The sequence below is a fragment of the Nicotiana tabacum genome, chromosome 13 (genome assembly GCF_000715075.1).
Source record: "Nicotiana tabacum cultivar K326 chromosome 13, ASM71507v2, whole genome shotgun sequence".
NCBI classification, from domain to species: domain Eukaryota; kingdom Viridiplantae; phylum Streptophyta; class Magnoliopsida; order Solanales; family Solanaceae; genus Nicotiana; species Nicotiana tabacum.
Window position 1 is genome coordinate 132,400,122 of NC_134092.1, and position 128,238 is coordinate 132,528,359.

The 128,238-nt window shown below is 38.6% G+C and overlaps 2 protein-coding genes, 1 long non-coding RNA gene and 2 pseudogenes across 9 annotated transcripts; 2 read left to right on the plus strand and 3 right to left on the minus strand.

The window, feature by feature from the left end:
* Nucleotides 1-42,410: 42,410 nt before the first annotated feature.
* On the plus strand, nucleotides 42,411-48,901 carry LOC142168367 (uncharacterized). The gene is made up of 3 exons (XM_075229047.1): nucleotides 42,411-42,632; nucleotides 47,920-48,316; nucleotides 48,414-48,901. The coding sequence occupies exons 1-3, from the start codon at nucleotides 42,411-42,413 to the stop codon at nucleotides 48,899-48,901; spliced, it is 1,107 nt and encodes a 368-aa protein (XP_075085148.1).
* Nucleotides 48,902-54,994: 6,093 nt separating this feature from the next.
* LOC107786088 (TMV resistance protein N-like) lies at nucleotides 54,995-70,848 on the minus strand. Of its 7 annotated transcripts, none has more exons than XM_075227623.1 (9): nucleotides 70,711-70,848; nucleotides 69,923-70,431; nucleotides 68,597-69,689; nucleotides 67,720-68,016; nucleotides 60,683-62,382; nucleotides 60,368-60,513; nucleotides 60,168-60,278; nucleotides 59,620-59,697; nucleotides 54,995-55,529 (listed from the first exon to the last, which is right to left on the minus strand). In XM_075227623.1, exons 2-5 carry the CDS (start codon nucleotides 70,411-70,413, stop codon nucleotides 60,766-60,768), a joined length of 3,498 nt encoding a protein of 1,165 aa, XP_075083724.1. In that variant the 5' UTR covers nucleotides 70,414-70,431; nucleotides 70,711-70,848; the 3' UTR covers nucleotides 54,995-55,529; nucleotides 59,620-59,697; nucleotides 60,168-60,278; nucleotides 60,368-60,513; nucleotides 60,683-60,765.
* Nucleotides 70,849-81,889: 11,041 nt separating this feature from the next.
* LOC107816193 (uncharacterized) lies at nucleotides 81,890-85,964 on the minus strand (annotated as a pseudogene).
* Nucleotides 85,965-89,007: 3,043 nt separating this feature from the next.
* Nucleotides 89,008-98,393, minus strand: LOC107816194 (TMV resistance protein N-like; annotated as a pseudogene).
* An 8,779-nt stretch (nucleotides 98,394-107,172) lies between these two features.
* On the plus strand, nucleotides 107,173-109,017 carry LOC142168424 (uncharacterized). Its single transcript, XR_012698300.1, has 3 exons — nucleotides 107,173-107,233; nucleotides 107,566-107,633; nucleotides 108,627-109,017. It is a non-coding gene; the product is annotated as an uncharacterized LOC142168424 (long non-coding RNA).
* Nucleotides 109,018-128,238: the final 19,221 nt, after the last annotated feature.

Below are 128,238 nucleotides of genomic sequence, written 5' to 3' on the forward strand. Positions count from 1 at the left end.
TTAAGCCTCAAGATCAATGAAATTTCTCAGATTTCCTTTTAAACATCAATTTGCCAATTAGGGTCCAAATCACGTCAAACGACGTCTATTTTTAACCAAACTTTATAGGAGTGATTCAAAACATATATAAGACTTGTACCGGGTACCGAAACCAAAATATAGGCCCGATACCATTACTTTCACATCATATTTCATTTTAATTTTCTTTAAACAATTTCAGAAAACAATTTCACTTAAAAATTCATAACTCGGGCTTGGGACCTCGGAATTCGATTCCGGGCATACGCCCACGTCCTATATTTTCCTACGGACCCTCCGAGACCATCAAATCACGGGTCCGGGTTCGTTTACCCTAAATATTGACCGGAGTCAAACTTATTCATTTCGAGGTCAAAACTTAGCTATTTTCACAAGATTTCACATTTAAGCTTTTCGGCTACGCGCTCGGACTACGCACACAAATCGAGGCAACTCTAAATGAGGTTTTTAGGGCCTTGGAGACACAGATTTCAATTAGAAACAGGTGATGACCCTTTGGGTCGTCACATTCTCCACCTCTAAAACAACCGTTTGTCCTCGAACAGACAGAAGAAGGGAGTACCTGTGTTGGGGAAAAGATGAGGATAACGGTCCCGCATATCGGACTCGGACTCCCAGGTCGATGCCTCAGGAGGCTGACCTCTCCACTGAACACGAACCGAAGGAAAACTCTTCGACCTCAACTGGCGAACCTGTCAGTCTAGAATAGCCACCGGCTCCTCCTCATATGACAAATCCTTGTCCAACTGGACAGTGCTGAAATCTAACAGGTGGGATAGATCGCCGTGATATTTCCGAAGCATGGACACATGAAACACTGGATGCACGGACGATAAGCTAGGCGGAAATGCAAGTCTATAAGCCACATCTCCCACTCGATCAAGGATCTTAAATGGACCAATGAACCTAGGGCTAAGCTTGCCCTTCTTCCCGAATCTCATCACGCCCTTCATAGGCGATACTCGGAGCAACACCCGCTCACCAACCATAAAAGCTATATCTCGAACCTTGCGGTCTGCATAACTCTTCTGTCTGGACTGAGCTGTACGAAGTCTATCTTGAATAATCCTGACCTTGTCCAAGTCCTGCTAAACCAGATCCGTACCCAATAATCGAGCCTCTCCCGGCTCAAACCATCCAACCGGAGATCGACATCGCATACCATACAAAGCCTCGTAAGGAGCAATCTGGATATTCGACTGGTAGTTGTTGTTGTAGGCGAACTCTGCTAAAGGCAAAAACTAATCCCACGAACCTCCAAAGTCAATGACACAAGTTCGGAGCATATCCTCCAATATCTGAATAGTCCGCTCGGACTGCCCGTCTGTCTAAGGATGAAATGTTGTACTCAACTCAACCTAGGTGCCTTACTCCCGCTGAACTGCTCCCCAAAAATGCGAGGTAAACTGCGTACCTCGGTCCGAAATGATAGATACAGGCACACCATGAAGGCGAACAATCTCCCGAATATAGATCTCAGCTAACCCCTCAGACGAATAGGAGACTACCACATGAATGAAATGCGCTGACTTGGTCAGCCTATAGATAATGACCCAAACTGCGTCGAACTTCCTTCGAGTCTGCTGGAGCCCAACAAAAAAATCCATAGTGATCTGCTCCCACTTCCACTCGGGAAGCTCAATCCTCTGAAATAAACCACCAGGCCTCTAATGCTCATACTTAACCTGCTGACAATTCAAACACCGAGCCACATAGGCAATGATATCCTTCTTCATTCTACGCCACCAATAATGCTGCCGCAAATCCTGATACATCTTCGCGGCGCCCGGATGGATAGAGTACCGGGAGCTATGGGCCTCCTCTAGAATCAACTCTCAAAGCCCATCCACATTAGGCACACAAACTCGACCCTGCAATCTCAAAACTCCATTATTACCTAAGGTAACCTGCTTGGCACCTCCACGTTGCACCATGTCTCTAAGGGCACACAAATGGAGATCATCAAACTGCCGATCACATATACGCTCCAATAACGAAGAACAAGCGACCGTGCAAGCTAATACTCGACTAGGCTCAGAAATATCCAACCTCATAAACTGATTGGCCAAAGCCTGAACGTCCAAAGCAAGCGGTCTCTCACCGACCGGAATATAAGCAAGATTGCCCATACTGGCTGACTTCCTACTCAAGGCATCGGCCACCACATTGGCCTTTCCCAGGTAATATAGGATAGTGATGTCATAATCTTTCAACAACTCCAACTACCTTCTCTGCCTCAAATTCAACTCCTTTTGTTTGAACAAATATTGAAGACTCTTATGATCCGTGAACACCTCACACGCCACACCATACAGATAGTGCCTCCAAATCTTCAATGCGTGAACAATGGCTGCCAACTTCAAATCATGCACTGGATAGTTCTTCTCATGAACCTTCAACTGCCTCGAAGCATAGGCAATGACCTTGCTATCCTGTATCAACATTGCATCGAGTCCAATACGAGATGCATCACAATAGACTGTACAAGGCCCTGACCCTGTGGGCAAAACCAACACCGGTGCCATAGTCAGGGCTGTCTTGAGCCTCTAAAAGCTCACCTCACACTCGTCCAACCATCTGAGCTGGGCACCCTTTTGGGCTACCCTGGTCATCGGGGCAGCAACAGATGAGAATCCCTCCACGAACCGACGATAGTAGCCTACCAATCCCATGAAACTCCGAATCTCTGTAGTTGATACTGGTCTAGGCCAGTTCTTGACTGCCTAAATCTTTTTCGGATCAACTTGAATACCCTCAGCTGATACAACATGACCCAGGAATGCAACTAAACTCAACCAGAACTCATACTTCGAGAACTTAGCATATAGCTGACTATCCCTCAGAGTCTGAAGAACTACTCTGAGATGCTGCTCGTGCTCCTCCCGGCTACGGGAGTATATCAAAATATCATCAATGAAGACTATCACAAACAAATCCAAATAAGGCCTGAACACTCTGTTCATCAACTACATAAAAGCTGCTGGGGCATTTGTCAACCCGAATGACATCACCAAGAACTTATAGTGCCCGTACCGACTGCGAAAAGTTGTCTTAGGGACATCAGATGCCCTAATCCTCAACTGATGGTAGCTAGATCTCAAGTCAATCTTCGAAAATACCTTGGCACCATGAAGTTGATCAAACAAATCATCAATCCTCGGCAGTGGATACTTATTCTTAATTGTAACCTTGTTCAATTGCCGGTAATCAATGCACATTCTCATCGAACCATCCTTTTTCTTTACAATCAAAACCGGCACACCCCAAGGCGAAACGTTGGATCTAGTGAAACCCTTCTCAAGCAAATCCTATAACTGTTCCCTTAACTTTTTCAACTCTGGTGGGGCCATACTATATGGCGGGATAGAAATGGGTTGAGTGCCCGGAGCCAAATCAATGCAAAAGTCGATATCCCTGTCGGGTGGCATACCCAGCAGGTCTGAAGGAAAAACCTCAGGAAACTTCCAAACAATGGGTACAGAATCAATAGAAGGGACCTCCGCACTAGAATCACAAACATAAGCCACATAGGCCAAGCACCCCTTCTCGACCATACGCCGAGCCTTCACATAAGAGATAACACTACGGGTAGCATGACTAGGAGTCCCTCTCCACTCTAAATGAGGTAAGCCCGGTAAGGCTAAAGTCACAGTCTTAGCATGACAGTCGAATATAGCATGGTAAGATGATAACCAGTCCATCCCTAATATAACATCGAAATCGACCATGTCTAGAAGCAACAAATCAACACGGGTCTCAAGACCCTAAATCACCATAATACAAGAACGATGGACTTGATCTACCACAATATAATCACCCACCAGTGTAGACACATATATGGGAACACTCAATGAGTCAGTAGGCTTGACCAGATACGGTGCAAAATAAGATGACACATATGAGTACGTAGACCCTGGATCAAATAACACTGAAGCATATCTATCACAAACCAGAAATATACCTGTAATAACTGCATCTGAAGCCTCAGCCTCAGGCCTGGCAAGGAGAGCATAACATTGGGGTTGGCCCTCACCACCCTGAACTACATCTCTAGGATGGCCTGCTGCTGGCTGGCCTCCACCTCTAGAGGCCTGGGCTCCATCTCTAGGACCTCTACCTCCACCTTTAGCACCTCTACCCCTACCTCTAGCTGGCTGGGCGGGTTGTGGAACACCTGGTGCCTGAACCATAGCACGAGAACTCTGATGCGGAGAACTGCTCGAAGCTCGAGGGCAATACCTAGCAATGTGCCTCGTGTCACCACAAGTAAAACAAGCCCTCGGCTGTTGGGGCTGACAATCCTGGAAACTCTGAAGTCGCAGTACACTGATAGGTGCTGATGGTGCACTGTAAGGCTGCTGATCAGAATAGTGTGTCTAAGAACCACGACCACCTGAAGTACTATGGGAGACTTGAAGAGTTGACTAAAAGGGCCTAGGAGGATGGCCTCTACCATATAAATCTCTACCTCCAGACGAGGTACCACTGAATCTACCTGATTGACGGGGCCACTTATTCGACCCATGACCATCCCCTGTGACAGAACCATCTCAACTCTGCGAGCCACATTGGCCGCCTCCTGAAATGTAATCTCACTCCCGACCTTCTTGGCCATCTGAAGACGAATCGACTGAATGAAACCATTAATAAACCTCCCCACCCTCTCTCTCTCGGTGGAAAGTATGACATGAGCATGGCGAGCTAGATCGATGAACCTGGTCTCATACTGATTGACCATCATGAAACCCTGTTGAAGGCGCTCAAACTGCCTCCGATAGGCCTCTCTCTGCGTCACGGGGAGAAACTTCTCCATAAACAACACTGAAAACTGCTCCCATGTCAAATATGGTGACCCGGCTGGCCTGGCTAAGCAATAATTCCTTCACCAAGTCTTGGCAGATCCAGATAGGCGAAAGGAAGCAAAATCGACCCCATTGGTCTCAACAATGCCCATGTTCTTGAGAACTTCGTGGCAGCTGCATAGGAAATCCTGGGGATCCTCAGAAGAAGCTCCGCTGAAAGTAGTAGTGAAGAGCTTGGTGAATATGTCCAGTCTCTACAAAAAATCGATGGACATTACCGCTCCCTCGTTGGTCTGAGCCACTACACCCGGCTGAACTGCCACCGCTGGATGAACCGCTGGAACCTGAATCTGGGGAGCTACCTACTCCGGAGTGCGTGTAGCAGGAGTGTTAGCCCCTCCTCTAGCCTGAGAAGTGGCTGGTTCTACAGGAAGCAAACCTGCTCGGGTGACACTCTCCATAAGGCCCACCAATCAAACCAGAGCATCCTGGAGAACTGGGGTGGCAATGAACCCCTATGGGACCTGAGCTGGGCCCACCAGAACTGTTGGGGCCAAAACCTCCTCCTCAAAATCAACCTGAGGCTCTGCCACTAGTGCTGCTGCTCGTGGCTGAGCTCTACCCCTACCTCGGCCTCTAGTACGACCTCTGCCTCGCCCTCTTCCCCTAGTGGGAGCTGCTGCTGGGGGCTCGGGCTGCTGAGCGGTAAATGAGGAAGCGCGTGTTCTCGCCATCTGCGAAAGAACGGAGTAGAAATTCAATCAGTATTGGGGAAACAGAACCGCACAACAAGAAAGAACAAATGTGAAGTTTTCCTAACTCGGTAGCCTCTGGGGGATAAATACAGACATTTCCGTACCGATTCCTCAGACTCTACTGAGCTTGTCCGTGAGTTGTGAGACCTATGTAACCTAGAGCTCCGATACCAACTTGTCACAACCCGAAATTCCCACCCTCGGGAGTCATGATGGCGCCTACTCGTGGAAGCTAGGCAAGCCAAGAACCTTTGCAAACATTATCCTATCTCTTTTTATACATGATTAAACAATTTAAATTATATATGAATAAGCAATTAAAAGACGACGATTAATAAAAGATAGCGGAAGTTTGAACTAAATATAGAAACAACGTCGAGAACATCGATACAAGTCTTTACCCAGCACCTGGTGTCACAACAATGCACAGACTGTCTAGGATTACTACAAATAAGAGTTTGAAATAAAAGACATAATCTGTCTCGAATACAAATGACAACAGAACATGAAAAGCTGATAGAAGAGACGCCAGGCCTACAAACGCCAGCAAGGCTACCTCGGAGTCTCCTGGACTGAAGGTCAGCTCCCTGACTACTGCTGCGCACCGTAAGCTACTCTGACACCTGGATCTGTGCAAAGAATCACAGAGTGTAGCATCAGCACAACCGACCCCATGTGCTGGTAAGTGTCTAGCCTAACCCCGGCGAAGTAGTGACGAGGCTAGGACCAGACCCCAGATAAACCTGTGCAGTTATATAATATATGGCGGAAAAGTAAACAAGTAATAAGCAGTTAAAGCTAGGGAAGGGGAAACATGCTTCGAGGATAGCAGTTAAAAGAAAATAATAGGGAATAATAAGGAAGCTAGCAATATAACTTGTATCACAAATGAAGAAAATAAAGGCAACTTTCACTTTCAGTTTCATCTTGTTGCTGGCGTGCAACCCGATCCCATTTCTCATGTCTCGTGGTAGGCGTACCACCCGCTCCCATTTCATTATATCTCGTGGTAGGCGTACCACCCGCTCCCATTTCATTATATCTTGTGGTAGGCGTACCACCCGCTCCCATTTCATTATATCTTGTGGTAGGCGTACCATCCGCTCCCATTTCATTATATCTTGTGGTAGGCATACCACCCGCTCCCATTTCATAATATCTTGTGGTAGGCGTACCACCCGCTCCCATTTCATAATATCTTGTGGTAGGCCTACCACCCGCTCCAATTTTGTCACACAATTACAAGAAATCCCGGAAAGGGAACATAAGCGATATATAATAACCTCCCGGCGAGGGAACAAAAGCAATATAATCGTTTCCCGCCAAGGGAACAAAGATATCGAAATAGTTATCCCGACAAGGGAGAATCAGCTATAACCAATCTTAACTTAGCTTGTACTCAGCCCAAATAATGACAATGCTCAAACATAAATGAGATCTATGAGGATAGAACAGTTCTTTGCTCAATATAGAAGATCATTAATTAAAGCATCTGAAATGTCATTTAAGGACACAACAACTTTCAATTTAAGACTCACGGTCATGCTCGACACCAACGTATAGATACTCGTCACCATGCCTATACGTCGTACTCAACAAGAAGCAAGTAGCAAATATGACTCAACTCCTAATCCCTCAAGCTAGGGTTAGACCGAACACTTACCTCGATGCCTTGAACACCACTCAAGTCTCAATTATAGCTTTACCTCTTGATTCCACCACCAATCCGCTCGAATCTAGTCATAAGTTACTTAATCACATTAGTAAATACTAAATGAACCAACCCCAATGCATGAAAATAAATTTTACAAGGTTTTACCCAAAAAGGTCAAAAATTCCCCCGGGCCCACATGGTCGAAACTCGAGGTTCGGACCAAAACCCGATTACCCATTCCCCCATAAATCCAAATATATGGTTTGTTTTGAAATCGGACCTCAAATTGAGGTCTAACTCCTCAATTTGTAGAAAAATTAGGTTCTATCCAAAACACCCAATTTCCCCATGAAAATCTTTGATTTGAAGTTGAAATCATGTTAAAAGATGTTAAGGAGTGAAAAAAATGAATTAGAAATCACTTACCAATCGTTTTGGAGAAGAAATATTTTTTAGAAAATCGCCTCTTATGTTTTGGGTTTTGAAAAGTGTAAAAATAACTGAAATTCACGTGTATTTATACCCCTCTGAAGCACCCACCGCGGACTGAGCAAAAAGGACCGCGGTCGCGCAGGCTTCCTGAAGACCTACGGATCTTTTCCCCGCGCGGATCGCGCAAAGTCGACCGCGGCCGCACAGGACCCACTGCGGACCGTGCTAAGGCGACCGCGGCCGCGCTGACCCCTCCGCTACCGCACGCGATTCCTCGCGGGCCGCACAAAAGGGTTTAGAGGCCTGCAATATTTTCCTGAACCTGCAACATCTGATCTTTTAAGCCTACGGCATCCCGGGACCTACTCGAAACTCACCCGAGCTCTCGAAGCTCTAACCCAATTATGCACACTACCTCAAAAACACCCTACAAACATATTCGTGTGACCAAATCACCAATATAACATCATGAACATCGAATTAAGTCTCAAAATCAATGAAATTTCTCGGATCTCCTTTTAAACATCAATTTCCCAATTAGGGTCCGGATCACGTCAAACGACGTCCGTTTTTAACCAAACTTTATAGAAGTGATTCAAAACATATATAAGACTTGTACCGGGCACCAGAACCAAAATGGCCCCGATACCATTACTTTTACATCAGATTTCATTTCAATTTTCTTTAAACATTTTCAGAAAACAATTTTACTTAAAAATTCATAACTCAGACTTGGGACCTTAGAATTCGATTCCGGGCATACGCCCACATCCCATATTTTCCTACGGACTCTCTGGGACCGTCAAATCACGGGTTCGGGTCTGTTTATTCAAAATGTTGACCGGAGTCGAACTTATTCATTTCGAGGTCAAAACTTAGCGATTTTCACAAGATTTCACATTTAAGCTTTCTGGCTACGCGCCCGGACTGCGCACACAAATCGAGACGACTCTAAATGAGGTTTTCAGGGCCTCGGAGACACAGATTTCAATTAGAAACAGGTGATGACCCTTTGGGTCGTCACACATATGGTGTCTTTCCTTTAAGAACAATACAAGGCATCCTATTAATAAGATGTGTGGCAGTCAGGATAGCTTCACCCCAATATGACATATGTAGCTTGGATTGAAACATTAATCCTCTTGTAGTCTCTAAGAGGTGTCTATGCTTCCTTTCAACAATTCCATTATGTTGAGGAGTTGCTACACAAGACAGTTGGTGTAGAATTCCTTTTGAAGCTAGGAAAGCTGCCTCTTGTGTACCGTTTCCCAATTCTAATGCATTGTCAGATCTTATCATTTTGACTTTCACATTGAATTACTTTTCAACCATAGACAGAAAAGATTTAAGCATAGGAAAAGCATTGTTTTTTGCACTTAATAAAAATGTCCATGTTTCTCTACTATAGTCATCTATTACAGTAAGAAATTATTTGAATCCGTTGTAAGTATTTGACTTATAAGGTCCCCATGTGTCTACATTTATAAGTTCAAATATATGCTTAGATTTTATGCTACTGACAGAAAAAGAATTCCTGGTTTGCTTAGCCTTATGACAAACATCACATATAAACTCAAAATTTGATCTACAATGAAGGAAAGATAAATGTTTCATTGCTGAAAATAGGAGGTCTCCCAATCTTACATGCCAAAGTTTAACATCAGGAGCACCATTAACTTGAACTGAACTAACAAAGGAAACAGACTCTGAAATGTGATTTCTTTCTTTTGGAATTGAAAGTACATTACTATTGAAAATCCCCTTAGACTTAAGGTTACTTGGTTCCAACAAGTAGAGTCCCTCTCTAACTTTACCAAAAACTTGTGGACTCTACATTAAAAGGCCCTACAACACACACCCAATAGATGTGAATAGGACATTATACTTGAACTGAACATAAAATCTATTAACTAATAATAAGTTATAGTTGAAATCCGGAACATGTAACACGTTGTTCAGGATATGACCTAGAAGAATAGAAATACTCCCTATATGAGTAACAATCACCTTGAAAGAATTAGGTAAACTGATATTCAAAGGTACAAGAAGTAGAGTTATTAACAAGAAAGAATTAGGATCAAAACACATATGCTTTGAGGCACCTGAATCAATGATCCAGGTGTCTGATTTTAGATTAGTAAACACTGAACCAGAGTATTTTAAAAGAGTGCCAGCAACTGCATTAGCATTGATTCCTGTATTTTCTGCATGTGCTAACTTTGCTTGCTTATACATGTTACGACCCGGAATTCCCACCCTCGGGAGTCGTGATGACGCCTACTCGTGGAAGCTAGGCAAGCCATGAACTGAGAAATCATTTACTCCTTTGTTTTGAATCCTTTTACTGATTTTATTAACAAGAAATAAACAGTTAAATAACAACGGAATATGAATTTAGCGGATGTCTTAAATAAATATAAAACTAATATATCTCGAAGACCAACACGTGCCTCTAACCAGAACCTAGTGTCACAATATCCACGGACTAGTAAGAGTACTACATACAACAGTTTGAAGGAAAGATAACACTGTTTGTCTCGAATACATGAGATAACAGGATATAAAATAAGATAGAGGGGACGCCGGGCCTGCGGACGCCTACAAGTCTACCTCGGTGTCTCGGTGGATTGAAGGCTGGCTCCCGAACTACTACTGCTGACCAAAGGCTGCTCCAGTATCTGCATAGAGTGCAGAGTGTAGTATTAACACAACCGACCCCATGTGTTGGTAAGTGTCTGGTCTAACCCCGGCGAGGTAGTGACGAGGCTAGGACTAGATTCCAAATAAACCTGTGCAGTTATATATATACAGCGGAAAAATAAACTGGAACAAATAGTTAAAGCTGGGAAGGGGAGACATGCTTTGGGAAATAACAGATAAAAATAGAATCTCAAGAGAATTATAAGGAAACCAAATTTAACTTCAAACGAGTATAAAGAACACAAAGGCAGATCTCACTTTCGGTTCACATCTTGTTGCAGGCGTGCAACCCGAACCCATATCTCATATCTTGTGGTAGGCGTACCACCCGGTCCCATTTCATTAACTCTTGTGGTAGGCGTACCACCCACTCACATTTCATTAAATCTTGTGGTAGGCATATCACCCGCTCCCATTTCATCATATCTTGTGGTAGGCGCACCACCCGCTCCCATTTCATCATATCTTGTGGTAGGCGTACCACCCGCTCCTATTTCATTATATCTTGTGTTAGGCGTACCACCCACTCCCATTTCATCATATCACAAGAAATCCCGACAAGGGAACAAGAGCAATATAACAACTTCCGGGCAAGGGAACTATGATATTCCAACAACATCCCGGCAAGGGAACAATAGTATCAAACAAACGTCCCGGCAAGGGAAATAATACTATCAAAACGAACATCCCGGCAAGGGATAATTAATATCAAACGAAAATCCCGGCAAGGGAACAGTGGTGATAATATCATATGAAGCGCATTAAACCACAACGGAGTCATAACAATTACAATACAAGACTCACGGGCATGCTTGACACCAACGTATAGATACTCCTCACCATGCCTATACGGCGTACCCCACAATTAGCATATAGCAAATAAGACACAACTCCTAATCTCTCAAGCTAAGGTTAAACCAAACACTTACCTCGAACTTGCACGACCAACTAAATTCTCAAATACCGCCTTTCCTTTCAAACTCGGCTCCAAATCAATTATATCTATACATAATCTACTTCATAACATCAATAAAGGCTAAACAATCCAATTCCAATGCCTACCTATAGCTTTCCAATAATTCTTCCCAAAAATCCAAAAATCAACCCCGGGCCCACTTGGTCAAAACACGAGGTTCGGACCAAAATCCATTCACCCATTCACCCACAAGCCCGAATATATAATTTGTTTTCAAATCCGACCCCAAAATGAGGTCTAAATCAGAAATAATCAAAAAGCCCTAATTTCTACCCAAATCCCTAATTTTCTACCCTTAATCTCATGTTTTAGGCTTAGAAATCTAATGGATGTTTGATAAAAATGGAAGAAAACAAGTTAAAGATTACTTACCCAAGAAGTTTTGGTGAAGAAGTGCTTCAAGGATCGCCTAAGAGCTTTGGAGAAGAAGAAGTTTGGGAAAATTTTATAAAATCCCGTAATGCTACTGTATCTGGTTATTTAAAATAACTAGGCAAAATTGCCCTTCGCGATCGCAGACAAAAGGATGCGATCGCGTAGAATAACTGAGGCTAAGCACTGCGATCGCGGACAACGGGTTATGATCGCATAGGGTAAAGTTGCTGAGCATTGCGATCGCGTATAACAAAACAGGACCCCCTGAAGATTACTCTATGCGTTCGCGTCACACAGGTCGCATTCGCAATGAGGAACTCCCCAGAGCTCTGCGTTCGCGAATGTAGCTTTGCGTTCGCGATGAACAAATCCACCCCTGTCCCTATTTACCCTACGCGATCACGAGGGTGACTACGCGATCACAAAGAACAACAGGCCTGAGCACCTGTTGCAGATTTTCTGTAATTTTTCCTAAGTTCAAAACTTCCCGAAACACATCCGAGCCCTCGAGGATCCTAACCCATCACACGTACTAACTCAACAACATCATACAAACTTATCTGTGCGATCAAATCGCCAAAATAACCTCAATAACAATGAATCAAACCTCAAAATCAAGAACTTTTTCTCAAACTTCATCAAGTATCAAATTTAGCAATTTAGGTCCGAATCACGTCAAACGACGTCTTTTTTTCACCAAATTTTACAAAAATGACTTAAACCATATATAAGACCTGTACCGGGCGCCGGAACCAAAATACGGGTCCTATACCATCGCTTTCTAATCAGATTTCCTTTCAAATTTCCTTAAACATTTTCAGAAAACAATTTTTCTTAAAAATTCATTTCTCGGGCTTGGGACCTCGGAATTCGATTCCGGGCATACGCCCAAGTCCCATATTTTCCTACGGACCCTCCGGGACCGTCGAATTATAGGTCCGGGTCCGTTTACCCAAACCGTTGACCGAAGTCAAATGAACTCATATTATAATTAAAACTTCTCATTTTTCACAGATTTTCAGATTTAGGCTTTCCGGCTACGTGCCCGGACTGCGCATGCAAATTGAGGCAACTCTAAATGAGGTTTTCAAGGCCTTGGAGACACAGAATTCAATTAAAATCAGGTGATGACCCCTTTGGATCATCACATTCTCCACCTCTAAAACAATCGTTCGTCCTCGAATGGACAGAAGAAGGAAGTACCTGAGTCGGGAAAAAGATGGGGATAATGGCTCCGCATATCAGACTCAAATTCCCAGGTCGATGCCTCAGGAGGCTGACCTTTCCACTGAACACGAATAGAAGGAAACCTCTTCGACCTTAATTGATGAACCTGCCGGTCTAGTATGGCTACCGGCTCCTCCTCGTAAGATAAATCCTCGTCCAACTGGATAGTGCTAAAATCTAACACGTGGGATGGATCTTTGTGATACTTCTGAAGCATGGACACATGAAATACTGGATGCACGTTTGATAAGCTAGTCGGCAATGCAAGTCTATAAGCCATCTCTCCCACTCGATCAAGAATCTCAAGCGGACCAATGAACCTAGGGCTAAGCTTGCCCCTCTTCCCAAATCCCATCACCCCCTTCATAGGTGACACTCGGAGCAATACCCGCTCACCAACCATGAAAGCTACATCTCAAACCTTGCGGTCTGCATAACTCTTTTGCCTGGACTGAGCTGTACGAAGCCTATCCTGAATGATCCTGACCTTGTCCAATGCCTCCTGAACCAGATCTGTACCCAACAACCGAGCCTCTCCCAGATCAAACCATCCAATCGGAGACCGATACCACCTACCATATAAAGCCTCATAAGGAGCCATTTGGATACTCGACTGGTAGTTGTTGTTGTAGGCAAACTCTGCTAAAGGCAAAAACTGATCCCACGAGCCTCCAAAGTCAATGACACAAGCTTGAAGCATCTCCTCCAGAATCTAAATAGTCCTCTCGGACTGCCCGTCCATCTGAGGATGAAATGTTGTACTCAACTCAACCTGAGTGCCCAACTCTCGCTGAACCGCTCTCCAGAAATGCGAGGTAAATTGCGTACCTTGGTCCGAAATGATAGACACAGGCACACCATGAAGACGAACAATCTCCTAGATATAGATCTCAGCTAACCTCTCGGATGAATAGGAGACTGCCACAAGAATGAAATGCGCTGACTTGGTCAGCCTATCAACAATGACCCATATTGCGTCGAACTTCCTCCGAGTCTTCAGGAGTCCAATAATGAAATCCATAGTGATCCGCTCCCACTTCCACTTGGGAAGCTCTATCCTCTGAAACAATCCACCAGGCCTCTGATGCTCATACTTAACCTGCTGACAATTCAAACACCGAGTCACATATACAATGATATCCTTCTTCATTCTATGCCACTAATAATGCTGCTGCAAATCCTGATACATCTTCGTGGCGCCTGGATGAATAGAGTACCGAGAGATATAGGCCTCCTCTAAATCAACTCTCGGAGCCCATCCACCTTAGGCACACAAACTCGACCCTACAATCTCAAAACTCTATCATCATCTAAGGTAACTTGCTTGGCACCTCCGCGCTGCACCGTGTCTCTAAGGACTCACAAATGGGGATCATCATACTGCCGATCACGGATACGCTCCAATAAAGAAGAACGAGCGACTGTTCAAGCTAATACACGACTAGGCTCAGAAATATCCAACCTCACAAATCGATTGGCCAAAGTCTGAACATCCAAAGCAAGTGGCCGCTCACCGACCAGAATATAAGCGAGACTGCCCATACTGGCTGACTTTCTACTCAAAGAATCGGCCACCACATTGGCCTTTCCTGAGTGATATAAGATAGTGATATCATAATCCTTTAACAACTCCAACCACCTCCTCTGCCTCAAGTTCAACTCCTTTTGCTTGAAAAAATTCTGAAGACTCTTATGATCCGTGAACACCTCATATGCCACACCATACAGATAATGCCTCCAAATCTTCAATGCGTGAACAATGGCTGCCAACTCCAAATCATGAACCGGATAGTTCTTTTCATGAATCTTCAACTGCCTCGAAGCATAGGCAATGACCTTGTCATCCTGCATTAACACTGTACCAAGCCTAATACGAGAAGCATCACAATAAACTATATATGGCCCTGAACCTGTGGGCAAAACAAACACCGGTGCCATAGTCAGAGCTGTCTTGAGCTTCTGAAAGCTCGCCTCACACTTGTCCGACCATCTGAACTGGGCACCCTTCTAGGTAAACCTGGTCATCGGGGTTTCAATAGACGAGAACCCCTCCATAAATCGATGATAGTAGCCTGCCAATCCCAAGAAACTCTGAATCTCTGTAGCTCATGCTGGTCTAGGCTAGTTCTTGACTGCCTCAATCTTTTTCAGATCAACCTGAATACCCTCACCTGATACAACATGACCCAGGAATGCAACTGAACCCATCCAAAACTTAGCATATAACTGACTATCCCTCAAAGTTTGAAGAACTACTCTGAGATGCTGCTCGTGCTCCTCCCGGCTGCGGGAGTATATCAAAATATCATTAATGAAGACTATCACAAACAAATCCAAATAAGGCCTGAACTCTCTATTCATCAACTCCATAAAAGTTGCTGGGGCATTTGTCAACCCGAATGACATGAACTCATAGTGCCTGTACTGAGTGCGGAAAGTTGTCTTAGGGACATCGGATACCTTAATCCTCAACTGATGGTTAGCCAGATCTCAAGTCAATCTTTGAAAATACCTTGGCACCATGAAGCTGATCAAACAAATCATCAATCCTCGACAATGGATACTTATTCTTTATTATAACCTTGTTCAACTGCCGGTAATCAATACACATTCTCACCGATCTGTCCTTCTTCTTACCAAACAACACCGGCGCACCCCAAGGCGAAACACTCGGCCTAATGAAACCCTTCTCAAGCAAGTCTTGCAACTGATCCTTCAACTTATTCAACTCAGGCAGGGCCATACGATACGGCGGGATAGAAATGGGCTGAGTGCCCGTAGCCAAATCAATGCAAAAGTCAATATCCCTATCAGGTGGCATACCCGGCAGGTCTGAGGGGAATACCTCAGGGAACTCACGAACAACAGGCACATAATCAATAGATGGGACCCCAGCACTGGAATCACGAACATAAACAAAATAGGCCAAACACCCCTTTTCGATCATGCACCGAGCCTTCACATAAGAGATAACACTGCGGGTAAAATGACCAGGAGTCCCTATCCACTCTAAACGAGGCATGCCCGGTAAAGCTAAGGTCACAATCTGGGCATGACAGTCCAAGATAGCGTGGTAAGGTGATAACCAGTCCATCCCCAATATAACATCGATGTCAACCATGTCTAAAAGCAACAAATCTACACGACTCTCAAGACCCGCAATCACCACAATACAAGAACGATGGATTTTATCTACCACAATAGAATCACCCACCAGGGTAGACATATAAACAAGAATACTCAATGAATCACTAGGCATGACCAGATAAGGTGCAAAATAAGATGACACATACGAGTATGTAGACCCTGGATCAAATAACACTGAAGCATCTCTATCAAAAACCAAAACCGTACATGTAATAACTGCATCTGAAGCCTTAGCCTCTTGCCTGGCTGGAAGAGCATAACATCGGGGCTGGGCCCCACCACCCTGAACTATATCTCTGGGACGACCTACTTCTGGCTGGCCTCCACCTCTAGTGGCCTGAGCTCCACCTCTAATACCTCTACCTCCACCTCTAGCACCTCTACACCCACCTCTAGCTGGCTGGGCGGGCTGTGGAATGCCTGAACCATGGCACGAGAACCCTACTGCTGAGAACTGCTCACTGCTCGAGGGCAATACCTAGCAATGTGCCTCGTGTCGCCACAAGTAAAACAAGCCCTCAGTTGCTGGGGCTGATGACCCTAGAATCTCTGAAGCGGTAGTGCACTTGTAGGTGCTGGTGGTGCACTGAAGGACTACTGATCAGAATACTGCATCGGAGGACCACGACTACCTGAAGCACCATGAGAAACCTGAAGAGCTGACTGAAAGGGCATAGGAGGATGGCCTCTACCATATGGATCCCTGCCTCCAAATGAGGTACCACTGAATCTGCCTGAATGACGGGGCCTCTTATCCGACCCATGAACACCTCCCTGCGATAGAACCATCTCAACTCTACGGGCCACATTGGACGCCTCCTAGAAAGATATCTCACTCCTAGTCTCCCTAGTCATCTGAAGATGAATCAGCTGAATAAGACCATCAATAAACCTCCTCACCCTCTCTCTCTCGGTATGAAATATGACAAGGTCATGGCAAGCTAAGTCGATGAACCTGGTCTCATACTCGGTAACTGCCATGGAACCCTGCTGGAGGCACTCAAACTGCCTCCGATAGGCTTCTCTGTGAGTAATAGGGAGAAACTTCTCCAGAAATAGCTTTGTGAAATGCTCCCAAGTCAAGGCTGGCGAACTGGCTGGTCTAGCTAAGCAATAATCCCTCCACCAAGTCTTAGCGGATCCAAATAGGCGAAATGTAGCAAAATCGACCCATTGGTCTCAAAAATACCCATGTTCTTGAGAACCTCGTGGAAACTATTTATATAATCCTAGGGATCCCCAATAGATGCACCGCTGAATGAAGAAGTGAAGAGTTTGGTGAACCTATCCAGCCTCCACAAAGCATCGGCAGATATGGCTACTCCATCACCGGTCTGAGCTACTACACCCGGCTGAACTGCTCCTACTGGCTGAACCGCTGGAGTCTAAATCTAGGGAGCTACCTGCTCTGGAGTGTGAGTAGCAGGAGTCTGGGCTCCTTCTCCAGCCTGAGAGACAATTGGCGCTACAGGAAGCAAGCTTTCTCGGGTGACACTCTCCATGAGGCCCACTAATTGGAACAGAGCATCCTGAAGAACTAGGGTAGCAATAAACCCCTCTGGGACCTGAGCTGGGCCCACCGGAACTGCTGGGGCCGGAACCTCATCGTCAAAGTCAACCTGAGGCTCCGCTACTAGTGCTGAGCTTTGCCCCGGCCTTGCCCTCTGCCCCTCGTGGGAGCTGCTGTTAGGGGCTCGGGCTGCTGAGCGATAGATAAAGAAGCACGTGTTTTCGCCATATGCGAAAAAACAGAGTATAAGTTCAATTATCATTTGAGAAACAAAACCGTACGACAAGAAAGAACAAATGTGAAGTTTTTTCCTAACTCTGTAGCCTCTGGGGTATAAATACAGACGTCTTCGTACCGATCCCTCAGACTCTACTAAGCTTGTCCGTAAATTATGAGACCTAGGTAACCTAAAGCTCTGATATCAACTTGTCACAACCCGGAATTTCTACCCTCGGGAGTCGTGATGGCGCCTACTCGTGGAAGCTAGGCAAGTCATGAATTGAGAAATCTTTTACTCCTTTGTTTTGAATTCTTTTACCGATTTTATTAACAAGAAATAAACAGTTAAATAACAGTGAATTATGAATTTAGCAGAAGTCTTAAGTAAATATAAAACCAATATATCTCGAAGACCAACACGTGCCTCTAACTAGAACCTGGTGTCACAACATCCACAGACTACTAAGAGTACTACATACAACAGTTTGAAGGAAAAATAACATTGTTTGTCTCGAATACATGAGATAACTAGATATAAAATAATATAGAGGGGACGCCGGGCTTGCGGACGCCTGCAAGGCTACATCAATGTCTCGGTGGACTAAAGGCTGGCTCCCAAATTACTACTGCTGACCAAAGGCTGCTCCGGTATCTGCATAGAGTACAGAGTGTAGTATCAGCACAACCGACCCCATGTACTGGTAAGTGCCTGGCCTAACCCCGGCGAGGTAGTGACGAGGCTAGAACCAAACTCCAGATAAACCTGTATAATAATATATATACAGCGGAAAAATAAACTGGAACAAACAGTTAAAGCTGGGAAGGGGAGACATGCTTCGGGAAATAACATATAAAAATAGAATCTCAAGAGAATTATAAGGAAACCAAAATTTAACTTCAAACAAGAATAAAGAAAACAAAGGCAGATCTCACTTTCGGTTCACATCTTGTTGTAGGCGAGCAACCCGAACCCATATCTCATATCTTGTGGTAGGCGTATCACCTGCTCCCATTTCATCATATCTTGTGGTAGGCGTACCACCCGCTCCCAGTTACAAGCTAACAATAATCACAAGAAATTCCGACAAGGGAACAAGAGCAATATAACAACTTCCCGGCAAGGGAACAATGATATTCCAACAACATCCCGGCAAGGGAACAATAGTATCAAACAAACGTCCTGGCAAGGGAACAAATACTATCAAAACGAACATCCCGGTAAGGGATCATTAATATCAAACGAACATCCGGGCAAGGGAACAGTGGTGATAATATCATATGAAGCGCAGTAAACCACAACGGAGTCATAACAGTTACAATACAAGACTCATGGGCATGCTTGACACCAACGTATAGATACTCGTCACCATGCTTATACGTCGTACTCCACAATTAGCATGTAGCAAATAAGACACAACTCTTAATCCCTCAAGCTAAGGTTAAACCAAACACTTACCTCAAACTTCCACGGCCAACTAAATCCTCAAATACCGCCTTTCCTTTCGAACTCGGCTCCAAATCAATTGTATCTATACATAATCGACTTCATAACATCAATAAAGGCTAAACAATCCAATTCCAATGCCTACCTATAGCTTTTCAATCATTCTTCCCAAAAATCCAAAAATCGACCCCGGGCCCACTTGGTCAAAACACGAGGTTCGGACCAAAATCCATTCACCCACGAGCCCGAATATATAATTTTTTTTCAAATCCGACCCCAAAACGAGGTCTAAATCAGAAATAATCAAAAAACCCTAATTTCTACCCAAATCCCTAATTTTCTATCCTTAATCTCATGTTTTATGCTTAGAAATCTAATGGGTGTTTGATAAAAATGGAAGAAAACAAGTTAAAGATTACATACCCAAGAAGTTTTGGTGAAGAAGTGCTTCAAGGATCGCCTAAGAGCTTTGGAGAAGAAGAAGTTTGGGAAAATTTTATAAAATCCCATAATGCTACTGTATCTGGTTATTTAAAATAACTGGGAAAAATTGCCCTTTGCAATCGCGGACAGAAGGATGCGATCACGTAGAATAACACGTGTGATGGATTGTCGTGATACTTCCGAAGCATGGACACATGAAATACTAGATGCACGACTGATAAGTTGGGCGGCAATGCAAGTCTATAAGCCACCTCTCCCACTCGATCAAGAATCTCAAGCAGACCAATGAACCTAGGGCTAAGCTTGCCCCTCTTCCCAAATCTCATCACGCCCTTCATAGGCGACACTCGGGACAATACCCGCTCACCAACCATGAAAGCTACATCTCAAACCTTGCGGTTTGCATAACTCTTTTGCCTGGGCTGAGCTGTACGTAGCCTATCCTGAATGATCCTGACCTTGTCCAAGGCCTCCTGAACTAGATCTGTACCCAACAACCGAGCCTCTCCCGGCTCAAATCAGATTTGAAAACTTCCGTGTGTTTTTATTTCTTGCTTTGTACATGTATATTATTGTACACTTCACATACACATTTATTCCTCACACACTAACCCACTAAGTTATGTCCCCTTATATTATCATACACCTACTAACCCCATTAATTATGTCCCCCTAGTGCTAAAGACAGAATATGCTATGTGCGTTGGTCTTCTTCTTCACCCTTCTTCTTTTTCACCTTCTTCTCTACCAAGTTAAGTAAATCTCCATGAGTGTTAGAATTAGGATATGACTTCTTCTTCCCAACAATATGTTAGAAGAGATAAGAATTATTGCTATTGAAAAAGTTTGTATGAGATGGGGTCTACTCCATAAAATTATTGGTATTGGACCTAGTCAACTAAGGTGAACTATTGTTACTACTGGCCATTGAGTTTTCTAAAATAAAACGGATGAAATAATATATTTATAAAAAAGAAAATGAGTTAATACCCTAAAACCTCCCTTAAACTATAATATTTTTGTCAATTTCCTACTCAAACTATTCGGTGTTCCCAAAAACCCCCTAAAATATATTGTCCTTTATATTAAAAACCACTCGTCGCTGACCTGGCATAACGTGTGTAAACACTCATTTGGAAGTGCGTGGCAACTGAAAAAGCCATAAAAATGGCTCATATGACAGAAAATAATGGCTAATTAGCCTAACCATCTTTCACATTTATTTTTTTAATAAATATTCTCCTTATTTTAGTTATATCCATCTTTCTTCCTTACTTTTTCACCTTTCTTCTTTGTTTTTCACCTTCTTTTTCACCCTCTTCTTCATTTTCTAACCTTTTTTCTTCAGTTCTCCATATGGGTTTCCTCTGGAAAATATTTCTCCCTCTCTTGTTTCCTCTTAAATGATTTTTTATTTGTTTTAGTCTTCTTTTATGTCTTACACATATTGTTGAAAGACTACCAATTTAAATTTTGTTATTAAACTCAATACCTTGTAGAGAATAAAGTTGAATATTTTGATACAGGCACCTCTAAGAATGCAATGAGGGGCTTTTAATATGAAGGGCAACATAGTTCAGGGGAATTTTGGGAACACTACATAATTTAAGTAGAAAACTGACAAAAATATGATAGTTTAGGAAGATTTTAGGGTATCAACTAAAGCTGTTAAACGGGTGGGCCGGGCCGGGTCCATTTTTTTTACCCGTCCGGGTTTCGGGCTAGGCCGGTTCCGGGTTGGTACAGTAACGGGTTTAGCGGGCTGGGTTAATCCGGGTAAAAATTGAACCATAAGGGTTACGGGTTGAGGGGGCCGGGCCGGGCCGGGTTTAGTGTATTTTTAATTTTTTTTTGGAATTTTGTATAACTATTGTAAGTTATATTAATACTTTGTATTAATTAAAAGAATACAAGTAAGATGGGAAAAAATTGCACTTATTGCAAGTGCTACTTTATTTCTTAATTTCAAGTTTCAACTTTCAAACTTACAAAATGAAATGTTTACATTTTTTTCAACAAGTAAACTAGTAAAGTAGTAATTTCAAATGTTTTGCATCGCCCTAGCAAGTTCATCATAATCAATATGAACCGATTGACCTTCTTCTGGCGTGTTAAATTCGGATGGGTTTCCATGTGTTAATATATCTCCAAGTTCCTCGTCTTCTGGGCTATTAACATCTTCCTTTCCTTGATTTCTTCGTTCCGATCTAATCCAATCTCTGAAACACACTAAAACTTCCAAAGCATTGCTTCTCAATGAGTGGCGGGTGTTGTCTTGCTTGGCTAAATGCACTCTCCGATGCAACAGTAGAAATTGGCACATTTAGCACGTCCTGAGCCATAGCGAAAAGAACAGGAAATTGCTTTCCATTTTCATGCCACCATCCCAACAGTGAAAATTCCTTTGTGCGAGGCTCCTTTTTCTTCCTCAAGTAGAATTGAAGTTCATCAATATTCCTGCTACTGGTTTGAGTGTTAGAAAATGTAGAAAAAATATTAAAACTATCAAGGCCTTCTTCATCATCCACAGTAGCAGAAGTGCTACATTGCATAGCGGGATTAACATTGCCAGAAGCACGAGCAGCATTATCATATTCATTTGCATAATAATTATATAGTTGTTGTAAATATTCATTTAGCTTGTTCATAGAAACATATAAATTTGGGGTTTCAGTTTCTCCAATCTCTGTATAAAATTCAACAGTAGTTGTATAAAATTTATGTAAAAATTTAACAACATCATTAATGACCTCCCAAGTATCACTTGTTAACATACTCCTTGGATCAGTACAATGTGCATTAGCAACTTTAGTTATTGGAAATCTATATTTGTAGCAACATTTTAAAAATATATATGTATAATTCCATCTAGTAACAATTTCGTCTGGCATGAATCTAGGTTTAAGGTTATACTGGATACACTTAGTCTTAAATTCTTTTATTCTAGATTGTCTATTATTTCCTTGAATAACACCAACTGCTCTTCTAACATGAGTAATCTCAACTGAAAATAAATCAAGGCCACTTTTAACAATTAAATTATAAACATGACATGCACACCTAACATGAAAAATATCATCAAGAGGTGGTTGCAAATGCATTTTTAAAATTGAAATTGCGGCATTATTGTTAGAAGCATTATCAAAAGACATACACAATACTTTTTTGTTTAGATTATAAAATTCAACAACTTCAACAATAGTACTACTTATAAACGCAGCAGTATGACTCTGATCTTCATCATATTTAAAAGCGATAATACGTTTTTGCATACAAGTACTATCATCTATCCAATGGCATGTAATTGTCAAATAATCATTTCCATTAACAGCATGGCCAATATCAGAAGTTAGACATACTCTAGAAGGAAGGTGGCTAAACAAATAATGTATGTATGTTTGATATTGTCCATGAAGTCTAAAGATATCTGCTCTACAAGTACTTCTAGGGATACCTTTAAATAAAGGATTGTAAATCCTTTGAATATACATAATAAGATACGATGAAGAAGCAAAAGGAAAAGGTAGACAACCCAAAGAAATTATTTTTGCTAATTCCTCACGATCCCTCATTTTATCATATTTTACTAGACCTCCAGTAGTAGGGTTAATAGTTCTTTGATTTCCATCCCCATCAGTGCCCCATTCTATGGGATGGTCAACTCTCATATGTCTACTAAGCGTCCCAGTCCCACCTAAATTTCCTCCAGTCAAATGTTTAAAAGTATTGTTACAAATTTTGCACCTAACTCTATCAGTACCTTCTACTATTTCAAAAAAATTCCAAACCTTACTTCTTTTTCTACGAGTAGAAGTCGGAGCCACAGGTGGTCTACTAGGAGTGGTGCCACGACCACCACCCCTTGTAGCACTAGCAACTCCAACTCCAATACTACCAACTCCACCACTAGTAGGTGTAGGTGGTATCTCATCTTCTATTCCAATTTCATTATCTTCTATTCCAAAATCTTCTTGTAATTGTTCATAATTTATATCTACATTATCATTAGGCGATGATTCAGAAACATGTGTTAATGGGTCATTACTATTACTATCAGAATCTCCAGAACTACTTCTTTTTTTATTTCCACCCCTACCAGTAACTTTTCTACACGCTCTTTTAGCAGCACTAAACATATTGTAAAAATTAAAGTATAAGCTAAAATTAAATATGCAATTAAAATATTAAATAAGAGAAAGAGTTGGAGGGAGTGCACCGAATTCGACAATAAATTGAGCACTTGATTACGCAATTCCGGTGTTACCACGAACAAACGTCAAGCAAGTATATCAATTTTGAACTTCAAACTTCAAATTTCTGAATGACAACTTCCGATAAATTAAATTCAAGAAAAGAGAGCCAAATAAAAATTATAAAATTAGAAGATGAAATCTTGCAAATTGAAGGGAAGAGAGAAATTGAGAATTTGAGAATTGAGATTGAGATAAGAATTTTGAGTGAAAAAATGAAGAAGAGGGGGGGGGAGTATTTATAGATTTTTAAAAGGGTTAATTTTGTAAAGTATTAAATACAAAAAAATTTAAAAAAAAAATGGCCATTTATGCAACAAATCCGTTGGCCAACGGATATGTGATGAAAAATCTGATTTTCTAACGGATAGTGGGCCCCACGCTGCAGGAAAGTACAAAAAAATAAAAATAAAAAAATTCTGACAGTTAACCGGTCCGGGTTAACCGGTTCGGGCACTGTTCATGCCAACCGGGTTACCCGGGCCCGGTTAACCGCTTGCCCAAACAAACCCCTCCGTCCCGGCCTAACCCCCTACCCAGCCCACTCGGCCCCCTATGAACCGGGCCGGTCCGGTCCGGTTCCGGTTTAAACCGGTCTGAGCCGGTTCGGTTCCGGTCCAACCCGGCCCGTTAGCCACCTTTAGTATCAACTCAAAGAAAATTAATAGAAAGGGGGAAATCGGTTACCTTGGGTGGAACGCAGTAGATATTTGGCTTTTTATATAATATCGGGAATCCAACTTCCTCTTGTCAAACAATTAATTATTAGTACTATTTTGGTCGGTACCTTACTTCTCTTTATACTCCATTCGTTAACTTTTGTGTGACACGTATATTAAAAATAAATTTTTATTTTTATTTATTAATTTATGTATATTAAGAGAAGACAAAAAAAATTCTTGTTATACCCACAGTTTTTATTACTTATTTCAAATTATTTTCTCAAATCCAACAAAACATGCATCAATTAATATGGTATCATAGTAATTATACCCTTCATTTATTATTTCTTAAGTAACACGAAAGTCAAAACGTATCGAGTAAAAGTGAATGAATGGAGTAAAAACATATGCATCTAGGAACAAAAAGAAATTACTGTCATGTATACTTGAGAGAAGAAAATAATGATTCTGTTAAATTTTTAAAACACAGATATTTTGAAACATTTTTGGGGCAAAAACAATATTTAAAATTGGATAAAGGGAGTATCACTCTTTTTTACTAACATCCATAACAATATTCCTCAATTTCATGTTTTAATACATTTTCTACCAACAAATGGTGGAAATTCAAACTCTATATAAATGTCAGCTCAATTCTAGTTCACAATCTTTACAAAGTGAAAGGAACTCAAATTCATAAATTTTGAGGTTAGAAATTGTCCAAACCAAAGCTAAATTTGGTATACAACAAATTCAACTTTACCTGTCATGATCCGGATTTCCCACCATCGGGAGTCATGATGGCGCCTACTAACGGAGCTAGGCCAGCCAAACTTTAAACATTCTCTGATAACTTCTCAACAATAACAATATACGAAAGCAATTAAATAAAAGCGGAAGACTTTAAGTTTATAAAACTGAAATTCAAATGCGGAAGTGAAGGACAAATCTCTACCCAAAATCGGGTGTCACTAACTCACGGACTGCTAAAGAGTGCTACAAACAAGTCTGAATGGAAATACAAAATGTCTGTCTCGATACAATGAAGACAAACTAAACATGGAGAAGGACTTCGGCCTACGAACGCCAGCTAGGCTACCTTGAAGTCTCTGGACTGAAGTCAGCTCCCGATCAATACGCTACTGCTGCGGTCCTAAAGCTGCTCCGGTACCGTAATCTGTGCAAAAAGTACAGAAGTGCAGCATCAGCACAACCGACCCCATGTGCTGGTAAGTGCCTAGCCTAACCCCGGCGAGGTAGTGACGAGGCTAGACCCGACTACCAGATAAACATGTGCAGATATTTATGTATACATAAGTAACGGAAATAACAACAGAAAATATCAACTAAAAAGGGGGTAGGAACATGCTGCGGGAAGATACGGTTATAACTAAGGAACCTAAATACAGGTAAATCCACCAACAAAACTCAAGTCCGGAAATAACACATTTATCCCATACAGTGCATCACCGTTGCGTCGTGCAACCCGATCCGTGTAGATGTTATCTATCCTTGTTGCGGCGTACAACCCGATCCGTGCAGATATTATGTATCCTTGTTGCGGCGTGCAACCCGATCTGTGCGGATAATATTTATCCTTGTTGCGGCGTGCAACCCGGTCCGTTCGGATATTATGTATCCTTGTTGCGGCGTGCAACCCATCCGTGCGGATAATAATTATCCTTGTTGCGGCGTGCAACCCGGTCCGTTCGGATATTATGTATCCTTGTTGCGGCGTGCAGCCTGATCCGCTAAGATCATGTTTTCTCTTCCAAACATTTATCACAGCTACAGAGCAAGGGAAGAATAGACAGTAGAGAAATCCTGGCAAGGGAACATATCAACTCAACAAAATTCCCGGCAAGGGAGTAAATCTATAATACCAATAAAACCTCCCGGCAAAGGAGCAACACCAGTAACCTACACATCCCGGCAAAGGATTTATCACGTCTCTCTCCTTTCCTTTAACATCTTATTCAATAGCATTTATATCGTTCGAGCCAACGCTCCAAAGAACTCACAATTCATATCTAATCCTCGTACTTTTCACATCATGTAGAATTCATCAATTAATATGGATGAGTCCCCAAAATATCAAATAAGTACAAACAATGACCCACGGTCATGCTAGACACCGGTGCATAGATACTCGTCACCATGCCTATACATCGTACTCGATCATTTAGCAATTAGCAATTAAAACACTCTAATCCTATTCCCTCAAGCCAAAATTAGATCAAACACTTACCTCGAATGCTCCAAACTCAACTCACGCTTCTAGTATAGCTTTACCCCTCAAATTCACCACCCAACCGCTCGAATCTAGTCATAAATTACATGAATGCATTAATAAATACAATTGGAACTAACCCCAATGCATAAAAATAGTTTTTAGAAGGTTTTTCCCAAAAAGGTCGAAAATGCCCCTGGGCCCACATGTCGAAACTAGAGGTTCGGACCAAAACCCGGTTACTCATTCCCCCATGAATCCAAATATATGCTTAGTGTTGAAATCGGACCTCAATTTGAGGTCCAACTCCCCAAATTTAAGAAAAACCTAAGTTCTAACCAAAACCCCCAATTCCCATTTATGAAAATCCTTGATTCAAGTTGAAATCATGTTAAAAGATGTCAAGGAATAAAGAAATTAAGTTAGAAATCACTTACCAATCGTTTTGGAGAAGAAAAGTTGTTTGGAAAATCGCCTCTTAGGTTTTGGGTTTTTGAAAAGTGGAAAAATGACTGAAAATCCCGAGTTTATATACTTTGTTGGGGGCTGGCGCGGACCGCGTAGAAACGTACCGTGACCGCGCCGAGGGAGGGAAGAGTGGGCTCTCTGAACCCACCCAGCGTGGACCGCACTGATTTGGTGCATGGCCGCGCTGGTCGACCTGGCTACCGACCCTCTGAACCCCACCACGGGGATCGCACAGAAAAACACCGCGGCCGCGTGGCTGCCAGCGCGGACCGCGCGGAAATGGCCGCGGCCGCACTGGGGCCTGTAACACCTGAACCTGCTATTTTTAAGTCTAAGACCTCCCGGATCCCACTCAAAACTCACCCGAGCCCTCGGGGCTCCAAACCAAACATACATATGATCTCGAAAACATCTTACGGACTTACTTGTGCGATCAAATAGCCAAAATAATATCGTAATCAATGAATTAAGCCTCAAAATCATCGTTTCCAATTCAAACTTCTCAAACTTCTAACTTTAGATATTTAGGTCCGAAACATGCCAAACGACGTCTAATTTCGACCAAACTTCACAGAAAGCACTTAGCGCATATTTAAGACCTGTACCAGGCACCGGAACCAAAATACGGGCCCGATACCTATATTTTCTAACTCATTTTCATTTCAAGTTTTCATATCATTTTCAGAAAAATAATTTCTTTCAAAACTTCTTTACTCGGGCTCGGGACCTCGGATTTCGATTCCGGGAATACGCCCGAGTCCCATATTTTCCCACGGACCCTCCGAGACTGTCACATCACGGGTCCGGGTCCGTTTACCCAAAATGTTGAACGAAGTCAACTTTAACAATATTAATATCAAAATTCATCAAAATAATTTCACATAATTCGCATATTTCAACATAAAATATTTCCGGCTACGCGCCCGGACTGCGCACGCAAATCGAGATAACTAAAAGCAAGGCTTTCAAAGCCTAGGAAGCATGGAAAAGGAAGGAATTTGGTGATGACCCCTTTGGATCGTCACATCCTCCACCTTTAAAACAACCGTTCGTCCTCGAACGGACAAAAGAAAGAAGTACATGAGTCGGGAAATAGATGAGGATAACGGCTCCGCATATCAGACTCGAACTCCCAGATCGATGCCTCAGGAGGCTGACCTCTCCACTGAACACGCATTGAAGGAAAACTCTTCGACCTCAACTGTCGAAATTGCCGGTCTAAAATCGCCACCGGCTCTTCCTTATAAGATAGGTCCTTGTCCAATCGGACAGTGCTGAAATCTAACATGTGGGCTGGATTGTCGTGATACCTCTGAAGCATGGATACATGAAAAACTGGATGCACGGCTGACAAGCTATGCGGCAAAGCAAGTCTATAGGCCACCTCTCCCACACGCTCAAGAATCTCAAATGGGCCAATGAACCTAGGGCTAAGCTTGCCCTTCTTCCCAAATCGCATCACGCCCTTCATAGGCGACACACGGAGCAACACTCGCTCACCAACCATGAAAGCAATATCTCGGACCTTGCGGTCTACATAACTCTTCTGCCTAGACTGAGCTGTTCGAAGTCTATCCTGAACCATCTTGACCTTATCCAAGGCCTCCTGAAATAGGTCTGTACCCAATAACCGAGCCTCTCCCGGCTCAAACCATCCGACTGGGGACCGACACCGCCTACCATACAATGCCTCATACGGAGCCATCTGAATGCTGGACTGGTAGCTGTTGTTGTAGGCAAACTCTGCTAAAGGCAAGAACTGGTCCCACAAGCCTCTAAAATCAATGATGCAGGCTCAGAGCATATCCTCTAATATCTGAATAGTCTTCTTGGACTGACCGTCCGTCTGGGGATGAAATGTTGTACTCAACTGAACCTGGGTGCCCAACTCTTGCTGAACCGCTCTCCAAAAATGCGAGGTAAACTGCGGACCCCGGTCCGAAATGATAGATATAGGCACCCCGTGAAGGCGAACGATCTCTCTGATATAAATCTCAGCTAATCTCTCGGACGAATAGGTGGTGGCAACCAGAACAAAATGCGCTGACTTGGTCAGCCTATCCACAATAACCCAAACCATATCAAACTTCTTCCGAGTCATCGGAAGTCCAGTAACAAAATCCATAGTAATCCTCTCCCACTTCCACTCGGGAAGCTCAATCCTCTGAAATAAACCACCGGGCCTCTGATATTCGTAATTAACCTGCTGACAGTTCAAACAATGAGCCACATATGCAACAATGTCTTTCTTCATTCTGCGCCACCAATAGTGCTGCCTCAAATCCCGATACATGTTCGCGGTGCCCTGATGAATAGAATACCGAGAACTATGGGACTGCGCTAAGATCAACTCCCGAATACCGTCAATTATTGGGCACACAAACTCGCCCCTACAGTCTCAATACTCCATCATCTCCCAAGGTCACTTTCTTGGCACCTCCATGCTGCACCGTGTCTCTCAGGACACACAAATGGGGATCATCGAACTGCCGCTCACGAATACGCTCCCACAACGACGATCGAGAGATCGTGCACGATCGAGAGATTGTTCAAGCTAACACCCTGCTAGGCTCAGAAATGTCCAACCTCACAAATCGATTGGCTAAGGCCTGAACGTCTAAAGCAAGCGGTCTCTGGCTGACCGGAATATAAGCAAGACTACCCATGCTGGCGGACTTCCTACTCAATGCATCGGCCACCACGTTGGCCTTTCCGGAGTGGTATAAAATAGAAACATCATAGTCCTTCAACAACTCCAACCACCTCCTCTGCCTCAAATTTAACTCCTTCTGCTTGAACAAGTACTGAAGGCTCTTGTGATCCGTGTACACCTCACACATCACACCATATAAATAATGCCTCCAAATCTTCAAAGCATGAACGATGGCTGCCAACTCTAGATCATGGACTGGATAATTTTTCTCGTGGATCTTCAACTGTCTCGAAACATATGCTATGACTCTGCCATCCTGCATCAATACTGCACCAAGCCCAATACAGAAACATCACAATAAAAGGTATAAGGCCCTGATCCTGTGGGCAAAATCAATACCGGTGTCGTAGTCAGAGCTGTCTTGAGCTTCTGAAAGCTTGTCTCGCACTCATCTGACCACCTGAACTGGGCACCCTTCTGGGTCAATCTGGTCATCGGGGCTGCAATAGATTAAAACCCATCCACGAACCGACGGTAGTAACCTGCTAACCCCAAGAAACTCTGGATCTCTGTAGCTGATGCTGGTCGAGGCCAGTTCTTAACTGCCTCAATCTTCTTCGGGTCCACCTGAATACCTTTTGTTGAAACAACATGACCCAGGAATGCAACAGAACTCAACCAGAACTCGCACTTCGAAAACTTGGCGTATAACTGACTATCCTTCAGAGTCTGAAGAACCACTCTGAGGTACTGCTCATGCTCCTCCTGACTGCGGGAGTATATCAGAATATCATCAATGAAACCAATCACAAACAAATCCAAATAGGGCCTGAACACTCGGTTCATCAATTCCACAAATGTTGCTGGGGCATTGGTCAACCCAAATGACATGACCAAAAACTCATAATGCCCATACCGAGTGCGAAATGCTGTCTTAGGGACATCAGACGCCCTAATCCTCAGCTGATGATAACCAGATCTCAAATCTATTTTCGAGAACACCCTCGCACCCTGAAGCTGGTCGAATAAATCGTCAATCCTCGGCAACAGATACTTGTTCTTTATTGTCACCTTGTTCAACTGCTGGTAATCAATGCGCATCCTCATCGACCCATCCTTTTTCTTCACAAATAATACCAGCGCGCCCCAAGGCAACACACTTTGTCTAATAAAACCCTTATCAAGCAAATTCTGAAGCTGCTCCTTTAACTCTTTCAACTTTGGCGGGGCCATGCGATACGACGGAATGGAAATAGGCTGAGTGCCCGGAGCCAGATCAATACAGAAATCAATGTCCCTGTCGAGCAGCATACCCGGCAGGTCTGAAGGGAAAACCTTGGGGAACTCCCGAACAATAGGAACAGAATCAATGGAAGGAACTTCCGCGCTGGAGTCGCGAACATGCACCAGATATGCTAGACACCCCTTCTCGACCATGCGACGAGCCTTAACATATGAAATAACATTGCGGGTGGCATGACCTGGGGTCCCTCTCCACTCAAGTCAGGGCAAGTCTGGCAAAGCCAAGGTCACGGTCTTGGTGTGACAATCCAAAATAGCATGGTACGGGGACAACAAATCCATCCCCAATATAACGTCGAAGTCCACCATATCTAAGAGCAATAAGTCAACACGGGTCTCAAGACCTTCAAATAGTACTACACAGGAACGATGCACTCGGTCGACCACTATAGAATCACCCACCAGTGTAGATACATATACAGGAACACCCAAGGCATCACTGGCATAACCAAGTAGGGTGCAAAATAGGACGACACATATGAATATGTAGATCCAGGGTCAAATAGCACTGAAGCACCTCTATCACAGACTAGAATAGTACCTGTGATGACAGCATCGGAAGACTCAGCCTCTGGCCTAGTTGGCAAAGCATAACACCGGGGCTGGCCCACCTCCCTGAACTATATCTCTAGGACGATCGGCTACTGGCTGACCCCTGCCTCTGGCGGTCTGAGCTCCACCTCTATGCTCTCTACCTCCACCTCTATTGCCTCTACCCCCGCCTCTAGCTGGTTGGGCGGCCCACGGAGCCTCTGGTGCCTGGATGATAGCTTGAGGACCCTGCTGCTACGGCTGTGTACCCCTCAATCTCGAGCAAGCTCTCCTGATGTGACCATACTCACCACACTCATAGCACCCACCTGACTGCTGCAGCCGAGAGGGCTGAGGCTGACCCTGTCGACCTGAATGACCTCCTCGAAAGCTCTGAAGCGGTGGTGCACTAATAGGCTGCTGATCAGAATAGTGCTGCTGAGAACCACTACCACCTGAAGTACTATGTGAGACCTGGAGTGCTGATTGAAAGGGCCTAGGGGGATGGCCTCTACCATATGAATCCCTACCTCCAAAAGAGGTACCACTAAACCTACCAGAATGACGAGGCCTCTTATCTGACCCCTGACCACCTCCTCATGCAAGAGCCATCTCCACTCTACAGGTCGCATTGGCCGCCTCCTAAAAAGAGATCTCGCTCCCGGCTCCTATAGCCATATGGAGACGGATCGGCTGGATCAACCCATAAAAAAACCTCTGCACTTTCTCTCTCTCAGTTGGGAGTATCACAATAGCATGGCGTGCCAAATCAATAAAATGAGTCTCATACTGCGTGACTATCATGGTACCCTGATGAAGATGCTCAAACTGCCTGCGTAGAGCATCTCGCTCAGTCACCGGGAGAAACTTCTCCAAGAACAACTCTGCAAACTGATCCCAAGTCAATAATGGTGACCCTGCTGGTCTAGATAAACAATAGTCCCTCCACCAAGTCTTGGCGGATCCTGCAAGCCAAAAAGTGATGAAGTCGACCCCATTGGTCTCCACAATACCCATAGTCTTGAGAACCTTATGGCAGCTGAATAAGAAGTCCTGGGGGTCCTCTGTAGAAGCACCGCTGAAGGTGGTGGTGAAGAGCTTGGTGAACCTATCAAGCCTCCACAAAGCATCTGCGGACATTGCCGTAACATCACCGGTTTGAACTGGAATACCCGGCTGGGCTGCCACAGCTGGCTGAACTGCTGAAACCTGAGCCTGAGGAGATACCTGCTCCGGAGTATGTGTAGCGGGAGTCTAAACTCCTCCCCCAGCCTGAGATGTGGCTGGTGCTACAGGAAGAAAACCCGCTCTAGAGACGCTCTCCATAAAGCCTACCAATCGGACCAAAGCGTCCTGGAGTACTGGGGTGGCTATGAAGCCCTCTAGGACCTGAGCTGGGCCTACTGGAGCTACTGGAGTTGGAACCCCCTCATCATAGTCAACATGAGGCTCCACCTCTGGGACTGCTGCTCGGGGCTGAGCTCTGCCCCGGCCTCGGCCTCTGGAACGGCCTTGGCCTCGCCCTCTGCCTCTAATAGAAGCTGCTGCGTGGTAGAAGAGGAAACGCGTGTTCTCGCCATAGAACAGAGTAGAACGACAATCAGTGAGAAACAGAATCGCACGACAAGAAAGAACAAGGTGAAATTTTTCCTAACTCTATAGCCTCTAGGGGATAAATACAGACGTCTCTGTACCGATCCCTTAGACTCTACCGAGTTTGTCCGCGAGTTATGAGACCTATATAACCTAGAGCTCTGATACCAACTTATCACAACCCGGATTTCCTACCATCGGGAGTCGTATGGCGCCTACTAACAGAGCTAGGCCAGCCAAACTTTAAACATTCTCTGATAACTTCTCAACAATAACAATATATGAAAGCAATTAAATAAAAGCGGAAGACTTTAAGTTTATAAAACTGAAATTCAAATGCGGAAGTTAAGGACAAATATCTACCCAAAATCTAGTGTCACTAACTCATGGACTGCTAAAGAGTGCTACAAACAAGTCTGAATGGAAATACAAAATGTCTGTCTCGGTACAATGAAGACAAACTAAACATGGAGAAGGACTTCGGCCTGCAAACGCCAGCTAGGCTACCTTGAAGTCTCTGGACTGAAGTCAGCTCCCGATCAATACGCTACTGCTGCGGTTCTAAAGCTTCTCTAGTACCGTAATCTGTGCAAAAAGCACAGAAGTGCAGCATCAGCACAACCGACCCCATGTGCTGGTAAGTGCCTGGCCTAACCCCGGCGAGGTAGTGACGAGACTAGACCCGGCTACCAGATAAACCTATGCAGATATTTATGTATACAGAAGTAACAGAAATAACAACAGAAAATATCAACTAAAAAGGGGGTAGGAACATGCTGGGGGAATATACAGTTATAACTAAGGAGCCTAAATACAGGTAAATCCACCAACAAAACTCATGTCCGTAAATAACACATTTATCCCATACAGTGCATCATTGTTGCGTCGTGCAACCCAATCCGTGTAGATGTTATCTATCCTTGTTGCGGCGTGCAACCCGATCCGTGCGGATATTATGTATCCTTGTTGCGGCGTGCAACCCGATCTGTGCGGATAATATTTATCCTTGTTGCAGCGTGCAACCCGGTCTGTTCGGATATTATGTATCCTTGTTGCGGCGTGCAACCCGATCCGTGCGGATAATAATTATCCTTGTTGCGGCATGCAACCCGGTCCGTTCGGATATTATGTATCCTTGTTGCCGCGTGCAACCCGATCCGCTAAGATCATATTTTCTCTTCCAAACATTTATCACAGCTACAGAGCAAGGGAAGAATAGACAGTAGAGAAATCCCGGCAAGGGAACATATCAACTCAACAAAATTCCCAACAAGGGAGTAAATCTATAATACCAATAAAACCTCCCAGCAATGGAGCAACACCAGTAACCTACACATACCGGCAAGGGATTTATCACGTCTCTCTCCTTTCCTTTAACATCTTATTCAATAGCATTTATATCATTCGAGCCAACGTTCCAAAGAACTCACAATTCATAACTAATCCTCGTACTTTTCACATCATGTAGAATTCATCAATTAATATGGAGGAGTCCCCAAAATATAAAATAAGTGCAAACAAAGACCCACGGTCATGCTAGACACCGGTGCATAGATACTCATCACCAAGCCTATACACCGTACTCGATCATTTAGCAATTAGCAATTAAAACACTCTAATCATATTCCCTCAAGCCAAAATTAGATCAAACACTTACCTCGAATGCTCCAAACTCAACTCACGCTTCTAGTATAGCTTTACCCCTCGAATTCACCACCCAACCACTCGAATCTAGTCATAAATTACTTGAATGCATTAATAAATACTATTGGAATTAACCCCAATGCATAAAAATAGTTTTTACAAGGTTTTTCCCAAAAAGGTCGAAAATGCCCCCGGGCCCACATGGTCGAAACTCGAGGTTCGGACCAAAATCCGGTTACCCATTCCCCCATGAATCCAAATATATGCTTAGTGTTGAAATCGGACCTCAATTTGAGGTCCAACTCCCCAAATTTAAGAAAAACCTAAGTTCTAACCAAAACCCCTAATTCCCATTTATGCAAATCCTTGATTCAAGTTGAAATCATATTAAAAGATGTCAAGGAATAAAGAAATTAAGTTAGAAATCACTTACTAATCGTTTTGGAGAAAAAAGGTTGTTTGAAAAATCGCCTCTTAGGTTTTGGGTTTTTGAAAAGTGGAAAAATGACATAAAATCCCGAGTTTATATACATTGTTGGGGGCTGGCGCGGACCGCGCAGAAACGTACCGCGGCCGCGCCAAGGGAGGGAAGAAGTGGCTCTATGAACCCACCTAGCGCGGACCGCACTGATTTGGTGCGCGGCCGCGCTAGTCGACCTAGCTACCGACCTTCTGAATCCCACAACGCGGACTGCACAGAAACACATCGCGGCTACTAGCGCAGACCGCGCGAAAATGCCCGCGGCCGCACTGGGGCCTGCAACACCTGAACCTGCTATTTTTAAGTCTAAGACCTCCCGGGCCCCACTCAAAACTCACCCGAGCCCTCGGGGCTCCAAACCAAACATACATATGATCTCGAAAACACCTTACGGACTTACTTGTGCAATCAAATCGTCAAAATAATATCGTAATCAATGAATCAAGCCTCAAGACTGAAAATCCCGAGTTTATATACTTTGCTGGGGGCTGGCGCGGACCGCGCAGAAAGGTACCGCGACCGCGCTGAGGGAGGGAAGAAGTGGGCTCTCTGAACCCACCTAGCGCTGACCGCACTGATTTGGTGCGCGGCCTCGCTGGTAGACCTAGCTACCGACCCTCTGAACCCCACCACGCGGACCACACAGAAAAACATCACGGTCGCGTGGCTGCTAGCGCGGACCGCGCGGAAATGGCCGCGGCCGAAACTGGGGCCTGCAACACCTGAACCTGCTATTTTTAAGTCTAAGACCTCCCGGGCCCCACTAAAACTCACCTGAGCCCTTGGGGCTCCAAACCAAACATACATATGATCTCGAAAACACCTTACGGACTTACTTGTGCGATCAAATCGCCTAAATAATATCGTAATCAATGAATCAAGCCTCAAAATCATCATTTCCAATTCAAACTTCTCAAACTTCTAACTTTAGATATTCAGGTCTGAAACACACCAAACGACGTCTGATTTCGACCAAACTTCACAGAAAGCGCTTAGCACATATTTAAGACCTGTACCGGGCGCCGGAACGAAAATACGGGCCCGATACCTATATTTTCTAACTCATTTTCATTTCAAGTTTTCATATCATTTTCAGAAAAATAATTTCTTTCAAAAATTCTTTACTCAGGCTCGGGACCTCGGATTTCGATTCCGGGAATACGCCCGAGTCCCATATTCTCTCACGGACCCTCCGGGACCGTCACATCACGGTTCCGGGTCCATTTACCCAAAATACTGACCGAAGTCAACTTTAACAATATTAATATCAAAATTCATCAAATTGTTTTCACATAATTTACATATTTCAACATAAAAGCTTTCCGGCTACGCGCCCGGACTGCACACGCAAATCGAGGCAACTAAAAGCAAGGCTTTCAAAGCCTAGAAAGCATGGAAAAGGAAGGAATCCGGTGGCCCCTTTGGGCCGTCACATTACCCATATTACCATTTGGATCGATATACAATTTGATGGACCTAAATTTAGTAATTTGGTGAAATTAGACCTAAATGAGTCATAATTCAATAGTTTTCTCTCAAAAGACTAAAGCGAAATTTGAGATAGGTTGACTAATTTAGTATGAAAGAAGGATTAGACTAGTGGCATAGACATGACTTTACATAAGTTGTGTAGACGCGGTAAAAAATAGAGAACCAACAGAAACTTGTAAGTCAAAATTCGATGAGCAGGGTGACAGACCCCTAACAAAGGGAGTGGTCACATCAAGTATGTCCCCCTTATTCACGACATGCTATAGCAACCCGGAGTTGAATTGCAACAATCGGGTCAAGTCTTATCAAATCTACTCAACAAGGAGCAGTATGGACATAAATGATATTAGACCCCTCTTTTCGTACCACTAGGGATGCTTAACTTCACTTTGCCAATAGGCATTACATGCCTTCTATCCTAGTGAACAATGTTCCACTGATGAGGCAAGGACAGGATTCGAACATGCAATCTTCGCATCTTGAGCCTGATGAATTGACCAATATTCCTATCCCATATTCTCTTTCTTTGCTGTAAAGTGGATGTGGTTTCGAACCATACAAGAATTTTCAGTCCAGCTGAGCTAGATGAACTACTTAGAAATAATACTCCCTTCTTTTGCATGTGCACAAACTTATTCAAAAGTTTTTCATTTTTAGGAAAAGACTTAGGTAGTCCTTTAAATATGTCTATGAGAGTATTTTTGTCCCTTACCTATATTACTAAATGTAAAATATCCTTTACCTTTGTAAAAGTGGACAAATATAGTTTACCCCTTAACAAAGTTTAAAAAACTGACGAAAAAACCTTAAATAGAGTTAAAATAAACGTTGTTAAACTAAAAACAACGCAGGAGAAGGGAAAATCCCTAGTTCCTTCTCTTTGCTTTGGCGCCAACACCGTTCTTCTCTTTGCTTTGGCGCCAGAATCATTCTTTTAAAATCAAAACTTTTTCATTGTCGATCTTTATTCTCCATCTCCAGCCATGTATATCAAGAGGAACGGTGCAATAAAAGCAAGCCCATCTTATGGTAAAAATTTATTTTTACCAACTAGTTTTCAAAATCTTTGATTATAAGTTTTTACACTGATTCTTATTTATGTTTGTTAATTCGTATCTAAGTAGTATGAATTTGGGTACTTTATATTTTCTTAATCTTATTTCTACATAGGAAAACTAAATCTTGTTAGATTATAAGTTGCTTTTTAATTTTTTTTTGCTTGCCTTTACAAAAGTATAATTAGAACTTCTTTGTTTATTTTTTGAGTTGCTTTTATATTCTATTTTGCTTGCTTCAAATTATTTTGGTTTGAACTCCTATTAAAAATATGGGTTTTATTCTTGACACACTCTGTAATTGTGGCGTCATGTTTCAGCATTAAGGTATATCATAGGGGGTTGATGAAACATCAACCAACTAAACACTATGTTAGAGGTGTGATCGACTACTTTGACTATGTGAAACCAACAGATCTTAATATAATAGAATTGAGGAAGATGGCCGAGATTTATGGTTACATCAATGATTCAGTGATATTCTGGCGCAAATGTGGTAAGTTTGGTAACATATTGAGACTAGTATCAACTGAAGTTGAAGCTAGCAGAATCGCCAAATCAATTCCCAAAGATAATATAGTTGAGATATTGTCACGACCCCGGTTCGCCCTCCATGAACCATCGTGACGGCACCTAGTCTCTACGACTAGGTAGGCCTAATAATGCGGAATATAAACAACAATTGCGGAAGAAATAATTTAAAAACCGAAATAGTAAAATAAACAGTATTTAAGATTCCGCCTGGCACATAACAATACAAAATCTCAACCTAACACTCCCAAAATACGGAACCCCATGAATCACAAGCTAAGAGATACATAAGAAGCTCTAACTCCAGAAATGTCTAACAAAAGGAAAAACTACTGAAGGGCTATACTATTACAGAAAAATAGAAAGGGACTCCTCGGTCTGCGAACGCGGCAGATATACCTCAAAGTCGCTACAGAAGCGCCTCGCCTCAAGGATGATAAGACTGAGTGGAAGTACCTGGATCTGCACAACAAAAATGTGCAAAAGAGTAGCATGAGTACACCACAGCGATGCCTAGTAAGTATCAAGACTAACCTCGGTGGAGTAGTGACAAGGAACAGTCAAGACACCTACCGGTCTAATAAACTGTACAAATATAGGAACAACGAAACATGATGTATATATAAAGACTACACGAAATGGCTAACAATCCTACAATCACAATAAGGAAAGAAAACAACAAGTAACAACAGGAATACCAAAATAATGACATAGAAGAGCAAGCGAAAATACAAACCCAAATCCTAAATTCACAATACAGTAAAGGTAAGCAATAACTCGGGTCCTACGACAGTGTTCACATTAGGTCTTATCCAATAATTTCCATGAAGTACCGAATCTCAGACGAATTACAGCTCATGAGTCCCCGTACCTGAAATCTAACACTTGGCATCTTGTGCCCCCATCAACCTCACGGTCATGCTGACAACTCACTTGCTAATTAGAGTTACTCTCACATATATAACAAGTAAACAAGGGTGTACATCTATACTCAGAAAAATCAGGAGGACCTCACATCCAATAGGAGTGTTCAACTACGTGTATGCTTGTGTACGTGCTTTAATATAGTTCCTACCAGCTAATACGCGTAAGGAAAAGAACGGACCGCACGTAAGATGTTTCCTCACAATTCCCACGAGATAAAGCTCACACAGGTAAGTGTACCACAACACAATATTAAACAACAAGAATGCCCCCAGGCCATCATAAATCATCATAATCAATCCCTGACATAGCCCACCTTGTCTCGCCACGTGTGCAAATAATAACATAATAAGTGCCCGCCTTGTTTTGCCATACGTGCATCATAATGTTCCCACCTTGTCTCGCCACATGCGCAACCCACATATAATCATATATATACATACCTTGCCTTGTTACGCCGCATATGCAATATATCGATAGTAGCAATAGCACGGCATAAACCTCGTGCATCACAATATCAACAACCGCACGGCATAAACCTCGTGCACCACAACAACAAGTACAATAGCAACAATGACAATATATACAAGAACACGACAAGTAAATCAACTCAAGAACTTTCGATCACAAGGAGATGGTAAAACTAGCTCACAAAGAATAACCACAATAGAGAATACTAAGCGTGATAAGAACAACTCAACATGGGAAAAAATAATATGAAGCAAAGATCCCGCAATATGTAATTCAACAACAAAGAAGCTAACACGAATCAAATAATTCCAAATAAAGAAATATCAACTAAATATAGATTATCTAAACTTCTTTTAAGATTGGGCAATTTATGAAGAGTATACAATAATTTCAATTAAGGATGAGCAGTAGGAAGATAATCATCACCTCAATCAAGACTAAACAATTACAGGGGAGATAAAAATGATTTCCAATAAAGACGAGCAGTTATGGAAGATAGCATGACAATAGAATAGGTAAAAAAGAATCTCTGATTTAAGCAAAATAAGAGTCAAATAGGCAATAAGGATGAATCATGAGCAATTAAGTCCAATTAGAGCATGTAGAGGTGAAACTAATAAGTGAAAAACTCAAGCATATCAAGTACACATTCATACATAGTGAATATAAGGACCTAAGAACCCTAAAACGCCAATTTTTCCACAAATAAGTCCGAGCACGCACTCGTCACCTCGCGTACACGAACTACAATAAACATAACAGACTGAAATCCTAAGGGAAAGTCCCCCACACAAGGTTAGGCAAGATACTTACCTCAATCCGGCCAATTCAATACTCAATTTAGCTTTTTCTTTATCAATTCATCAATGTTCGGCTCAATGTAGCCAAAAACGAATTGAATCCATCTAGAAATGCAAGAGAAAATAATTCCAAATAACAAAACTATGATTCTTATACAATTTTCAAAACATCAACAAAAGTCAACTCCTCGGGCCTGCACCTCGAAGCTCGACAAAATTTATAGAAATCGAATACTCATTTCGATACGAGTTCACCCATACAAAAATTATCCAATTCCGATACCATTTGGTCCTTTAAATCATCATTTTACATTTTTGAAAGATTTCCTAATTTTTTCCAAATTCCATCCCAAATCATGAATCAAATGATGAATTCAATGATAGATTCATGTATTCTAGCCAAATCCGAGTTAGAATCACTTACCCCGATGAATTTCTTGAAAACTTTCGAAAAATCGCCTCAAACCGAGCTCCCTAGGTCCAAATATGAAATAAAATCCCCAAATCTCGTATTTATAATGTACCTTCCGGATTCCCTCACCGTGGACTGCAGAAAATCACCGCTGACCGCGGTAAATTCACTGCTGCCGCGGTGGATTTTGACTGCAGTGATAGATTTTAGTAATTTGGCCATAACTTTCGCTACAGATGTCCAATATCTATTATAATATGTTTCTGCAAACTAGATTCAAAGATCTACACCTTTCGTGTTTGAATCATCTCCAAATTCCTTGTAGATCAAAAGATATAGACTTCTGAAGTTGGACCAACGACCTACGGTTTCTTCATGACCGCAGACAACGGACCATTTTCCGTGACCGAAATAAAACCACCACGCCCCGCGGTAAAACTTCCACCCCAGCTGTAACTTTAAGCACCAGAACCAATACCTGAGCCCGGTAATGCCCGATCGCTCAAAACTCACCTGAAACACACCCGAGGCTCTCGGACCTCAACCCAAACATACCAACACCTCTCATAACATCATTAACACTTAGTCGAGCCTTCGAATCACTCAAAACAATATCAAAAGACCAAATTAACTTTGGATTCAAGCTTAAGAACTTAGGAGCTTTCAAATTCCACAAAAAATGCCGAAACCTATCAAATCAAGTCCGATTGACCCCAAATTTTGTACACAAGTCATAAATGATATAATGGAGCTATTCCAACTTCTTGAGTCGGATTTTGATCTCGATATCAAAAAGTCAACCCCTCGATCAAACTTCCAAACTTCGACTTCTCGTTTTCGCCATTTCAAGCCTAATTAAACTACAAACTTCCGAATAATTTTCCGGGCATGCTCCTAAGTTCAAAATCACCATACAGAGCTATTGGAATCATCAAAAATCCTTTCTGGAGCCGTTTACTCAAAAGTCCAATTCTGGTCAAATTCTCACCGTTTAAACTTCCAAAACTAGATTCCTTCTTCCAAATTGACTCTGAATCATCCATTAACTGAATTCAACCATGCATGCAAGTCGATACTCATATTCTGAAGCTGTTCAAGACCGTACGCTGCCGAACAGAGCTTAAATTCTAAAAATGACTGGCCGGGTCTTTACGGATATATTTTGAGAATCTGGACTATTACTTTGAAATGACAGAGATAGAATCTGAGAATGAAGGTCAAACAATAAACATTGAAAATATGCAACAAACTATTGGAATTACTGAGAAACTAGTTGAAACATTAAACTCGTTTAGTAGTCATGAGTTTGACGATTCTGAAAATGAACTATTAGATTTCAATCCAATGCTTGATAAGGGAGTTACTGGAAAACAACGCGTTGAAGGTGGTAGAGAGCGTATTAGTGTCGAGGTAAAAAAAATTGTCAAATGAAAAAGGGGATTTTGATTGCGTGAATTCTTCGGACACTTTAAGCTTGGATAGTGATTCAGACAATGAGAGTTTTGATTTTCCGAAGTACAATCCTAAAACTGATGAGAAGAATCCTGTACTTGCTCTTGAATATACATTTGGAAACAAAAAAGAGTTTAAATATGCTGTGGAAACTCACGAAATACGAGCTGGAAAGTGTATCAAGTGGTGCAAAAATGACAAGATAAGAATAAGAGGTAAGTGCATACTTCCGACTTGTGAGTGGGAAATAATGGCTTCAAGAATGCACAGGGACAATGGATTTCAAATAATAACTTACAACCTTGAGCATAGTTGTAAAAAATGGTATAACCGTAATAAGACGATCACATCTTCTTTTATTGCAAGGAGATATCTAGATACAATCAGTTCAAACAGGGATCTGAAAGTTTCTAAATTCAGAGATATAATTAGTCGGCAACTTAAAGCTCACATTAGTTTACCTCAATCTAGAAGGGCTAAAAGAAAGGCCATCGCTGTCACGACCCGGATTTCCCACCATCGGGAGTCGTGATGGTGCCTACTAACGGAGCTAGGCCAGCCAAACTTTAAACATTCTCTAATAACTTCTCAACAATAACAATATACGAAAGCAATTAAATAAAAGCAGAAGACTTTAAGTTTATAAAACTGAAATTCAAATGCGGAAGTTTAAGACAAATCTCTACCCAAAATTTGGTGTCACTAACTCACGGACTGCTAAAGAGTGCTACAAACAAGTCTGAATGAAAATACAAAATGTCTGTCTCGGTACAATGAAGACAAACTAAACATGGAGAAGGACTTCGGTCTACGAATGCCAGCTAGGCTACCTTGAAATCTCTGGACTGAAGTCAGCTCCCGATCAATACGCTGTTGTTGCGGTCCTAAAGCTGCTCCGGTACCGTAATCTGTGCAAAAAGCACAGAAGTACAGCATCAGCACAACCGACCTCATGTGCTGGTAAGTGTCTGGCCTAACCCCGGTGAGGTAGTGACGAGGCTAGACCCGGCTACCAGATAAACCTGTTTAGATATTTATGTATACAAAAGTAACGGAAATAACAACAGAAAATATCAACTAAAAAGGGGGTAGGAACATGCTGGGGGAAGATACAGTTATAACTAAAGAGCCTAAATACAGGTAAATCCACCAACAAAACTCAAGTTCGGAAATAACACATTTATCCCATACAGTGCATCACTGTTGCGGCGTGCAACCCGATCCGTGTAGATGTTATCTATCCTTGTTGCGACGTGCAACCCGATCCGTGCAGATAATATTTATCCTTGTTGCAGCGTGCAACCCGGTCCGTTCGGATATTATGTATCCTTGTTGCATCGTGCAACCCGATCCGTGCGGATATTATTATCCTTGTTGCGGCATGCAACTTGGTCCGTTCGGATATTATGTATCCTTGTTGCGGCGTGCAACCCGATCCGCTAAGATCATGTTTTCTCTTCCAAACATTTATCACAGCTATAGAGCAAGGGAAGAATAGATAGTAGAGAAATCCCGGCAAGGCAACATATCAACTCAACAAAATTCCCGGCAAGGGAGTAAATCTATAATACCAATAAAACCTCCCGGCAAGGGAGCAACACCAGTAACCTACACATCCCGACAAGGGATTTATCACGTCTCTCTCCTTTCCTTTAACATCTTATTCAATAGCATTTATATCGTTCGAGCCAACGCTCCAAAGAATTCACAATTCATAACTAATCCTCGTACTTTTCACATAAGACCCACGGTCATGCTAGACACCAGTGCATAGATACTCGTTACCATGTCTATACACCGTACTCGATCATTTAGCAATTAGCAATTAAAACACTCTAATCCTATTCCCTCAAGCCAAAATTAGATCAAACACTTACCTCAAATGCTCCAAACTCAATCCACGCATCTAGTATAGTTTTACCCCTCGAATTCACCACCCAACCACTCGAATCTAGTCATAAATTACTTGAATGCATTAATAAATACTATTGGAACTAACCCCAATGCATAAAAATAGTTTTTACAAGGTTTTCCCAAAAAGGTCGAAAATGCCCCCGGGCCCACATGGTCAAAACTCGAGGTTCGGACCAAAACCCGATTACTCATTCCCCAATGAATCCAAATATATGCTTAGTGTTGAAATCATACCTCAATTTGAGGTCCAACTCCCCAAATTTAAGAAAAACCTAAGTTCTAACCAAAACCCCCAATTCCCATTTATGAAAATCCTTGATTCAAGTTGAAATCATGTTAAAAGATGTCAAGGAATAAGGAAATTAAGTTAGAAATCACTTACCAATCGTTTTGGAGAAGAAAAGTTGTTTGGAAAATCACCTCTTAGGTTTTGGGTATTTGAAAAGTGGAAAAATGACTGAAAATCCCGAGTTTATATACTTTGCTGGGGGTTGGCGCGGACCGCGCAGAAACGTACCGCGGCCACGCCGAGGGAGGGAAGAAGTGGGCTCTCTGAACCCACCCAGCGCGGACCGCACTGATTTGGTGCACGGACGCGCTGGCCGACCTGGCTACCGACCCTCTGGACCCCACCACGCGGACCGCACAGAAAAGCATCTCGGCCGCGTGGCTTCCAGCGTGGACCCCGTGGAAATGGTCGCGGCCGCACTGGGGCCTGCAACACCTGAACCTGCTATTTTTAAGTCTAAAACCTCATGGGCCCCACTAAAAACTCACCCGAGCCCTCGGGGCTCCAAACCAAACATACATATGATCTCGAAAACACCTTACGGACTTACTTGTGCGATCAAATCGCCAAAATAATATCGTAATCAATGAATCAAGCCTCAAAATCATCGTTTCCAATTCAAACTCCTCAAACTTCTAACTTTAGATATTTAGGTCCGAAACACGCCAAACGACGTCTGATTTCGACCAAACTTAACAGAAAGCGCTTAGCGCATATTTAAGACCTGTACCGGGCACCGGAACGAAAATACGGGCCCGATACCTATATTTTCTAACTCATTTTCATTTAAAGTTTTCATATCATTTTCAGAAAAATAATTTCTTTCAAAAATTCTTTACTCCGGCTCGGGACCTCGAATTCGATTCCGGAAATATGCCCGAGTCCCATATTTTCTTACGGACCCTCCGGGACCGTCACATTACGGGTCCGGTTCCGTTTACCCAAAATGTTGACCGAAGTCAACTTTAACAATATTAATATCAAAATTCATCAAATATTTCACATAATTCGCATATTTCAACATAAAAGCTTTCCGGCTATGCGCCCGTACTGCGCACGCAAATCGAGGCAACTAAAAGCAAGGCTTTCAAAGCCTAGGAATCATGGAAAAGGAAGGAATCCGGTGATGACCCCTTTGGGTCGTCACATCCTACACCTCTAAAACAACTGTTCATCCTCGAACGGACAAAAGAAAGAAGTACCTGAGTCGGGAAATAGATGAGGATAACGGCTCCGCATATCAGACTCGGACTCCCAGGTCAATGCCTCAGGAGGCTGACCACTCCACTGAACACGCATTGAAGGAAAACTCTTCTACCTCAACTGTCGAACCTGCCGGTCTAAAATAGCCACCGGCTCCTCCTCATAAGATAGGTCCTTGTCCAATCGGACTGTGCTGAAATCTAACACGTGGGTTGGATCGCCGTGATACCTTCGAATCATAGATACATGAAAAACTAGATGCACAACTGACAAGCTAGGCGGCAAAGCAAGTCTATAGGTCACCTCTCCCACACGCTCAAGAATCTCAAATGGGCCAATGAACCTAGGGCTAAGCTTGTCCTTCTTCCCAAATCGCATCACGCCCTTCATAGGCGACACACGGAGCAACACTCGCTCACCAACCATGAAAGCAATATCTCGGACCTTGCGGTCTACATAACTCTTCTTCCTAGACTGAGCTGTCCGAAGTCTATCCTGAATGATCTTGACCTTATCCAAGGCCTCCTGAACTAGGTCTGTACCCAATAACCGAGCCTTTCCCGGCTCAAACCATCCGACTGGGGATCGACACCGCCTACCATACAACGCCTCATACAGAGCCATCTGAATGCTGGACTGGTAGCTATTGTTGTAGGAAAACTCTGCTAAAGGCAAGAACTGGTCCCACAAGCCTCTAAAATCAATGATGCAGGCTCAGAGCATATCCTCTAATATCTGAATAGTCTTCTTGGACTGACCGTCCGTCTGGGGATGAAATGTTGTACTCAACTGAACCTGGGTGCCCAACTCTTGCTGAACCGTTCTCCAGAAATGCGAGGTAAACTGCGGGGCCCCGGATGAATAGAATACCGAGAACTATGGGACTTCGCTAAAATCAACTCCCGAATACCGTCAACATTGGGCACACAAACTCGCCCCTGCAGTCTCAATACTCCATCATCTCCCAAGGTCACTTTCTTGGCACCTCCATGTTGCACCGTGTCTCTCAGGACACATAAATGGGGATCATCGAACTGCCGCTCACGGATACGCTCCCACAACGACGATCGAGAGATCGTGCAAGCTAACACCCTGCTAGTCTAAGACCTCCCGGCCCCACTCAAAACTCACCTGAGCCCTCGGGACTCCAAACCAAACATATATATGATCTCGAAAACACCTTACAGACTTACTTGTGCGATCAAATCGCCAAAATAATATCGTAATCAATGAATCAAGCCTCAAAATCATCATTTCCAATTCAAACTTCTCAAACTTCTAACTTTAGATATTTAGGTCCGAAACACGCAAAACGACGTCTGATTTCGACCAAACTTCATAGAAAGCGCTTAGCACATATTTAAGACCTGTACAGGGTGCCGGAACCAAAATACGGGCTGATACCTATATTTTCTAACTCATTTTGATTTCACGTTTTCATATCATTTTCAGAAAAACAATTTCTTTCAAAAATTCTTTACTCGGGCTCGGGACTTCGGATTTCGATTTCGGGAATACGCCCGAGTCCCATATTTTCCTACGGACCCTACGGGACTTTCACATCACGGATCCGGGTCCGTTTACCGAAAATATTGACCGAAGTCAACTTTAACAATATTAATATCAAAATTCATCAAATTTTTCACATAATTCGCATATTTCAACATAAAAGCTTACCGGCTACGCGCCCAGACTGCGCACGCAAATCGAGGCAACTAAAAGTAAGGCTTTCAAAGCCTAGGAAGCATGAAAAAGGAAGGAATCCGGTGATGACCCCTTTGGGGAGTCACAATCGCATTGCTTGATGGTAATATTAAAGATCAATTTTCTATGTTGTAGGACTACATCTATGAGCTTAAAAGGACAAATCCAGGTAGTTTGATTCATGTGAAATTAACAGAAAATGAAATAGCTAACAGGTCATATATATTTCACAGAATTTATATATGTTTTGCTGCTCGTAAGGAAGGCTTCAAGGCCAGTTGTAGAAAGATAGTTGGTGTAGATAGTTGTTGGTTAAAGGGACCGATGTATGGAACTCAATTGTCAATAGAAGTTGGACTTGATGCTAATAATAACATATTCCCAATCGCATATGCAGTTGTTGAAAAGGAAACACGGGATACGTGGTCATGGTTTTTGAACTACTTGTCTATTGATTTGGAGATTGATGATTATGGTGGTTGGACCTTCATGTCAGATAAACAAAAATGTCTTCTTGAAGCATTTATATTCGGTTTATTGGATTTGAGCTGCTTTTATATTCAAGTTTTGCTTTCTTCAACATTTTAGTTTGAAACTCTTACTGAAAAATATGATCTTTTTTATTGAAGGTCTTCTTCAGGCATTTAACGATGTGTTGCCATTCGTCAGTCATAGATTCTGCGTGAGACACCTCTATGACAATTTTAGGAGGACTGGCTTTAGTGGTTTCTCCTTAAGGAATGCATTTTGGGCTGCTGCAAAGTCTATGATGGTGAAGTTCTTTCATGATCGCATGTCTGACCTTTTAAATTTAGATGCAAATGTTGTTTCTTGGTTAAATGACAAACCACCAAGTGAATGGTCTAGATCTCACTTCAATCCAAATGCTAAGTGTGATATCTTGTTGAATATCATGTGTGAATCTTTTAATAGCATGATACTTGAGGCTCGAGACAAGCCCATTATAATATTGTTAGAGAAATCAAGATACATATTGATGGCTTGGATACAAGCTAACAGGGATAAAGGAGAAAAATGGAATCTGAGTGATGTTTGCCCTAGAATCAAGGATATTTTACACAAAAATGAGCTGGCAGCAGCTACGTTTATTCCTTAAAAATCAAACACCTGGAATTATTAAATCCTTGGAGAGAGCATGGATGATAATTGGGCAGTGGACCTACATAACAAAACATGTAGTTGTAGAAAGTGGACGATAATCAGATATCCTTGCAAGCATGCCATTTCGGCAATTTGGGCTAAAAATGATGAGGTAATTAACTACGTAAATGACTGCTACATGGTGGAAACATATAGGAGAATTTATGAATATGCTATTCTTCAAATTAATAGATCACAATTGTGGCCTAAATCTAGTAAAATTCCTCCTTTGCCTCCAAAGAATGTGAAACAAAAGAGAGGAAGAAAGCAAAAATTGAGGAAAAGGGAATTTGGTGAAGCTGGAGCGAGCAGAACAAGGATGAAAAGGAAGCAAACAACTATTGAATGTAGCATTTGTCATAAGCTTGGTCACAACAAGAGAACTTGCAAGTTTAGCTATGTGGAGAGAGAAACTGTCCTAAATGAACCAGTCTTTTGGCAATCAACTACATCATCACATCCTGAAAAATTACCGGTATAATATTTGAATCTGACGTAATTTTTAAGTCGCCTTTCTATTTACAAGTTAAAAGTTAAACCATGTTTTCTCTATTTTGTAGGTTAGAAGAGGAGAATTAAATGAGGTAAAAGTTGGATGCTCTTTGAATTACTTTTACTGCTATTTTTGGAGGGCGTTTCACTCATGGTTGCTGCTATTTTTCTTTTGGGAAGCTGAATAGAATATGAAACTATTAAAACTACTCAAATAAGTTCCATTTACATATTACACATTAAACCATATTTCTGTATTTTGTAGGTTAGAACAAGAGAAGTAGAACAGGGTAGTTCTCACTACTATTGAAGATATTCTACTATTGGAATTCTTAGATGCTATGTCGTGGAATGACTAAAATTACAATAACTGAGGCAACCAAAAAGCTCCTGAGACCTGCTAATCAAACAATAGTATTAATATTGTTCAGCTTAAAGCCACCCTCATCTGGTCTTTAATGCAGCAGAACGGCTAAAAGAAAGAATCAAGGCACAAGATTCATTGCTTTAAAGAATCCAAACAGAGAAATAAGTTTAATCAGAGGGAGGGCAACAAAGAGGTGAAAGTGCAAAATTGCAATAGTGTAGCAATTTGGGCTATACACACATATCTTACACTTGATACCTAGCTGAACAATCCCAAAAGTAGCAAAACAAACTTGCCTTTTTAACATAATGAGTTGAACAATCCCACTTGATACTTGAGTTGAACAATCCAAAAATTTAACATAATATGTCTAAATAAAAGAACATTGTACGCCCAAAATCAACCTATGTCATAGTTTGCATAAATCAGAATTGAAATATATGCTGCCTCAATGATGTAAGATGCTATTGTGACATCTAATTTTTCCAATTAGAGAGCCTGGACAGGTCTCAAGTCTTTGTACTTCGCTTTCTCTGTCCTAAAACACTAATATACAGAACCTGTAAATTCATCCATTAAAAGCACACTAGCCTCCATTTCCAACCAAAAGGTTGTGAGTTCGAGTCACCCCAAGAGCAAGGTGGGGAGTTCTAGGAGGGAAGGATGCCGGAGGTCTATTGGAAACAGCCTCTCTACCCTAGGTGTAACGACCCGACTTGTCATTTTGAGAATTAGCATTCTGTTCGGTGGCTTAAGGTCTTGAGAAGCTTTGAAATGTTTATTATGAACTGCAAGGGTGGTCAAGTTTGGTTTTTCAGATGATTTGGGATTTAATTGAAAGAACAATTCTTGTTTTGGAAGCTTAAGTTGAAATAATCGACCGGATAGTGAAATATGTGTAAACGACCCCAAAATGGGATTTTGATGGTTCCAATAGATCTGTATGGTGATTTCGGACTTCGGAGTATGCCCGTATATTTATTTTGAGGTCTGTAGCTAAATTAGGCTTGAAATGACGAAAATAGGAAATTTAAGTTTGGAAGTGTGACCGGGGAGTTGACTTTTCGATATCCGGATCGGAATCCAGTTTTGAAAATTTGAACAGCTTCATTATGATATTTATGACTCGTGTGCAAAATTTGAAGTCATTCCGGATTGATTTGATAGGTTTCAGCATTGAATGTAGAATTTGGAATTCGTTAGTTTTCATTAAGCTTGAATTGGGGTGCAATTCGTGTTTTAGTGTTATTTGATGTGATTTGAGGCCTTGAAAAAGTTTGTAATATGTTTTGAGACTTATTGATATGTTCGGATGAGGTTTCGAGGGGCTCGGGTGAGTTTCAAAGTGGTTTTGGACCATTTCTAGGCCATTTTTAACTGCTGGTGTTTTTGGCTAGAGCAGTGAAGTTTTAGATGCAAAAGGCTTATTTTGGGAGCTTATATCTAGCAATCTATAAGGAATTCGGAGATTATCAAAACATGAAAGTTGTAACCCATTGTATCTAGTTTTCATAAATTTAAACCGTTTGGAAGTTGGAGTTGCGTACAAAACGTTATGGTTGATACACTACAGGCTGTCTGGAAGAGGTTTTGGAAGAGTTTAGTGTTTTAAGCATGTAATGATCCAAAGGTCCATTTTTAGTTCTAGAGATCAAAATTTGATTTCGAGACTTCTGAAATTTTTATAATGAATTATAGAAGTAATCTGGAAAGTTTGGTCTAATTTCGTCAAGTCGCGATTGAGTTTTTAACGTGAAACATGAGTTAATTATTTAACGAGCGAAATGGGTATCGTGCTAAGCAAATGAGCTCCAAATTGAGTTTCAATTGAAGGACTAGGTCCATATTATTATTTGTGACTCATAGGAACAAGAATCATCGAATTCCGAGTTCGTATGATGGAGTTAGAGCATTTTTAGTGAAATTAAAGACTGCTGGTGCAGCAGGATCTGGTGTGCACCTTTAGCAAACATATGTGACACTTATAGAGACGGTAATTTGGCCTTTAGCGACCAGAATCGTGTTTTTAATGTTGTTCTATTTTTTTTTAGCCCATTTTGACATTTTTGGGCTAAAGAACACGGCCTGGGGCAATTTTTGAGCAAGAAATCATGGGACATCTTGAGGTAAGTCACTTGTGATCATTTCTACTTCATAATATTGAATTATCATGGAATAATCCGACTAGATTACATGTTTTTGAGGTATAAATTGAGGATTTGGACCTAGGGATTTGAAAATAAGATTTGAGGATTTGAAGGTCGAGTTGATGTCGGAATTTGGTAAATTTGGTATGATTGGACTCGTGGTCGAATGGGCATTCAGATTTTGTAACTTTTGTCAGGTTTCGACACGTGGGCCCCATGGGTAATTTTTGAGTTAATTTCGGATTTTTGTTGGAAAATTAGTATTTTCATATGGAATTAATTTCTATAATTTGTGTTGACTGAATCGAATTAATTATTAGATTCGAGCTGTTCAGAAGTTGATACGCGCATAATGGAATTTCTGGAGCATTGTTTAGCTTGCTCTACATTGGATTCGGCTTATTTGAGATAAGTAACTCTTTTAAACTTAGTGCTGAGGGTATGAAACCCCGAATTATGTGTTATGTGATTGATGTTGAGGTGACGCACATGCTAGGTGACAGGCGTGTAGGCATGCACCCTATAAATGGTGACTCTATTGTTTCCGGGACACTGTGTAGTGGTCCTACTTTGTTGATATCTGTGTTTTCACCATGTGATAAGTAAGCTGTATATCATGCTAGATATCATGTTCAGGCTTTATGCTGATATTGTTGGGACCCATAGTGGTCGTTTCTTGCTGTCATCTCACTGATTTCATTGATATTTCATACTCAGTCATATTCATTTATTCATATAATATCTTAGTCTCAATTGTTATTATTGATACATTATATCATCATTTTTGGGCTGATTTTCATGACATTTTGAGCCCGAGAGACTGGGGAGATTGATGACTGAGTGAGGCCGAGGGCCTAATTGTGAGGATGATTATGGGATCGGGCTGCACGCCGCAGCATGTTGTTACTAATTTATGATTGAGTGAAGCCGAGGGCTTGATTGATTTATGGCACGAGGTGGCTTGTTATAGCGCTTGGGCTGAAGGAGCCCCTCCGGAGTCTGCACACCCCCAGTGAGCGCAGATACCTACTGAGTGCGAGTGCCGAGTGAATTGGGAGGATTGAGTGATTGTGAGGCATGAGTGACTGTGAGGATTGAGTGACTGGGAGGACTGAGTGACTGAGAGGATTGAGTGACAGGGAGGGCTGAGTGAATTGATACTCTAAGAGTATACATATGGTTTTGTCACTATTTTGCATTGCATTGGCATGCACATTGAATTATAGGCATAGAGATGTACTTTCCTCATGCCAATTGAAAAATGAAATCTCTTATTTTGAAAGAAAGTTTTATGGGAAAGATCATAGTTTTCAGACTTACTCATATTTTGGTGATTTCAGTGAAAAGAATTGAGTTTTACTATTATACTTGAAAAGAAAATATTTTTTTTGGAACTGTGAACGAGCTGAGCATTTTATTATTGAGTTATTCCTTGTGATGCTTTAATTATATTGTTATGAGATGTTACTGGATATTGGTGTGGACTCTGACCTTGGTACAAGCTCGTCACTACTTTCAACCTAAGTTTAGGTTTGTTACTTATTGAGTACATAGGTTCGGTTGTACTCATACTACACTTCCTGCACATTGCGTGCAGATTTCGGATGTCGACGTTGCTGTGTTCGATGGGAGCTGACTTGGAAAATGTACCGGCATCACTGTTGTAGCTGCCTCTTGGTCATGGTAGCCTTAGAATTTTAAACTCTATTTATGTATTTGTCAAACAAATGATGTATTTTTTTTATATCAGCTTTGTAAACTCTATTCTTAGAAGCTCATACTTTGTACTACCAGTCCTGGGGAGGTGTATAAGAGATCATTTATTTTTCCTCGGTAAGTTATATTGTATTGGACTTGATGAGTTGGCTTACCTAGCGGGATGGGTTAGGTGTCATCACGACTAGTTAGGCTTTGGGTCGTGACAGTAGGGGTAAAATCTACGTACACACTACCTTCCCCATACCTCATTTGTGGGATTATACTGGGTTGTTATTATTGTAAAAGCACACTAGCTATTACCTCAACAATATCCAGAAAGGACAGAGATTTCCCTATCATAGCATGACACATAATTGATAATCCAACATTTGACATCCAAAGGAGAATTTGACTTGCTCCAAGGAAACAATATCTAAAGATAGAAACAAAGTACCTCAACTACACTCTCCTTGGGATTTATAATCGGTGTATTTAGAGCTCACAAGATCATAAACTAATATGCATAAATGAGTTGACTATACTAAATCTACTGACCAGAAATAAACTGCTAATACGCAGAAATGCATTCACGATGAGCACTCTCAGCCTCAGAGTTATAAGGGTCCTGTTTCAGTAGAAGGTGCATATATCACTACGAGAAAATGGCTAATTTCCGACTACATTCAGACCTAAAAATCATAGTCGAAAATTAGCTTGTTTGAAATAGTTTATAACTGAATCGGTCCGTAATTTGCGACTACAACAGTCGCAAAGTCAAAATATAAAAATAACTAATAAATGCCGCCAACTATCCGACTAACGCGGTCACAATCGATTTAAATTAAATTTTAATTCTATATTAACTTTCCCACTACTTCCGTCACAAATGGTATATATAGTTATAATTTTCTTTATTCTTTCTCACCGGGTTGGTCGCAAATAATATAAAGTATTTTTATTTTATTTGAGTTTTTCCACTATTGTAGTCGCAACATTAATTTAATATTATTTATTATATTTTCCACTACTGCGGTCGCAAATCTAATTTAATATTATTTTTTGATTTAATATTCTCACTACAGCAATGGTAGATGTCCTGAATCTAGAAAATTTTAAAGCATTTTGCAACTATCGAGGTCGGAAATCAATTGGAAAACTGGGAATTTTTTGACGAATTTCAGCTGTTTTAAAGCACCACCACCTACCAATTCAAATATACATCAATTAAAACAATTAATCCACCATGTCAACCAATCAATCTACCATCCCAACCAATCAATCCACCATTCCAACCAATTAATCCACTATTTCAGCTAATCAAATCAATAAAATGCAAACAATTATAGAAAACATAAATATTTGTAACTAAAACAACCAAACACAAGTTAAACATTATTCAATCTAGTCTAAAACATTACAATCAAAGTCAAGTGTAAATACTACCAAGTCCAAACATCCAACCACAACAAATAATAATGTCTCAAACATCATAACCACAGCAAACTAAAACTCATTATCCTTGTCATCCTCTCCATTCAAAGGATCAAATTGACGCGTGCTCATAAGTTTCTCCATTAGACTCTGCAATTTGTTAAAATTTGTGTGATCATCTTTCCGTTCCTCAATCAACTCTTCAACTTCTTTTCATTCTTCTACCTCTTCATGATTCTGCGAATAACTCGCATCATCAATCAACAATGTCGTAGAACGCCCTACTGAATTTTGTAATCCAAGACCATAGGTTCTACCTTTCTTTGCGCCACCAACCACCTGCGACCATATTGAAGCTATGTCATTGAGTGATACTTGGGTTGAGCTACCATCCTAGGAATCGGGTTGACATTTTGACGTCATTCCTCAAAATGTTTTTGATAGACTTCCTGAAATTAAAATGTTAAGCATTAAATTATGTTATACTAAAAGTATGAAGCACCAATAAATAAATTATGAGAGCTTCATATAATGTTCTACGCATATGCAAATGAAAAAGTAAATGCAACTGATAATCTACGTGCAGTCAAAAATCAGTTTCGTAATGTTTGAAACACCCCAAAGAAATAGATAGGATTGTCAATGAAAGACAATCGCTGTAACCTAACCTTTGATTCTTCAAGCTCCAGCTTTGTCATTGTAACACCCCGTAATTTGAATCGGTTGTGGATGCATTAAATGAGTATTAGCGTGATGGTAATTGAGTGGTTATGATAATAAGTGTATACGTTATACTAGAGGTGAATTGGGGTCTAAGGAGAGGCCTAAGTCTAAGCCAAGTTGGAAAAGTTTCATATTAGACGAAATCTGTAAATGAGTGTGCACAAGACCTCACTTTGAACGATCATATCTCCAGTTCTATAACGAGTTGTGTGATTCATAACCAATCAAATTAAAGCCCTTTGAGTCTAGTTTCCAACGCAACAAACCGTTCGTCATTTGGAGGTGGTTACAGAAAGTTATGACCATTTTACTGGGCAGGTGTCACTAGCGCGAACATTAGCGTGAAATCGTGCATTATGCTGAGTATTCTGCCTCCCGCGCGCGAACAGGCGCGCGAGCTCGCACGCTTGGAAGGTTTTAAATATCTTAAAGACCGTAAATAAGAGGAATTGAGTCATTTCTCAAGCTTAGGGCTTCCTCTACACCCCAACTCGACCAAGGCATCCAATTGCACACCTAAGGTGAGTTTTTAAGTGTGTTTTCATGGTGATTTCACTTCTCAATCACTAGTTACAACATGATTTTGATTGGGTTTCATAGGATTTCTTCAAAATCTCAAGAACACCCCAAAAGTTGTCTTTCAAGATTTGGTCTACAAGAGGTAATCCTACACCCTTAGACTTACATATATGGTGTTATTATGGAATCATTAGTATAAATCAAGTATTACAACTTATGGTATGGTGATTGGAAGTCATAAATTCCCAATTTAAATGCATGACTATGGTAGGGATTTAAAGGTGATTATTTGATAGGATTTGTTGGTTGGGTGTGAATGGATGGTCATATATATATGTTGTTGAGAGTTATAAATTTGTTAGGAACGATGGTGGAATAAATTGTTGATGAATGGTGGTAATTAGATGAACTAATTATATGGTGATGAGATGTAGAGGTTTATGCCTACAAGGTGTTTGATAATATGCCTAAATGGCTTAAGTTATGGAATTTGTTACTAATATTGGTTCCATTGGATATTGCTATTGTAGATTGAAGGTTCTTAGTGTTGTGGATCATTGTAGTATCACTAAGGGGCGACATTGAGGTATGTGAGGCTAACTCTCTATGTTTGGGAATGTTAATGATCCTCCCTACACTACGTTTCTTTTACGACGTATCAATTGCCTCAGAAATATAGTTAAGCCTAGTTCCTTGAATAGTTGTAGAGCTTCTATTCTCTAGCTTCATAACTCGTTCATGACTTTCATTCCGAACGCTGTGAGCTCAGTTCGTATTCAATATAGACTTGGGTTTGATGTCCCTAAGTCTCAGTATGGCTTACTTAGCATGTCGCAAACAGTTGAAGTTTCAGTGTTCATAATCAATTCAAGAATACATGTCTCATTCTAGTCCTATTCAGTATTCCAGTATTATGTAGCTCAGTATGATTCAATATTCCAGTATTATGTACTCAGTATGGTCTAGTATTCCAGTATCATGTAACTCAGCGTGATTCAGTATTTCAGTATCATGTATTGCAGTATGATTCTCAGTTGCTGATTTTAAATCCCTGAATGTTGAACACCTGTATTTGGGCCTGAGGCCGCAGTTTATGCTTTATGCATGTTGGACCTGAGGTCGCAGTTATGTATATGTATACTTGGGCCCGAGGCCGCAGTTTGTGCATATATATATATATTGGGCCTGAGGCCGCAGTTTATTATTCAGATAAGCAGGTTGTTCATCATTCAGAAGAGGGAGTATTCATATCCTTACTTCCTTTGTTCAGTTCAATTATCAGTTACCATTTCAGTTGCCAGTTATCAGTTCAGTTATCAGTTATCAGTTATCAGTTCAGTCATCAGTTATCATTTCTGTTTCAGTTTCAATAGTTATCATTTTAGTTATCAATTATCAAATCTCAGTATTCAACTTAATTTCAGTTTCAGCATTTATAATTCTTTCTTTCAGTTACTTTACATACCAGTACAATTCAAATGTACTGACGTCCCTTTTGTCCGGGGCCTGCATCTCACAATGCAGGTAATGATTTACAGTTTGATGATTCCGAGCGCTAGGATTCTCGTACCAGCTATTTGGTGATCCCAGTTCTTTCGGGGCATTATCATTACCTTACAGTCTTCAGTATTTTTTTTTACAGTCAGTGTTTTCAGTACTTCCTTAGAGGTTTCATAGACTAGAGTAACAATTAGACAGAGTCTCAGACTTTTCATGTTAAGCCATGTTGGCTGCATATATGTTTCAGAATGGTATTAGTATTTCCGCACTTTGATTTATAACATCTGGACTTTCAGTATGTCAGCATGTGTTAGCTTATCTTCCGTATTTAGTATGTTATGATATCACATGTTGATTCAGCCAGCCAGTTGGTTAGCTCGGTCACATGTAGTCAGGCACCGAGTGTCGTGTTACGTCCAGGCCCAAGTTCGGGGCGTGACAGTCATCTCCAACAGTGAAAGGGCATTAAGTGATTACAACTGCAGGCAAATCCATAGTAAAGCTAATTTAAAACAGGTGAATGTTTTTAAAAAAAGGGTGCTAGTGATCAGTCAATTAAGCCATACAAAGGCACAAGAGATGAACACATTCTCCAACTTCTAGGAATTCTATAGATACATGGACATTAACTTACTCAGAAGAATCAACTACTGTAATATGTATACCAAAAAGTTTGTGGAGAACCTCACTTGAGACCACCCACCCTCCCTGCACCAAATTCCAACATATACTTGCAAGTCAAAACTCGAAGAGCAGGGCAGCAAGCCCCCAACAAGGGAGTGCTCACATTGAGTATGTCCCCCCTTATTCCTGACATGCTACGGTACCCCGGAGTGGCTAGGAGTGAGTCAAGTCTTATCGAATGTAGTCATACGTAGATGATATTATCACAACCCCTCTTTTCGTAGCTTTAGAGATGCTTAACGTCACTTTATCAATTGGCATTACCTGACTTCTATCCTAGTGAACAATGTTCCACTGCTTAGGCGGGGACAGGATTCGAACCTGTAACTTTTAGGTCTTGAGCCTGATGAGTTGACCAATTTCTCTACCTCGCATTTTCTTTCTTTGTTGTGAATTCAAACCACGCAATGATTTTCAGTCTAGTTGAGCTACCTAAATCACTTTGAAAAAAGTCTCCTTTCTTTATGTATTTTGGCCGCGACCTGAGTTTCCTTTTAGACTTTCAATGTAGCTTAGCTACGTGAACCACTTGGAAATAATTCTCCCTTCTTTATGAATATTTGATTGCAACCTAAATTTTCTTTTGCATGTACACAGACTTATTCAAAAGTGTTTCATCTTCACTTTGTCAGTCAAAATTCGAAACAGCCCGAGTTTTCTTGCAGCTACTATATATGCGTCAAAGAATCGCCCTATCGAACCCCAATAAAATTAACTGATGAAATACAACCATGGAATGGTTTTCCCTGCATATTTTGCAGTTCCCATTTGAACTGCAAAAACTAATCCAAAAGCACTTATAAATAACAACAGACGTTGAGATAAAAAAAAGATCGGATATTCTTAATTTGAAACGATCATATCAGATGAATTAGTGTAAACAGTCTTGAAAGGAAAGGGCTTCTAAGTAACATTTGGCATAATAAATTTGGTATAACATTCAATATTTTCAAGGAATTTGAAAGCTCGTGAGCCTTTAACTCTACCACAAAGCCGTCATTGTAAATATTAATCAAAGAGCATTTACTTGTGTTAAATATATTATCGTTGCTTATTTTCACTTTTTCCTTAAAACCCCATAAAAGAACAGAGAGATCATAAGGGAGAACGAACCTCAACTTCATCTCGTACTCAACTTTTTCCACAGTCTACCACAAAGCCGTCAATTGTTTTAGCTTTTTCCTGACCTCCCTACCATAACAAGAGAGATATTTGTAGTTAAAAGTTAAAGCAGAGATTTTCCTCTAATATAACAATCAGAGTAAGGCAAAGATCTCCCCAAATGTAACAATTAGAGAGCCAAAGAAGTTTAGGTACATGTCCTTGTTAAAGACTCCGATTAACTGGTGTGAATAAAGGAAATAAGAATTAAACTATTCATCTTCTCAAATGAAACATGATATATCAACCAGTGTTATCAAATGCGAAAAACACAAAAAGCTCTAAGGTCTGTTGGGGCTTAAGCGCAAATAAAGTATGGGCACTAGCACAAATGGAGAAAAAAAACACAAATATGTATTTGCAGTCCAAGATTAATAATTATACACATGAATAACAAATATATGGACAAAGAAATTTAAAAAAAGAATTATGAAAAGTGAAATATCAATTATTTGGTGTAGCCTCTTCAGGGTTACGCTCATTGGCAAGGAAAAGTATACCTTAGAGCCTTGATAACGACACTGAAGCACCCTCTAAGCTAGGCGAAGCGCTCAACATGTTTTGCGCCTCACTTCAGGGCTTAAACACGCCTTTGAAAACACTGATATCAACTGAAAAGGATGAGTAACTAATTAAAGAACAAAATAATTTATTTCATTGAACAAATTTGAATTTAGCATAGAAAGCTAACATTCAAGACCTGAAAATGGGTTGCCTGCACTTTTGACATCTTTTCAACATGGAAGATTAACTTTCTGGCATCCATAATTGAAACAGTGGGCCATTTATTACTTCATCTCCGTTTCCCTCATCAATGTACATCACAAAGAAGACATTGATGAGCTCCTGAAAGAAAACGAAAAAGGAAAAATAAGAAAGAATGAGAAGAAGAAATATAGTATTGGTTTTGGAAGAAGACTTTGTAGCTAATAGAAGGAGAGAATTACATAAAAAGAGAAAACACAAAATTTCAATACCAAATAAATAAATAAAAAACAAGGCATGAGGTATACACCTGTATTTTAGCTAAAATCCGGGGTTTGTAGGAAAGAGCTGCAAAGTTGCTGCAGATTCTCAAAGACAGAGTTCCCCTGAAAATTAGAAATGTGACTTTTGTTTCTTACCCGAGGAGCAACTGGCTTCATTGATCATGAAGTCGTGTTCACTATTGTTATATCGGATCCTCCTTATCCTAGTGGAATGTTCTATTGGTTCATTGTTATTTTTCCTCATTTGTAACAAGGCCTCAACCTCAGGATCTTCTTTATACAACAAACGAAGTCCATACTTCTTCACTTCTCCAGAAAAAAATAACCTAATAAGTCCATAGTCATTTGGTGTTTTTCCATTTGCCTTAGATGTATCCCATAAGACAGCAAGAGGTACCAAGAAAAAATGAATGTTAGATTCTGTATCCCATTCTGAATGGTTTGATAAGGCAAGTTTCTGGGTCATCCACGATATCACGTCATCACATACGGAAATCAATTCAGCTGTGGAGTCAATTAATCTGCCAGAGTAACATACAGCAAATCCCAAGAATTTATCAGGTATATACCAATTTTTAGGCAAATTGGCTGATACACTACTATCCCTTCCCTGATGGTGGAACCAACTTGGGATCTTCTTCCAAGGATGCACAATGGAAAACACATTTTCGAACAAGGAATCTGAAACAGAGATGTCATGCCTCAAGGAAGAGATATTCTGAAACAGGGCATGTGCAAATAAATTATATATAGAATCATTGTGTGCATCATCAAGTCCCACCCTCTGTAGTTTCTTTCTCTTTGTTACCAAATCACGAAAAAATTTTAGAGCCATATGACAATCTACATGCAATACATTTAATCCAGGGTGGAGTTCTGGCAACTGTGTAAGCCTCTTGCAATCTGATAAGTCCAAGATTTGAAGAGCGCCAAGTTGGGCTATGCTTCGAGGCAAATGCTCAAAATTATTTCCATCGAGACACAATTCTTTCAAAGAGGATAGGGATCCAATATCTTCCGGAAGTCCTCCATCTATTAGATTGCAGTAACTGAGATCCAGATGTTCCAAAGAGTGTAATCCTTCAGCCACCGGAGGGAACTCAAAGTGCACTCCATCATATCCGAAACTGCTAAAGCTCAAGATTTTAAGTTTGTTCAAGCGTACGATGGAAGACGGAGGTCGTGAAATTAGAGTACATTTGGCATCAAGCTCCTCCAAGTTGTCTAAATCCCCTATCTCTTCTGGCAAGCTTTCCAGTTTTGGGCAACCCCACACATTTAGACGAACCAAACTTTTCAACCTACAGATGCTGCTTGGAAGAGCTACAAGGTTTCTTATACCGCTCAAATCTAGCTTGGTAATATGAGTTTGGTACTGAAAATAAGAGGATGGCAGTTCCCTTATCCCAGAGTCTCCCATGTGAATCTGTATCTCCGGCTTCATTCTCCTGTGGATTTCTGGAAATTTCTCTAAACTATCGCAATATTCTAAACCCAGATATTCAAGAGATTCCACGTTAACACATGGAAACCTCATAAGGCTTTTACAATTATACAAATCTAACCGAATGAGTTTTCTGCAACACCCCAGGGAATGGTGAACCTCTTCAAGATTAGAACACCAAGTCAGATCCAAGTACTCCAAATTTGGCATCCCCGTGAAATCTGGTGTTCGCATTAGTCTTTTAGACCGACTGAGATCTATCCTCCGCAGAGACGGCAAATGCTGTTCAGAAGAACACAGACAAAATGAGATAGAGAGAGGGAAAAAAAGGGACCTCCAATAATAAAATATTTGTCTAGTGGGGCTATCTATGAATGTAGAAACCTTTCTTGTTTTTTTTTTTAATCTCTATTTGTTGGCATCAAATGATCTCTCTCTGTACACACGTAATTTTTGACCCTCCCAAGATTTTTTATATTTTAGCATATAAATATTTAATTTAGGCCTAATATAGCTATTTCAACTCATTTTTACTCTGTTACTTTATTTTATTACAAGAAAAAGAAAATTACAAAAAATAGGTTCATTAATGTTTTGTAGTTATTTTAAATCTTGAAAAATACCAAAAATAGTTTGTTTTAACGGCCAGTCTTATTTTAATGGTTATTTTACTTAAGTAGGATTAATTAATAAATGAGATCGTATTTTAGGCTCGTTCGCGAAAAGAATAAAAACTTGGGCTCGAGCAACCCATTTTTAGGCCTAATTTTGAACTTAACTGATAATTCTCAAGCCCATAATTCCTAGGCTCATTCTCCTCAACTAATTCCTGCTCCTATATAATAGTACCTATTTCGTTTGGAGTTTGGCTCGTTAACTTGATTTCAAAGGCATTCTAGCTCTTGTTGAGGTCTATTTCTAAAACCCATTTTATTTTAGCTCATTATGCTAGTTTGATGAATAGCTCTAAGTAATTGTGATTCTTCTGTGATAGCAGGTCTTCCCTTTGTTTAATTGGTTATTTGGTGTTACTTCATCGTTTATTTCCATGATACTACTCGTGAGTATTAGTTAGGCATTGGGTGGAATTGGATAAGACAAGAACCAAATTAGTTAGAATTAAGTGATTTAGGTTTAATTAATGATGTGAAGTGGTTGAAAGAAATGGAGCATGAAATGAGTATTTATTTATTTTAGTCTTGTTTTACATTTACTTTTCGTTTTTTCCCGCTAGGAGCATGCTTAAACCGTCATAGCTACGGGTACGGTTTTCGTGACGTAGTTGTGATGCCTAATTTCTAAAACTCGGGTATACATTTATGTGACCCAAATCCAAATCTCAACAACGTTAGATAAAATGTATCGTGGACCGCGGGTGCATTTATGTGATGTGGTTCAAGACGTGTTTTAGATGACGTTGAATTTGTCCTAAAAATAATTAAATAAAAGCGTTTATATAGTTGAAATTGAACCATAGGCTAAAATATGTATTAAAATCAGATAATAGGCCAATTGTGATAGTTGAGCGACCGTGCTAGAATCACGGAATCCGGAAATGTCTAACTTCTCCCGGGTTAACAGAATTCCTTACCCGAATTTCTGTGTTCGCGGACTGTAAAACAGAGTCAATCTTTCCTCGATTCGAGATTTGAACCGGTGACTTGGGACGCCATAAATTATCCCAAGTGGCGACTCTGAATTTTGAATAAAATAATCCTGTTTCGATGGTCACTTTAAGTTGGCAAAAACTCCCTTATATACTCCATTCCCAGGATGTAGGTAAAAAGGAGGTGTGACACTCTGTTTTCTTGATTTTTTAATTACTTATTGCTAGCTTTCTTAAAAGTATTTATTACTCCATCGACAAGAAATGAATGATAGCATTTGGTTTTTGAGGGCCAACACATTATTTTTGTGCGAAATTAGAAACTTATTTTTTATATATGAAAAATTACTTGTTAAGAAACTGAATAAAAGTAAATTATAAATAAAAATATTGCTAACTGTAATTTAAAATGATTGAAAAAAAGTGTAGCAAAGAGAAAAGTGTTTCTCTCTTTAAAAAGGTATAATATAAAATGGGGAAACCTAAATGTTAAATCCGGAAGCAATCTATGAAAGCGTATATGTCATTTGTGAAAAATGTTGTATACAATAAATTCCTTTTGATTTACTAATAAGTAATCCTTCCGGTCCACTATGTACAGCCCTAGGATGAGATTCATGTGAATCTAATCTTACTATGAGAAATAATTGAATGAGTTAAAATGAGGAAGGGAAGACTTGGAGAAAAAAAACGTTACAATTATACGGGGAACAATGTGATGACCCAAAAGGTATCACCTGATTTAATATGAAATTTTGCGTTTTGAGGCCTTAAAAAATCTTTTTTAGCATCACTTTGATTTGCGTGCGCAGTCCGGGCGTGTAGCCGAAAAGTCTATATGTGAAAATTTATGAAAAATGATAAATTTTGACTATAAAATGAATAAATTTGACTTCGGTCAATGTTTTGGATAAACGGACCCGGACCCATGATTTGACGGTCCCGGAGGATCCGTAGGAAAATATGGGACTTGGGCATATGCTCGGAATCGAATTTCGAGGTCCCAAGCCCGAGAAATAAATTTTTAAAGAAAATTATTTTCTGAAATTGTTTAAAAGAACTTGAAATGAAATTTGATTAGAACATGATGGTATCGGGCCCGTATTTTGGTTTCGACGCCCGATACAGGTCTTATATATGATTTAAGATGATTTTGTGGAATTTGGTGAAAACGGATGTCATTGACGTGATTCGGACCTAAATTGCACAAATTGATATTTTAAGAAGTTTGAGGAAATTCTTTGATTTTGAGGTTTAATTTGTTGTTATTGACATTAATTTGGTGATTTGATCATACTGATAAGTCCATATGATGTTTTTGAGTTAGTATGCATGTTTGGTTTGGAGCCCCGAGGGCTCGGGTGAGTTTCGGATAGGCGTCGGAGTGTTTTTGGACTTAGAAAATCTGGTGTTTTTGCTGGTTGCTGGTGTCCAGGTTTTTGTTCTATGCGATTGCATAGAGTTAATTTTGGTACTCATCAATTTGTTCTATGCGATTGCATTGATTCTTCCGCGATCACATAGAGTAAATTCTGGGAGGTCACAATTTGTTCTATGTGATCTCATTGATTCTTCCGCGATTACAGTGACTAATTTCCCTTACCCTATGCGATCGCATTCCTTTCTTCGCGATCGCATAGAACAAAAATCCGCCCAGTTATTTAAGCTCAAAAACAGAATGTATTACGGGAAATTGGCCATTTTTCACGAACCTCTTCTTCTCCAAAGCTCTTAGGCAATTTTTGAAGCACTTTCTCACCATAATCTCTTAGGTAAGTAATTTTTAACTTGTTTTCTTCCCTTTTCATCAACATCTATTAGATTATAGGCCTAAAAACATGAGATTAAGGGTAGAAAATTGGGGATTTGGGTAGAGTTAGGGCTTTTTGATTATTTGGGAATTTGACCTCGTTTTGGGGTCGGATTTCAAAACAAATTATATATTCGGGCTAGTAGGTGAATGTGTGATCGGGTTTTGGTCCGAACCTCGTGTTTTGACCAAGCGGGCCCGGGGTCAATTTTTGAATTTTTGGGAAGAATGATTAGAAAGTTATAATTAAGTATCAAAATTGGATTGTTTAGTGTTTATTGATGTTATGAAGTCGATTATGTATAGATACAATTGATTTGGAGTCGAATTCAAAGGAAAAGGCGGTGTTTGAGGCTTGAGTTGGCCGTGGAAGTTCGAGGTAAGTGTTTGGTTTAACTTTAACTTGAGGGATTAGGAGTTGTGTCCTATTTGCTATTTGTTTCTTGTTGAGTACGACGTATAGGCATGGTGATGAGTATCTATATGTTGGTATCAAGCATGACCGTGAGTCTTATATTGTGATTTTCCTGATTTCGTTGTGTTATTCATGCCTTGGTGAAGATTTCTATTTGTTGTGTAAAGTTGTGGAAAGAATTGTGACTTATGAACATTGAAGAGCGTTGGTTCTAGTTGTATAACGAATTGTGAAAGTATAAGTGATAATATAAACTCTAGATCATTGGCTCGAGTTGTGAAGTGAATTGTGAGGTAAAAGTGAGAAAGAGAAGAGATCATTATGTTGCCCCCTTGCCGGGCTATTGTTGAGTTGTGGCTCCCTTGCATTGTGTTCTTAATTGATATTACGGATGCTTAGGTTGATGATTCTTTGTGTTGGGTAAGGATTTTTGTTGTAGCTGAAGTAGTTAGGTGTTGTAACAAGTTTGGCTGTAGCTGAGGTAGTCAGGTGTTGTAACAAGTTTGGTTATAGCTGAGGTACTTAGGTGTTGTAACGAGTTTGGTTGTAGCTGAGGTAGTTAGGTGTTGCAACAAGTTTGGTTATAGTTGTTTCTCCCTTGCCGGGATGTAATTAATTATGTTGTCGAATCCCTTGCCGGGATAGTGTAGTCCTTATTGATCCCTTGTCGGGACTCTCGTTATAATGGTAAATATTTTATATGGATCGGGTTGCACGTCGCAATAATATTATATATGGATCGGGTTGCACGCCGCAATAATATTATATATGGATCGGGTTGCACGCCGCAACAATATTATATATGGATCGGGTTGCACGCCACAAACAATATTTTATATGGATCGAGTTGCACACCACAACAATATTATATATGGATCGGGTTGCACGCCGCAACAATATTATATGTGGATCGGGTTGCACGCCGCAACAATATTATATGTGGATCGGATTGCACGCCGCAACAAAGATAAAATAAAATGGGAGCGGGTGGTACGCCTACCACAGGATATAATAAAAGGGGAGCAGGTGGTACGCCTACCACAAGACAAGTGAAATGGGAGCGGGTGGCACGCCTCCCACGAGATATGAAAAGAAAGTGAAATCTACCTTTGTTTTCCTTATTCTTGTTAGTGGTTTATATTGATTCCTTTATAATTCTCTTGATATTCTGTGTTTACCTGTTATTCCCCGAAGCATATTTCCCCCCTCCTATCTTTATTTATTTATTTTTGTTTTTTTTTTCGCTGTATATATATATATTTGAACTGCACAGGTTTATTTGGTAGTCTGGTCCTAGCATCGTCACTGCTTCGCCAAGGTTAGGCTAGGCACTTACCAGCACATGGGGTCGGTTGTGCTGATACTACACTTTGTGCTCTTTTGTGCAGACCTCAGTGTTGTAGACTTCGGACCGCTGTGAGATTGCTGATTCTTGTTCATCATGCGACCTGAGGTACCCCTGCAGGTGTTCGTAGGCCTTGGCGTCTCCTTCTATCTACTTTCATGTTTCTTACATGTATTTCCAGAGGCAGTGTTGTATTTAATTCTTTTAGACTTTTAATTGTAGTATTCGTAGATCGTCTGTGAAACTGTGATACCAGTTCTGGGTAGTCGAGACTCAAACAGTTGTAATAGATATTCATGTTCATATAGTTTATTGTTTTTCCCCCGCAAATATAGAAACTAATACCTCAAATAATACGTGACAAAAGCAATAATATTTGTCCATTATCACTAAATTAAAAGACAAAGATAGTTAAAAAGAAAAATAAAACTTAACTATTGTACCTTTGTTTCCATCCATAAATAACGCAATGAATTACCAGAGAGTTTAAGATGGACAAGCATTTTGGGTTCAAATGTAGATGGCAATGACTCACGAGGATAGCCAGGCAAAACAAACCAACGCAAGTTGTTGGACAGATACTCAATTGAGCCATCATGGGTAATATAGGAACCATCAGAGGACCACGTCCAATTGTCTATGTATAATATCCTAAGCCTTTTCATATTTTTCATGGCCTCATTGCTAATGCGTAGTGTACTATAGGTCGATACCCAGATTGCTTCCATTGCCATGGTACCCTGATAAGAAGATCATTAGGAAATAGTGATGTTACTTTAGAGAAATAATTTTTGCAATTAATTCTATAGTTTTGTCTTCTAATATTACATTTCTCTTAGAAGTTCATTAGGGTCAATTTTATAAGTTTTTCATGTTGCGATAGAAAAAAATTGCAATTGAAACAATACCAATAAATTGTAGTGACTTTTAAAAAAAATGGTAAAGTGAATCTCTGCTTGAGTTATTATATAATAAAATGTCATAAAATTTTCAAGTTAATCAAAAGCATGAAATTGGATCAAACAGATTAAGTGGCAACTAGCTAGACTAATCAATGGCTAAAAAATATAAGAAAAACGAATTAGGCAACGTAAATTAAAGAGGCTACTTAACGAATTAGGCAATTAATGTATTTTTTTTTACTAATTAGGCAATTAATTTTACTTTTGCTTCTCCTACTAACTAAAGTAAACAACTAAAATGACATACCTGCAAGAGTATGACGCTAAGATGAGCAAATAATTGGAATTGACTGCCCTATATGTCTTTGGTATATGAAAATTAGTAATCAAGTACTCTTGCATTGTTTTGCCTGCTTACCGTATTGTTGATCATCATTTCTTCAAAATCCTTGGTGAGCCATAGTCTGCTGCATTCTCCCAGATTCTTTTGCAAGTTCACTATATATCTACCCATTTCTTGTATTAAGTCATGCATTTCAATTTTACTGTATTTAGTGATGAACACAAGAGATCTTTCAATTAGGACATCCAATCCGTATTCAGCTCCACAATCGCAACTCTTAAGAACTTGCATGATGGCACCTTTTTCTTTCCCTCGGAAGAAGCATGCTATATCTAGGAACATCTCTTGTTGTATGGGCTCTAATCCATCATAACTAATTTTGAGATTTTCAACAATTTTTGAATTAGGATTATTTTTCATTTGCTCTATAGCACTTTTCCACACAGTTATACCCCTATTACGTAAGGAAGAACCCAACACTCTTAGGGCTAAAGGAAGGCCTTTAGCATATTTTACTACCTCCAATGAAAGCTTCTTAAAATGCTCATCTGAAACTTCTTTCCCAAAAGCATATTGATTGAACAATTGAATAGCTTCATGACCAGTTAGAGCAGTCACTAGATGTATACCAAACTTCTCTATCAAATGCTTGTCTCTAGTTGTTACAATAATTCTACTGCCATTACCAAACCAATCAAGGTCACCTGCTAAATACTCCAAATAATGATCTTTATCATCTATGTCATCAAGCACAATTAGGACCTTCTTAGAACGTAGTCTACTAGCCATTTGGTGCTTTCCGTCCTCCTTATTATTGTACTCAGCTTTTTCCCTTAACAGTTTAGAGAGAAGGGTATTTTGCAGAGAATTTATTCTACCTTTGTTTTCTTTAATATCCTCAAGGAAACAAGCACCATCAAATTGATAGGAACTATCCCTTCTTACTAAGAGAGTATCAAACATAGCTCTTGCTATTGTCGTTTTACCGACTCCACCCATTCCGCAGATTCCCACAATCCGAACATCATTGATTCCTATCTCGAGTAAGGATTCTATTTTCTTTAAATGAGTATCTATTCCAACAATGTTTTGCAGATAAGATAAAGAAATCTTGCATAATTTGGATGAGATTTGGCCAACAATCTGCCGAATACAATCTGCATCACTCCTACAAAAAGTAAGAAGATTGTGATATATACAAGGAGTGTGCACATAAATCAAATTCTTTGAAGAACTAATTAAAATTTTATCTATGTAACAATGTTATTGAGTTTGTAATTAAGTTGATAGAACCATATATAATCACCTACCATTACATATTCCGAAAATTTGAAAATTTTATGTAAGATTATGTTTAACTCATTTGAATGCAAAGTATCATCTTATGTGTTTTTAACTCACTTGTCACGATTATCACATGAGCCTTTGAGATTGGCCGCTGCATTTAAAGCAATCCTCCATCTTTGTATTCCCTCGGCATCATCTTTATACTTTGTTTCATGTTCTTCAAAGGCTTTTGCAAAGCTTTCCTTTTGGTTCCGAACATGTGATGGATCCACATCATAGAATATCGGTATAACAGTTTGTCTAAATTGAGTCTTGCATTCCATGATCTTCACTAGTTCATTCAAACACCACCTCGATGTCGCATAATTCTTCGAGAAAACGACGATGGCAAATTGAGACTCTTCTATAGCTTTAGAGAGTTCCTCTGGGATGGTTGCACCGTACTCTAGCCTTTTTTCATCTTGAAAGGTTTTTATTCCCCTATCCTTCAAGACTTCGTATAAGTGACTTGTAAACGTTTTCCGAGTATCTTCACCTCTAAAACTTAGGAAAACATCATAGCTCCATCTAGCCGAAGAAGAAGAAGAAGGAGAAGGAGATGCCATGGACTCGGTCTTTATTCTCTGAAAAGAGTAAGAAAACTGTATGTGAAAAAATAATGGTTGTGGTTAGAGAACAATAGATGATATTTTCAACAAAGTTTTATGTATGTTAGAAGAGATAAAATTATTGATATTGGAAAAGTTTGTATGAGATCTCACATACTGGCACGTTCCAGATTGTGGCTACTAGCCTTAAACATTTTGGTGAAAATTGAAACTGGTAAATTTTAATAAAGAAAATAAAACAAAAAAACACAGTAAACAGCTGAAAATAATTTATTTATTTTCTTTTGGTCCTACCAAAAAGCAATATTGATATAATAATCGCTATAAATGGTAGGCCATTTATGGACAATAGCTTAGTTAGGATTATTTTCTAAGGGTGATTCGAAGCTCTGCTGTGTATGTTCGAGCAGGCCCGCCCCTGCTTTATTCTCACTTTAAAAAAATTGTGGTTGTAGTAAGAGAACAATAGAATACTCCTCGATGATATTTTCAACAAAGTTAAAAGAGATAAGAACAATTGAATTATTGCTCAAAAGCACAAACATAAACGTCCCCCCCTCTCTCTCTTCTCTGCCAAAGAAAAAGACCATATTGATTGAATTTTTTTTCTATTTTAATTTTCTAGGTGGTTGACAAAGTCTTCGTCCAGTAAAATATTTTTCAGTTTTTTAATATGATTATATTGTCCGATATTTGCATCTAGTGTAATTTGAATATAAAATTAATAAAGATAACCTAAACAAAACATGTTACTCAACAAATTATAAGCATGTTTATTTGAATAGTAAAATATGTTAATGACTAAAATCAAGGTAATATCCGTGTTATTTCTTTGTCAGTAACAACACATGACGACTTGATTTCATTATAGTTGAAGATAATAACCAAACAAAGCACTACCTTGCATTTTCTTTGTGCATGCAGTGAAAACAAAAGTGGGCCTAGAAATAACACGGAATTTATCGTTTCCCACTTTGAATTTCTAAGAAGTGTTGTATTGAAAAGTACTAAATAGTAATAAAAAAGAGCTTTCTACATTTGTAGAAGAAGAAGAAAAAGAAAACTGTATGAATTTATTGTGGTCGTTTTAGTAAGACAGCTGATGATATTTTTGACTAAGTTATAAATAGGAGATTAGAAATAAATAAATATCACTCCAAAAAATAAAAAGTTACTAAAAAAGATGAGTTCTACTCCATACAATTATTGCTATTGGATATTGTAGCATTATATGTGGTAGGGTTTTATAGAGCATTACTTTCACGAGCGTAAACCCATGTTTTCCTCCCTAGATCATGGAGTATATAATATTGGATGTATCTCTCTAAATTCACGAGTTTAAATCTTACGCCAATCATATTATTTATTATTTCTTTCTAAAACTAAGCATCACATGATGCATATTAATTAAGGACATTTCTTTTTCTTTTTTTTTGATTTATTCTTTCAAAATTTTCAATAGTGAAATTCCTATTTTGTAACCGGAAAATCTTATATGATTAAATAAAATGTGCAAACTAAACTAGTGCATGATGCAACAAATAATATGCTATTGGGTTCAACTCATCCCAATATTATTAGCACAAAGTATAGATATAGATACAAGAAAATTACTATTAAAAAAATAATAGTTTTGAACTTATAATTCCAAAAGTGAAATAGTAAGAACCAAATGTTGAACCCGTAAAATTTATATCCTGGATTCATCTCTTCGTAACAGTGCACCTATCTTTCCAAAATATTAGATCCACCTTAGATTACTCCTAATAGAAAGTAAATAGTAGGAGTTTTTGTGAAGCTTTTCTTAATGTTCTACTCCAGTTGATTAGAATTATTATTGTTATAGGGTTTTCTTTGCACTGTACTAGAAGGAAGTAGGAAATTCCATCAAAGACCACCCACCCTCCCTGCACCAAATTCCACTGTAATATGTACACAAGGGACAACTAAAAGTACAAGTCGAGATTAATGAGTTGGGCTACAAACATTTTAGCTCATGGGTCAATTTGGGCTGAGCCCAAGTTAACCCATTATTTTTTAGGGGATTTTTCATAAAGCACCATCTTTTAAGTCTAATTAGTCATTTATAGATACACTTTGCTATATTACGTGTTATAGATATCTTTTATGTTTTTATAAAATGTATTTAAGCTGTTGTATTCATTAATACAACCAAAAAAATAGGCGTAAAAACTGGAATTCCAGCTAAGTTTGACATGTATTTAGTTGTATTCAAGCGGCATTAACGTTAAATACAGAAGGTTAAACTGGTTAAAAACGGAAGGAAATCAAATCACATGATATTCTCCTAATTTAACTCCACGAACTAAGGAAATCAAATCACATGATATTCTCCTAATTTAACTCCACGAACTAAGGAAATCAAATCACATGATATTCTCCTAATTTAACTCAACGAACTAAAACGATCCCTCATTAGTTTGTATTTGAAAGATACATAATAAAGATTATAGCTGAATAAAGAGAAATACATATGAATAATACAGTTGAGTAGAACTGTATACAGTTGAATACAACAAAATACAACTTAATTCATCTGAATAAAACACTTGAATACAACAAAATACAACTGAATACAGCTGAATAAAACTCTTTAATGCAACAAAATACAACTAACTTTTGCTGAATAAAATAGTTAAATACAACTGATTAAAACTGAATACAAGAGAATACGCATAACTTTTTAATACATCTAAAATATATAAATTAATGCTACTGAATACATGTGAATACAGCTGAAATATACATTCGAATACAACTGAATACAAATAGGCGATTTGGGCGATCTAGAGAGAGAAGCAGCCTGATGGCTTCGCCGGCCGGCGACCAGCCATTAAGTCCCTTAACACATCTGCCCAACCTCCTACAGCAACTACAAACCATCCCCAGCCCTCAAATCCCACAAACGAAGCTATGAATTACGCAAAAGCTGTGAACCCTACTTCAACGACCACTGCCAAGCAGAATCGAGCCGCTACAGTTGAACCAATTGCTCTTCGTCTATCAAAATCAACGAATTAAACTTACCCTAGGTGATTGTAATAGAGTGATAATGGAGGAGAACTAGAGAATTTGGGTGGGAGGAGAGGTATGAATCGTGGGTTGAGGGAGAAAGAGTAAAGTGTATGCAAAAAGAGAGAGAACGTGGTTAGTCAATTTTACTGTGATTATGTGAGAGAAAAGACTAAAAAGGAGAGAGAAAAATATTATTTAGCATATATGGTGCCTTAAATGTAGGATGTAACTATAATTAGATATTTGACTATAAAGTATAAAAGGTATCTATATGATGTAATATTTTAAAATGGTATTTATTTAAAATAAATAGGGTACTAAGGTTTTCTATAGGGCGTAAAAATTCCAATAAACAACTACCGTAATTGATTAAAGGCCAAGCACATATCAGCCCCTTAAAGAAGATGCCACGGACTCAATGTTCATTTTTTCAAAGGAATAAGAAAACTATATGTGAAAAATTGTGGTTGTGGCGAGAGAACACTATTTTCAACAAAGTTATAACAATTATTGCTATTGAAAAAGTTTGTATGGTTGGGCTCTGCTCCATAGAATTATTGGTGTTGGACCTAGTCAACTGATACATACGGTAACACTAAATGTGGAGGGAAAATTATTCTTTGAACTTTAACGTAACGCAGCAGGAAATTCCTTCAAAAACCTCCCACCCACCCCTAGACCAAAATTCCACAGCAATATGTATACAAGGGATAGCTAAAAGTACAAGCAGATATGTGAAGCTTCAAAGGAAAGGAAGGTTAATACCCCAGTAATTTCCTTTGTCACTGGAGGAGCACTGATGCACCGGTGAGGAGGTGCGAGCGACTGGCTGTAGTGGGCACGCGGAGAGGTAGAGGGCGACCTAAGAAGTATTGGGGAGAGGTGATCAGACAGGACATGGCGCGACTTAGGATTACTGAGGACATGACCCTTGACAGGAAATTATGGAGGTCGAGCATTAAGGTTGCAGGTTAGAGGAAAGTTGTGAATATTTCTACAGCACAATAGAGTGAGACTAGCTAGTTAGGAGTTAGACTAAGAATGTCATTGGTCGTTTATTGATGCAGGGCTTTACCTGCTAGTTTTACTATATCAGCAATCTATTTCGTATTTCGTATTCTGTATTTCATATCTCTTATATTGTTGTTATTTTATTATGCATTTTTATGGTACTAATATATCGGCTCATATTGCTTTTTTGAGCCGAGGGTCTCCTGGAAACAACCTCTCTATCCTTCGGAGTAGGGGTAAGGTCTACGTACATCTTACCCTCCCCAGACCCTACTTGTGGGATTATACTGGGTCGTTATTGTTGTTGTTGACTGTTGCACTGATCAAAAGTAGTACTATGATCCTATTTTTCTTTGCACAGAGAGTTTGTCAACAAATGTTAGTCCATAAATGAGAAAGAATGCTTTATATAAAAGAATCAACTACTCTAATTAATTAAAATAAAAATTACCTTTGTGACGTCCATGTCGATTACTTAAAATCAGCCACAGGTTTTGTTATCGGGAGTTGGTACCTCCTGTTTTACTGTTTCCCGTTTGCTGTTAGCTAAATTACTGTTACTTTACTTCGCAATAGTTAAACCTTTCAACTAGGTTACTAGTTACCACGTGTTTCCTTCTAGTTTGATTTGTGTACGTTGTGCACTAACGAGTCTTCTCTAGATTGTTGTAGGTGTAGTGGCTGCAGTCTGGGATGATAGAATAAGGGCATGTCCTCGGGTGGGGCAGAGGGTGGGGTGGGGTTCAGGGGGTGGGTCGGGTAGCAGGGGAGGTAGAGGGGGCAAGGGAGCCTATAGGTTGAGAATCGGGTCATGGAACATAGGTACACTAACGAGTAAATCCATAGAGTTGACGAAAATCCTGCAGAAGAGGAAGATTAATATAGCGTGTGTCCAGGAGACTAGGTGGGTCGGATCGAGGGCGAAAAACGTGGATGGGTATAAGTTGTGGTACTCTGGTGTCCTGAGGGGTAAGAATGGAGTGGGTATCTTGGTAGATAGCCATCTTAGGGAGTCCGTGGTAGAGGTCAGGCGGGTGAATGATAGGCTAATAACTATTAAGTTAGTGGTGGGTGAGGGTACTTTAAATGTCGTTAGCGCGTACGCACCACAAGCAGGCTTGGATGAGGATATTAAAAGGCAATTTTGGGAGGGGTTGGATGAGATTGTTCGTAGTATACCGCCTTCTGAGAGGTTATTCATAGGAGGAGATTTCAATGGTCATATTGGGTTATCTGCAGGTGGGTACACTGAGGTGCATGGCGGATTTGGTTTCGGAGAGCGGAACGGAGGGGGCATTGCGCTGTTGGACTTTGCCAAGGCTTTCAATCTAGTCATTGCAAACTCGAGTTTTACGAAGCGGGATGAACATTTGGTTACTTACCAAAGTTCGGTGGCGAAGACTCAGATTGACTATCTCCTCCTCAGGAGATGCGACAGAAGGTTGTGCGAGGACTGCAAGGTTATCCCAGGTGAGACCCTCTCAACGCAGCATAGGCTTTTGGTGATGGACATTTGTATTAGGATAAGGAGGAAGAAGAGGTCAGTACAAGGACGCCCCAGGATTAGGTGGGGCGTCTTAACTAAGGATAAAGCTAAAGAGTTGGAAGGAAGGTTATCGGCAATGGGAACTTGGAGAAGTAGTGGGGACGCAAACACAATGTGGTCGACGACGGCGGACTGTATAAGAAAGGCGGCGAGAGAGGTGTTAGGGATATCTACGGGCCACAATGGTGGCCACAAAGGAGATTGGTGGTGGAATGCAGTTGTCCAAGGTAAAGTGAAAGCAAAGAAGGCGGCTTACCTGCGGTTAGTAGGGAGCACTGACGAGGAGGAGAAGAGAGAGAACAGTCAAAGGTATAAGGCAGCTAGGAAGGAGGCGAAGATGGCAGTGACGGAGGCTAAGACGACAGCTTTTGCTCGTCTGTATGAGGAACTAAGGAACAAAGGTGGGGAGAAGAAGTTATTCCGACTCGCTAAGGCGAGAGAGAGGACAACTCGGGATCTGGACCAAGTGAGGTGCATAAAAGATGATGACGACAAAGTTTTGATGAGAGATGACCAGATTAAGAAGAGGGGGCAAACCTACTTTCATAAACTTCTAAGTGAAGAAGGGGAGTAGGATATTATACTTGGGGAATCGAGGAATGCCGACAGTCACCATGAATTAAGTAATTGTAGGGACATTGAGATCGATGAAGTCATGGAGGCAATGCGTAAGATGAGAAGGGGCAGAGCTACCGGGCCAGACGAAATTCCGGTTGAACTGTGGAGGTGTGTGGGTAGAGCAGGCTTGGAATGGCTTACTGCATTGTTTAATGTTATATTCAAGACTAATAGAATGCCTGAAGAGTGGAGGTGGAGTACAATGGTCCCGTTGTATAAGAACAAGGGTGATGTCCAGAGCTGTAACAACTATAGGGGCATCAAATTACTAAGTCATACCATGAAAGTTTGGGAGAGAGTGGTAGAAATGAGAGTGCGAAGGACGGTGTCTATTTCAGACAACCAGTTCGGGTTCATGCCGGGACGATCTACCACAGAAGCTATCCACCTTATTAGGAGGATGGTGGAACAGTACAGAGATAAGAAGAAGGATCTCCACATGGTGTTTATTGATCTGGAGAAAGCGTACGATAAGGTTCCTAAGAAGGTCTTATAGAGCAGCTTAGAGGATAAAGGGGTCCCGAGTAACTATATTAGAGTGATTAAAGACATGTATGATGGAGCTAAGACTCGGGTTAGGACAGTAGGAGGTGACTCTGAACACTCTCCAGTTATTACGGGGTTGCACCAAGGGTCTGCGCTCAGCCCATTCCTATTTGCCCTGTGATGGATGCACTGACTCATCATATTCAAGGGGAGGTTCCATGGTGCATGCTATTTGCTGATGACATTATTCTAATTGACGAGACAAGAGGCGGCGTCAACGAGAGGCTAGAGATTTGGAGACATGCTCTTGAGTCTAAAGGTTTCAAGTTGAGTAGGACGAAGACGGAATACCTCGAGTGCAAATTTGGAGTTGAGCCGACGGAAGCGGGAGTTGAAGTGAGGCTTGACTCTCAAGTCATTCCCAAGAGAGGTAGTTTCAAGTACCTTGGATCGGTTATTCAGGGGATCGGGGAGATTGACGAGGATGTCACACACCGTATAGGGGTGGGGTGGATGAAGTGGAGGTTAGCATCGGGAGTCTTGTGTGACAAGAAAGTGCCACCGTTACTAAAAGGTAAGTTTTATAGAACAGTGGTTAGGCCTGCCATGTTGTATGGAACTGAATGTTGGCCGGTAAAGAACTCACACATCCAGAAGATGAAAGTAGCAGAGATGAGGATGTTGAGGTGGATGTGCGGGCATACAAGGATGGATAAGATTAGGAATGAAGATATTCGAGAGAAGGTGGGTGTGGCCCCCATGGAGGATAAGATGCAGGAAGTAAGACTCAGATGGTTCGGGCACATTCAGAGGAGGAGCACTGATGCACCGGTGAGGAGGTGTGAGCGACTGGCTGTAGTGGGCACGCGGAGAGGTAGAGGAAGACCTAAGAAGTATTGGGGAGAGGTGATCAGACAGGACATGACGCGACTTAGGATTAATGAGGACATGGCCCTTGATAGGGAATTATGGAGGTCGAGCATTAAGGTTGTAGGTTAGGGGAGAGTGTGAATATTTCTACAGCACAATAGAGTGAGACTATCCAGTTAGGAGTTAGACTAGGAATGTCATTGGTCGTCTATTGATGCAGGGCTTTACCTTCTAGTTGTACTATACCATCCATCTATTTCGTATTTCATATTTTGTATTTTGTATTTCGTATTTCGTATTTCGTATTTCGTATGCTGTATTTCATATTTCATGTCTCTTGTATATTGTTGTTATTTTTATCACGCATTTTTATGGTAATAATATATCATCTCCTATTGCTTTTTTGAGCCGAGGGTCTCCTGGAAACAGCCTCTCTACCCTTCGGGGTAGGGGTAAGGTCTGCGTACATATTACCCTCCCTAGACCCCACTTGTGGGATTATACTGGGTCGTTGTTGTTGTTGTTGTTGTTGTTGTTGCATTATATCCTTTTCCCTTGGAATAAAAGTCTAGGAGTGTTTGTTATATTTTCAATGAACAAATTAAGATTAATATGGTCAATTTTATTATTAATTAATGTTAAAAGGTAAATCCCTTAATATGTGTGAAAACAACCAAAAAAAATCAATTAAAATGGACTGGAGGAGTAGTATTAAGTAGTAGCTATAATTTACTTGACTGTTTAATGAGAATATTGGAAAGCGAGAACCTACTATTAATCACTTCAATAGCAAGAGTAAAATTGAAAGAAATAATAATTCTGTTAAATTTTTTGAAACACAGATATTTTGAAACAATTTTTGGGGAAAAACAACATTTAAAATTGGATAAAGGGAGTATCACTCTTTTTTAATCACATCCATAACAATATTCCTCAATTTCATGTTTTTAATACATTTTCTACCAATAAATGGTGGAAATTCAAACTCTATAAATGTTTAGGATCCAAACCCAAATTCATGAATCTAAGCTAAATTCTCAATTCTAGTTCATAATTTTGTTACAGAGTGAAAGGAACTCAAATTCATAAATTTTGAGGTTAGAAATTGTCAAAACAAAAGCTAAATTTGGCATACAACAAATTCAAATTTACCCATATTACCATTTGGATATACAATTTGATGGACCTAAATTTAGCAATTTGGATGATTTTCTCTCAAAAGACTAGGCGAAACTTGAGATAGGTTAGACTAATTTAATAAATATAAAAGAACGATTACACTAGTGGTGTATACATGACTTTGCATAAGTTATGTAGACACGTTAAAAAATAGAGAACCAACAGATACTTGTATACTTGTAAATATACAACTCTTTGAACTTTAACAGAAGGAAGCAGGAAATTCCTTCAAAAACCACCCACCCACCCCTGCACCAAAATTCCACAATAATATGTACACTAAGAAAACATTACTCCCACCAGTTCATTTTAATTGATTTTTAACCTTTTTTTGTGATCCATAATATTTGATTTTTCCTCATATCAAGAAGGAATTAACTTTTTTTTCCCAAAGTTGCCCTTGGAATAAAAGTCTAGGAGTGTTTGTTATATTTTTAATGAATAAATTAAGGTTAATATGATCAATTTTATTATTAATTACTGCTAAAAGGTGAATCCCTTAATATGTGTGAAAACAGCCCCAAAAAAATCAATTAAAGTGGAACGGAGGGAGCAATATTAAGTAGTAGCTGTAATTTACTTGATTGTTTAATGCTAATATTAAAAAGCGAGTACCTACTATTAATCACTTCAATAGCAAGAGTAAAATTGAAAGAAAATAATGATTCTCTTAAATTTTTTAAAACACAGATATTTTGAACCATTTTTTTGGGCAAAGACGACATTTAAAATTGGATAGAGGGAGTATCACTTTTTTTTAATCACATCCATAAAAATATTCCTCAATTTCATGTTTTTAATACATTTCCTACCAACAAATGGTGGAAATTCAAACTCTATATAAATATTCAGCATCCAAATTCCCAAATTCATGAATCTAAGCTAAATTCTCAATTCTAGTTCATAATCTTGTTACACAGTGAAAAGGAACTCAAATTCATAAATTTTGAGGTTAGAAATTGTCCAAACCAAAGCTAAATTTGGCATACAACAAATTCAACTTTACCCATATTACCATTTGGATATACAATTTGATGGACCTAAATTTAGTAATTTGGTCAAATTAGACCTCAATGAGTTATAATTCAATGGTTTTCTCTCAAAAGACTAAGCGAAACTTGAGATAGGTTGACTAATTTAGTAAATATAAAAGAACGATTAGACTAGTGGTGTATACCTGACTTTGCATAAGTTGTGTAGACACGTTAAATAATAGAGAACCAACAGATACTTGTAAGTCAAAACTCAATGAGCAGGGCGACAAGCCCCTAACAAAGGGAGTGGTCACATCGAGTATGTCCCCCCTTATTCCCGACATGCTATAGCAACCCGGAGTTGCTAGGAGCAGGTCAAGTCTTATCAAATCTACTCAACGAGGAGCAGTACGGACGTAGATGATATTAGACCCCCCTTTTTGTACCACTAGGGATGCTTAACATCACTTTGTCAATTGGCATTACCTGCCTTCTATCCTAGCGAACAATGTTCCACTGATCATTAGGCAGGGACATGATTCAGACATGCAATCTTTGTGTCTTGAGCCTAATGAATTGACCAATTTTTTTACCCCATATTCTCTTTCTTTGCTGTAAAGTGGATGTGGTTTCGAACTACACAAGGATTTTCAGTCCGCTGAGCTACATGAACTACTTTGAAATAATTCTCCCTTCTTTTGCATGTACACAAACTCGAAGCAGCCTGAGTTTTCTTGCAACTACTATGAGTCAAAGAGTCGCCCTACTCAAATCTGTTTCTTTTCTCTGAGACTGAACTTGCATTTTCAACAATGCTGTTGAACTTGGCATTCGGTCATCTTTGAATATCACAGCTGAAGCTTACTCATGTTCTTCCTCTAGTAGATTTTTAGGCATTTTCTCAAATTGCAGAGAAACAGACTGCCTTTCATCGCTAGTGTATAAGAACAGCTTATCTGCAAGATACCTTTCACATGTCCTGAGGGAAGCAAACTGACATGTTGAGATTGCAGTTCTAAAACTCTTCAATGAATGAAAGGTAATACACTGCAAAACACCAGAAAAGGACGTAAGAAAATAAAGACAGAAAACAAGAAAGAATCAAGGCACAGGATTCATTGCCTTAAAGAACCTAAACAGAGAAATAAGTTTACTCAGAGGGAAGGGCGACAAAGAGGTGAAAGCGCAAAATTGCAATAGTGTAGCAATTTGGGCTATACACACATATCTTACACTTGATACTTGAGTTGAAAAATCCCCAAAAGTAGCAAAACAAACTTGCCTCTTTAACATAATGAGTTGAACAATCCCACTTGATACTTGAGTTGAACAATCCCAAAATTTAACATAATGTCTAAATAACGAAACCAACTTGGTTATGAAAAACCAGACAGAATGAATAGTACTAACAAAACAAACAAAAATATGTCACCAAAGATAGTTCATGATCTACATTGCAAAAGACCTTCCTTGTTTTACTGTTGCCTCTTTGAATCAACCGACTCGTTTGTGATAAGATAATACAATTAAGTATGAAGCATCCTTGTTCACAAATACTTGTATGCATACAACGGTTCATAAAAACTATTGACTTTTTCTGTTTTGGTGTTATAGACAAAGAATGGTTTAACAACAAGAAGAAATAAAGGGAAGTTACTCTCTTTCTAGCAGTTCTGTGAGGTAATGAAAATTCACCTAACATCATCTTCATCAGTTTATCCAAAATTGTATTAGTTCGAATCCATCTTACAGCATCATTCACAAGCCAGGAGAAACTTCCGCTAATCCATTCAATACTATTCACAGGGTAATTAACTTATGGAATGAAATCCACCTACTAAAAGGCAGTTACAGATAGTAGTCTTTGGCTCTCTGATTAAATGCATCACTTCCTGGCCTGACGTTTCGAGCTCCTACTTAAGCTACCAACTAGTGAAGTACAAGTAGCATAGTCATGAACAAGCCCCGTTTCACCACGTAGTTTATCATAATCATCAGGATTTTCATACTTGCAATGCCCAACCAATAGTATGTTATAGGTAATATCATCTGGATTCAAACCAAGATTAAGCATGGCTTGTAATAACATTTCAGCATTTCTCATCTGTCCTTGTCTGCATAGACCATTCAAAAGCGCATTGTAAGTTATAACATTAGGCGCATGTCCATTACTTTGCATCTGCCTTAGCAACTTAAAACCCATCTTAACATCTCCCTTCTTACAGAAACCGTCGATAACCATAGTATAAATAGGGTCATCAGGCTTTAAATCAGCATTCAACATTTCCGTTAAAATCCTTTCTGCATCAACTACTCGCCCTTGCCGACATAAACCTGTAATAAGAGCTGTACATGCTACATCATCTAGTTCAATGTCACTATCAAACATCACTTTCTTGATCTCAAATGCTCCAACTAAATCTCCCTCTGCACAGCATCCACCAATAACCGTAGTGTATGTGATCTTATCAGGCTTAAAACCCTTTTCAATCATTACATGAATGAGCTTCCTCGCTTCCCCTAAATCCCCACTCTTACAAAGTCCATTGACAAGTGTGTTATATGTAATCAAATCCGGTTCCACCCCTTGCGTCAGCATCAGTTGATAAGCGTCCATGGCCAAAACAATGTTTCCATCCTAGCAATAGCCATTAATCAAAGTTGTGAATATAACGACATTCGGAACCAAACCTTTTACACAGATCTCATTAAACAACTCGTTCGCATCCCTAATCCAAAAGTTCTTGCAAAGCCCGTTGATCAGAGCACTATACGCATAAACATCAGGCAAAATTCCTCTTTCCTCCATTTCTCTTTTTAACCTATACCCTGCATCCATATCACCTAATCTACAATACCCATTTACCAAACTATTGAAACTAACAACACTAGATCTCAAATTCCTCTTCCAAATCTCCGTAAACACCGACCGTGCTTCCACCATTTTACCTTCCTTACACAACTTACTCATCAAAACATTAAAAAAATACAAACTTGGAGGATACCCATATTCCAAAATCTCCTTATAAAAATCAAAAGCTACCATTGGTGAATTAAGCTTCATTAAATATTCAAGAACCTTAGTACAACCTTGAAATGGGAACCTAAGTTTATGTTTTTGGATAAGCCTAAAGCACTGAATAGCATCAGAAACAAACCCCAAATCCAAATAAACATCAATAAGTCCATTTAAAACATTCTCAAAAGATGTAAAGTTGGTACCTTTAGCTTTCAAGATTGCTTGAAAAACTGTAAAGGCAGAGTCTTTACCTCTTCTTGAAACAATAATGTGGATAAGAGAGTAAGCTTGTGAATTCATTTTGTGGGTGTAAAGAAAAAGGGCCATAGTGCAATAAGTGTGAAGTGTGTGGCAATATTTTGAATTGTGAGAAGTAGAAGAAAGCCATGTGAAGAAAGAGAGGAGAGAAGAAGGGGTTAAAGAATGAGGATTAAGGCTAATGAGGTTGATTATGTGTTGGGGTTTAAGAGATGGGAGGAGGGTTTTAAGGGAAGTTTGAAGGGGGTTTAATGTGAGTTTTTTATGGCTTCTGAAAGGGTTTTGAGTATTGAGTCTGACGAATCTTGATGTTGGTGGGGTAGGGCTAGTGGTGGGCAGTGGCGGACCCAAGTGGTGGCTAGCAGATTCAATTGAACCCGCTTCACAAAAAAATAATACTGTCTATATGTATAAATTAGGATTAAAGCTTTATAAATTTTGTATAAATATTTATTTGAACTCACCTGACAACTATTATTTTACGATTAAAGTTATATATTTCTAAGATTGAACCCGCTTGCACAAAATCCTGGGTCCGTCACTGATGGTGGGGTGCGGTAAACCATGCAAGGGTGGTCGGGGTGGTGGCGGAGAGTGGTGTAAGGGAGGAGAAAGGAGTTTTTTTAGTATTCTTCTTGAGATGGTCATTGTGAACATCTCTGAACTGTTTGGTTAATGCAGAGGAAAGAAAAGAAAAAAACTATAAGAGTGAATGACAAAAATGGTGTAAGTTTTAAAATAGAAATGTGAATACTTTCTGTAATTTTGGTCTATTAGATATCATTCAAATTTCAAGCAGGGAGTTCATGGGTCGGTTTAGATCGGTTTTTCCTATAAAAAAAAATAAGTAAGTCGGTTTTTCAAATATTAGAACCAAACCAAACCAATTAAGTCGGTTTTTTTTCGATTCGGTTTATGTCGGTTTTTTCTTAAATATAAGACATACACTACCAAACACATATTTCGGCGACCACATTTTCAACGTAACACTATCAAATCAATTGCCATTTGAGAAATATATTATTTACCAAGATATATTGATAATAATTGAATCAAATAGTGATGAATAATTTAAGGACTCAACTAAAAATATATTATTTTTAACATGAAATAGATTCTTACACTTAACAAAAGAAAACTACCAATTAAACTAGAATATAAAGGTAAAGAATTGTACTAAAAGTGCAAACGATTAATATTTAGTATAAAAATTTTAAAACTTTGTATAAAAGTATACATATATATATGTGTAATAATAAATTTAAAAATAACTACTCCTATATTCGGTTTGGTTCGGTTTTTTTTAATTAAAACCAAAACCAAACCAAATCAAAAAGTATCGATTTTTTTGGTCAGTTTGGTTTGGTTTTCGGTTTGGTTCGGGTTTTTGAATTTTTATGAACAACCCGAATTTCAAGTAATAATTAAAATAGCAATGTTGTCAAGATAAGATTAAGGTATGCGTATATATTATTCTCTCAAAATTCAACATTGTGGAAATACACTAGATTTTTTATTGTCGTTGTTGTTAATATATTATTTGAAGTAGCAAAACAACAGAACCATTATTAAATATTTCTCCAAGCATTATAACCAACCTTAATGACAACATTCAAAATTTAATTTCTGAATGACATTCAAATATTAAAAGCCTCTAAATTGAATCTATCAAAATACTACACAAGTTATGCCTATGCATCACAAATTATCTGCAGGGTGGATAGACCTCTCTATCATTGATTAAAGGTCTTGGGTTCGAATCTTGAGAATAGAATCGTCTGGTAGAGAACACTTTCCCTTGAATAGATATTGTATCGCATGAATCCTATTAGTTGAGCCAGTAAACTTCAGATAGCGGATGACTAACTTGAAACTTAGAACCAACTAGACATGCTTTCTCCATGGCCGGCAGGAGGCAAACTTCACCACCGGCGCCGGTGAATAATACTTTTCCGACGACTGTGGATTGCTGAAAGCTCTTCTCTCCACTACATCATGTGAACTTGAACCACACTTGTTCATTATCATCCTATATCTAAACAACAACCCTTTAAATTTCTTGATCTTTTTCTCACTATTATTTTTTTTCTCAAGAATATTCTCATGATAAGCAGCATGAGTAGTTTCTATATATTGATTTAACTCCCTTGAGATTCTTTCAATCTCATATTTATCAAGAAGGGAAATATTATTAGTACTATTACTAGTAATACTAATTAATTGTATTGGAACAAAAACATTATTTGGCGACTCTTGTATTTCTTGAACTTCCTTAATAACTTGTAACTTGTACCTTGTACCTTGATGGTTCTTGTGCCTTTTTATTCTTTGAAAGGCCATCCTCGACGTCCAATAAAAAGTCACTCCTTATTCCGATCTTATTAAAGGAGGAAGTAAACAGATCAAGGTTTTTACGTACTTCTGTTGTGGAGACCGTTCCATGTTGATACAAAGCCCATGTTGTTGCTTTTACTAGAGCTAAATCGTCCATGGGAGTACTAGATTTCGATGGTTTTGTTTTGTTGAAAGAGAAAGGAGATGAAGATGACATGTTTTTTCTTGAAAGAAGAAGAAGGGAAGAAAGAGAGTAATTTTTTGTTTTTATTTTTGGATTTGGAATACTAAAAATTCTGTGCTTTTGTATATGAGGAAGTAGTTGGTTGCTTTCGGCTGCGGTGTAAAAAATATTTGCACAACCAAGCAATGACTCACATATAAATGGTCTAGAATAAAACTATATAAATCTAGTAAAAGGTGCAATTGTCCAACGTCTACTTTGGCTTTTGAAATTAAATTTTTGACATACGAGAATAGAACTCTATTCTGTATTTATATCAGGAGGGTTGAAATAATTTCTAAGTCACACATGAAATTCTTATGCGTACACTAGGTATGTTATATGTATATATTAACTATATTTTCAATGTATCTGACCATTCATTTAGGTGTATATCATTAAAAAATTTAATTGTAGATAGTGAGATACTCAGGAGCCGATCTATGGTATTAAAAAATTCACTAAATAAAAATAAAAAAGGATAGCCCGATGCACAAGATATACCGCATTCACACAGGGCGCTGGAAGGCCACACCCCAAGAGGTGTGATATAGATAGCCTACACTAATGCAAGCATTAGCAATTGTTTTCACGACTCGAACTCATGACTTATGAGTCACACGAAGACAACTTCACCACTTCTCCCAGGCTCCCCTTCAAATCCATTAAATGCGTAAGAATATTTTGCTCGGAACTTAATCTGTTAATTCGGTTACTATTACATATTAAGATAAGATCATTGCAGGAACACATAAACTTTAAATCCTAAATACGCCTCTTGAAATACTTTAAATATTGCCCAAAAAAAGACTCATGTTTCCGTTACACAGGATAGAATTGGATGCTATGTGTATGTATTAAATTCGAGTGAGTCATTTAGGGGCCCTAGAATGACTTTGTTAGGTAAGAAAGTAATGATATATTAAGGGTTCTATGAATGGTTTGAATTTTTCAGTGGTCACTCTCTATCATGGAAATTCTGAGAATCTATTTCTGAAAGTTATTTAATTCTCAATTATGATAGATTTTTGGTTTACGTTGACTTTTTACAAAACCAAAAAAAAAAAGTTTCATCGACTCACTGTTATATATTATTCCCTTCGTTTTAGAAAAGAATAAAGGAGTTTGGAGCCTGAAAGTTAAACTTTCTAATTCTCGATCTCAAATCGAACATCATTTTTTTTAGTCTGTTTTAGAATAAATTTTATTCTTTTATTTTATTTTTTAAATCCAATTCGCTCCAATAGACATGCATGGTTCTATAGTCAAAGCAACTTCATCACTTTCGTGTATCGGGTTCCTTAGGACCGATTCAATCTGTGTAGATTGATTGAATGCAAAACCTTCTACTGGCAGGCGATCGTGGTTTTCACATAATTTTTCGTTACTTATATCAGCATTTTCACTTCTGATATCCCCATTTCTTGTCAGCAGAAACCTTCTCGATTGATAGAACGTTCCGCTACTGACACATACAAAAATTAGCTTTCAAGGTCTCGTCGCTTCGATAAATCACTCGAGCCCTGATACATCGTCGGCGCCATGCCCTTGGTTAAATTATCAGTTATATAAATTGTTTAAGAAATAAATCTCCAGCAAATATCGGTATGAAACGGGTTTTGATATTTGTCTCACGTTCAAAGGTCCCTATCCAAATACTACACCCATAAATTTGAAATAAACTTCCACCTTAGAATTACTTCCTTCAAAAATTAAGTGGAATAGTGATAATCCATCGTCAAGCCAACGGTATATATCTGCGTTCAGAATAATGAACTTGTCAAATATTTTCAATCAATTTGAATATTAAAATGCAACGAAGTTTTGTATTATAATGTATACTCTTTTAATTAGGGAAAATGCATAAGTACCCCCGATTTATACCCAAATTTTCAACTACTCACTTTATTTTTGCGGGAATCCTATTACCCCATAAACTTTTTTTAAATGGAATAAATATCACCCTCAAACTAGACAACCAAACTCAGAAAAGGCTCATGCCCCTTACCGATGTCATATTTAGATGTATAGTAACTGGGAATAGATTTGTCCATAAGTTCAAATAAAAAGTCTTACTTTTTGCATATTTCAAAATCTTGATTGTGGGAACCATCTTGACCTGAGTAATTACAATTTTGTACTCTCCCTCCGTTCTAGTTTATGTGAACCTATTTCCTTTTTGGTCCGTTCCAAAAAGAATGACCCCTTTTTAAATTTGGAAATAACTTAGCTTAACTTACAATCATACCCTTAATGAGAAGCTTTTATAACCACACAAATACTCTGGATCCTTTTTGACTTGTTTAGGACCACAAATTCCAAAAGTCTTCATTTTTTCTTAAACTCTATGCTCATTCAAACAGATTCATATAAATTGAAATGGAGGGAGTAGTTTCTAAATATATGTTCTGTATTTTTTTATTTTTTTTAAAAGACCATTATACACCCAAAAATCAAACTACGTCATGGTTTGCACAAATAAGAATTGAAATATATACTGCCTCAATCATGTAAGATGCTATTGTGACATCTAATTTTTCAATTGGAGAGCCTGGACAGGTCTCAAGTCCTTGTACTTTGCTTTTTCTGTCCTAAAACACTAATATACAGAACCTGTAAATTCATTCATTAAAAGCACACTAGCTATTACCTCAACAATATCCAGAAAATGATGAGTAACTAATTAAAGAACAAAATAGTTTATTTCATAGAGAGCCAATTAAATTGTAAATTGAAGCATCATAAATGAACAAGTCGAAAATACAAATTTGAATGTTAGCATAGAAAGCTAACATTCAAGACGTGAATTTGACATCTTTTCAGCATGGATGATTAACTTTCTGGCATCCATAAGTTAAACAGTGGGCTTCATTTCATTTACCAAATTTAGTACTTTACATTCTATTATTTTCTTAAACTTTCCAGATGTTGAAAAAAAACTTTTTTATGCGAAAGAATCTTAGTGTTGGTCCATTTTACGAATTGTACGTTCTTTAACCTATCTGCTTAAAAGCTACTTGAAGAAAGAACTTTCATGTTACATTTAAAAAAGACTTTCTTATAGTACTTGTTAATGAGAAAGTTCCTCCAAACAGAAAGTAGAATTCACATTATTGTATACACACTCACTTTCAGCAACACCTGATGCTAACTGCAATCAAAATTAGAAAACACTTGGTCTTGGTATATATATACCTGTGTATTTGAGCTGCAAAGTTTCTAAAGAGACAGGCCCCTCAAATTGTTGCTGCAGATTCTCAAAGACAGTTTCCCTAAAAATTAGAAATGTGATCGTTGTTTCTTAGAAGAGGAGGAGGAACTGACTTCATTGGTCACGGAGTCATGGTGTTCACCATTGTTATATCGGGTCCTCCTTATCCCAGTGGAATGTTTTGTTGGTTCATTGTTATTTGCCCTCATTTGTGGACGAGGCCTCAACCTCAGCTTCTTCTTTATACAACAAACGACGTCCATACTTCTTCACTTTTCCAGAAAAAAATAACCTAATAAGCCCATATTCATTTGGCGTTTTTCCATTTGCCTTAGATGGATCCCATAAGCCAACAAGAGGTACCAAGAAAAAATTAATATTATCTTTTTTTAAATGGTTGGATAAGCCAAGTTTCCGGTTCATCCACGACATCCCATCATCACATACGGGAATCAAGTGGACTGTTGTGTCAACTAATCTGCCAGAGTGACATACAGCAAATCCCAAGAATTTATCAGGTATATACCAATTTTCAGGCAAATTGACGGATACACTTCTATCCCTTCCCTGATGGTGGAACCAACTTGGGATCTTCATCTTAATATGCCAAATGGTAAACACACTTTGGGACAAGGAATTTGAAGCAGAGATATTCTGAAACAGGGCATGTGCAAACAAATTATATATAGTATTATTCAGTGGTTTGAATATCACCCTCTGTTGTTTCTTCCTCTTTGTTACTAAATCATGGATAAATTTCAGAGCCATTTGACAATCTACATGCAATTCATTTAATTCTGGTGGAAGTTCTGGTAGCTGTGTAAGCCTCTGGCAATATGATAAGTCTAAGGATCGAAGAGCACCAAGTTGGGCCATGCTTCGAGGCAAATACTCAAAATTATTTCCTCTGAGATTCAATTTTTTCAGAGAGGATAAGGATCCAATATCCTCCGGAAGTCCTCCATCTATTAGATTGCAGTTTTTGAGACTCAAAGTTTCCAATGACCGTAATCCTTCAGCCACTGAAGGGAACTTAAAAGTACACTCCATGTTCCAAGTCTCCAAAACTCAAGAATTTAAGTTTGTTCAAGCGGACTATGGAAGACGGAGGTCGTGAAATTTGAGTATCTCTGGCATCAAGCACCTCCAAGTTGTCTAAATCCCCTATCTCTTCTGGCAAGCTTTCAAGTTTTGAGCAACGCCACACATATAGACTAACCAAACTTTTCAACCTACAGATGCTACTTGGAAGAGATACAAGGTTTTTCATATACCTCAAATTTAGCTTGGTAATATGAGTTTGGTACTGAGTAATAGAAGATGGTAGTTCCCATATCCCAGAGCGTTGCATGCGAATCTGTATCTCCGGCTTCATTTTCCCGTGAATTTCTGGAAATTTCTCTAAACTATCGCAATCTTCTAAACCCAGATATTCAAGAGATTCCACGTTAACACATAGAAACCTCTTAAGGCTTTCACACCAACTCAAATGTAACCGAATGAGTTTTCTACAACATCCAAGGGAATGGTGAACCTCTTCAACATTACTACATTCCTCCAGAACCAAATACTCCAAATTTGGCATCCCCGTGAAATCTGGTGTTCGCATCAGTCTTTCAGAGAAGCTGAGATCTAGCGTCCGCAGAGACGGCAAATGCTGTTCATAACAGAGACAGAATGAGATAGAGAGAAAAAAGAAAGAACCTATTTTGCTGCTATGCAGGATTCCAATAATAAAGTATTTGGTTAGGGGCTATCTAGGAATTTAGAAACTGTTTTATTTTTTCATTTGTATTTGTGGGCGAAATTATTTTTTATGCGAAATTAGAAATTTATTTTTTATACATGGAAAATATCTTGTTAAGAAACTGAATAAAAGTAAATTATAAATAAAAATATTGGTAACTGTATTTAACATGATTGAAAAAAATTGTAGCAAAGAGAAAAGTGTCTCTCTTTAAAAAAATGTAATATAAAATGGGAAACCCAAATGTTAAATCTGGAAACAATGTATGAAAGCGTATATATCATTCGAGAAAATAGTTGTACACAATTCGAGAAAATAGCTGGGTTCGCGAAAGCCCAGCCTCGAACGATAGCAGCCTCTACAGACCTCAAAATACCTTGTGTTCCCATCCATTTGAACTAATCCAAAAGCAAGAGTGAACTTGTTAAAACCATTTATAAGTAATATAGAGATATAGATGCTATTACTTTGATCAAGATCCATTTTAACAAGTAACAACAGACATTAAGATTAAAAGGATCGGATATACCTAATTTGAAACGATCATACTAAGTAACAATTGGTATAATAATCTAGCATTCAATATTTTGCAAGACATTTAAAAGATTGTGAGCCTTTAACTCTACCACAAAACTAGTATTCTGTTATTCATCTGGTATAATAGGCAAGCTAACACAAAGCCGTCATTGCTTATTTTCACTTTTTCCTAAAAACCCATAAAAGAACAGAGAGATCATAAGGGAGAACGAACCTCAACTTCATCTCGTACTCAGCTTTCTCCTCAATACCAGGATCTGATTTGAGCACAAAAAGTTATACTCGTTGGAATCCTTTTAACTCACCATGGTTAAGATGGAGAATCAATAGACAATCTACACACAATTCATTTAATTCTGGGGGAAGTTCTAGTAGCCTCTGGAATCTAGGTTATCCATCCTTCTCAAATCTAGCTCGGTAATATGAGTTTGGTACTGAGAAATAGATGATGGTAGTTCCCTTATCCCAGAGCGTTTCATGTGAATCTGTATCTCCGGCTTCATTCTCCCATGGATATCTGGGAATTTCTCTAAGCGAGAGCACTCTCCTACACTCAGATATTTAAGAGATTCCATGTTAACACATGGAAACCTTATAAGGCTACTACAAAAACTCAAATTTAACCGAATGAGTTTTTTGCAACACCCCAGGGAATGGTGAACCTCTTCAAGATAACTACATCCCTCCAGATCCAAATACTCCAAATTTAGCATCCCCGTAAATTCTGGCAGCTGTGTAAGCCTCTTGCAATTTCTTAATTCCAAGATTCGAAGGGCACCAAGTTGGGCTATGCTTCGAGGCAAATGCTCAAAATTATTTCCACTAAGATACAACTTTTTCAAAGAGGATAGGGATCCCATATCTTCCGGAAGTCCTCCATCTATTAGATTGCAGTTTCTAAGACTCAAAGTTTCCAATGAGCGAAATCCTTCTGCCACCGGAGGGAGCTCAAAGTGCACTCTATCTTTGGAGCTTCCAAAATCAAAGATTTTAAGTTTGCTCAAGCGAACGATGGAAGACGGAGGTCGTGAAATTAGAGTACAACTGGCATCAAGCTCCTCCAAGTTTTCTAAATCCCCTACCTCTTCTGGCAAGCTTTCAAGTTTGAAGCAACCCGACACACTCAGACTAACCAAACTTTTCAACCTACAGATGCTGCTTGGAAGAGCTACAAGTTTTTCCATACCTCTCAAATCTAGCTTGGTAATATGAGTTTGGTACTGAGTAATAGATGATGGTAGTTCCCTTATCCCAGAGCCTTGCATGTGAATCTGTATCTCCGGCTTCATTCTCCCGTGGATTTCTGGAAATTTCTCTAAACTTGAGCAATATTCTAAACTCAGATATTCAAGAGATTCCACGTTAACACATGGAAACCTCTTAAGGCTTTTACAATTATTCAAATTTAACCGAATGAGTTTGCTGCAACATCTCAGGGAATGGTGAACCTCTTCAAGATTTCTGCAATATAACATATTCAAATACTCCAAATTTGGCATCCCCGTGAAATCTGGTGTTCGCCTCAGTCTTCTAGAGGAGCTGAGATCTATCCTCCGTAGAGATGGCAAATGCTGTTCAAAACACACACGTAATGAGATAGAGAGGGGAAAAAAAGAACCTATTTTGCTGCTCCACAAGATTCCAATAATAACATATTTGGTTATCTATCATTTGTATTTGTGGGCATCAAATAAGTAAATGACCTCTATTTTCTTGATTTTTAATTACTTATTGCTAGCTTTCCTAAAAGTATTTATTACTCCATTGACAAGAAATGAATGAAAGCATTTGAATTATGAGGGCCAACACATTATTTTTGTGCGAAATTAGAAATTTAATTTTTATGTATGGAAAATTACTTGTTAAGAAACTGAATAAAAGGAAATTATAAATAAAAATATTGCTAACTGTAATTTAACTTGATTGAAAAAAAAAACTGTAACAAAGAGAAAAGTGTTTCTCTCTTTAATAAATTGTAATATAAAATAGGGAAACCCAAATGTTAAATCCGGAAGCAATATATGAAAGTGTATATGTCATTCGAGAAAATAATTGTACACAATAAATTCCTTCTATTTAACTAATAAGTAGTCCTTCCGTCCCACTACGTACAACCCTAGGATGAGATTCATATGAATCTAATATTACTAAGAGAAATAATTGAATGAGTTCTTAAATTGAGCTTCTTAGTTAAAATAACGATGAGAAGATTTGGGGAAAAAGGACAAAAAGATCTTACAATAATACTAAGGTCTAAGAAATAACCCCAAATAATATAAAATACAATTTTTTTTTTGGAGATGGAAATACATTAATTTGAGCTTGTTAATCAATCAATACTCCCTTCGGACCATAATAAGTAACATTTTGGCCTTGGACACACTCCTAAGAAAATAAGGACTCCTAGGAAAAAAAGTATTTTGACTAAACTACCCTTAATTAAAATTAGAATATTGTTAACTTGATATATTGAGATTTGTAAACAAGGGCAAAGCTTGAAAAAATAAAATTTATTCCTTCTTGATTATGTAAAAGGTTACTTCTTTTGGATCAAAATAAAAAGGCAAAAAAATCACTTTTATGAACCGGAGGGAGTAACTTTTGTTCATTTAAAAACAACAACAACAATAACAACCCATTATAATCTCACTAGTGGGGTCTGGGGAGGGTAGTGTGTACGCACATCTTACCCCTACCTTGGGGTAGAGAGGTTGTTTCCGATAGACCCTCGGCATCCCTCCCTCCAAGAACTCCCCACCTTGCTCTTGGGGTGAGTCGAACTCACAACCTCTTGGTTGGAAGTGGGGGTGCTTACCGCTAGAGCAACTTACTCTTTTTCATTTAAAGACATGCATCATAATTCTAAATAAAAAAATAAAGGAAGTACCTCAAATAATACTTGACAAAAGAAATAATATTTGTTCATTATCACTAAATTAAAGGACAAAGATAGTTAAAAAGAAAAATAAATAGCAATAAAATAGAAGTCAGCTATTGTACCTTTGTTTCCATCCATAAATAATGCAGTGAACTACCCCAGAGTTCAAGGTGAACAAGCATTTTGGGTTCAAATGTAGATGGCAATGACTTCCAAGGAAAGTTCTCCCACACAAACCAACGCAAGCTGTTGGGCAGATACTTAATGGAACCATCACAGTTCAACGACCTCTCTATGTTAAATATCCTAAGCCTTTTCATATTTTTGCTAAAGCGTGATGTACCAGAATTGAGATAAGGAAGAAAGATTGCTTCCATTGCCATGGTCCCCTGGTATAAGAAGATCATTAGTCTACAAAGTATAATTTCAAATATCGCATAAAATCCGCTTGCTAATATGACTACTTTTTAAGAAATATTGATGTTACTTCGGAAAAATTCAAGCGTTATATTGCTAGTAAGAAAATAAAATCCATGAAACAAACTACAATTACAAAGTTCTTCCATTAATCTTGAAAGACTTTATTTTCCTAAGTAGATTTAAAATGTGTGACTTATGGTTTAAATCTTTATATGTTTAGTTATGAATTTATTAATAATGTATTAGTCTTTTTCAATATTTAACAAGTGAAATATGCATATTTTTTGAGATTTTAAATTTGAATAAATTTCTTATCTTTTATATGTAACATTGGAAAAGCAAAAATTGTTGATTTTTGGATAATTTTTATCTATAACTGTCAAAAAGTATTTAAACCCCAAATGTTGTTATAGGTGTCATTCACTATAAAAGTCAAAAAATATCGGAACAAGCGAGATTGTTATAGAGGGTGATTGTATTACATTTCTTAGAAGTTCATTAGAGTCAATTCTACAAGTTTTTCATGTTGTGATAGAAAGAAATTGTAATTGAAACAATACCAATAAATTGTAGTAACTTTTTAAAATAAGAAAAAATAAACAATGGTAAAGTGAATCTTTAATCCAAAGAATGAAACTGGATCAAACAAATTATGTGGCTACTAGACTAACCCACTGCTTAAAAATATAAGAAAAACAAATTAGGCAACAAAAATTAAAGAGGCTATTAAACAAATTGGGCAGTTTTTTTTTTTTTTTTTTTCTAATTAGGCAATTATTATTATTTTTGCTTCTCCTACTAACTAAAGTAAACAACTAAAAGCACGTACCTGCAAGAAGATGAAGCAAGATGAACAAATAATTGGAATTGACTGCCCTATGTGTCTTTGGAATATAAAAATTAGAAATTAAATATTATTGCATTGTTTAGCCTACTTACTGTACTGTTGCTCATCACTTCTTTGAAATCCTTGACGAGCCATAGTCTGCTGCGCTCTCCCGGATTCTTTGGCAAGTTCACTATATATTTACCCATTTCTTGTATTAAGTCGTGCATTTGAATCTGACATTTTTCAGAGATAAATATAAGAGATTTGTCAATTAAGACACGCAATCCGTATTCAACTCCAGAATGACAACTCTCAAGAATTTGCATGACGTAATCTTTATATTTCCCTCTCAAGAAGCATGCTATATCTAGAAACATCTCTTGTTGGATGAGCTCTAATCCATCATAACTAATTTTGAGCTTATCAACAATTCCAGAATTAGAATTATTTTTCATGTGCTCTATAGCACTTTTCCATTCAGTTATTCGTAGGTTATGCAGCATTGAACCCCATACTTTGAGGGCTAAAGGAAGGCCTTTAGCATGATTTACTACCTTCAATGAAAGCTCCTTAAAACACTCATCTGGAACCTCTTTTTTGAAAGCATGCTGATAGAACAATCGAATGGATTCATGATCAGGTAGTGCAGTCACTTCGTATATTATATCATCCTTCCCTATCAAATGCTTGTCTCTAGTTGTTACAACAACCCTACTGCCATTACCAAACCAACCAAGATCACCCGCTAAATAATCTAAATGGTCTTTATGATCTATATCATCGAGCACAATTAGCACCTTCTTAAAGCGAAGTCTGTCTGGAATCATTTGCTTCCCATCATGCTTATTATTGACATAATCATCTTTTTTTCTTAACAATTCAGAGAGAAGGGTGTTTTGCAAAGAATGTAGTTTTTCATTTTCTTTAATATCCGCAAGGAAACAAGCAGCTTCAAATTGATGAGATAAAATGCCAAAAATGGCTCTTGCTATTGTCGTCTTCCCTAGACCGCCCATGCCCCAGATCCCCAATATGATTCGAACATCATTGATTCCTACCTTAAGTAGAGACTTTAATTTCTCCAGATGAGTATCTATTCCCACAACTTCTCGCAAAGAAGACAAATTAGCACTATTACACAATTTGGAAATTTGGTCGACAATCTGCTGAATATTCTCTGCTTCAATCCTACGAAAATAAGAAAATTAATTGTGGATAAATGTAAGAAAGTCAAGTATTAGTAAGAATTCACAATTATTAATTTTTATTACATAGGGGTAGGGGAAAATGAGAGAAGATTGCAAGGTGAGGAATCAAACTCTCATCAACTAGGTAAATAGCCAACAAATTGAGCTACTAAATATTGTTAATTTGCATGATTAAAAGATTACGCACATAAAACAAACGCTTGAAGGAGCAATCAAAATATTAAGATGTTTGTATTTGTTCTCTCTAATTATATTGATAGGAACAATACCTTCTTACTGATAGAAACGTATATAACAACCATCATTCTTTTTTTTTCAGGAAAATAAAAATAAAAACATTTTTAACGTCTAAATGACAATCAATGAAATTAGATCGTGTAAGCAGTATTCTTAACAAAATAAATTGATTAAGCTTCCACCTTTTAATTTTTATTTTGTAAATATGATAAATTTATTTAGTGTCTATTCTTTTTAACTCATTTTTGAGGTACAGATTCTTTTTTCTAAATTAGAATATGTAGTCTTCACATACGCAACCACATTTGAATGAAAATTATTCCTTTTGAGCTCCTCACTTTTCTCATATAGTAACTCGAACCCGCAACCCAAGGGTTTGGAGTTGGAGGTGCTTAGCACTTGAGCAATCATCTTTGTGGTGTTCTATTTTTTTCATTATAAGAAATTACTAATTCCTTCGTTTCAATTTACGTGAACCTATTTCCTTTTTAGTCCGTGCAAATGACCTCTTTACCTTTATGCAATGATTTATAGCCACACAAAATATATGTGCTTCATTTTACACCGTAAGTTCAAAAGTCTTATCTCTTTTCTTAAACTCCGTGCCCAGTTAAATGGGTTCACATAAATTGAAACGGAGGGAGTATGTGTTTTTAACTCACCCGTCACGAATATCATATCCTTTTAGATCTGCGGCAGCAGTTAGAGCGTTCCTCCATCTTTGGAGCTTCTCCATTCCTTCATCATCATCCTTATAGTTTGTTTCATGTTTGTTAAAGGCTTCAGCAAAGCTCTCCCTCTGGTTCCGAACATGTGATGGATCCACATCATAGAAGACTGGCATGACAGTTTGTCCGCATTGATCCTTGCATTCCATGATCTTCACTAGCTCATCTAAGCACCACCTCGATGTCGCATAATTTTTTGAGAAAACGACGAGGGCAACTTGAGACTGTTCGATAGCTTTCAAGAGTTCATCTGATATTGAAGTGCCATGCTCTAGCCTTTTATCATCTTGAAATGTGAATATTCCACTGTTTTCCAAGCCTTTGAAGAGGTGACCTATAAATGTTTTTCGAGTATCTTCACCTTTAAAACTTAGAAAGACTTTGTAGTTCCACCAAGGAAATTGTGAAGTACTCGCAGAAGCAGAAGATGATGCCATTGATTGAAAAGAAAAAAACCTGTATGTGGATAAATTGTAGTTGTCGTAAGAGATCAACTGATAATATCAGAGAAAGAAATAAACAACTAGCTACTAGCACTTCAAATAAGAAAAGTTTGTATGAGATGGGTTTTCTTTGAACTTTAATAGAAGGAGGTAGGAAATTCCTTCAATGGACAAAGTCCTCCCAATACTCCTCTGTATATACACAAAGGACATATAAAAATACAAGTGGGAAGCTACAAAGAAAGAGTCTACCTATCCCAATTGAATTGAATTGAATTATTGCTCAAAAGCACAAACATCCTCCCTCTCTCTCTTCTCTGCCAAAGAAAAAGGACCCCATTGATTGATTTTTTTTCTATTTTAATTTCTATGGAGGTTGACAAAGTCTTCGTCCAACAAAATATTTCTCAGTTCTTTTTTAATAAATACAAAATTTAATGACTTTTACATAACACAGTTGAATGACCACAAATAAAATTTAATCGCAAATCTATTCCCAATTTATTAAGGTTAAGAAAGTTATAATAAAATTTCGACAAAATCGTACAAAACATATCATTCTGCCAAAGAAAAAAAAAGGAATTATCTGGTCGACTTTTCAATCCTTTTTTTTTTTCTATTGATTCCGCCTTTAGCAGGTAGGTTTACAAAAGAAAATGCGTGACAAGTCATAGACACGTCCCAAAAAAAGACTTTTATTGTCAACTAAGTGAAGGTAATTTTTTTAAATATAATAATTGCCGACATTGAAGATGTAGATTAGGATATGTAAACAATTGATGACAACTGTACTAATTAAGGATTTTTTTTCCGTTGTTTCAATATAAAGAAGGAGGCGTCCCATTTTTAGAAGCATAACTTTTCAACGCCATTATTAATACATTATGAAGAACCTTGACCTTCCATTGTGTTTAGCTTATAGGTGTTTATCGGACGGGCTGGACACAAAAATGGTCAGTCCGTTAGGGTTACGGGCGGGTTGTTAGCGGGCTGAAGTTAACGGGCTGGTGGCGGGCTGGGATTTTTCGGGTTCTATAGGGCCCTACGGGTTCGGGCCTAGCGGGTTCGGGCGGGTCGGGCTTTCGTTTTTTTTAAAATTATTTTTAACTATCTTATATTTTTCTTTTTCAATGTTATTGATAGTTAAGTACTAAGTGTTTTCAAACTTTTAAGGGTTAAAATTAAAGATTAGAATTGACTTTTAAGGGTTAGAATTAAAAGAACAAACTAAAAGTCTAAAACATAAAACATATTAATATAAATGCATAAGTCTATATAAAAAATATTGAATAAGAGTATAAGACATTATGCAATATAAAAAATTCACAATTTTTAAGTAACTTTGATATTTTTATTGAATAATATATAGTACTTCTAATTAATTTGCTAGTTCTTTTTTGATTTTTTAAATATTTGAACTTGCAAATTAAAAGTTTACAACAATTGTTAAAAAAAAAAGTAATAGTAAATCAAATGTTTTGCATCATCTTTGTAAGCTCTTCCATGTCAATGTGAGGTGCTTGGTTTCGGTATTATAATCGGTACCATAAACCATTATATCTCCAATTTCTTGGTGTTCCTCTTCATCTACATCGTCGCGCCCTTGATTTCACCGTTCTGATCTAATCCAATCTCTGAAGCACACTAGAACTTCCAAAGCGTTGCTGCCCAATGAATGACGGGTATCTCCTAGTTGCTGTCTTGCTTGGCTAAATGCGCTCTCTGATGCGACTGTTGAAATAGGCACATTTAGAACGTCTCGAGCCATGGCCGAAAGAACAGGAAACTGATTTGTGTTGCTCCTCCACCAACTCAGAGGTAAAAAATCCTTTGTGAGGGGATCCGGTGACTTTTGCAAGTAGACTTGGAGTTCATCAATATTCCGGCTACTGGTTTGTTGATGCTCTCCTAGTGTAGACCAAATCAAATAATCTTGAACATTATCATCATCTTCCAAATTTGTTCCAGATGTTGAAGTATTACTTGAAGGAATATTTGCATCTACAACTGAAGAAGCATCAGCAATATTAGCATAATAATTATACAAAATTTGTAAATGTTTGTGCAGATCAGAAATACAAGTCTCAGTATCAGGAGTTTCAGTTGGTCCAATATCTATATAAGTATATAAAGCACTGATTAATTGGCGACACTTTATCATTTTGATAGTAGGGTTTAAAATAGCACCAATTAGGTAAATATGAGGAATTGGGAAGAAATATTTTAAACTTATCTAGCATGGTTTCAATAACATTAGTATATCCCTCTTTCGCCTTCAACTTATGTAGTAAAAGAGAAATTTCAGCAATGTGAACTAAACCATTTACAATAGTAGGATAATAAGCTCCAGAAAACTCAAGTGTAGCCACATAAAATTTTTGTAAAAATTGTACAACATCATGAATGGCATCCCAATTTTTAGATGTTAACAGACGGTTAGGAATGGTACAATGAGAATTAGCAACTTCAGTTATAGGCATTCTATATTTATAACAACATCTTAGGAACAAATAAGTATAATTCCACCTAGTAACTATTTCTTCAGGCATGAGTCTTGGTTTTAGTCCATAGTGTACACATTTTTCCTTAAATGCATTTAATCTAGCACTTCTATTATTTCCTTGAATTACACCAACAACTCTTCTAACTAAAGTGATGTCATTGTGAAATAAGTCAAGGCCACTCTTCACAATTAAGTTATAAATATGACATGCACATCTAATATGAATTATTTCAGGAAGTGGTGGGCGTAGATGCAATTTTAGTAATGTAATAGCAGAAGTGTTGTTAGAAGCATTATCAAATGACATACACAAAACTTTTTCAGAAAGATTATAAAATAAAGCAACTTCATGGATAGTAGCACTTATAAATACACTGGTATGACTTTGATCTCCATCGTATTTAAAAGCAATAATATGTTTTTGCATACAAAAATTATCATTTATCCAATGACATGTAACAGTTAAATAATCATTTCCATTTACAGCACGACCAATATCAGAAGTAAGAGAAACTTTACAAGAAAGACTAGTGAACAAATAACGTATATATGTCTGATATTGTCCATAAAGCCTAAAGATATCAGATCTACAAGTACTTCTAGGAATACCTTTAAACATAGGGTTATAAATTCTTTGAATATAAGTAACAAGATATGATGAAGAAGAAAAACTAAAAGGTAAACAACCTAAAACAATCATTTTAGCTAATTCTTCTCGATCTTTTTTAATATCGTATTTACCCATTAACCCCCTAGTGACCGGGTTAAGTTTTGGTTGCCCAGCTTCATCGCCTACTCCCCAATCAATAGGATGAATTTCTTCCATGTGCCTACGAAGTTGACCCGTTCCCCCATTCTTACCGGGCTCGTGCTTATAAACTTCATTACATATTTTACATTTTACATAATCTTTCTCATTTTCTAGTCTATCAAAAAAATTCCAACACTTACTTCTTAATCTTCTATTCTTCTTAATAGGCAAAGGAGACTTACTTACACTTCCACCTCTAATATTTTGACTAGCATTACCGGGTATAGGTGGTGGTGTTTCAAGATTATCGGGTGATTGAATATAATCTAAAATATCATCTAAATCATCATCAATACCAAAAATTTCTTGAAGTAGCTCATAATCTACATTTACATTTTCAGGTGAACTTTCAGAAACATGTGTTGCACTACTAGAAGAACCACCTCTTACTCTTTTGGAATTTTTCTTACTACCACCTTTACTAGTGCAAGCTTTTTTGGCTGCTCTAAGTAAATTCATTATCTAATTTAAAATAAAAAATTCAAATAATAATTCTAAATAATAAAGAGAAAGGGATGGAACGAGTGTACCGTGATTCCGAATGCTGCACTAAATTTGATATAGAAACGAGAAAGTAGAAACTCAAACTTCAAATCTTCAATTGATATTTGATAACTTGATAATTAATGTCACACTTCACCTGAATAATTGAATTAGAAATTTATGATAATAATACTTTTGTAATGAAAGTATGAAACTTGTAAGTTGAAACTTGAAAGCTTGAAATAATGTGCAATTGATAATATTATCAAGAGAGAATTGAGAGATAATTAGAGAGAATTGAGAGATAATTGTGAGGAATAATGAAAAAGAAAGGGAGTATTTATAGTTTTTTAAAAGGATTCAATTGCAATTTACAAATTATAAGGGGGGGGGGGCTAAAATATAAATAAAATACCAAATTTTGGCTGTTTTTGACAGATTTGGCCATTGGCCAATGGTCATTTTTGAAATTTGACCATTGGCAACGGTCAGATTAATTTAAAAAAAATAAAAAATTGGGCGGTTTTGCGGGCTGAGGCCCGTTAAGAACCCGTGAAGGGCTTAATGGGTTGTGGCGGGTTCGGGTACCCGTTTGGCGAAAACTTAACGTTACTAGCCCGCCCCCCGTCCAACCCGTCCCAACCCGCACACATATGTACAGTAACGGGCTGGACCGGGCTGACCCGGGTTGAACCGGGTTGTTAGCGGGTCAGCCCGGCCCGATTAACACCTCTCGTTTAGCTCTTGACATTTGTGTAATTTTTTCATGTCTTTAAGAATAAAGTTTATTAGAATTCAGAGACTTCTTTTTGGGTTATTTATTGTGGTTGCTGCAGTACGACAGCTGATGATATTTTCGATTAAGTTATAAATAAGTATCACTCCAAAAATGAAAAGTTTCTAAAAAAAAATGGGATCTATTCCATCAATTATTGCTATTGGATAATGTAGCATTATATATGGTGGAGTCTCATTGAGTATTACTTCCACGGCAAAAATATATGCTCTTGTTACGATCCGAAATTTCCATCGTTGGGATCGTGATGACGCCTAATATCGTACTCGCTAGGCAGGCCAACGTTCTGTTCATTTTTTTCCTTTATATTTTATAATTAAAATTTAACAAAAACTAAATCAACGAAAATAAAAGCGGAAGTACATAATTAACTAATATTTTTCCTTATACTGTTAACAAAAACCCAAACAGTGACCATTCAGAAACTAGTGTCACAACTCACGAACATTCTATAAATATCTACACGTATTGGTCTGAAAGAAAAATATATTTGTCTCGAAAGAAAATAAAACAGAAATGTAAAACATAGGAGGGGACGCCAGGATGTGCGGACGCCTGCAGGACTACCTTGGGTCTCCTAGGTGAATGCCTGCAACCGACCTCACGATCAGCTACAACCAGCTCTAAAATTTGCACAGAAAGTGCAGAGTGCAGTATTAGTACAACCGACCCCATGTACTGGTAAGTGACGAGGCTTTGGCGGGGCAATTATAATATAACATGCAAACAGTATACAATAAAGCAGAAAGAAGTGCAGAATGAAATAAGACAATAACTTGCAAAGAATAAGTACGGAACTCCAGTATCTCATTAGTATCCAGCTATAACCGATCCTCAAATAAATTATAAAACTCCGAAAGTGTCTTACACAGTTGAATAAAAACACAAAAATACATAATTGATGCATCATGCATCCCGATCCCACCATATATCAGTATCAGTAACAATATGAACATTCACCCTTATTACTCCTTGTTGCGGCGTGCAAACCGATCCCACCAGACAATCACATTTCACCCTTATTCCTCCTCAATATATATATATATATATATATATATATATATATATATATATATATATATATATATATATATATACCAAACACTATAATATGAACAAAATTTCACTAGTTAGCTCAAAACCTTCCACAATAACCAAGCCTCAACCAAAGTAAACAGAAAGGTATACAATTATGAAACTTTACTCAGTTTATACTACACAGCGAGACCAACCAAGTTATACCATGAAACACCGATAAGCCAACTCTAACCAATAATGAAGTACAATGAAGCTATGAAATAATCAATACCTTCAATAAAAAACATTTAACAAGAAGCAATTAATCATGGAAACACCAATAAGCATGTAGCAGTTAAGATAGGAGAATAATACATTGGGGATGGGGAAAAGGAACAAGCTAAAAAGATAATTTGGCGGCGCATAGGTGCTCGTCACCTCACCTATACACCTCACACATGAATTTCCACATAGCAAATAAGTCAGGGATACCTAATCCCTCAAGTCAAAGTTAGACACAACACTCACCTCAATCCAATAGCCAGTTCAAAGCTCAATTACTGCTTTTCCTCTAGATTCCACCTCCAATCCACTCGTATCTAATCATAATTAACTTAATAACATCAATTATCGCAAAAGAAATCAGTTCCAATGCATAATTACAAGTTTCCCAATATTTCTCCGAAAAAGTCAAAAACCGACCTCGGGCCCGCTTGGTCAAAACCCAAAATTCGGACCAAAACCCGATCACCCATTCACCCTCAAGCTTGAATATACAATTTATTTTGGAATTTGACCTCAATTGGAGATCTAAATCCCCAAATTTCGAAACTCCTAAGTTCTACCCAAAAATCCTCAATTCTACCATGAAAAACCTTAGATTCTAGGATGAAATCTTGTAAAAAAAAAAGTAAAAGATTGAAAGAAATGAGTTAAGATTCACTTACATATTATTTAGGGAAGAAATTATCTTTGGAAAATTGCCTCTTGAGGTTTAGGTTTTGAAAAATGGCAGAATGAATGAAAAATCCCGTCCAAAATCATTTTTGAATAGTTGCTAATGTCGCATTTGCGATCAGGGGTTCGCTAATGTGAACATCTTTTCGCAGATGCGAAGAATGTCCAGGACATGTTGATCGGGTCCACACCTACACTACTATAGAATAGCAAGGATGGTCGATGCAGTTTTACCCAATAAAGGTCGGGATTGAATCCACAGAGAGTTAATTAGTTTAGAGTTAGGTTTATATCCGAGTAGAGATATGGGTTTTGCTCTTAATTGTACTTCCACAAATGGTTGGTTTGGTTTCTACTTCATGTCAGTTCGATACTCAAATACTCATGTCAGTTCGATACTCAAATACTCATGTCAGTTCAGTACCAAGATACTCATGTCAGTTCAATACTCAACTACTCATGTCAGCCCAATACTTAGATACTCATGCCAATTTAGTACTCAGATATTGATGTTAGTTCAATACTCAATTATTCGTGTCAGTTCAATATTCATATATCCATGTTAGTTCAGTATTCACGTATCAATGGCAGACCAATATTCAGTCAATACAGTAGTCATTCAGTTCAGTATCGCAACAGTTCAGTAATCATGTATTCATTATGTTTAGTATGCAAGTGTTAATGAAAGTTCATGTTTCCACCAGACCCGTTTAAGGTTCGGAGTTGTAACGACCGGATCGGTCGTTTTGAGCTCCAGCGCGTCATTCAGCAGTTTGAGCCCATGAGCAGCTTCATCTCAGGTATCTTGACTTGTGTGTATGGTCAGAATTAAAATTCAAGAAGTTTGGAGTCAAATCTAAATGGAAATTCTCATTTTGAAAGCTTAAAATTGAAGAAATGAACTAGGATTGGAATTTTGAGTAAACGACCTCGGATTCCAGCAGGTTCGTATGATGATTTCGGACTTGGACGTATGCCCGGATCGGGTTTTGGATAACCCGGAGCGTTTTGGCGCCTATTGTGGAAGATAGCATTTTATAAGAAATTGCATCAGTTTGGCTTAAAATGCATTTCAGTGTTATTGATGTCCGTTTGGAATTCCAAGACTGGGAGTAGCTCCGTATGGTGATTCTGGATTTGGGAGCGCGATCGGAAGTGAATTCGGAGGTCCGTAGGTCATTTTGGAGCCGTTTGGCTAAATATAGAAATTTGAAGGTTTTTGAGAAAATTCGACCGGAAGTGGAAATTTTGATATCGGGGTCGGAATGTGATTTCGAAAGTTGGGGCAAGTCCTTAATGTCGAATGTGACTTGTGTGCAAAAATTTGAAGTCATTCTGAATGATTTTGGTAAGGTTTGAGACACTTAGTCTCTTTTAAGGAAGCTTAAGTTGGAAAAGCCAACCGGATATTGACTTATGTGTTAGAGCGCTCGAAATACGAATTTTATGGTTCAGATAGCTTTGTTAGGTGATTTGGGACTTAGGAGTGTGTCCGGAATATTTTTGTGATGACCAGTGTAGAATTAAGCTTGAATCGGCAAAGTTAGTATTTTGGCGGATTCCGGTTGATAGGTAAGATTTTGATCCGAGGCTCGGAATGGAATTCCGAGAGTTGCTGTAGCTTCGTTATGTCATTTTGGACTTGTCTGCAAAATTTGAGATCATTCGGACTAGTTTTGACGTGTTTCGGCATCGGATGTGGAAGTTAGAAATTTCAAAGTTCATAGGTTTGAATCCGATGCGAATTTGGTGTTGTGATGTTTTTTTGAGCGTTACGAAGGTTGGAACAAGTTTGAACGATGTTATGGGATATGTTGTCATGATTGGTTGAGGTCCCACTGGCCTCGGGTGAGTTTTGGGTGGTTAAACGGACTATTTCATGTTTGAAAAAATTGCAGAAATTTTTAGGCTTCTGCTGTGACCAGAAAATTTCAGGCGCGAGGTGTCTAGTTTGGAAGCTCATATCTTGTAATCTATAAGAAATCAGAAAAATTGAAAAACACGAAAGTTGTAGCCCTTACATTTTAGTTTTCAGAAAGTTAAACCATTCGTGATTTGGATATTATCTCAGAAAGTTATGATGGATCGAAAATGGCTGGTAGAGCAATTTCGACAGAATTTACGGATGCGCTTTAGAAGCTCATATCTCGGGATATATAAAGAGTTATATGGTGTACAACCTATCAAATTAAAGATCTTCGAGTCTAATTTTTAAATATTCAAACCATTTATCATTTGGATATTTATACAAGACGTTATGGGTGTTTAAGCAGAAGGTGTCCGATAAGAGAAAATTTTAATAGGATGTACAACTTGTATAGCACAAGTGCAAGGTACAACTCGACGAAGCACGGACAGATTCTTTAAAACACGGATTTGGCTTATTTCTTTCATTTCTTTCATTTGGCTTGGATTATTTTGGAGAGAATTTCAAGGGGGATTTCATCAAGCATCAAAGGTGAGTTGTTTCTACTTACTTCCAAGTTAAATACATGGATTAGAGCTGAAAACTCAAGTAATTTATGGACAAAAATGGTGGTTTAGGGCTTGAAACCTAAGAGGATTAAATGAAGATTTGAGGGGTCATTTGAACTCTGATTTTATTAAATTTGATATGTACGGACTCGTGGCGAGACGAGGAATCCGGTGATGTGAACTTTGTAATTTTTCGAGAAGTGGGCCCGGGGCTCGGGTTTTGCGAATTTCGTGAATTTCGATATTTTTCGAGTCTTTTTGATTGGGTTATATTCCCTTAGCCTATTGTAATGTATTCGTTATGGTTTTGACCAGATTCGACGCGCGAAGAGGTAAATTCGAGAGGCAAGGGCATAGTGGAGTAGACGTTGGACCGTATTGAGGTGAGTAATGATTTTAAATGATGCACTGAGGGTTTGAAACCCCGAATTGCACAACATACTGCTATGTTGAGATGGGACACGCGTTGTATGACGAGCGCGGGGTCATTTACTTTTGGGGATTGTGACTTGGTCCATCCCAGTTGATATTTTTACCGCGTAATTGATAAAGATTTATTGTTTTTCACTATCATTGGGCTTATTGCCATATTTGGGCTTCGTGCCAATTATCTGAAATCTTTTGTGAATTTACATCACTATTTTCCTCACGAATTGAAATATTATTTGAACTCAGTCCAATTGAATTATATTATTTTGTGAACTCAGCTACATTTATACTCTACTCGAGATTTAATGATATTTATAATGCTGTTGAGCTGAGCACTATTGTTTTACTGATGCCCAAGAGGCTTATGATTATTTTCTGGACTGATTGAGGCCGAGGGCCATACGTGAGGATATGTTGAGTGATGTGAGGAGGCTTTCAGGCCTCGTGTGTGATGTGTGAAGGCTTTCAGGCCTATTGATATTGCGCTTGGGCTGTAGGAGCCCCTCCGGAGTCTGTACACACCCTCAGTGAGCACAGGGTACCCAGGTGAGTTGGGAGTGGGCCCGAGAGGCCGTTGCTTGTGTGTGGTGAGTTGGGAGTGAGCCCGAGGGGCTGATGTTGTGTGCTGGTGAGTTGGGAGTGAGCCCGAGGGGCTGATGTTGTGTGCTGGTGAGTTGGGAGTGAGCCCGAGGGGCTGATACTATACTGAGATTTACATATTGAGCATGAGGGGCAAGCTTTTGATTATCCTTACTGTGGAAATTATTTGTCTTTACTGTTTTAAAAGAAGAATTATCTAATACTCACTGTTTTACTGTATAACTGATTTTACTGCTTGGGATAGCGCTATATTGTGCCGTTATGAGATTTCATGTTTTCAGTCGTTATTTATTTTTATTACTCACTGGGTCGGAGTACTCACATTACTCCCTGCACCATGTGTGCAGATACATGCAGAGCTGAGTTCGCTCCTGAGCGCTGATTCTTTCCAGGCCAGGCGGTGACTAGGAGTAACGAGGTAGCTGTTGCATCCGCAGCCCCGTTTTCTCCCTTATCTTTGTTATTTATGATAATTCTAGACTTTGTAAAATATTAGTAAACTCTGTAGTAGCTCATGGCTTGTGACACCCCGATTTCGGGCTGAGTTAGGATGGTTTTCCTTGTTCTATCACGTTTATTTCGCATTTAAGATTATATTGCTCATGATTTAGACTTATTCCTGCTAAGTAATTATAAAGAGATGTACTGTTTTGTTGATTGGCTGGCCTTGTCCTCAAGAGAGGCGCCATCACGACCGGGTTGGGATTTTGGGTCGTGATAGGAGTTAGCGAAAGTTACAGTTAGGACAATCATTCGAGGACGAATGATCCCAAAGGGGGAGATAATGTAACACCCTATAAATTCGGCTTAGGTATGAATTAGTTAAAGGAGTAGTAAGGTTATATTTTGGACATTTGAAGCCCCATCGGGTTGATTATGGGTGAAAATAGTTGTTTCAAAATCAAGATGGAAAGTGATGTGCATAAGATTCGACAAAATCGACTAAGTTCGCAGAAGGTCTGTCTTCCAGCAGGGTTTAGTGAAAATGTGTAAGGTATTTGGAAAACTCAAAGCATGAAAGTTGTAGGCTTTGAAATAGCTTTCCAACTATATATTGGAGCCCAAACGGAGCTCTATGTAAAAGGTTATTCTCGTTTTATAGAACAATGCATAACCACCGCATTCGGCCACGTTTGACCGCGACCGCGGTCGTGAGGCAGTGCTCCAGCTATTTACCGCTGTCAGGCTTATTGGGATGTGGTGGCCGACTTGGGAAGCCATTTTTAGCCCTATTTCGTCCCCCACAGCCCTACAACATAAAAACTTGCTCTAGAAAGGAAAGCTCTCAAAAACCTAACTTCTTAAGGGTCCCTCCACCACCCAAGGTAATTTCTAATGGTGATTCTAAGTTAATTTCAATTTCCCAACATCTTATGAACATGGTTAAACCCTCCATATCATTAGATATTCGATCGGTACATCGTTGTTGAGAGAAGGAACCCTAAAACTCGAATTCAAGGGGATTGAACTTCAAAAAGGTAATGTCTTCACCCTCTAATTGATTCTAGCATTGGATTAATGATTATAGATTCTAGTTCCTGAGATGTGAGTTGATGGGTTTGATAGAAAAGAATGAACGGCTATAGGTTTGGGGTGTTGATTGTTGATTATTGGTTAAAGGTATTGTTTACCTTATGGGTGATAAAGAATGATGTTGATTATAACCATTTGAGACTTTAGAATTTATTTAGGAGCAAGAGAATGGATTATTGGGTGTAGAGACACCATTAATAAGGATTATGAAGCTTTATGCCACCAAGTGTTTGAGAAAATGCCTAAGTGACCAAAACATGAGTATTATTGCTAATATGGAATCCCTTTGACTTGTATTGATATAGATTGAAGTTTAAAGGGTTGGCGAATGTTGTATTACGCTCAAGAGTAAGAAGTTAAGGTATGTGAGGCTAACTCTCTATGTTTGAGAATGTTAATGATTCTCCCTACACTACGTTTCTTTAACGACGTATTAATCGCCTCAGAAATATAGTTAAGCCTAGTTCGTTGAATAGTTATAGAACTTCTATTCTCTAACTTCATAACTCGTTCATGACTTTCATTCTGAACATTGTGAGCTCAATTCGTATTCAATATAGACTTGGGTTTGATGTCTTTAAGTCTTAGTATAGCTTACTCAGCATGTCATAAACAATTGAAGTTTCAGTGTTCATAATCAGCTCAAGAATACATGTCTCATTCTAGTCCTATTCAATATTCCAGTATTATGTAACTCAGTATGATTCAGTATTCCAGTATTATGTAACTCAGTATGATTCAGTATTCCAGTATTATGTAACTCAGTGTGATCCAATATTCCAATATCATGTAACTCAGCGTGATTTAATATTTCACTATTATGTATTGCAGTATGATTCTCAATTCCTAATTTTAAATCCTTAAATGTTGAAGACCTGTATTTGGGTCTAAGGCTACAGTTAATGCTTTATGCATCTTTGGTCCTGAGGCCACAGTTATGTATACGTACACTTGGCCCCGAGGCCGCAGTTGTGCACACACACACACACACACATATATATATATATAGGGTCTGAGGCCGCAGTTTAATATTCAGATAACAAGATGTTCATCATTCAGAAGAGGGAATATTCATATCCTTACTTCCTTTGTTCAAATAATTATTAGTTATCAGTTCAGTTATTAGTTATCATTTCAGTTTCAGTTTTAGTTTCAATAGTTATCAATTATCAATTCTCAGTTATCAGCTTAGTTTCTGTTTCTGCATTTATAATTCTTTCTTTCAGTTGCTTTACATAGAAGTGCAATTCAAATGTACTGACGTCCCTTTTGCCCGGTGCCTGCATCTCACAATGAAGGTAATGATTTACAGGTTGATGATTCCGAGCGCTAGGATTCTCGTACCAGCTATTTGGTGATCCCCAGTTCTTTCGAGGCATTATCATTACTTTATAGTCTTTTAGCATTTACATCTAGTCAGTGTTTTCAGTACTTTATTAGAGGCTTCATAGACTAGAGTAACAGTTAGACAGAGTCTCATGCTTTTCATGTTAAGCTATGTTGGCTGCAAATATGTTTCAGAATTGTATTAGTATTTCCGCACTTTGATTTATATCATCCAGACTTTTAGTATATCAACATGTGTTAGTTTATCTTCTGCATTTAGTATGTTAGGATATCACATGTTGATTCAGCCAGCCAGTTGGTTCGCTCGGTCATATGTAGTCAGGCATCGAGTGTCATATTACGTCCAGGCCCAGGTTCGGGGCGTGACAAAGCTTTGTATCATAGCACTAGATTCAAGAGTCCTAGGGAGTCTATGAAGTTGTGTCCAGTGGAGTTTCCTTTATATGTGTGTGCAAGCCACTCATATAAATGGTTAACTACCATGATATCCAGGATTATCTCATTTCTTTCTACTCTAGATCGTGCAATGAAAATTAGAGCTTTAGGTAATCTTCTTTTACTATCGAATTCCATACGTATCGAATGTCCAAGTGACAGACAAGAAAAGTCTAAGGTTCTAGAAAGGATGATTTTCCTATCGTGGTATTACTATGGAGTACATGTTGGTAACAAATAAGATTTGAGAGGATATTGAAAGTGGGATGCAATGGATAGTAGTACAGATTAGAGCATAACCTAATCAGAAAGTATAAACAGTTATCATGTTTTATGGTTGTCAGTTTATCTTAGTTACCAGTTAGTGGCCTTTCAGTTAGCAGGTTTATGGTTATTCAGTATGCCAGTTATTTGTTATTCAGTTATCAGATCTCCAATTTTTAGTGTATCAAAATTTCTAGAAACTTGTGAGTATACAGTGATGCATATGGATGATTAAAGAAAATGTAAGTAACAATGATTATAGCAAAATCTTTGCATGTTTTAGGGATTAAGACCCAAGACTCACCGGATGGTGCATGAAGTGATTTATCAGATATATATGGCAGTGTATTTGCATGTCAGACCCCACGATATATCAGGTTAAAAATTCAACCGCAGCGGGCATAGAATTGATCACTATAGTTTTGGACAAAGAAGAGCCTAAGGGAAATATAGCTAAGAATAATATGATGTATGAAATGAAAACCAAGAGCAGACAACATTGAATTTTAGGGAATGATTTTAAGTTGTTTAGATTTATACAAATCAGAACTAGAAGTACCATATTAGTAAGTTGCTATAAAAAGCAGTTATTGATGTAAGATAAAAGATATGTCAGTTCCCCCTTAGATTATGTGGCTAAGTGTTTACTCCAAATGTTTATAGTCTGAAGTGATTTTGAAGTATATAGAAAGTTTGGGGGTTAGATATTCCAATTTTGTTTAAGATAGATGAACTTTCCCTAAGTGTGATATATGTACATAGTTAAAAAAAGGAAAAATGCGTAAGTACCTCCCTGACCTATACCTGGATTCTCAACTACACACTTTTTCTTTGCGGGAATCATATTACCCCCTAAAGTTATTTTAAATGGAATTATTTGCACCCTTAATACTGACAACCAAACTCTTGGCAAGTGGTGAGCTACATGCGCCCCCACATGTATTTTTAGTACTTTTTTTATTCTTTCTTCTTTTTCTTATCCTTTTTTATTATTCTCAATTTTTTGGTTATTTTATTATCTTTATTTTTGTTTTGGTCACCGGTGGCATAAAATGGTGGTCGTCGGAATTTCACAAACACCATTTTTTCCGGCAATTTTTTTTTTCCGGCAACAAATTTTTACCCCGATCTAAGTGTGTTTTGTCTTTTATATATATAATTTTTCTTGAAAGTGTGATTTATGTGTGGGAGGAAGAGCAAAAGAAATAAAAACGAATATAAGCTGAGAAAACTTTTTCCAGCTAAAATTTCAATATATCTTTTTTTTTTCCGGCGTGAGAAGGTTTTCCGATGATGAATTATACCCCCAAATCTGAATGTATTTTGCTTTGCTTATGAATAGATCTTTTTGAGAGTTTAATTTGTGTGTGAAAAGAAAAAATGGAAGAAAAACGGTTAGACAAAGTCGTCGGTGAATGAATATCCACCGGAATTAGAGAAGAAAAGAAAAAAAAAGTAAAAGAAAAAAGAATAAGAAAAAGGAAAAGGAAAAGGAAAAAAAGTAAGAAAAATGGTAAAAAAGAATAAAAAATAATCTGAAAATCATTTTTTTTGCTTCTCACTCTCCTTTGGGAGAGTTAAATACACACACTTTGCTACGTCAGTGTTAAGGGTGCAAATAATTCCATTTAAAATAAGTTTACGAGGGTAATAGGATTCCCGCAAAGAAAGAGTGTGTAGTTGGGAATATAGGTCTCATGGGGGTACTTATGCATTTTCCCTTAAAAAAAGGATAGTATACGACCTCACAATAGGGTCGGGTGATGAGGGAAGTTAGAAATAACCTTATGCTTCACTTTAGTTATTCAAAGTAGAACATGAACACATGATGCTAGCAGGTGGTTAGTAACAAAATAGTGAGTATTTTGAGTAGATACTGTAAGCACGTGATTTTTGCCCTATGAAAGAATTACACCCAAAAATTCAAAATAAAACGATTTTCCTTGGTGTGCAATTTTGAGAATTTTTGTGACATTTTTGGATAATCATTTGTATTTGTCTATGCATGTTTATTTGTTAAATTAATAAAAAATACAAAAATATGTCGCATTTTGCATTTAGGATTTAATCCTATAATTGTTAGTAATTAAGTTTGTTTTACAAAAAATGAAAATCACAAAAATAGGCATCTTTTGCATTTTTAGCATTTAATGTCCAATTGTACAATTTCATGCTTAATTATTACTTAATTGTATGTTAATTGTTATTGGGAGTTAATTTGCGCTTTCATAACTTAATTTAGTTCTATATGATAATTTAAGGATTTTTAGAATTTAGTTTTAGAAAAATAAAAGAAGAAAAGAGAGCAAAAATATAAAGAAAATCGGAATTGGGCTCTTCTTCAAATTCAAGCCACAAGCCCAAAAAATACCCAACCTTCCCCATGACCCGGTTCACTTCAAACCGGGTCGACCCGGTCCATAACCCAAATACCTAACACCCCCTATCTTGCATCTTACCTTTCACAAAAACAAAACAAGAAAAAACCCTAAAAAAACTCATCCGCCCCCCTCTCTCTTTCCCTCTTCTTCTCCAAGCTTCCAAGCCCATCCATGGCTGCTCACCCTCAAGCTCACTCCAAACGGACCCAGCTTCTTCTGCCTTCATCTTCCTCGTTGTCAAGCTCAAGCTCGAGCTCCCATGGCAGCCATGGCTACTCCTTCATCTTCTTTATTGGCCTCGACAGTAGCCCCTCCTCACCATATCGGACGACCACCTGAAGCAGTCGCTTCTGCTGCGTCGCTGCGTCTTCTGCTACGTCCAAGCAGCTTTGCCAACAAGCATCCCAGCTCGCCGCTGCTACCTCCTACTTCCTCGACGAACAACGACCAGCCACAAACGACCACTGCCACTGCTTCGTCCTCCATGAACGACTGCCCTCCACCACCATCTCCTTTGAACCCATGAATAGCACAAACGTCTCACCTTCCAGCTGCCTCGACTGCTTCTGCTTCACTTTGTTGTCATCGTCTTCAACCAAACGCCCTACTGTGTCGTCGCTGCTACTCCCAAAACCAAGCCTTTTCTGCTACGTTGCTGCTGCCATAGCCCGTTCAGCAGCTACTTGGGCTGCGATGCTACTGCTTTGTCAAGCATGTTTATTTGTTAAATTAATAAAAAATACAAAAATATGTCGCATTTGCATTTAGGATTTAATCCTATAATTGTTAGTAATTAAGTTTGTTTTACAAAAATGAAAATTTCAAAAAATGTGCATCGTTTGCATTTTTAGCATTTAATGTCCAATTGTACAATTTTATGCTTGATTATTACTTAATTATGTGTTAATTGTTATTGGAAATTAATTTGCGCTTTTATAATTTAATTTAGTTCTATATGATAATTTAAGGATTTTTAGAATTTAGTTTTAGAAAAATAAAAGAAGAAAAGAGAACAAAAAATATAAAGAAAATCGGAATTGGGCTCTTCTTCAAATTCAAGCCACAGGCCCAAAAAAATATCCAACCATCGACCCGGTCCATTTCAAACCGGGTCGACCCAGTCCATAACCCAAATACCCAACACCCCTATTATCTTACATTTCACAAAAACAAAACAAAAAAACCCTAAACCTAAACCAAAAACCTATCCGCCCCCCACCCTCTCCTTCTTCTTCTTCTCCTCCAAAACTCCCAAAAACCCACCAGCCATGGCTGCTGCCCCTCCCCCCCCACGTCGATACACACACACACACGCACACACCTTCGAGCTCCATCTCGCCCAGCCTCCTTCCTCGTCAAAACCATATCGACATCCATGGCAACAACCACCTTCGAGCTCCATATCGACGTCCATGGTAGCAGCACCAACAACCCTCCACCACCTTCTCCTTCACGTCTAAACGACCACCCCCTTGCTGTGTCTTCTTCTTCTTCTACTCCTCTAAACCCTGGCTTCAAGCGAAACCCCATGACTGCCTCCTTCACCTCCTCAGCTGCCTCGTCGAGCAAAACCCAAGCGTTCACGTCCCAAACGACCTCCAGCTCGGCGACGCAGCAACAGCAACTACTGCATCCACCATCGCTGTTGCTTCTTCCTTTCCAGTCGCAGCTTCAGGCAGTTCACCATGGCTGTGGCTACTCGACGACCATGCTGCCCGCTGCTGCTCCATCACACTGCCACTACTTCATCTTCTCCGTGTTGTTGCTGTTCGATGCTGCTGCTTCGTCCAGCTTCGTTCAGCATCCATGGCTGCCACTGCTCAACCACAAACAACTACTGCTCGTCGATCTTCAGTTTCAATCCGTCGAGGTCGTCGTTTGTTGTTTTAAATTCGTCAAGATTAAAAGGAAGGTGAGTTTGTCGTTGAAGTCAAGATCCGTTAGGACGTTGGCAGTTTTGGTGCGATAATCGTTTCCGGACAGATTTGTTCTCATTCAAGTTCTTCGTCGTTTCGATCCGGTTAGTGTGTTTTGAGTTTCACTTTTGTCCGTATTTTGTTTTGATATTCTCAAATCTAAAATCGGTAAATGTTTGATTCTTGTTTCGTTCGTGTTCATCGTTTTGTTAATTTTTCAGTTTGTTCATGTGAAATTCTTAGTTTAGTTTTAATGTTGTTAGATTCAAATTGAAATTTAATTAATGTGGTTAGTTTAATTTTAATGTTGTTTCTTCTTCGGTTTAGTTTTATTTGTTTAAAAGAATTCAGTTGTAATATAGAAATATGTTGGTTTAATCATTTGGATCCGTCATGTTTGTTGTTTAATATAGATTTAATGCATGTTTATTCTTTGTTTGAAGTTCGTTTTTAATCCAGTAATTTAATGTGAGTCTGTTTTGGTTTTTGATTTGTTGATTTAGTTTGAATCATGTATTTTGTTGTTGATGTTGTTGTCTCTTTGCTCATTCATTTTTGGTCTAAGTTAACCAGGATTGGTTCCCAATATGGTTAACTTATTCCCATTAATTTGAAACTGTATGATTCAATCTGTGTTCATGTGATTTGTTGTTTGAATTTGTTTAGAAATTGGTCATATTTGCTGTATTTTGGTTGAGATCGATTAGGTGAATTGGTTATAGCTGAGGGGGTAATTTGGTAAATTGCAGTACGTTCAGGGGTAAAATGGTAATTTCAGTAAGGTCGGAGGGGTATTTTTGGAATTAAACATTTGAACAATTATTTAATATAATGGGGGACAAGACATAATGTAGTGGAGTGAGAATAATGTAATTATTTATGTTAAGCATGGGGGACAAGATGTAATGGGTTGGGGTTGATATAATTGTTTAATATAATGGGGGACAAGACATAATGTAGTGGGGTGGGAATAATGTAATTATTTATGTTAAGCATGGGGGATAAGGGTTTAAAATAAAGAAAACATTAAGTAGTGGGGACAAAGCATGCAATTGGGGGAATATTTCGGGTTGGGGATTCAAGACAAGAGTCTTGTTATAAATAGAGTCATTTGACACATTCTTGAGAGGACCAAGACTTGAGAGGGGTTGGACTTGAACATTAGACTTGAACTTGAAAGACTTACTTAGGGAGAGAGGAATACATTCTGAAAATATGAAGAGAGTGTGATAGAGTTTAAAAAGAGAAAACAAAAACAAAGTGAGAAACGAGTTTAGTTTCGGGTTTTAATACACACGTGGGTTGTTGCTGTTTAGTTTGTTTACAAACTTTTGGGTTTGTTCTATTGAGCTTGTTTGGTTTTCTTCAAATTTTTCTGGGCCTTGAATCTGGTTCGAATTGCTGTTGTTGGGTTGCTGTTGCGTTGTTGTGTTATTACTGTTGCTGACTCCTACCTCTCTTCTTCTTGTATTGCCATTTCCAGGTACACATTTGTACACTCTTGGTTTGAGGCGAAATGAAATATTGACCAGACTTTGTTCCTGTTGAATTCCTCCTGTTTAGATTTGTGTTTGAATAGAATTTTTCTTTCTTTGTATAAAAATGTAGTTGATTGATTAATGAGTAATGGGGTTGCATATGTATAATAACTCCTTCATCTAATAATGTTAGTTTAAATTAATCAAAGAATAGTTAATTTGTTTTGATATTATTGTGTGTCAATCTCATGTTCTAGTGTTATTAAATAATAGAATATAGAACGAAAGCAATCTCTCTTTGTACAAACTCGATTGCAATTTTCCATTTGCATTAGCCGTAAACTAATAACTAATAAGTTACGTCTTTTTCAGCATGTAATTAATTGAGGGATTTTCTTTTATTTTAGAGACGAACTTAATAGAAAAAATGTAGTCACTATAGGTTTATCCTTTTAAATAAAAATGAGACGAGCCTCGCCAAATAAAATGCACAAATTACGGGGCCCTCACAAAATGTATGTGTTAATTACTTAGAACTCGGGATCGGCCGCTTAGCGAACTCCACGGCTTTACCCAAAAAATAATAAATACGCTAATCGCTTTAGGCGCGCATTTTAATAATCTTACCTTCTTAAACTCGGGTGTGCATTTCATGCGACCCAAATCCAAATCCCAAAACATTGAATAAAAATGTGTTCCGGATTGCGGGTGCATTTCATGTGACGCAATCCAAAGACATATTTTTAAACGATGTTCACATTCTTTTAAAATATAATAATAAAAGCGGTAAAGAGTTAAAAGTCGCACATAGGTTCAATATGTATTAAATCAGATAATCAAGCCGAATATGACAGTTGAGCGACCGTGCTAGAACCACGGAACTCGGGAATGCCTAACACCTTCTCCCGGGTTAACAGAATTCCTTATCCGGATTTCTGGTTCGCAGACTGTAATACAGAGTCATTCTTTTCCTCGATTCGGGATTAAATTGGTGACTTGGGACACCCTAAATCTCCCAAGTGGCGACTCTGAAACAAATAAACAAATCCCGTTTCGATTGTCCTTTAATTGGAAAAACTCCTTCAACCCTCGCGGGGGCGGAAAAAGGAGGTGTGACAGATACAGTGAATTAGCACTTTCAGCACAGCTAGTAGAGGTACAATTTGAATTACTTAGCCAGGTTAACTCTAGTGAGTAGATGACGGTTTGAAATACCGAACGCTTGTTAGAACTTTAAGAGTTTAAGTTAAACCTGAAGCACAATGACAGTGGGGGAAGAAAATCAGCTAGGCAGTGAGAGAGCAAACTACAGAAGAATAGCCTTTAAGAATTATCGAATACGGATCTCCCCAAGATTGACAGTGTGAGCAGAGTATATGTATGACAGTTATGAATACACTAGTTTCCCGTTAAGTGAATAATTTGGGGTTTTCCTAGTAAGAAGAATTGCTCAAAAGTAAGTCAGAAGGAGAGTCTTCATTGACATAAAGTGAAAAGAATTTTTAAGGATAAGAAAAGTTATTTGGATCCCAACAAAAAGAGAAGGATCCATAAGTATAAGACCTTTGGTCTAAGGGGGAGATATGAAAATCGGCAGTAAGTCCAATTGGAGATTTGAAACCTGTATAGTTAGCATGTGATATATATATAAAAAATGGGGAGAAAGAACTATAAAAATCATGCCCAGTTATGTATCACGAGGGTAATGCCATCACATGAGACTCTAATCTTCAGAATATAGACTTAGCTCACAATAATTCTATAAGTGCTTTTAGGAAATGCTTAAGAAGATAATCAAGTGTAGGAAGTATAACTCATGATTGAGGTAGATAAGACAACTCTGGTGAAAGAAGTTCACCACTTACCCTAGCTAGGAGTTCAATTTGCATACTCCAAAGATAGTAGAGTTGTTGTCTAGAATATGACTTGTTCCCTCTTAGTAGGCGAAGTGAAGGAGAAATAGTTTGATGATCCCTACTTGTTGTAGCTGAAAGAGAGGATTCATAGGAATAAAATGATAGTTTTGGAATAAGGGGGAGATGATAGTACTTTGAGGTACCACGACAGATTGTGTGTTCCAGACATAGATGGACTTAAAGAGGGAAGATCATGCTAGGAGCCCAGAATTTCAGGTATTCTATTTACTCAGGTACGACAAATATGTATCATGGTTTTAAGGAGGTTTATTGGCGGACCAACATGAAAAGGAACGTCAAAGACTTCGTGGCCAAATTGTCTGGATTGTTAGCAAGTAAAAGTCAGGCAGCAGAAGGCCTAGTATTTTATCACAGAATACACATATTTTGAGTGAAGATGGTAAATATGAAATTTATAACAGGATTATCTTACTCATTTTAAAAGAATGATTTGACTGGATGATTGTAAATTGACTTACCAAGTCACCATATTTCTTGCCAGTAAAGACTACAGATTCAGTAGAAGATTATACCAAGTTGTACATTCAGGAAATCATCTGATTGCATGGGACTCCATTGTCCGTCATTTTGGACTGTGGTGCTAAGTTTACAATGAACTTTAGAAGTTCTTTCAGAAATGATTAGGCACAAGTTTTTCATCCTCAGAAAGATGGCCAGACAGAGCGCATTGTTCAAACAAGTTGAGGATATGTCCTTGATGTTAAAAGTAAATGGGATGATCACATACCTCTCATTGACCTTACTAATAATAACCTATCATTCTAGTATCAAGATGGCACGTGCGGGGCTCTGTATGGGCGAAGGTGTAGATCGCTAATTAGTTGGTCCAAAGTTGGTGAAGGGGAGTTGTTGGGACCAAATTTGGTCTTTCAAGCTATGGAGAAAGTTAAGTTAATTCAAGAGCATTTGAAGATGGCTCAGAACCGCCAAAAGTCCTATTCGAACGTACGACATAGTGACCTAGAGTTTTAAGTTAATGATTGGGTGTTTCGGAAGGTTTCGCCTATGAAAGGCATTATGAGATTTGAGAAGAAGAGGAAGCATAGTCCCTGCTATATTTTGGGACATATAGAATCTTGTGAAGGATCAGTCAATTAACTTATGAGTTGTAGTTGCCACCAGAATTAGCGGTGGTACAACCAGTATTTCACTTGTCATGTTATAACATTCATGTTTCCAGTACTCAGATACTCATGTCAGTTCGATACTCATGTCAGTTCAATACTCAACTACTCATGTCAGCACATTACTTAGATATTCATGCCAGTTTAGTACTCAGATATTGATGTTAGTTCAATACTCAATTATTCGTGCCAGTTCAATATTCATATATCCATGTTAGTTCAGTATTCACGTATCAATAGCAGACCAATATTCAGTCAATGCAGTAGTCATTCAGTTCAGTATCTCAACAGTTCAGTAATCATGTATTCATTATGTTTAACATGCAAATGTTAATGAAAGTTCATGTTTCCACTAGACCCGTTTAAGGTTCGGAGTTAGCAGAAGTTACAGTCAGGACAATCATTCGAGGACGAATGATCCCAAGGGGGAGATAATGTAATACCCTATAAATTCGACTTAGGTATGAATGAGATAAAAGAGTAGTAAAGTTATATTTTGGACATGTGAAGTCCCATCGGGATGATTATGGGTGAAAATAGTTGTTTCAAAATCAAGATGGAAAGTGAGGTGCATAAGATTCGACAAAATTGACTAAGTTTGCAGAAGGTCCATCTTCCAGCAAGGTTTAGTGAATATTTGTAAGGTATTTAGGAATACTCAAAGCATGAAAGTTTTAGGCCTTTAAAATATCTTTCTAACTATATATTGTGGAGCCCAAATATAGCTCTGTACAAAAGGTTATTCCCGTTTTGCAAAACAGTGCGTAACTATCATGTTCGGTCGCATTTGACCGCGACCGCGATCGTGAGGCAGTGCTCCAGCTATTTACCGTAGTCGGGACCGCGGTCAGGCTTACTGGGACGCGATGGCCGACTTAGAAAGTCATTTTCTTTGCCCTATTTCGTCCCCCATAACCCTAAAACATAAAAACTTGCTCTAGAAAGGAAAGCTCTCAAAAACCTAACTCCTTAAGGGTCCCTCCACCACCCAAGGTAAGTTCTAATGGTGATTCTAAGTTAATTTCAATTTCCCAACATCTTATTAGCATGGGTAAACCCTCCATATCATTAGATATTCGATTGGGACATCGTTGTTGAGAGAAGGAACCCTAGAACTCGAATTCAAGGGGATTGAACTTCAAAAAGGTAATGTCTTCACCCTCTAATTGATTCTAACATTGGATTAATGATTATAGATTCTAGTTCATGAGATGTGAGTTGATGGGTTTGATAGAAAAGAATGAACGGTTATAGGTTTGGGGTGTTGATTGTTGATTATTGGTTAAAGTTATTGTTTACCTTATGGGTGATAAAGAATGATGTTGATATAACCATTTGAGACTTTAGAATTTATTTAGGAGCTAAAGAATGGGTTATTGGGTGTAGAGACACCATTAATAAGGACTATGAAGCTTTATGCCATAAAGTGTTTGAGAAAATGCCTAAGTGACCAAAACATGAGTATTATTGCTAATATGGAATCCCTTTGACTTATATTGATATAGATTGAAGTTCAAAGGGTTGGTGAATGTTGTATTACGCTCAAGAGCAGGAAGTTAAGGTATGTGAGGTTAACTCTCTATATTTGGGAATGTTAATGATTCTCTCTACATTACATTTTTTTACGACGTATTAATTGCCTCAGAAATATAGTTAAGCCTAGTTCCTTGAATAGTTGTAGAACTTCTATTCACCAGCTTCATAACTCGTTCATGACTTTCATTCTGAACGTTGTGAACTCAATTCGTATTCAATATAGACTTGGGTTTGATGTCTCTAAGTCTTAGTATAGCTTACTCAACATGTCATAAACAGTTGAAGTTTCAGTATTCATAATCAGTTCAAGAATACATGTCTCATTCGAGTCCTATTCAATATTCCAGTATTATGTAACTCAGTATGATTCAGTATTCCAGTATTATGTAACTCAGTATGATTCAATATTCCAGTATTATGTAACTCAGTGTGATCCAATATTCCAATATCATGTAACTCAGCGTGATTTAATATTTCACTATTATGTATTGCAGTATGATTCTCAATTCCTAATTTTAAATCCTTAAATGTCGAATACCTGTATTTGGGTCTGAGGCCACAGTTAATGCTTTATGCATCTTTGGTCCTGAGGCCACAGTTATGTATACGTACACTTGGCCCCGAGGCCGCATTTTAATATTATATATTGGGCCTGAGGTTGCAGTTTAATATTCAGATAAACAGGTTATCCCCACACACACACACACACACACACACACACACACACACACACACACACACACACACACACACACACACACACACACACACACACACACATATATATATATATATATATATATATATATATATATATATAGGGTCTGAGGCCGCAGTTTAATATTCAGATAAACAAGATATTCATCATTCAGAAGAGGGAATATTCATATCCTTACTTCCTTTATTCAAATAATTATTAGTTATTAGTTCAGTTATTAGTTATCATTTCAGTTTCAGTTTCAGTTTCAATAGTTATCATTTTAGTTATCGATTATTAATTCTAAGTTATCAGCTTAGTTTCAGATTCAGCATTTATAATTCTTTCTTTCAGTTGCTTTACATACCAGTGCAATTCAAATGTACCGATGTCCCTTTTGTTCGGGGCCTGCAACTCACAATGCATGTAATGATTTACAGGTTGATGATTCCGAGCACTAGGGTTCTCGTGCCAGCTATTTGGTGATCCCCAGTTCTTTCAGAGCTTTATCATTACTTTATAGTCTTTTAGCATTTACAGATAGTTAGTGTTTTTAGTGCTTCATTAGAGGCTTCATAAACTAGAGTAACAGTTAGATAGAGTCTCATGTTTTTCATGTTAAGCTATGTTAGCTGCAAAATATGTTTCAAAATTGTATTAGTATTTCCGCACTTTGACCTATATCATCCAGACTTTCAGTATATCAGCATGTGTTAGTTTATCTTCTGCATTTAATATGTTAAGATATCACATGTTGTTTCAGCCAGCCAGTTGGTTCCTCGGTCACATGTAGTCAGGCACTGAGTGCCGTATTATGTCCAGGCCCAGGTTCGGGGTGTGACATATATTTTGTATCTGATTTATACATAGTAAAAATAAATTTCATACAACTAATTATATATTATACAATTTATCTACAACTTATCTACAATTTTCTTACATTATTTCTACTCAGTTATATACAACTACAATATCATGTCTTCTTCTTCTTCTTCTTCTTCTTCTTCGACGAGTTTCAATATGAAATTCAACCAAAATCAAGTCTAATCTTCACTAAACACCCTCAAAATTGAGATATAAACACCAAACCATATTCCCAATTGTTTGCAACAACACCCAATCCAAACAAATAATGATTTTTGAAAACCCAAATTCAAATTCAAAGCTTCAAAGCTTTTTAATGACTGTCAATGATGGAATTGCTACTCTCTTTTCCTTTGCTTTACATTACTGAAATTAGGGATTGAGAGACAGAGAGAGACGTCGAGAGAGTTCTCAATTCTTTGCAACAACACTCAATTCAAACAAATAATGTTTTTTGAAAATCCAAATTCGAATTCAAAGCTTCAAAACTTTTTAATGGTTGTTAATGGTGGAATTGCTGCTCTCTTGTGCAAGATACATGGGATGTAGAGAGAGAAATGTGGGGGGGAGTGGGATACAGAGAGAGAAACGTGGGGGGAGTGGGAGTGATTGTAGGAATTGATTAATTATCCTTAAATCTTAATGTACATAATTGGTAATTTTGTATATAGGAGGTAATTAAAGTAAAACTTGAGTAGGGAGGGTAATAAAGTTTCCAATAGTGTATAGGTATGTAAAAATCTCATGTTTCAATATATGTCTTCTAAACCAGTGAGCTAAATTTGTCTTCAAAAACAAACTTATCCAACTAAATTTAATCCACTGAGCTAATGGGAATAGAATTTAAAGAGTGATCTCATAGAAGGCTATACATCACAAATTATATGCAGGGTGGATGGACCTCTCTGTCATTAATCAGAAGTCTTGGGTACGAAACTTGTGAATAGAAACTTTTAGTAGAGAACCAAAAAAGAAAAAAAAGGCATCATTGTGCACTAAACTTCTGCTATGTGCAGGGTCCGAGAAAAGAACGGACCACAAGGATCTATCATACGCAGTCTTACCCTACATTCCCATGAGAGACTCTTTCTGCGGCTCGAACCCGTGACCTCTGGTCATGTGATAACAACTTCACCAATTACGCCAAGGTTCCCCTTCGACGGATAATATGTCGCGTGAATCCTATTAGGTGAGCCAGTAAACTTCAGATAGCGGATGACTAACTTGAAACTTCTAGCAACAACTAACCAACTAGACATGCTTTCTCCATGGCCGGCAGGTGGCAAATTTCACCACCGGCGCCGATGAATAACACTTTTCCGGCGACTGTGAATTGCTGAAAGCTCTTCTCTCCACTACATCATGTGAACTTGAACAACACTTGTTCATTAACATCCTATATCTAAACAACAACCCTTTAAATTTCTTGATGTTTTTCTCACTATTATTTTTTTTCTCATGATAAGCAGCATGAGTAGTTTCTATATATTGATTTAACTCCCTTGAGATTCTTTCAATCTCATACTTATCAAGAAGTGAAATATTATTAGTACTATTACTAGTAGTACCAATTAATTGTATTGGAACAAAAACATTATTTGGTGACTCTTGTATTTCTTGAACTTCCTTAATAACTTGTAACGTGTACCTTGAGGGTTCTTCTGCATTTTTATTCCTCGAATGGCGATCCTCGAGGTCCAGTAAAAAGTCATTTCTCATCCTGATCTTATTAAAGGAGGAAGAAAACAGATCAAGGTTTTTACGTACTTCTGTTATGGAGGGAACGGGAAAATAATATTCGCGACCATTGGAGAGTGATCCATGTTGATACAAAGCCCATGTTGCTTCTTTCGCTAGAGATAAATCATAAATAGGAGTACTAACTTTTGATGGTTTTATTATGTTGAAAGAGAAGGAAGATGAAGATGACATGTTTAATTTTTTTTCTTGAAAGAAGAAGAAGGGAAGCAAGAGAGTATTTTTTTTTGGATTTGGAATACTAAAAATTCCGCGCTTTTGTATATGAGAACTCACTTCTCTATTTATGCTAGGAGGGTTGAATTATCAATTATGAGGATGAAATAATTTCTCTAAGCCATACATGAAGGTATTATGCGTACACTAGGTGTATGTATGTATATACTAACTGTATTTTCAATGTATCTGACCATTCATTTAGCTGTATATCATAAAAAAATCTAATATTTTTATATATAGTAAGATACTCAGGAGTGCATTTGTGGTATTAAGAAATCTACTAAATAATTAAACATGGGCAGCCCGGTGCACTAAACATCGCGCGTTCACATAGGATCTAAGAAATGGCCGTACCTAAGGGGTGTGATACAGACAACCTACCCTGAGGCAAGCATTAACAACTGCTTTCACGGCTCGAACTCGTGATCTATAGGGCATACTGAAATAACTTTAGCTTTGCTCCAAGGATCCCCTTTAAATTCACTAAATATATAAAAATATTAAGCTCAAAACCTAATCTGTTGGTTCGATTGTTATTATATATTAACTTAAGATCGTTGTGAGAACCCATAAATTTTAAATTATAAATCCGCCTCGCCTTACAGATATTTTGAAGTATTTCCCCAAAAAGGCCTCATATTTCCGTTATACAAGATAGACCTGGTGCCTATGCTAATGATATGTGTATATAGTATTAAATTTGAGTGAGTCATTTAGGGGCCCTAGAATGACTTTGTTAGGTAAGAAAGTAATAATATATTAAGGCTTCTATGAAAGTTTGGTTTGAATTTTTCAGTGGTCACTCTCTATCATGAAAATTCTGAGAATCTATTTCTGAAGTTATTTAATTCTCAATGATGATAGATTTTGGTTTACGTTGACTTTTTCAGAAATAAAAAGTTTACTTGGGTCACTGTTATTAGTTTCTTCGTTTTAGAAAAGAATAAAGGAGTTTTGGAGCCTGAAAGCTGAACTTTTTAATTCTTCTCAAGTCAACATCGTTTTTTTAATCTTTTTAAGAATAAATTCTATTCTTTTATTTTATTTTATAAAATGTTGGCCTTGGATAAATTATCATAAATTGTTTACGACTTCAATCTCCAGTATATATATATATATATATATATATATATATATATATATATGAAACTGCCTTTAAGCTTTGTCTCACGTTCAAATTCAAAGATGAAAGGTCCCTATCCAAATACTGCACCCGTAAATTTGAAATAAAGTTTCACCTTAGAATTACTTCATTTAAAAGTTGAATAGTGACATTTTTGTCGTCAAGCCAATGGTACGTATCAGCGTTCAGAATAATGAACTTATCAAATATTTTCAATCAATTTGAATATTAAAATGCAATGAAGTTTTGTATTATTATGTAGACTCTTTTAATTACGCATCGAGTTACTACTTAAATGATTGAGATGGAAATGCAAGTGTTCTTTCGAATAGTGTCAGTGTGAAAATATTTGGTTACGGCACGTAATGATATTTTCCTTTGGAAGAATGAGGTCTTTATCACTTGCAATTAAGTAAAAATAAATAGATAAACTAAGGCTATAAAAAGTTAAGAATAAAATAAAGATAATTATACTCCAATCAAACAATATGGTGTAGCCGTTGGCTGCTTTGATTAGTCTAATCAGAATGTTTAAAATAAGTGTCTAAACACAATCTTATTACAAAAACGAAATACAGATTTAATAATGTATTATAATAAAATCAAGCATAGACACAAAATACAACAACCCAGTGAAGACCCATAAGTGGGGTCTGGGGACGATATTGTGTACGCAGACCTTACCCCTATCTTGAAAAAGTAAGGAGGCTGTTTCCGAAAACATCGACACAAAATAAGCACCGAAAAATATACTAGATACGTGACATGTTTCAATAATATTGCTAATAATAACTCTGTTTGCATGTATAATTGTATTTAAATATAGCATTTTACAGTCAAATCACAGCACACCAACTTTTCTTTCTCGTTCCTGTTTTATTTTTTATTTTCCTATAAATCTAAGGGATCAGAAAAAGTGTACATCCCATCTCTGCTACTGGTTTGATCAAATCCTTACATTTCATCTCCGACTGGTTTAATTTGACAAAATTGAGCATTATCGAGGAGAGTGTTTGAGCTAGAGCTCATCCGCCATGGTTGCGTGCCATGAAGCTCAGAGAGAGAATAGAGAAGGTTCGAGATCTTTTGGAATGAGAGTAAACATTCTCAAATTGAATTAGGAAATGGTAGCGCACCTATACATATATACAAACTACTCACTCATACTAGCTAACGAATGTAACTAACTACTTACAAAACTAGCACTAACAGCCTAACTAACTAACTGTAAACAATGTGGCTACTAGTTAAATAACTACATTCAAGTTCTAATCTTAACACCCCCACCCCCACCCCCACCCCCCTCAAGTTGGAAGGGAGGTATTCATTTCCAACTTGTGAAGCAGT

Bases quoted from the DNA above. Each gene is read 5' to 3' on its own strand.
- LOC142168367 (XM_075229047.1), top strand. From the start codon at position 42,411: ATGACAGAGATAGAATCTGAGAATGAAGGTCAAACAATAAACATTGAA. The intron at 42,633-47,919 runs GTAAAAAAAATT...TCTATGTTGTAG, and splicing joins GAGAGCGTATTAGTGTCGAG to GACTACATCTATGAGCTTAA. The intron at 48,317-48,413 runs GTTTATTGGATT...TTTTTATTGAAG, and splicing joins TCTTGAAGCATTTATATTCG to GTCTTCTTCAGGCATTTAAC.
- LOC107786088 (XM_075227623.1), bottom strand. From the start codon at position 70,413: ATGGCATCTCCTTCTCCTTCTTCTTCTTCTTCGGCTAGATGGAGCTAT. The intron at 69,690-69,922 runs GTGAGTTAAAAA...TACTTTTTGTAG, and splicing joins TCATGTGATAATCGTGACAA to GAGTGATGCAGATTGTATTC. The intron at 62,383-67,719 runs GTACAATAGTTA...TCTTCTGAACAG, and splicing joins ATTTATGGATGGAAACAAAG to CATTTGCCGTCTCTGCGGAG.